The sequence below is a fragment of the Astatotilapia calliptera genome, chromosome 12 (genome assembly GCF_964374335.1).
Source record: "Astatotilapia calliptera chromosome 12, fAstCal68.1, whole genome shotgun sequence".
Taxonomy (NCBI): domain Eukaryota; kingdom Metazoa; phylum Chordata; class Actinopteri; order Cichliformes; family Cichlidae; genus Astatotilapia; species Astatotilapia calliptera.
In genome coordinates, this window is record NC_137433.1 from 34,799,117 (window position 1) to 34,925,374 (window position 126,258).

Sequence of the window (126,258 nt, forward strand, 5' to 3'; positions counted from 1 at the left end):
TGCTGAATCTGTAATTTGAATATTGAAGCAGAAATGAATACTCAGCCTCAGTTTATGGTTTTTACCTGACAGGAATGACACCGGGTATGGTCATCTGTACATTCAGAGATCCTCTTCTGCTTACCTTGGTCATAATGAGTGGTTATTTGAGTTACTAGTCTCAACCATTGTATTAAGGCTGATGATAGAAGGTGATTTGAACAACAACCCCAGGTGTATGTGGCTCAAATTCACCAGATACACAACAGGCATGGGGCTGATTACCAACAATGATGAGAGAGCGCCAATTGACAAATAACATAGTAGTGGATTCCTGAAGGTCCAAGAGAACAGACCCACCCCCCAAATATAAATCAGTGGTCAGGATGTGGAGATTAAATTTGTCTCTGTCCACCTCTCAGAGTACCTGACCTGGACCACTCACATCTTTACTGTCACTGGCAAGGCTCAACAATGTGTATACATCCCGAGGAAGGTTGGGCTACCTCAGAACCTAATTTCTGCCAGGATCCAGCTACATGCAATCAGTGGCATCTTTAAGACCTGGCACCAACAACAACACTTAAAGTGACTTAAATTTCCTACTTGTTAATGTTACCGTTAAGTGGCAGTCAAAAACATCTTAAGGGGTCTTTATGATAAGATTGAAACATTTATCACCTGGAACTTAGATGTTTCATCAAAAAATGTTACGAGTGTAGGTAATAATTCTGTGTCATACCAGAGTCATAGAGGAGAAACTAGGGAAATAACCATGACTTTATTCTGTTCAGGTGAAATTCACAATGAATTTGTAAAGAATACACAGACACAATAGAAACATCTTTATTGATCACAAACTAAATAAAAAAAAAACAACAACAACATGATTATTATTCTTTTCCAGTAGAGTGATCAACAAAAACAATATGTTTAAGAAAAGGTGATATTTAATTAACATAACTCACTACTTCACAATGTGACTTACGTGACTATTATCATAACCTCAAGGGTGTATAAGTCATATAATGTGTGTTTAAAACATTTTTCAAGTGTATCCCAAAAGAAAAATGATTATAAAACTTTAAAGAAAAAACACATTTTTACAGTTCACAGCTAAAAAAACCCCCCAAAAGAACAATGCCATCACATAAATCTTCCCTGATGGTGTAAATTAGTGTAAACAGCTTACTCACTTCTACCAAAATGTTACACTTTTGTTCTGTCTTTTGCTAGAGTCCTTAAAAAGAGTCAGAACAATAGGAAATATTCTTATCCAGCAACGGAAAAAAAATGTAAATGACCCGGAAGAAGTCACTGCACGTGTCTGCCTGCTCAATTTAGAAGCTCTGTTTAAACAAACAGAGGGAAAAACAGTAGCTTATATGTATTTTTGGCATTTCATTTTATAGGGAAGGCAACACTGGAGTCCATTACTACAACCCTCAGTGTTTTCCAACTTCATGCTAAACTGCTGTCCTGAGGAAAACTTGCCAAAATTGTCTTTACTGATCAGAACTGCAAGAAAGAGTACACCTGGGGGCAGTATAGAGTCAGCCCCCCTTTAGCCTGAATCTGGTCCCCTCTGTAGACTGTCAGTATCACAAAACTGAAAGGACTGCACTTAATTGCCTTATCAGATTATCTTACATTAAAGGATTCTGGACAGATTTCACATGAAAACAGCTCAAATTTGGCAGAACCTTACTGATGCATTACAGTTCAATGGCATCATGAACAACAGACAAATCAATGCCTCGTACACAAATACTGAAAATCATAACCTTCACGAAGGATTACTTCTTTCAGCAGTTTCTGTAATATCCAAAGGTGATAAAGTGTTAATAATAACAACAACAAAGAATACCCACACAGTGCCCCAGGTAGAGCAGTGAGTTCAGAAATGAGCAGTTTTGTCTTTTAGTCTTTACATGTGGCATCTTCAGGGACCTGACATCCCTCTGAAAGTTGCTTCGATTTGCTCCAGTGTCTTGCCCTTGGTTTCTGGGACGAAGACCATGGTGAAGATGACATTCAGGATGCACATAGAAGCAAATAGCCAGAAAGTTCCTGCACTGGTTAGAAGATTCTGCAAGGCAAATAGGTATCGGGGGGGGGGGGAGCAAGAGAGAGCGAGCGAGAGAGAGAGAGGGGGGAAAGGCCACAGAGAACTATGTCAAAAACACTCAAAATATCCCGACTGCAGCGCAAATTCAATTCAAATTTTCATCCCTGCATCAAAATATGTTTTCACAGCTTCACAAATTGTCACTCATATGGATTTAACTGTTATTTTTCCATCCTCAGTATGTTGGAGAGGCTTCTCCAGGTAGCAGAGGTGGCCTTCAGCAATGAGACAGACAGCTACACAATCCAACATCCAAAGCCAATTTAGAATGACCAATTAATGTAACATGCAGTTTTTTGACCTCCAGGAGGAAGTTATACAAAGATATCGCTGTACAGTAATCTAGATGTTGGTGTAGAGTAAACTTTGTTTTTTAAATTCACAAATACAGATGGTTAAAAAAAATAAACAAAACTATAATCCTGTACAAAAAAATGAAACCCATTATCCTTTGAGCTGAGAATATCCAATCTAAAAGTGACAGGGCTTTGAGACAATACAGCGAACCTAAGCAGGCTATGGAGTGACTACTGACTACTTAAGCTGCTGTTATGGTTGGCATGTTGGTCACTGCTCAGTCTAAATGTGACATCAGACCCATAACTATTCATAAGGGTGCTTGTGGCACACTGGACGTGGTGAAGTCTTCTCGTAAACAACATGTTTTGCAACTCAGCGGAAAAAAATTTATACTAGAACAAGTCCAAAGAGGAAACAAAATAATTATGGTGGTTTGAAAGTTTTCTCCACAAAATCTCATCTTTTTTTGCTCCAGCTGTTACAGCTTTTCGCCTTTGTACCCTGGTTATCTCAATGTGCCTGTACTGACCCATCACTGAAACAGCAATAGACATTAAGCTTTTCAAACACTCATTTTTCCAGCCTGACTAAGTCAGGAGTCATGCAGCATTTGTGAGAGCAACAATGGTGAGCATAAATGGCCAGTTAAGTCTGTTATGACTGATGGCAAATTAGGGCCGTTACAACAACTATGTGTATACTGGACTAAATGCTTCCCTTAATATGCTCGTTAAGTAGGAATGCACTTCTCTGCAGCTCGTCTGGTGTTGGCAGGGAAGCTTTCTGGGAATAAACTATGTTTGATGGGGGCGAGTCATCAACATTTTGCCATAAGTCAGTGATGATGTGTTTCCAATGTGTTCTGCTATCTCATCACAACCATAATAACAAACAATAATGATTACTGTGTGACATCATTTTGACTTTCTGGTGAGTTACGTTATGCTAACTGTTCCAACAGGATCTTATTCCACATCCATTGAACCATTTGTGGTAAACATGCGGCCTATGTGCCAGAACCAGCCCAGCAAAGGGCTCTACTTTGTCCCTCGGATGGTGCTGCAAAGTGCAAAATTTGCAGTGAAGTCTTTTTATGGCATCTTAAGTAAACATGCTGTATGCTCATGTGTTCACTAAAAAAAGGATCCCAGATGTAAGATAAAATTTCACTTCTGTTTAATTAAATTTCACTTCTGTTTACAATCCTGGTTGAAATGTGGTTTTATAGATCTTTAACAGATTTGGTATTCTGTTCAACACTCACCATCATATCCTGGAAATTTTTGGTGACGACGAATGCTATGCTCCAGTTGGTGAGGACGCAGACAGCGCTGGCAACCCCCCTCACTTTCACTGGGAAGATCTCTGACATGACGAGCCACGGGATCGGACCCCAGCCGAGAGCAAAACCTGAACAGGACAGCAACAGTTATTAAAGTGGCATGGTCTGTTGGGGGAATACACCCACAAGTTTAACAAAAAAAAATCCCCATCAGCAGCACTAATTTGTTTGGGTTTTGGAGTATTAAATGTAGGGCTGTTCGATATAACGATATAACGTCTAATGTTTCATTTTACGCTATCGCTTGTTTCGTGGTGTCGCAAAATAAACTGTTTACGGAAATAGTTTTTCATCGTTTTGATGGTCACTCCAGGATTTCTTAAAGTTCTCTCTTTCTCTTATATATAAAATAACCACACTACTGACGGACAAGCGACTGTTTGTTTGCGTTGTCGTTAGCAACAACGACGGTAAAACCATCGTGTGGCTCCGCCTTCCGCTTGTTTATTTTCCACGTAAACCTTTCACAAAAAAAGCTGAAGATCCTGTTGAGATTTTTCAAAATAAACTGAATCAGGTGAAATTGTATGTGGAGTGTTTACGGATGAGAAACTAAAAAGAGCCGATGGGTGCTTAAAAACATAAACCTTAGGACAGGCTTTTACCCTCAGCATGCCGTGTAATAAATACTCACAAAATTGTGAAAATTGCGGCCGTTTCAACTTATGTAACACTCGACTCCAGGTACAGCACTCCCAGCTGAAAACACTTCATGCAAGTTGCCCGAGATTCACAGAATTTACAGAAAATGTAAAACTTTTGTGATAAATATCGTCGTTTGGGACGATAAATATAGGATATATTAGGATATAGGATATGAGATTTTGGTCATATCGCACAGCCCTAATTAAATGTTTTGCAGATGACTGACAAATTTATCTTTGAATTTGTGATGGAATAGCCAAAGCCATTAAATATCCAAAGTTATTTGTATTAAGTATAAGGTAAGGAAAAGGTGTGAGGACTAAATCATTTTTGCATCTTGAAGTGGAGCTGATTGACCCATTTTTATATGCTGGAAAACTGACCTGTGATGAACACCGCTATGCTGGCCAGAGCCATCCAGGCCAGGTCACCATGGGGTTCTGGAAGTAAGGACATCAGGTAGAAGTAAACTCCAAATGCTGTGGTGCTGATGGCCATGGCAACACCTGTGTTATGAAATTACAATCAAGGAGGTGTCACAGAGAGATCTCAGGAATTATGGTTAATAATTACATTTAAAGATTCTGGCTACCTGAGATAATGAGAAGGACTTTCCTTCCAGCTTTGTCCATGATAAGCGCTGCTACTCCAGTAAAGACGACCTGAATGAGACCCACGATCACTGACGCCAGGTCACTTTGCTGCAGAATAACGAGAAAGACAGGTCTATAATGAATTTATGTTTTCACTGAAAACTTGTAAATTGATAATTTTGCTGTTGAATTCAATTTTCACCTCCAAGGGGAGAGCTTTCTATTAGTGTGTTCACTGAAATGTTTCGCATTTTGTTACACTAACTTGTGACTTTTGTTTTTAGCCCTACTCCTATTTCCCAAAAAAGCCTTTTTGGGAAAAGTGCAACGCGACAAATCCATTTTTGATAAAAAGGTGCCAGCACTGTCCTGTGAAGTCTTGCTCTTCTGCTCCTTCATCTGCTTTGTTTAGTGAGTGATAGAAAGAGCAGTAGCGCCTGTGAATGAGCTACCTTAAAATGTGCCTGTTCAAATATATTCTCAGCATAGAACATGATGGCGTTGATCCCGCTCATCTGCTGGAAGATCATCAGCATGATGCCAATCACCAGAGGCTTGTAGACACCAGGATCCTTCAGGTCAGACAGCTGGAATTTAGAGCCCTAGGAGGAAAACAGAATAACGTTGTCAATCATCAAGCCAAACTGCCAACATTTTCCCACAGTGGTTGAATTACAATTGAGGAGGGCAAAGGCACTGTGGCCAGAAATTCTTGTCTTATATCACCTGCTCATCACATGCTTCCTCAATGCGGGCGCACTCCCATTCGACAGGAGCGTCTGGTCCACGTAAGAAGCGCAGTGACTCCACAGCCTCCCTTCGCTTGCCCTGTGACAGCAGGAAGCGGGGCGTTTCAGGCATGAAGGACATAAAGACCATCAGCAGCGTCGGTGGGATGGAGCAGCAGATCGCCAACCAACGCCAGTCCATAAAGAGACCTGCAGGACAGGTTCACACACACTCAGGATGAGCCATTTCTACAGCTATTCCTCATCTTTTGTTTAAAGAGATGTGGAAAAGAAGTTTTAGAAGCCATTCATTTTAATTTTACAATAACAGGAACAAGGATATTTATTATATTTCAAAATCGGCATCTAAAGTGTTATATGTGCTCAGAGAAGGTTGTTAATTTTGGCCAAACAGGTAATCACTAAATCACTGAATGAGTTAAAAAATGTCTAACAGAGACATTTCCCCCTTTACCAAAAAAACCCAAAACAAAACAAAAAAAAAGCCTCAATAGAAATAAGCAACATTTCTTGTACATATGAAAGACAATTTGATTCATATGGCCTTTTAACAAATTCCATGATGTGATCCATCGCATCAAACCATGCAGCTGTTTTGAAACAACTTTGTCTTAACAGTGAGAACCATTTGAACTGACACTTTTAGTTTTTACTGAAGCCTCAAGGTTAGCATTTATACTGCCCCCATATCTAAGTGTTTAACACCAAACATTACAAGTGAGGGGCGGATTTAAGTGAGAAAGGCAATGCATGCTCACTGGGCAGCAACGTGTCAATATTAAGGTGAGCCTGTCCTAATGTGTACTCTTATGATCCTTCTGTATGCTAATGAGACAATAATTTATTCAATGAACATCATGTTATATTGAGGAAGACTTGAGGAGGCTAGTGACTGATACAATAAACTAATTAGGAACCTGTTTACTGAGGTTATAAATCAAATGAGCAATAAGCTATCTTTGCAACTGAGTAGTGAGCCCCTGCTGGCCATTAAAAGCATTAAAGGTTTAGCTTTATTTTTCAAACCTGGAGACTAGACCAGAGGTGGGCAACTCCAGGCCTCGAGGGCCGGTGTCCTGCAGGTTTTAGATGTGTCCTTGATCCAACACAGCTGATTCAAATGGCTAAATTACCTCCTCAACATGTCTTATAATTCTCCAGAGGCCTGGTAATGAACTAATCATTTGATGTGTGTGTGTTGACCCAGGGCGATATCTAAAACCTGCAGGACACTGGCCCTCGAGGCCTGGAGTTGCCCACCCCTGCTATAGACCAATGTAAAATGTCGCAGTTCCAACACGTGCTTTTTACTTCAGGTTTTTCCTGCATTCTTATACAATTGCCTTATTCCTTAGCATTTTCCTGTTTCTCAAACTTTATTCATAAGTTCTATTTGTCAAATGTTACCCAAGTTACCAGATTGTCTATGATACACAGTTAACATAATACTGTGTGTGTGTGTATACACACGTTTAGACGTCTTTGTAAGGACAGAAAATTGGGATGCTACTATACCTGTGGGGACCAACAGTCACTTATGGGGACAAAATGACCGTCCCCACCAGTCTGAAGGCATTTTTGAGGCTCATAATGTGGTTTTAGGGTCAGGGTCAGGGTTACAGTTAGGTTGTGGTTAGGTTTAGACTGAGGGTTAGGGTTAGGTATTCATTTTTCATGGTTAGGGTTATGGTAAGCAGCTAGGAAAAGCATTATGTCAATGACATGTCTCAATGTCTTCACACTTGAAAACAAGTGTGTGCGTGTGAGTGTGTGTGCCTCTCTTTCGATGTTTTCAGTACTTTAGTGAATACAGTTCTCGATTAAGCCAGTCTGCCAAGAATGAGAACAGAGCACCTTTTGCACAGGAACCATTTGTTCAGAGCGTTGAATAAAAAGAGGTTTGGGCTTGTCTTTTTTTGATTAGTTATAAAACTCAAGCGCACACTCTAAATTGATACGCAGAAAACTGAGTTTCAGTTTTTTTTTTTTTATTTGAGTAATTTTAGCTTTGGGGGGCACACAGAGGGATTATGGTCACGTCAAAATTCAGTCACAAGGCTCACACAGAGAATGAGGTTCTAAACCAGTTTACTGATCAACTGATTCATAAATAAATTATTCTATTTTTAACCTCATGATGTTATTCCGCAAGTTATCACTGCAAACTCTGATAGACCTTTGATACAATTCAAAAACCATATCTACCCACAACCAAACAGCTGTTTGACTGCAGTGTGACACAGTTGCTGTGTTTGCACAGCAACTAACCTCCAGAGCACCACGAGACAAATCCACCTCTCAAAACATACCAGCTTTTATTAGGAAATCATGCACAGCACACAGCTAACAAGATTAGCCAGAAGCAGCCATTTTCACACAGGTCAAGCAGTGAGGCTGTTGTCTAAGAGGCAGCAGAGGAATCGGATCATATATGACGATGATCATGTGAATGCCACATTTGTTACATCATCTTTCAATGATTTGTAGGTTGTAAAACGTTGTTGTTATCTGACACTTTTTCTTGTATCTGACACTGCAGTTCTTGTAGCCATGTAGACTTTGCAAAGGGAGTTTTAAAGATGCCATAAAAACTTTAAACATCAGTTTCATACCTCCAAGATAAGCTCCCATGATGCCTATCACCACCATGAGCTGCACACAGGAGCCTAAAGTCCCACGGACCTTTTCATGTGCCATCTCAGAAATATACACCTGTTTGAGGGGAGACAAGGGAGAACATCAAAAATTCAAACCTTTAGTATACAGAACTGTTCTCTTAATGGTTTATAAAGCAAACACATATAATTTTGTTTATATAAAGTTAAGAGCACATTTATGATTCACATTTGAGAAGCCAAAGCCAACAAATGTTTGGCGTTTGAATGGACTGATCCACACTAACATCATTTATGTTATTGAAGCAAAGGTGGTCTTATTCTGTTCATTTCTAGCTCCATATTTTTATTCTACAATGGCTTTGCATGATTCACTGTTCAAAACAATCCTTATTTATCTCACTGAGTGTAGGTGCCGCCCATCAGGTCATTCGGTGTCTGGCTTTCACACCATTTAAGGCCATGTGTCAGATTATACTCTCTAATTTTTAATCAGTGTTCAAGTGATACTGTGCAGCTACTTCTTAATCCCACAAAATGAAAGCATACCTTGTTTTTTCTGCCTGACATTTCAATTTACTGTCTAACAACCAAGTTTTTTGGAGATGGATTTTTTTCTTCTGGAATCAAACTGTCTAATCTTCACATCAACAGATGCCGGGTCAAATATTAAAGAGGCCTTTAATCTGCTTTTAAATGACATACCGGGACAACCAGCGAGGTGATGCCGCTGGCGAGGCCTGTCAGAATTCTGCCAACGTAAAACATCCACACGTTCTGCGCCGCGATGATGATGGTGAAGCCGGAGACAAATGGCAGCGCGCATAACATCAGACTGACCTTCCTGCCAATCTTCTCCACCATCCAGCCACCAATCAGCCCGCCCAACGCTGCTCCCACCGTCACTATGGACTGAAACACAGAACAGATCGTCAGCAATAAACGTTAATGAATTATTTGAACTTTATGTTGCATTTGATCAATTTTATTATTTTAAAAGAATAATTAAACAGGGTTTAACTATTTCTGTTGAGTTAACATCTGGACTATATTTTCTATTTTGCATTAGTGCCTATTTTGAAAAAGGCCAAAGCTCCGGCGCTTGCAGTATATAGACCAACTTTACACCAGTATGCCATGTAACACATGACCATATGTTTAAGTGAAATACTTTCAACGTATTTTAAAACAGACAGCTTGGCTTTAAAGGGTGCATATACTCTTTATACCCAACATTAAAAGGGCAAAAATTACACAGATCCTCTCATTACAGTGGACGGGACTTGAAATGAGTGCATCAGTGGGAAACCTCAGGTTAAGTGTTTTGGAGACAAAGTTCAAGAGGCAACGCTACGATAATTTGGGCATTTGCAGAGGAGGGATAGTAGATAAACTGAGCAAATGATGTTGAGGATTAGGCTCCCAGGCAGGAGAAAAATAAGGAAGATTCATGAACATAGTAAAGGAGAACATGCAGACGGTTGATGTGACAGAAGAGGATGTGATAGGGTGAGATGGAGGCAGATGAACTACTGTGGCAACCCATAAAGGAAGCAGTGAAAAGAAGAAGAAGATTACAGTATACTGGAGGCAAACCTTAGGTACTGCCATTCATGAAGATGTTACCTTTAACACGTATACACACAAAGCTGACTGCAGGTTGGGGAAACCTGCAGTCAGCTGAGACTGAAGGAGTGATGAAAAGATTCTCCCATTGAAATTGCTACGTCCGGATGAAAAGAATCAACCTTTTGGGGTCTCTATGGCTAGTTTCCCCATTTATCAGCTACTATACAGAAGGTGACTTCTTTTATAGCTACTCAACGGTGTGATTGTCCTAAGGCTTAGCGTTAGAGTTGTGACTGTTATGGATGCCAGCTTCTATTATTTTAAACAATTAGACTAAACAATGCAGCCTCTCGTCCAAGTGTGGTCACTTCTGGCTCAAACCCCCCCCCCAAAAAAAAACAAAACAAAACACAAACATGGAGGCGGCCAAAATGTTACCACTGGGTTACCAAGAAGGGAACCTACAAACCACTAGGCACATGGCTTCAGTGTTGTGGCTGATCAGTATATTAAGTTGTTCCTTCAGTGACTCTTCCACCGTTTTATGTCATAAACTGTTATGACCATGATTATTGAAGCTCTTAAAATGTGCTAAAATGATTAATTTTAAACATACAGTGAACACATTTTAATTTCATCCGGCTCTTTCTTGTGTGTCTTTTTTACAGGATGTGTTGGATGAAATGAGATGTCACACAAATCTGCTGTTAAAATTGCCTGGCTGTCATCATACCCCAAACCAGGAAGCCTGGTTATTGTCCAGTCTCAGCCGAGAGTCCTCAATCTTGGTGAGTTCGGGGATGGCGGGAGAGCTGTATCCCAGCACGAACCCGAAGCTCATGGGACCCAGAACAGAGGCAAGTGTCGCAAGGTACAACTTTCGATTCTTCACTTTGCTGTGGAGAGAAAGAGGAACACAGATGAGTGTAGGAGGTAAAGGTCAGGTCTCACATATGATAGAAAGAAGCTCAGCCTCATTAATATGCTTCAGGGACAAAAGAGAGAATAATTTCTGCTTCTTCTTTTAAGCCTATAATATCATGGCATGGGTGACATGCATCATTTCTAACGGCTGTTCAGTCAGGAACACTGTAATCAAGAGAATACTGATTTGTATTTAAACTGGGAGAGCACCAGCAACAATAGGAATCCAGTACAGAATAGAGCAAGTATTACAAAAACTAGCAGATATGACTGTGATTAACTCGGACTAAGAATGAAAAAGCAGAGCTAGGATCACGGTGCTGCACAGTACTTTGCAGCTTTAGACTGAATGCAGGAAGAATAAAGCAGCTTTAATAGGACATGAGATTGTCTGTAAGCTCCAGTGAGTTTAAAGGGAGCATTGGGTGTACTAAATGATAATTGTTTCAGGGTTTGTAACATTATTTTGCAGATTTACATTAATATATAAAAAATGTAATTACATTAATGTTATTAAAACTTAAGAATATAAAAATAAAAGCTTTTTTGCCCCCACCCCCCACTTTACAGCTACAACACCAGTATGTGGTGTACCACATGACCATATGTTCAAGTCACCCTTGGACTGTTGGAAACGAAAGCTGGTTTTGCAATCATCACTATAATTCAAACTAAAGGTGTTGAGGTCAGGCCAGTCAAGTTCTTCCACACCAAACTTGCTCATCCATGTCTTCATGGACCTTTCTTTGAGCCATGGTGGGCAGTACTGTTGGGACAGGAAGGGGCCCTCCTACAACTGTTACTGCAGTGTAGATCAGTATAAGCTTTCTGAAGCAGGAAACTCTGCATCAAATCACATGCTAAAATCTAGTTCTCAGAATGCTGATGTACTCGCTTTACTTCATTGTAGTGACGTTTTTCCAAAAGATATTCAGTCACTCTCTCTGCTGATGATGTATGCGAGTCTAAAATCCCTATATTTGTTCATAGCAACATGGTTTACATCATTTTCATCCTCATCAAACTTCTCCGTGCAGGACAGAAATGTGTCACTGTAGGATAAAGGCGATCACTCAGAAGAATATTGTATTGTATTGAAAAACCCATCCATGACAGCATACCACATCCCCCCAATGCAGAGGTGAAGGGCCCAGTGTTTTCCTTTAATTTGTCACTCATCTGTGTAATTCTTCTAGTAGCCATTGACTTTGGTCTAGGTCAACATAAAACAGTTGTTATCAAGCAAACTCCAGATTCTCCTCTGTGGCCCTTTCAGGTTCCAAATAAGCAAGCAAAAAGAAGCTAAGCAAAGATCAACTGCTTGTTCAGTATGCCATAATCTTTAAATTTAGTACACACACACACACACACACACACACACACACACACACACACACACACACACACACACACACACACACACACACACACACACACACACACACACACACACAAATAAATTATGCTACACCGTTAAAACTAAACAAAGCAATAATATCCGTAATTAAACTGGTTTCCCTAAAACAGCAAGGGGAGAGTAAAAACTACAAGTCGGAAACATAATCTGCATGGTCTAGATAACTCTGTATATTTAGATGATACGTAAACCCTCTGAAATGATCTGCTGTGGTAGAGCTACACTGACCTCAGATAAGCATCTTGTTCAGACATGAGTCCTGTTGGATCTCCACCCTCGGCATCCAGCAGCCTTCTCCTCTCATCTTGGATGTCCATACCGACAGCAGTAGTAGCAATCTTTCCTGGTTTTTACCTCTGTTCACCTTTGACAATGATCACATGTCAGAAAGTAATTTAAAAATCCCCGAACAAAAGCTAGAAAAGCAGTCGAAGAAAGCGAAAAACCACCAGGACGGAATCAGAAAAAAGAAGAAGTTAGACCATCTGAGATATCCGTGAAGAAAATATCGGACAATTCAGCTGGAAAAAACAATGTGACCATTACCGAGAACATTTGCTTCTCACCGGCGGTTAACTTGCTTTGTCAACATTGAAGTCAGCTGATCGTCCTGTGTTCCTCTTATTTCCTGTTTCCCTGCGTGTAAGTAGTTTCACAGTAAAACTCCTAGTATGAGGTCTATCGCCCAAAACAGACTGCAGTCTCCTATCTTTATTAAAGCAAAGATAGAGTAACAGACACCTTTACTCTAAAAATTAAACTCACTTTAATTTTTAACGTTTTACGAAGACGGGCAGATATTCTGGTTAATCGCGGTCATTCCTTCAGAATTAGTTAAAGCTCATTCCTTTAAGCTAGCAGATACGTAGCGTTACACAGTTCATTAATTTTTGCATGTGTTTTAATTTTACTTTATAGCTACAGCTTATTAAAAGACGTTAATGTTATTTATTTTGCATTTTAACATGGCGAAAAAACAGGAAGGAAGCGATCTCTCGCTTACGATTTGTTTCCAAAATAAGAGCTTCTAGGAGTGTTGAAGTTGGTTTCCATGGCGACCCTCGGATTTTCAACATTAGGCAACAACTTTATACAAGCAAAGCAAAAAATAAAGGTCGTAAAAGTGACTGCGTAAGTGTAAAACAGCTCGAAACAGCAATTTCAGTGACGCAATGGACACATCTGAGGAGACAGATGACCAAACGGTAAAAAGTGACTGAAAAGCAACAGTGAAAATGTAGACAGGCCCAGCCTGTTGGTTGTGTATAAAATATGTTTGTTTCATTTATGATGCCTGAGCTAGTTAACTAGCACAAACCCAGGTTAAATAACGTTACGGCTACTGAGTGAACATTGAAAGTGACGCAAAGTGTTTTTAGGTTGGAGTAAGACTTGTAATTTAAAAATTTTAAATGCATAACAGCACACAATAAATGTTTTCCACTACCTTAATAATAGCCTCACTAATAAACTGTTATGTGATGTTGTCGAGATAAAACAGTGTGCCACCTCAGAAAAAGTGAACTGAAATCTTTTGATTGTCCACCTCCAGGATGCAGAGCAGAGTTTTTTCCCCACTGCTGTATCAGAAGAGGAGCTGGTTGAGGCCAAAAGAAAAAACAGCCTAAAACGGCTGTTTGGCTCCAGTAAAATATTTCTTCACACAGAAAAATCCTGTCAAAGACCAGACCTGCAGGGCAGCCTCATCATTCAGAGCAAGGCCGCTGAGCAGTGAGAATCAACAGTGACTGATACCTATGTGTCTTGAATACGTACAGCAGTACATTTAAAATGGTGTTATACTTCTTATTATAGTCATTATTTATGTTATATTGGGCCTTTGTGCTTCATCTAAGTTCATCCTCTGTGTGGAATAAGTTGTTTTAGCTCCCTTCCACTTCCTTTAAAACCAAATTGTGTCTGATTACCTTCCACTTATATATAGACAGTTTATTGAATTTTAAGTATTTTCATTGTTAAGTAATATTTGTTTTTGTTTTTGTTATTGCAGTTATATAAATGGGGAAGAGGCAATGGGGAAGTCTCAGTATGAGAGGGCTGTCATCTGCTTCTCCAAAGCCATCACTCTGCAGCCACAACAGGTCACCTTCCACAGTGGTCACACAAGATGTTGCTGATTTTCCTGTAAAATAGATCAGATGAGGCTTTTTTTTTAACATAACCGTTAGTTATGCTTTCTGGATATTATGTATGCATCTCTTTTCTGGCCTGCGTCTTATCCTCTCTATATTGATATATCCTGTGATATTACATGTTCTAGGTTCAGCTATATGTGAGCCAGGCAGAGGCCTACCTACAGCTGTGTGACTTCCAGTCAGCAGCAGCCTGTTACAAACAGGCCTGGCTCTTGGAGCCTGGAGCCTTCAAGGATCGTTTGGCCTTCATTTACTATCTGCAGGTAGAAGTATTCGCAGGGTCCAATGATGAAGACTTGTCATGTCGTTTCTTATTTTCTGTCATGAATATACTGCTACAATGCTGGATACAAGGTCTGAACACTCAGTTTCAGAAAGTTTTTTTTCTATTTGAGGATTTTTATTCGGGTCATCTCAGGACACGACTCTAGCTGTGAGCACCTCTTAAGTAAAAAATAATTGAAAAGAAAAAAACATGTTATTTTCTGTTTGATTTAAAGTTGTTGACATGAAAAATATTGCATATTGTTTGACAGTGTTTCTCTCAAATATACGTTCATTATATCATATATCTCCTTGGAATCTAAGTTTATTCTACATAGAACTGAGCTTATACTTAGTTCTAGTGGCTGAGTCAAACTCAGCCACAGGCCTGGCAGATCAGCTGATCTTAGTGCCAAACTACACACCCAAGTTGCAAATCTCATATAGCATGCACTAATTTACCTACTGCTGCCAATGTATGCCTCCTTGCAACCCACCTACCATCCAGGTTCTCTGTTTCCTTCTGTTTATGAAATAATCAAGGTTATATTTGTTGTCATTAATGCCTGTTCTGTTCTATGAGAAGGGTTTTTGTAGCGGTTTTCCTTGCCTTTAGCCTCCATGGAAAGGCGGGGATGTATACTGCTGCAGAGCAGAGCAACCAAACATTAATTACTACAGTTGAAATAAGAATCCTATCTTAATTTAAGTGGGCATTAGAGAACTATCCTAACATAGATCCCTCTGCCTCTTGTTGTCCCAGGGTCAGTGTTTGTTCGACCAAGGTTTTTTTGTAGATGCACTGGAGGCTTTCAGCAAAGCTGCTGAGGTGAAACCGGGTTGCAGAGCTCACAAGGTCAGAAGGTCAGGAGCCTGAGCCATAACATCTAGACTGAAGTACAATATATGTTTAGTGTCTAAGTTACCTTATAGTTCCCTTATAATTGATTTGAGCATTTGTTATTCGTGTACAGAAGGTAAAAGATTAATAACAAGTCCCCAAGAGTTCAAATGTGAAATTAACAAACATACATATACTTTGCATCCCAGCTTGGCCTGTCTGACAGCTTTAGGTCGCCACACTGACTGTCTGAAGCTGGTAAATGACTGGATGGCATCAGAAGGTCCCACCTCCGACCTATACATCCTCAGAGCCCGACTGCACAAAGAGCTTAACAAGGTCACATCTCTTACACCTCTCTGTATAACCTATGTAAAAATCGCAACATTTTGCGTTTTGCATTCATGTTCACGATATTTTAATACCAAGATTCTTTGACTGATCTCTGTGTAATGGCCCAATGTACTAACTATAGCTACAGAGCAGGACAGAACATGCAGCATTACAAAACATAGGCTGTAAAAAACAGTTGAAATTGGGAACTGAGGCTTCCACAAACTGATTTTGGCAAGAATAAATCAGCAATAAGAGAACAAAGTGCTGAGGTTGTGGATCCATGGATGCCTCTCATGTAAGATCTTGTCTGTCATCACATTGTAACCACAAAGATATCATGTGGTCTCAGTTAGTGTTCAGCCAAGCGGAAAAAAGTCATATGAAATGTTTGTGTAAATGCTAAGTGATGTTGTAGATTAGTGTCTACAAACAGTATACACTAATGTTGCTATCATAATGACTGCTGCAATAAAACAGCCAGATTTGGCCAGATTTGCAGTTGCTGCTATTTCCTATTTGCTCAATCTTTAAGTGTTTAAGTTTCATATCAGATATAACCTGCAAACTTTCTTGAAATGAAATGTGCTTTAATTCTCAAAAATTTCCTTTAGTCTGTTTTTTTTTTTTACTTCTGAAGATCTCATCAGTTCAAAGTTCTAAGTATACTTTGTCTACTGTTTAACATTTATGATTAAACCAGCAGAAACTTTCTTCTTCTATCCAGACATCAGTTTGTTATCATGACGTGCAGTTGGCGTTGGCGTTGAACCCGACCTGTCCGGTGGCTGGAGCTCTGCAACTCCAGCTGCGGGAAGCGAGTGAACAGGCGAGACAAAGGGCTGTGGACAAAGCTTTGTGTGGAGAGTTGCCTGAAGCCCTTTGCATGATTAATATCGCTCTAGCCAACAGCCCAGAGGACGGAGGCCTCTACCTGTTCAGGTGTTTCCAGCCAATGTGTAGACCTTAACAAAATCTGTTTTGGGACTGTTACACAGCGGAATGTTGACTTGCTGACATGTATTTAATTCAGCTGAATGCTATTCCCTTGCATTTGCAGAGGGACTCTGTATAGACGGATGAAGAACTTCATACCAGCCATTGAGGATATAATCCAGGCTGTGGAGCTGAGTGGAGAAGAGGAGAAGGAGGGACAGCAGGAAATCAGGAGTCAGAAGGTGGAGGTCAGAGATGATAAGGCTGAGAGTTGCTCTGTGCAGGAGGAGGCGCAGTTTCAGCTGGCTCTCATCTACAATGATTTTGCCGTTCAGTGCTTTTGCAAAGGTCTCTACGCAGAGGCGACTCTGCTTCTCAACAAAGCCATTGAGGAAGAGAAGGGCCAGGCAGGCCTGTACGTGAACCGAGGAGGTGAGGCTGTGACACCTGACCTGTCTGTGTGTGAGTCCTCTGCTCTTTTCACCCATGCAATGAAACCCCAAATGTTCTTAGATCGAGCACCCCCCAAAATACTGAACATCTTCTTTGACTCACCTCAACCTTTAATCAGATCTCTGATGGAAATGTAAAACTTAGATAAATTATTTCCTGCTTTTTGTTTTCTTTTTCTGTTGATTTCCTTGTTCCTTGTTGTTGTTGATTCACATCAACAACTTTTCTTTGACTGTCTGATAGACACCAGTTTTTTAACATATACACATAACTGCAATCTCATAGCATGATTTTAATAATTAATATTCATTACCTACTGAAATGCTCATGTTTGTGCTCTCTTTTTTTAAATGCATTATATATTTATTATATACATCCCATGTACAGTTCTTATGAAAGGGGAAACTCTGTTATTTCTGCTGTGATACTGTCCATTTTACATAGGAGTTTATGGCAGTTATCTCACTCTTGGAGTCAGCCTCAAGTGGCCATTGGAGGAACTGCAGCTTTTGGCCCTTCAGCATTGGCTTTGGCACTCAGCCCCAGAGATTGCTGCTTGCTCTAAACATTATTGATTTGAGTTGAATGTAAGAAAACTAATGTCGAATGTTGTGTGCAAAGTATGTTTGATGTCCCCTTCCGAGTGATTGCCTGGACAACAACTTTGCATGATCTCAAAACCTGTTATGACATTTTTGAGAATTAATGTGTGGAAATTTCTACTTTCTGTGCAAGCGCACATTCATATTCAGCACTTTGGAAGTTTGAGTAATGCGACAGCCAGAACGTGAGGCTTTAAAGCCAAAAGTACACCTTAAACTTGACGAGCTTTTGTCATGGATCATCAGCACTGTGAATCAGGGTATTTAGTCAAAGAGGATCTTACACTGAGTGTCCTTCTAAGTGTTTGAGTTGAAGCATGTGACTTCCTGCACAGTAAAAGAGGCAAAACATCTAATGTGACAGGGGAAACTTGACAAACCAGATTTTTAGGCAGCAAGACTGAAGAGCTGCTCCAACTGAAGATCATGCACTGTTTTTAGAGTTTCACCACTCTACACTCTCCATCAGGAATGGATGGGGATAAAACACAATTTAATAGCCATGTATTTGGATAGCCCCTGTATCTCACATCTTACTATGTAACACGAGGGGGATTGGAAATGAATGGTTCAGCGACAGTAGTGCGTTGAGTCTGTTGGCAATACATATGCAGCTTCAGACTGCAGAGAGCATCTGCTGTCAGATGCGGGCTGTATAAAAAATATGTTGTACAACCGGTCTGTGGGCCAGTTATGCTTACGCTGTTGTTGGTCCATTAACCAGTGTCAGAGAAGAACAGACATATCACATGCAAAAAGGTGATGTGAAATGTTAAAAACAGTGATGTTTTTTCTTTTTTTTGTTGTTTCATACTTTTCCCATTCCTGGTGATCTCCACTGAGACTCCTCTCCCTATTCTGGCCCACTGTCAGCTAATCAGCGTTTGATTGATGCACACTGTCATTCATGTCAAGCAACATGCAGTTGGGATTTTGGAGGACTGCATGGGAGCACGTTTGCAGTTGTTCAAAACCCCTCTCCGTCTCTCTGTAGGCTTTCTAAAGGGAAATCCCTCCATAAGCTAACACAACCACGGGAGCATAAGTTACGCATGAATCCTTCTTGGATTTCAGTTCATTCCCAAGCCCTTTGCTAAACATCATCCCACTCCCACTACCCTGTCTTTCATTTTCCCTCTCATTGGTATATCCAGGGGCATTTGCAGGATTTTTGTTAAATGGGGTGGCACAGAGAGGAGGGGGAATGAGGCTGAGGCGAGCAGCACTGGAAAATGAAGCCAGTTCAATAATGCCAGGCGCTGGAGTTGGGGACTTTGTTGATATGTTTTGGCCACACGTGTTCCCTCAGAGAGAATCATCACTGAAAAACAACACAAAAATAGTTTCCTGTCATCATATGATGAAACATTTTGATCCTGCTGGACCAGACTGAATGGTTTGAAGATGATGTGAATCATTTGCTTGGCCTCTACAATTACCCAGCTGAGTGCCTGTGGGGAGATTGTGGACCAACATGTGAGACCCAACTCTCTCAGCATCAATCAAACACCAAATATGGGAATATCTGTAGGAAGAGTGGCGTTCATCGTGTTAGGGTTTTGTTTTTCACCTGTCTTTACATCATCAAAGCAGCTATTATGAAAATTAAAACCAGAGTTAATGTGTGTAAAGTTAATGAAATATTGACACTAAATGCTTAACTGAGGAACCATTTTGATGCTTATATGTGTATGTCAGACTGTTTCTTTAAGCAGAGTTATTGGCACTATGCTCTGGCTGACTACCGGCAGGCTGAGGAGATGATGCAGCCAAAAGACCCTGCTGTCCGCCTCCGCCTCGCTGTCATTTACAACACGCTGGGATCTTTGTGTTTCCAGGATGGGTCAGAACCACACGGAGAACATCCCATTAACACCCACACAGAGAAACTTATAAAGTCAAGTTATCAAATGTCACTTAGCTGATATACTGTTGAATGTGTGTGTCTGGATCTGCAGGCGTTTCCAGGAGGCAGTCGATATGTTTTCTCTGGCCATCCAGCACAACCCCGCCTCTAGCCATTACTACGAAAGCAGATCGAAGGCTTTTCGAAAGCTGCTGAACCTGAGCGGGGCCAGGCAGGACTTCATCTGCATGCTGATTCTGGACCCCACCCACGAGGAGGTCTCAAATTCTTTAATCTTTTGTGGTTTTCAGTAAAGCCACATTTCATTTCAAAAGATTTCATTCAATAAGATTAACACAATGTCTGACAGAGCCCTTAGATAAGGAGAAGACATGACACTCAAATAACCCTGAATGGAAGTTGTTTTAATGTGAACAGTCATCCCAGCCCAACACTAAAGGAGCCAATTAACAGCTAAAATAAGGAAGTTAATGGCTGGTCATCTGTTAATTTCTAATCAATTAACAAGAAACTTTAAAACCTCTTGTGGGATAAACATTTACTGAAAACAATTTCAAAAGTTTTATCAGTAAAACTTTACTGATGCATTTCATTTTAATATTTTAAAATCTTGTGTTAATTGTGTGTGTCTGTTTGTGTAGGTGGCTGCTATGCTTATGAGTCTGTTCCCTGGCTGCAGGGTCTCTGATGTATTGTCCAGCCCAAAAGGACAAGCGATCAGAGCTCAGCTGATGGAAACCATGCAGAGCTGTAGCTCCTCCTCTGATCCACAAAGGTCAGAAACATGGAGGTTAATTTGAAGGCTGGATGATACCTGACATTGAGGTAGCTGACAAAGTCAGTCTTTCGTTGTCTTGTGTTGAATTTTGTTCTTAGACTGAGTGAGAAGCTCTGCAACATGACTCTCACTAATGAGAGCACAGCGAGCCAATCAAAAGAGCCAAGTAAAGAAGGCAAGGAGCTGGAGCTGTGTGTGAACAAAGAGGAGATGCAGACAACTGTGAGGAGCCTCCTCCAGGTACCGAGCAGGACTTCATTTATTTTAGAAGTTCAGTTCTTTAAAAATTCTACTCAGATAATTTAAGTAATTTTCAGCTACAAATCAGTTTTGATCTTTTTTGCAGTGACTTCACAGCTGTTCTGTGTTATTGTGCAGCAGGTCAGCCGTTCATTCCTGACACTGCATCGCTAAACCACACTGGGACGTGTCTCACTACACACCACCTACCATCCATCAGTGCGTCTGTAAACATGAGAGGATGCAGTGCTGCAGAGTTGGCCTGTTTGGGTTCCACATCTGAGAAATGACAGCAGGAATACAGAGAGTGGAACAACCATCATCAGCTGTAACTCTGTGTTTTCCTGTTATTTAGAATTACACAGGAGTTTGATGATCGAGAGAATCATTTTTAACAGTGCCCGATGAAAACGTGCTTCCAGATACATCGGCTGTAGATTGATATCAGAGTTTAAAATCCCAGTTTCACTGATAGCTAGTGCATATTTTTGTATTTGTACTTTTTCTTTTAGTCGTTCCTTCTGCTTTATCAAAATCTATGAGACACAGCAAAGGTAAATGTCATGTCAGTCAACAAGGCTGATATCAAACAACGTATCAGTTCATCCCTGCACAAAATTGTGTATAACTGTGTTCCTTATAATCAAGAAAAGTACAACAATTCATGTGCCTTAAGGAAAAAGTATTTCTGTTCATCTAGATGTAGCGTTTATTAGTAGGAGAAACATTTCATCACTCATTGAAATGACTTCTTTGGTCTCAGAGACGACATTCTTTTTGTTGGTCAGCAGGGGTCAGTGTTTATCTCACTGCAAATACTGCATTCAGATGAACAGGATCACTTTTCTAGGATTTTTTTTACCTGGATACATCACAACAAACCCTTCATATGAAGATGCTGAATAAAAATTAGAAAACTGCAGTTTCATGCCTGTTGAGAAGAACATAAAGGATACTAGGCATGTTTATTTTTTGTGAATAAAACCTTTACATGAACCTAAAGTTTAATACATATAGCTGCTGCTACAAATACAACTATGATTTCTAAATTATAGATGCTGTTTCTACACAGGTCTTCTATACAGTATTTACGGTTTGGAGATAGGCTCTAAAGATTAATGTTGCACAGCTTAGTATCTGACCAGAAATGTAACGTGGTTTCCCCCTTTTAATTTTACATGGACTGGTACTTAACATTGTTATACTCTAATTGTGCACTCAGTGTGGTTCATACAGCATTTTGTTGTATGCCTTTATGGAGTTTGTATCTATCAAGCCCACAGTTACACTCTAATGGATGCATTTAGGTCTAAATTAGGTTTCAGTATCTTGCTCAAGGGCACTAAGACAAATTTACTGGAGAAGCCAGGGATCTTTATAAAATAATTAGTAGATGACCTGTTCTACTTCCAAGTGAGTGGCAAAAATGATTTTGCAAAACGTGATGTTACTGTAAAATTGGTCCCAGACCTTTTGATAATTAAATGTCACAGTCAAGTTATTAATGTTCAACAAACAGAAATTTTGAAATTTTCTCATATTTAGTGCAAAAGTTATTGGGTTATGACCAAAAATGGGGTTAGTTTTGGGAGGCCACAAAGTCAAACTGCAAGATCAGCTGAAGTGAATTCTAGCCCAGAGTGAGTGATTGGTCTGCTTATAGCTGAAAGTACAGCTGTCATATAGTCAGATATGGGTGTGCTGTTTAAACTTAGTCTGCCTACAGCTGTGCTGTTTCTCTCTTAATAAATGTCACTTGTGTTGTCACTGGTATGTGCTCTGTTCTGTGCTTAACTGGAGTGCATACGGGCAAAAATAAATTCTTACAGATAAAAAGGAGGACCTGACTGAAATGTGTTTGTTTAGGTCAAAGTGGCCTCCGACATTAATTTTTGACTACTAAAATCTAATCAGTTCATTCGTAAGTCCAGGAAGATTTTTGTGAGAAAGACAAGAAACTAGTTTAAAGCCCTTCTTCAATATTATGTTCACGAGACAGACAATGGAAAACATATTGCTAATGATTTATAGTCTTAAATTGCATCATACAACAACAGTTACTTAAACTCTAAATCAAAGGTAACAACATGTATCTAAAGCACAGTGGTATTGTCCTTTAATGATCATGTACTGTAGCAGGTAGGTGCAATAGGTGGCAGCAGAGGCATAATATCCTAGTATGGCATTTTCACATGATGTTGGACTGGTAATATCTTCTTTTATATTTGGCATTACACAAAATGTAGGCTTCTGTTTCTCTAAATCCAGCAACAGTTCTGCATTTATAAATGTAATTTGTTTAACTAATTCAGATGTGATTTACGATGATATTGGTTGCCTGACATACAGTGTGATCGCTTAATGCGACAACAAACAGGTGCTTTGGTGAAAGGGTAGTGCTGGTGAGCGTCTCCTCGACTGGTGAGTGAACCCACGCTGAACTGCGCCACTGTTCACAGTCAGGAGTTTAGTTCCACATGTCACTGCCAAACCACAGATTTGCACAGAATCATGTGACTTAACATGAATAGTAAACTAGTTTCAGTTCCTCTTATTTCTCATTCTGATTGAGCATTAATAACTTGATTTATTGGCCATATACAGTAAAACCACCTGCTCTTTGAAGTCACGCTGTCTGAAACCTGATCCTTTCTAATCCAAAGACCAAACATGTGCCACAGCACATCTAATATGGTATTATTTCCTCACAAAAATCCCTTTGGGAGCCATATGTGTTGACTGACAGCTATCTGAGGACATGGAGTGGTCTGTGCTGGTTCAGAAAGCTATTCTAAAAAGCAGAACAATAATACTGATGTCTTAGATAATGGGGGTGACGTTGCTAATTTTTTGTCTTACATGACATGTGATTATGTACACGACTAGTTGTCGAGGCTGTCCAGTAATTTGAAAGTAGTTGTGGGAATTATGTACCTGCTGCTTTTCGTCACCTTTCTGCTTCCTTGGTGAAGGGAACCCCTTCTCAGGTGATAGAACATGTGGATGAGCTTTCATATCTTGAGTCTGAATGTGAGGGCACAAATCAAAATTTGCCTCCACAGCACACATATGCCTACCAGTTCTCTTTTCCTATACCTCTGGTGTACCTGAGGTCTCTTAGGTGGAACATCAGTGTCCATGTATTCAAGAAGCAACACTGTGGCATTCACTGGCTCTCACTTATATGTAATTAATTAATTAATTAGAAATTTATGAGAATGCATCAGTTTGTAAGAAGTCATAGTTACACACTAGTCAAATACTTTTTTTTACAGTACTATTTGTTACATCTTGATGGTTAATTTTCCATTTAGCCTAACCACGCCATACTTCAACAGAAGGATTAGATCTGATTGTATCACAGGTGATCGGCAGTGGAGATCTGTTGTGGCTGCAGCTCTGTTGTTGTCTCTACGAGGCAGCTGACCTCGCGGCATTAACAGCAGCTGTGGCAACAGCTGACGCAGAGAAAGGACCTGTGGCACAAAAGCTGCTGTCACACCACAGAAAGTACAGCATAGCTAAAATCACAAACATACCACACATACCAGAGTCTGTCACAGTCGCTTCACGCCGTCCACTCTGGTGTTTAATTGGATCTAATAAAAACTAATAATGCTTATTATTTTCGTCAGCATTTTTAATTCTGGGAAAAGTTGTGCTTTCTGGCCTAAAAGTGCTAATTTCCATTTGTCATTACATTCCAACTGACGTTAAAATTCCACTCTGCCGTGGAGTGTGGTCACGCTAATGTCAATCAAGGCTTACAGTGATGATTGTGATCATGATCGTGAGCTGGCGGACTGAGGTTCAGACGATGTGAGTGTGTATGATCCACATCACCCGAGAGTCTGTAAAAAGCTCAGATTTACTTGCATTCTGTAAATGTTAGGCCTTGTAAAGATTAAAATTCAGGTGGTAACTTAATGTATAGAGTTTGTTAGCTGGATCAGGGATTGTGAATAGTGTAAAGCATTCACAAGTGTAGTCATACAGTCTTGAATGTGTGTGGGCTCTCTGCAGAGCAGTGTGGCACAGACAGTGGTTGTAAAGGAGCCGAGAAGTGCTTCACGCTTGTGCAATAAAAGGCTCAAGTTACTCTCCGCTCAGGGCCGGGACGTGCAGCCAGCCAGGAGGTGCCGGTGGCCCAGCCAGCCAGGTTTCTGAGTCCAGACAAAAACACCTTTCTCTGGGCACAGGAGCTGGCGGCTTGGCCCCAGCTCAAAACATTCCCTGGTGGAGGGGAGGTACATTCTCTGTTTTGTCTAAGATACGCTGAGCACGTTTGTAGTCTTTGGGTAGTATTTGGGGCAGGTGACGTGCTTGGACGCATGGCTCCTTGTACTCCTGAAGTGAAAGCAGAATGGGATATGTGGGACTGGAATTAGATTAGTGCTGCTAGGCTGAAGAGATCCTTGAAGTATGTGCCATTCAGGGCCTTTGTCAATGATTTGCTTCTGTAAAGTACATATCACTGCATTATGAGAAAGAGACTTAAAGTTCCACCAGGTTCATAAAGACAAGTTACAGAGTCCTGACTTTTTATTTTCATTTAGAAACATTATAAAACAAAAACTCTTCATACGAAGTATTGAACTTTTCATATTATAATAAATAACAGTATATTACACATGTTCAAATATAGTCAAAGCTGTCCAGTCAGAGTCCATCTGCACCTCCAGAAACACATTGCACTTCAGACTGATGTCTGGGCCTCTGCTTTGCGTCACTGATGCTCCACATGACATATTTGGCACCTCAAAGATGCATAAAATGCTAAAAGGTGCTTTACAATCTTATAATTCTCACAGGCCACGTGGTTCCTTTCCTTGAGAGAGACTGGAAAGAGAAAAGAGGAGGGGAACAGGGCAGACAGAGGCGAGCAGACGAAGGGTCTCCCCTGAGGAACATTTCTAAAGACAATTTATATATTTTGGAGAGATAAACCATCTGCCTGTTTGTTCTTCTCATAAATTTTCCAGTCAGTTTTACTGGCTTGTCTCAGCCACCGTCTCCCTGTTCGTGCTGCGTGTGTTCTTTAGTAGCGTGCTGCCTGTCCTCAGCTTCAGACAGCTGGGTTTTTTATCGGGTCTCTGAGGGCACCAGAGACCTAATTCTGTACTTTTTTTTTCTTTATCTGCTGGTGGATTCCTAAAGTCGCTGCTGACCTTAAATAATCTACCAGCCAAAAATGATTTCTTGGAGTAGAAGGGAACATCCACATGATTGTTGGTTTCCTGCTGAAGTAGATTAACTTACCAGCCATATACGAGTCTATCAGCATTCTGTCAGTTATTTGGTGATTTTCCAGTTGACCTCTATCTACGCCTGATCTTCTCCATGAAATTACGCACACTGACATGTAGGTATGTTTTTGGGTTCACTTCCAGCCGTTCATCTCTTTGAGCTTGCTGATACTGGTCCCTTTGACAGGTGTGGATGGAGGGGGGTTATAAAGAGGCAGGGTGGGGGTGCTACAGCCTCGTGCCCACGGCTTTTCTGTGGGGACCGTCCACACAGTCCGAGATGACTTCTTTTTCGGTTTGTCTTTCTTGTCTTTCTTCTCTTTAGAAGAACCGGGGGACATGGTCTGCAGTAAGAATAATTAGGCAACAGGATTAGAGCAAAATTAAGGACATGAGCTTAAAAAAGCTGAAATTATCACCTCCAAGGCTGTCAAACACATACAGCTTTCTTGCTGGTGTTCAATAAAGGCTTTTGCGGGTGGCATTTATTTCGAAGGTAGTGGCACATCGGCCCCCTTGTCAAAAAACAATAACACATACTCTGATACACTTGTCTGTGTACATTCTCATTCATTGAGGTCGTTTTGAGAGCCTTAAAATAAAAGGCAAATTGACTTCTGTAGGTGTTTGAAGAAGTTGCAAAGCAAAGGAAGTCCAGTTTCCCTCTTTTTTCATACTCTCATGACTATAGGCTTTTGGATTATCCCAGAAAATAAGCTCATTGGAAAAAAAAGTATATACTTACAGGTTTTGCTCGTCAGTATATTCTCCCCATTCTGTCACTACTTTCTAATACATGATTTTTTGAAGTGTAAAAACCGTCCCAAGAGGTAAAATGCTAATCACGGGTGATAAACAGCCTGCATTTAGCTACTCAGCAAACACCTTCTTGGGGACATATAAAAGCAGTGGCGTATTTATGGCCGTATTTCTATTTTGTACAACAACATAGAATAAAAATGTCGTGTTAACCACAGACCTTATTTACGGGAATGAACATAAAGTCATTGAAAGAATCAGCCTACTCTCGTAAGCTGCTCGCTTACACTGAAGTTGTATTTTGGCATCTGTGGCCTGGTGCTCTGTTTATAGCATTATTCAGACAGGTCTGTCAAAGTCAACCAGAAACCTAAAAACCCGTCAGTGGCACCACCGCCAAAATAAATGGTAAATAGACTGTTCTTATATAGTTTTCTGCTCTGCTTGAGCACTCAAAGAGCGTTATACTACAAGACTCATTCAAACAGGCAATCATAAGAAGCACTTTTTCTAAGTGTAGGAGCTTTCTGTCATACACATTCACACTCCAGTGAACATATTAGGAGCAACTTGAGGTTCAGTGTTTTGCACAAAGATACTGTGGCATGCAGACAGGAGCATCCAGGAATCAAACCACCAACCATCCGATTGCTGGATGACCTGCTGTACCTCCTGAGCCACACCCACATTCTCTACCATTGTAGAGAAACACATCTCATAAAACGCCTTTGTATTGCACCCCAGTATAAGATAGACCGGAACAAGCTCGTTTTACTTTAAGATGAAATAACTGAAAGTCTCATTACTACAGGATTTCTATAGTGTATATAAATGGAACGTACACAGCAGCAGAGGGTGAAGCAGCTGAGCTTAGCAGCGTTCTCTCCCGTCCCTGCATAGCGGTTCTTCTTTGGCAGCAGCAGCACGAAGGAAACAGCCAGAGACAGATGGTAGAAGCTGTGGACATAGGCGTAGTCCCACTCCTGTGGAGTGAAAACATCACACTCTTTCAGTATGTAACCGGATATCGATGAACAACACAAAATGTTGTGACAGAAGATAAAACCTCAGACTCTTTAAGTAGATGTTCTAGTATTCTGTATGTTTTTATTAAATATCTGTTTGTGATTTGGCGGCAGTCACCTCAAAGTAGAAGCGCAGCATTAGAGCGAGAGCACCGAAGCAGCAGCCTGGACCGACCTGCTGCGTGTACACTGTCTTCTCCGGATAAACCGCCCTCAGCTGCTTCATCTTCTGCAGCTGCAACAGCAGGAGTTCATCACAATCATATTCACACATCAGACTTCACACAAAAGAAAAAAGAGAAAGTGCAAAAGGCGAAGAAGAAAGGTGCAGGGGATAGCAAAGAAAGGAAAGAGTACAAGGAATGGATGGATTAGTCGAAAAGAAGAAGAAATACACAAGAGCACATTAGATAACAGCAAGGGTGAAGTTATTCAAGGTGGAGATCATGAATAAAGAGGGAGAGGAGGAGATAGAGTAGAAGAAACACTGAAAAATATTTGAAATATACGTTGCCATTTTTTTTTGCCACTGACCCATTTGACAGTAATGATGAAGACAGCTGATCCGATTGGCCCGGAGTAGATCCCGTAGCCCCAGCGGTCCTGGTAGATCCTCACAGCGATGGTTAACACTCCAAACATAGTCATAGTGGAGCGCTGGGGTTCATCAAAGTCACCCAGAGCTGAGACAAGCAGATGAAGGATTTCAAACTCTTTCCCTCATGGATAAAATCATTACACTGCAGAGGTGCTGCACTGTTTGCCAAGTAGGGATTACAGATGAAGTTTATTCTCTTGTTGGGCTAAATTTGATCAATTCAGGACCAAAATTTCACTAATACATAGATAGGAACTGCAAAATTTCATAAAACCACTGATGTGAGGTGTGAACAATATGTTCAGATTGAAGTGTATAAGGAAAGAAGACTAAAAAGGCTGAACTGAACATTTCCTGCAATGTTTTTACCACCAACTGTCTACAGAGTTTGGTTTACGAAGTCCTGTTGTGAAGCATGCTACATTTTATCATACTTTTTTACTCTGATAGAGACCGCAAATTACAAATTCTTTCTTAAAATTAGCTATAAGGTCCATAAACTCTTCAGGAACATTGTAAAGACTTTGTTTGAATTTAACAACAGACCTGATTTTCTTAAACTAAGAAAAAAAGGTTTTAAGAATTCTGAAATTAGTAGAAGAAATCATCAGCAAATGCAGTTAAGTACACAATTTTAAAATAACTAAGGAAAGCTACAGCACAGTTTGTCAGCACTATTAAACATTAAAGGTTTTATATAAATAATTTCAAGATTGAAAACAGTCTGAATGCGTCCTATCATGGTTCAAGACCATCTTGCAAAAGAAGTTCTAATTTTAAGAATTTCCCTTCCTGATTAAATGAAGGTGACAAAATGAAAATGGATCAATATTTTACTGGCAGCCTTCCCACAGACACAGGAGGACCCCATCAGTTAAATCAGCTGTCAGGGCATTTGGCTCTTAGCAGCATGTGATTTAAAGCCCTTGTTGCAAAACCTCTGGGGGATCAGGTGGGAGTTAGAAGCAAATGTATTTATGTCTGTGTGTGCAAGTCTTCATGAGCACTTGTGTGCAAAGCCTGAACATGTGTTATCACCAACTGCTGCAAACCGAGCTTGTTTTTCATCGCTTGCTTGTGTCCTTTAAAAATCTGGTACCGAAATAGACTGTAGTGAAAAAGATCAATCCAAAAAAACACATTTGCTGTATAGAGATACATCTAGAAATGTTGAATACTGCTATTAACTAGTCAAGCCAGAACACTTTCTGTGTAGCAGGACTCACCTATAAGTGTGACCCACATTGAGAGTGCAGTGCTGTAAACACTGAAGTACTCCAGGATGTCGTATCTCATGAAACACAAGATGGAGAGACCTGGCCCATCACATGCATGGTAGATCTGCAGGAATACAGCATTCAGGAGGTCTATTAACCACTCTCACATTATCCCATTCACAGTTCAACACAGCTAACTGCTTGTCAGGTCATTGAGATTAAAGAACAGCAACAGTTTCTCACCGCAGTGAAGAACATGGTGAAAAAGTAGACCATGGCCTCCATGTGGAAGCCCCTCTTGGCGGCCACGCTGGCTGTAGGCAGGAACACCAGGCTGCTGACTGTAGGGAGCAGCATCTTGGCAATAAATGCACCCATGGCTGCTGAAGGGATGGTCGACTCAAAGCTTGTAGATGATAGTTTATCCTTTAAGCCTCAAAGGTTCTTGAGTCTTTGGCAGGTAAAATTAAAGTTATCCAAAGTTCAATAAAGTGTGAGATCAGATGGTACAGTCCTTGAGTGTCTTATGTCTTTCGGTGTGTGAGTGAATGAGGATGCTTATACAGCACACACTCCCACGCAGCATGAACACACCCAGCTGTCCACTTTGGCCCTTTAAAGTTTAAATGTCCGCGTGGATGGCAGGTCCACTGAGGCCTGTATGTGCAGTGTCATCGCTGGTCAGCTGTTTGCATACCAGTGCAACATGGGAGGGGCTGTGGGCAGGGTGAGAGCCATCATAACATAATGTAGCATATCTATGGACTATTTGAAACCAGGACTGGACACTAAGTGGTTGTGAGTCAACTTGAAGTTTAGGCTGGAATGAGCAGACGTCCAGCTGAGAGACCAATCCCAAAATCTTTATTGTGGTTAACTTGTTCCAAAGATCTGAGTCGAATCCACATTTGTGCAACTTTATCTAATGATATCTTCCCAACACAACTCTCGCACAATGTGACCACCTCCCCTCACAAGGCCTTCACATAACTATTGGTGGAAAGAATGGCATCTAAACCCCCTTGGATTTAAAAAAAAATCCATGTAAACATCTTCTTTTGCTAACTGCAGATCATTTTTGATTAAATATGATGCAAGTTTTAGAAATCTGACTCATCTCGTGCTACCCTCCATCACCACCTTCTTAACTTTGCAAATTTAACTTAGTGTCTATTCCTTATTTTGCTGTTTTTATTTTATGTGAGGAACCCTGTGATTTTATTTTGAAAGGCTCTATATAAAGAAACGTACTTATGTCACACCGTTTTAAAAAGCCTTGGAAACAATCTTGCTAAATGCATTATTCAGGACTGCATCTATCTTTATGTGATGTCATTCAAAGACCACTATGTCTGACTATGTCTCTCCTCTGAACCTTCATTGTTGGAAGGAGTCCAAGTTAGGCACAAAAGCATTTTTGCTAGGGTCTTTTCTTTTCTTTTTTTAATAAAGCTTTATTAATAAGTTTTTGTGCAGTTAACAGCATCCCGAGTGAAGTATGTTTTCCATTTGCTTTAATCTCATACATCTTTGCAGTTTTTTAGTTGAAATTCATTAAATATAACTCCAAAATTGCTATCTTGCAAAGGGAAGATGGCAACCAGCTCTAGTAATGCATCCATACACAACCGTACCACAGAGGACACGTGGGAAGGAGACTTTCTTACCAGAACGGATTAACTTCCATCTCCAATCCAGCTTTGCTTTCAAAAAGCACTTTCTCAGAAGTGCTTCGAGGTCAGTCTGGTACTTTCTATCAGCTGGGATGATTGGAAAATATGTACATTTGGTGAGTCCAGGTCTCTTCAAACAGCATGTTTGCAGACAGTTTGTATTTTTTTCTTGTCCCTTACTGTGAGGGAGCAGACTTCATAGTCAGCTCTTCTCTGCAGTTGCTTTCCTAGTGAATTAGTCTCTTTAGATGACCATATTTCTCCAGTGAAATATTGCATCCGATAGCAATAGTTGGCAGTTAACCTCACTAACATATTAAAAACTACAAAGAATATGTTGCTCAGTGAGGTTTAAACAAACCAACCATTTTTTCTGAATTAGATTTTAACCAAGTCTGGAGTCTCACTCTAAACCAACACATGAAATCTGTTGAGAAACAGCTGTCATATGTTTCAGCGTGTTGCGGCTGTGCGATGTGGCATTGAGCCGACCCTGCTGAGGTCCTCCCATTAAAGTAAAGACATTCACCCGGCTCTGGGTATGGTGGTAAATACTTCTGCTGCTCTGGAGAATCGTCTGTTTTTCTGGAGAATTGTCATTATCTCAACATGACTCAAATACCAAAACATAAAACTCACTTTTAGTTTTTCTCTCAACTGACTGTGCTGCTGCTCTCCTGCCAGCCGATCTTTTTTTTTTGTCTGACCTAATAAAATGATATAAAATGTATTCATTCGTAATATAAAACAGGTAGTTCTAGCTCAAAATCTCTCTCTTTATTCAAATATTTCACAACTTGCAATAGCAGTAAACTCAGCAGGGGTAGTCTGCATCGTTAGGAAGCCAAGCATATACAAAAAAACATCAGCTCTTTTTCTAGCCATACATTTTCTTCATCGCTCGCCCAGTTAAGGGTCACCGGGGGGGTTGAGCTGGATAGATTACTGGGTTAGAGGGAGGATACACTCTGGACAGGTTGCCAGTTCACCTCAGGATTAACACAGAGGGCTAGACAACAATCACATTCTCACTCAACATTTAGTCAATTTAGGATCCCTGACTAACCTAAAAGGCATGTCTGTAGACTGTGAGAGTCATATGCGACTAAGAAACCTACTGGAATCAGACCGCAGACTGTGCATACTTTAAGGACTGTAAAGTCATTACCAGGAGTGTGAAAACAAGTTTTTAAGCCCTTTTTAGAACAAAAATCTGAAACATTTTTAAGCATTTTCCTTTTTTTCCATTCATCAGTCACTCTATGCATGCAGTTTTCATTTCATTTCATTTATTTATTTATTTCACACTTAGTACAACAGATCAAACAAACCAACCACACTTTCTATCAATAAAGCACTACAACCATGTGTGAAAAGGAGCAGGAAGAAGGAAATATTCTTATTAAACCCTGCCCCCTAGCTACATTCCAACTTATATTACAAGTGGGCACCAAAAATCAGGGAACAAACTAATATTAACATTTATCTCCGGTCCTAACCCAAACCAAACAACAAATTTACAATCAGAATATACCTCTCCACATAGTAACAAGGAGAAAATAAACATCTTCTACTTCCGCTGAAATAAAGTTAATTTTGATCATAACTAAAGTAACAGCCCGAGAAACTACCTGGAGATCTTAAAGATGGCATTTGAGTGTCGAGCTCTGCTTGTTGACAGACTTTGGCTTGATGGTTGGGTGTAATGCTTTCCAAAATAACCCGTTACTGTAATCACATTACATTTTTCTTTAATACAGTAATGTAATATTTTATTGTACTAAATTCAGTAATCACATTACATTACGATGGTTTTTCAGCTATCTGTTTGCCTGGCAGACAAAAACATCCTTCAGACTTGTGCTGCTCTTGTTTTTGTGCAGCGAGCAGGACAACAGCAGAGAACTCAACCAGTTTTTATTATATGAAAGAACAAGAGCACAATGGTAAAGTGCAAACTACGTCCAGGACAGAAACAACTGCATCATACACAACACTGCGTCTTTGCATGTCAACAAAAAGCCAGCAAAGAGCTCAGAGGGATATTCAGAATCAGGATCAGAAATACTTTATTAATCCCGAAGGAAATTATAGGTTACAGCAGAGTGCATGATCATCTCAGCCTATCAGGCTGATCTTCAACAGGTAACGAAGCCAGCGATGAGCCGGCTTGTGCCACTGTAGCCACCTTCTGCCTATAAATGCTTCTTAAGTAGAATCACTGTGGCGATCGCTTTGAAGTGACTTTGGCTGGTTTTCTGTTGCTTTGTGTTGTTGTCTTTGTGTTCATACAAAACACTAAAAGAAAGATCACATGTGCCAGGATAGGGATTTGTGTCAGTGTGGGAGTGATTATGCATTCCAGGTCATGTAATGGAGTAATCCAAAAGTAATGTAACAACTGCTTTCTGTGAGTAATTCAGTAACATACTCCACTACTTTTAAAACGTAATGTGTAATACAAGTAACAATGAAAACAATGAAACCAAAGAAAAGCTTTCATGGTTTTTAAAAGAAGACTTGAAATGCACAGTAGAAAACATGCCTGACAGCTCATCTTCCCAAATATATAAAAAATAAAAGACATTTCTTTTGAAATTGAGCTGAAGAGACTGCAATCTGACCTGGGAACAACTAGATCCCCAGAACGATCGCAGTAATCGATCACAGCCATGTCATTTTTACGGCACACGATCTAATCAGATTAATGAATGTTTCAGCCGAGTCAAAGCTCTGTGTAGAAACTTGAGCACCAAATAAGGCAGATTTCTGTTTGCCTCCTCAAAGCGAAGCCATATTTGACTTCTCTCGGCATTGTTGTTCCCAGAAAGAATTTCAGCCTGAACGTTTCCCCTTTAGCAGCAAGGCAGCAGCTGGTGCTCTCCTGTCAGCTGCTACACCTGCTGAACGGCACAAAGGGTGCAGTATTGCTGAGGGCTTTCACCACACGCCTCAGATTCTCGGAGTGCTTCAGTAACCCGAGTCGCCTCACCACGCCCTCTGCCGGGAACTGCACACTCTTTTCCAAAAGTGTCTGCAATCTTTGTGGCCACTCTAACATATGAGTGTTGAAGTAATGAGTACCTATTTAATTAGGTGCAAATTAAATGTGGGTCAGTCTTTGTAACCTTTGGCTTCCCACTGCAGGACCCAGCACAGCTTCATTTTCAGGGAGAACAATGTGTGTCTTCAACTCACTTTGTTGAAAAGTTGAAAACGCTGCACTGGATTAAACTGAGGCAGCAAAGCAAGTTTTCATCATGACCACTGCCAGTGGCAGAAAGAGTCAGATGGCCTTAGCTGACCCTGAACTGAGCCCTCTCTCACCCTCAAAACAGCGGTCAAAAGGTCAAAGAGGCCACTCCATATGAAGAGCTGACGGCCGAGAGCTGATCACTGCAGATATGTGAATGTGTCGTTTAAATGATGTAATCATTTCTCCCAGGAGGCAAAACTGTGCTGCACTTGAAAAGCACTGAAATAGATCATCTTCATAATCAGCATGTATTTGCATTTCATGAACTCCCCTCTATAGATTTATTCATTAACCAGACTCACTCACATCACAAACAGCTGATTAAATATCTAAGTCAGGAGAATGCCAAAAAACTAATTGAAGTGGTTTAGTCGAATTTCTACTGAGTCAAATTTGCATTTATTTTTTAATTTTGGCGGTTTCTGTCCTCCATGTAATGTCAATAGGAATTAGGAAGAGCTGAAAAAGCCCTTCTAATGCAGGTTTGAGACTTACATGCCCATGAATGCACAGTTTTTGGCAGCTCAGTGTGAGGACCATTAGTTCTTCTTGTTGAGGAGAGTTTGTGGCCTGTGGTGACTTTCACTTCAGCACCCCTCTGTCTAAACACGGCGGGTTAGTGTGGGAATGCAGGCCAGACTTCCTGAACGCATCTGAAAAAACAACAGGCTTCTTTTTGATTCAGTAAGGAATAGCTGCGACCTCTGACCCCTGGGCCTTCTTTTCCAAATAACTGGAGGTGCTTGAGTTTTAGTGAGCCCAGTCACCGAGGACAAATGGAAAGCAACTTCGAGAGATTTCTTCAACACGCTGCTCGTGTTGTTTTACTTTGAGAGCTAATGTTCACCCCAGACTAATGTATTTTGACTCTTACTTTTAGTTTTTCAGATATTTAGTTGTCACCTTCTCAAATGCTCATCTACTTTTGCCTTTCCTTCTTCCTGAAAGTACAAGTGGGTTTTGTTTCACACATTTAAGGCCGAGGCTGAAACTGGCAACTTTTTTTTCTCCTAATTTCTCCTCTTCTCTCTGTGGTTGTGTTTATAACTGCTTTAATTGCTTTTTTTGTCTGCATGCGCCAAACCTAATGACTCCAGACTTTGTTTGGCATGCTGCAAATGGTCACACTCTCACACACGCACACACAAATCACACCCATGGGAGTGTTGTATGCCCTCGCACAACACATTTTCATAATAGCTTTTATTTTGTTGTCATGCGGAGGGAGGGTAGCTTTAATTGGTGTTGCTAGTGGTTGACGGGGCATATTCCTCTGGTTTGGCAGCCTCCATAAACTCCCTCTATCAGCTTGTAAATCTAGCATTGGAGCGGAGAGCCAGCAGACACACCGGCAGCAGGCTTAGAGGAAGGAGAAAAATGGATGGAGGAGGATCAGTGGAAAGTTAGAGAAAGCACAAAATGATGGAGAATATAATAAAAGGCACATTTGTCACCTGCACTTGAATGAAACACTGCAGAAGATGTGGATTAAACTAACTACAAATGAACAAGAATTCTCAAGGATTAAAGACTTTAACCCCTTTAGCTCAGCTAAAGTGTCATGCTGATTACAGAAGCAATAAATTTGGCTTGTTGAGTTTGCGGAAACTCTACAGAATATTTTTGGAATTAAGGCTTTTCTGTGCAGGAAACTGCCCAAAAGAATTCACAAACAGCCTCTAGCAAGGGTGTTTGGAGGATATTTTGAATGGGGTGTCAAAAGGAGGGACCAAGAAGAAGGGTAATTCATGAGGAATCAGAAAACCATATCAGAAATATACACCAAACCAAACCACTCGATAATTTCAAGTCTGGACAGAACTCCTGCTGTCGTAAATAGTAGGAGGCGTGGTTGTTCCGTAACAATATGGCAGCTGCGCTGAAGCACAATATGCAACCACGAGGAAATGGAGCTAACAGAGAACTGGTTAAAACCCTAAAACATTTTACTCTAATGAGGGTTGCAAGTTAAAAACAAAGTCTCACACATCCTTTGAGTTTTTAGTAAGTAAATGAATTGGAGAATGATAGCCAGTGGATAAATGTGAGGCACATCTGTTGAAAACTTAAAAATATATTGTTTTGCATCTATAATTAGCATAAGAGCTATCAGTGCACATTGATCACTCTTTCAGAAGCGCATTTGTGAGGTCAGACACTGATGTTGTTTCCCAGTCACCGCTCTAATTCATCCCAAAAGTGTCTTTATGGACCTTGCTTTGTGCACTGGTGTGCAGCACTGTTGGAACAGGATGGGGCTATACCTTAAACTGTTCCCACAAAGTCAGGAGCATGACATTGTCCAAAATGTCTTGATATTATGAAGAATTAACAGTTCCTTTCAGTGGAGCTGAAGGGCTGTGCCCAACTCCTGAAAAACAACCCCAAACCATGATCCTCCACCAAAATTCACACTTGGCAACATGTCATCAGCTATGTACTGTTCGCCTGGGAACCAGTTCAGTTCAGTTTTATTTATACAGCGCCAAATCACAACAACAGTCGCCTCAAGGTACTTTATATTGGAAGGCAAACCCTACAATAATACATACAGAGAAAACCACAACAATCGTATGACCCCTATGAGCAAGCACTTTGGCGACAGTGGGAAGGAAAACTCCCTTTTAACAGGAAGAAACTTTGGGTAGAACCAGGCTCAGGGAGGGGCGGAGCCATCTGCTGCGACCGGTTGGGGTGAGAGAAGGAAGACAGGATAAAAGACATGCTGTGGAAGAGAGACAGAGATTAATAACAGGCATGATGAGTGTTACACACTTGGATTAAAATGAATTGAAACCAGTGTGGCTTTGTGAGTTCGCCTTCACTGTATCTGCAAATATATATATATATATATATGTAGACATAGCACAACCTTACACACTTTTGCAGTCTCACACAACTCTTATAGGCGCACTGCCTTATGGTTAGTGGCTGGGCTTATTTACTCCCGCTGGAGCTGCTCATTTTAGGGGATACTCCCTCTTGTGGTGTAACGGAGGAATAACTACCCTTCCTGCACTATGTCATTTTTGGAGACTGGGGCACACATTATTTTACAACTATCAAAGAAAATACATATTTGAACAATCAGACCATTTAACTAACTATAATATTGTAACTAAAGATGATGGGGGGTGTCCTGTTTTGTCCACAATGAATTTCTCGTCCTTACAAGAGGCAGGGTACACCTTGGACAGGTCGCCAGTCTAACACACAGAGAGAAACAACCATTCACACTCACATTCACACCTATGGGCAATTTAGACTGATCAAGTAATCTATCCCCACTGACTGCATGTCTTTGGACTGTGGGAGGAAGCCAGAGTACCAAACATGCAAACTCCACAAAGAAAGACCCCAGCCTGATGGTGGAGTTGAACGCAGGACCTTCTTGCTGTGCAGCAACATTGCTAACCACCATGCCATCGTGCTGCTGATTCAATGCAAATAGGTCTATTAACACATAGTGAGCGAGAAAGGTGATGGGAGAAGAAATAGTGCATCATGGGAATAGCCTACGCCTATTGCAGCATAACTAAGGGAAGATTCAGGGTCACCTGATCCAGTCCTAAAGTAGAGATAGTGTCTGTCTCCTGAATCCAAACTGGAAGTTGGTTCCATAGAAGAGGGGCCACCAAATCCATACACATCATTCGGATTACCAGACTGAGAAGTGTGATCTGCCACTGCAGAGAACACATCTTCACTGTTCTAGAGTCCATTTATGGCGTGATTTACACCACTGCATCTGACACTTTGCATTGCGCTTGGTGATGTAAGGCTCGGATGCAGCTTCACAGCCATGGAAACCATGAAGCTCTGTACGCACTGTCCTTGAGCTAATCTAAAGCCAAATGAAGTCAGGAGGCCTGCAGCTATTGAGTCTGCAGAAAATTGTGAGGTCAGAGTAGGGACCACGTAAAACCAGAGTGGTTGCTCTGTGATTTTGCGACACCTACCACTTTGTGGCTTAGTTGCTGTCATTATTAATTGCTTCCACTTCATCATAACACCACTAAAAGTTAAATATGGAATATTTAGGACCAAAGAATTTCCACAGCTGGACTTGCTGCACAGGTGGCCAGATTTCACTTCTTTGTTAAAAGAACAGTACAGAATGTTGCATTATGCTTTAAATGGGGCGCCATTTACATAGGATACATTGCATACCATACATTCATAAAGTGTTTAATACTATGCACTTAAAACACTTTACCTACCTCCAACTGATGGCCAACTTAAATCACCAAATAACCCAACATGCACCTTACATAATTTCTTCCAAGGCGCCACACAGTCACCCACCTGAATGACTCACATTAGGTTTCACAATGTGCCAATACAACACAAAAGTAATCATTAATGGAAATTAACATCTGTATCCCTATTCAAAAAATATATTTAAAGTTATTACCAAGTGCATTATTAAGTAACTGACACATTTTATTTGGATTAAAATAAGGACATAAGTTACACATGGACAGAATTAAATGAGAGATCAAGGGGGGAAAGAGACAAGACAGTAACAAAGAGAACAAGTGCAGCGCTGCAAAAACAGCTGTAGAAACAGAGAAGCGAATAAACTGAAAGAGGAGAGAGACACATACGGAGAGGAGGAGAGGGAGGGGTGAGAAATAAGAAGCCGATAGAGAAAAACATACGTGAGAATAGCAGAAATCGTAATGAACAGGAGGGAGTGAGGCAGACAGATGGGGGGAAAAGAGGGGAAGACGACATGGTGGGCAGACACGGTGGTCCTCAGATGTCTGCTTGTCCTCCTCATCATTCACTCTTCCCACAGCGTCTCTCATTCCTCTGTCTGAATCGCTGTCCTCCCGTCTGTTGTTGGCTTCCTCAGAGTGTTTCGGATCACTTAAAGGACTAGTTCACCTGAAAAAGAAAGCGCAGCATGAAAGGACAAACCCCTCACACTAAACACAAAACAGCTCCATGTCCACTTTGTTCAACACAACAGATATTCATTGATCGGCCACAGCATTGATCACCTTGTTACTATGTAATGCTCTGTGAGATCCTGACAGTCCTGTGGATGTCACCTTGACACATACCTTGTTGCAAGCCATCGCTCTTATAGCTCCAAATTTTATTTGCAGCTATAATTTTATTTTTATTTCATTTGAAATGTTTTATTTTCAATTCAGGTGCGTTTCAGGTAGAGTGCTTTTGTTCTTTTCAGTTCACTGTTCAGTTTGGATTATTAGTTCACAACAGTACAATAATACGATTAAAAAAATGCAAACACACAGTCGCTGTCATATAGACGTCCCATGATCAGTAAACATTTGCATTATTGCCCTTTTAGCCTGTGGGTGCTTACAAATTTCAATAAATTGACAAACACCAAAGCCAAAGACATTTCATGCAGATTTGTATTATATTTTATTGTATTTATGGAGCATTCTTTCAGGGTTTTGTTTTTACTTCAATTTCCAAGCAAACCTACAAATGACAGCTACACTCTTTGATTGTATCAGCCTGTTATAGCAACAGTTTTCCCCAAAAAGCTGCAAAATCTACTCAGGAACAAACTGAAGAAAGAACTCGAGGTGTTAACCCAGACTCTTAACTTTCCTGTTTCTTGAGAGATCCCCCCCACGATCCACAGTACCCAATGTGTCTGCAAGAGATGTGCTGGTATGCCCCTGTTGGGTCTGTGCTCTTGGTGGCGTGTGAGGGATCAATGCAAATTAGGTGGTTTTCAAAGTTGCTACAAAAACAAGCAACTTGACCTTTTTTTGTGCTTCCATTTGCCATCGGTTGACGTCACCAGAATTTATCATTAGAAAGAAAAAAAAAAAACCTTGTCAAATGTCTGCGCCTTCCTTTCACGTATATCTAAATATTCAGTGTAACTGAATTTGAAGTGGCACATCTCTATCATAAGCGCATCCACCTTGAGAAGTTTGTGATTGTATTTCGGGAGATTACAGCTGTCCTTAAATTGCAGGACAGAAGCATCTTGCTCTGTGTGTTCTCATAGAAAAGTGTATCAGCATCTATTTTTGCTTCCATAGAAAATCCAGATCAGTGCAACACAAGAAAATGATTGAGAACTTCCGGAAAGTGAAGTTTCAGCTCAGTATGGAGGGCAGAGGACCCAGGGGAGGAGAGCACTGTGGGAAATGGGCAGTTCCTGTCTGTCTGTGTCTTTGTTCAATCATTTGTCTGCCTCTCAGAGTGACACGCTTGATCCCAACGGCAGTCTCCGAAGGAAAGATGGAGGCAGACTGAAGTTAAGGGACATTTGGATGGAATATAAACATATGAAGTTTTTGTTTGTATGTTTTTGGACTTGAGATTCTAATAAACTCAGGAAGAAAACAGAAAGAAGCCAGAGCACCAAACCAGGGGTGCTCCTGTTTTTTTTCTTTTTTAACTTTACTGATCCTCCCACCTTCTCCCTTTGCTACCACTCTTGCTGCTCCTGCTAACTAAGGAGGAGGAGAAGGAGGAGGAAGAGGGATGCAGGGAGAGCACACCTTACCTCCCTCCCTTCCTTCCTCACTTTCTTCCTCCCTTTCTCTGTCTCTCCCACTCTTCACTCCACAGCAGCTCTCACCAAAACACCACAACACACCACCACTGTCTCTGGCAGGCTGACACACACTTACACATCCCTGCACACACACACACACGCACACACACACACACGCACATACACACACACACACACCTATACACATACACACACACATGCACACACGCACACATACACACATTAATCGGCATCCTCAACACAGACTGAGACGCCCTTGGACTGCTGCAGGCGAGGTGAGTGGGTAAATATTTGCAACCTCCTTCTATGTGTGCATGATTGTGTGTGTGTGAGTGTGTTTATACTGTGTGAGAGTTTTTCTGAGTTGTGTGTTTTTCATCCTGTGTGTTTTTGTGTGTGATTGTTTGCATGTCTGCATGTGCTGGTTTGCCTCTGGCCTCTGCTCTTTGTGTACAATGTGTGTGTGCATCTAAGTGTGCGCGCGTGCGTGTGTGTGTTTATGAGGCACACCAGAGCCAATGAGACTTGTGCTTTGCACCAGACCAAAACAAATCCACAAAATAATGCTGACTCTCTTTCAGAGGAGTGTGTGTTTTTGTGCAGGCATGCATGTGTGTGTGTGTTTGTGTGTGAGATCCTGGAGAGGCCCGAGTCTGTCTGGAAACTTGTCAGCTGTTGGGAGATGTGTGTGCGTGTGTGTAAACTGGTGAGGTAGAGGCTAATATTCGTGCCAGTGCTACTTGTCAAAGTGTAGTTTTTTTCTCTCTCTTGTGGCTCTAAACTGCTGTAGAGAATTGGAAGAAAAAAATCTCCCCACGTCTTGCCTGTTGCATTTCCCTCACAAAAGGTCCTCCTAATAGTTTAGGAAAGTTACATTTAGGTCATTATTAAAGTAACGCTTTAGAAAGTAAGTCACATGTCAAGGCTTTTTGCTGTGTCAGCCTTTAAAATGCCTAAAAAGCACAGACTTGATGGTTTTGCCATTAAAAAAATGCAGATGAAGAGGTTTGGAATAGTTCATTGTTTAAACTCATAACACCTAACAAACTGCCACTGATCTATTAAATGTTAGGTTTAGACAATGTCTACAGTTTTTTTTAACCTATTGGCCATGTACTTAAACAAAAATACACAGTAGGGTGATATTTTGTAATTTCTTAAAATATGCTTTCTTTGTGTAACTCTAAAATACAAGTCACCATTGCTGATGATCTTAGCACAAGTTTCCAAATTTAACCAAAAACCAAATTTTTTAGAAAATGTAAATGACTTTTGTTGGGAAGAATTATTACTTTGTTGGTCCTCTGATTGCTGAGCGTATTCAAAAACAAAGGCAACTCACTGACTGAGTGGATGACTTATATTTCCAAAAGCTACTGCAGGAGGCCTGGGTTTGAGTTCTGCCCTCTCTCCCCCTTTTCCTGTCTATTCTACTATTCTGTCCAAAATAAAAGTGAAACTGTCCACAATGGGGCGATCGTGGCTCAAGAGCTGGGAGTTCACCTTGTAATCGGAAGGTTGCCGGTTCGAGCCCCGGCTCGGACAGTCTCGGTCGTTGTGTCCTTGGGCAAGACACTTCACCTATCGCCTACTGGTGTTGGCCAGAAGGGCCGATGGCGCGATATAGCAGCCTCGCTTCTGTCAGTCTGCCCCAGGGCAGCTGTGGCTACAACTGTAGCTTGCCTCCACCAGTGTGTAAATGGGTGGATGACTGGGTGTGTAAAGTGCTTTGGGGTCCCTAGGGGGGACTAGTAAGAGCGCTATACAAATACAGGCCATTTACCACAAAGAACGACATATTCTGGTGGGGTCATTATCAGAATACAGTTCAAATAGATGAAAGAGGTCTGTAACCAGCCAGCTCCACAGTACAAGAGTTCACGTTACAATAAATTGGACTGAGCTCATAGAGAAACAGAGTTAATTGTCTAGTGAATTCACAGTTTGGAGTGTCATGCTTCCTGCACGCTGTACCAGGCTCCACCCTTGCCGAAACCAAAACAAGTATTGCGAGTAGAGCAAATGTGTCTGAAGTGGACCGCTCCCTGCTGTGAACCACATGCAGAAGAGCAACTTCGGACAGCCTGATTTGTTGGCTGTTATCCACAGTTCTGTATGTGTTTATATATAAATACATAAATGAGCTGCTGATTAGCATTACCCAATCAATTGTTGAGTTCCCTTAATAACATTACAGTTTTTCTCGATTGCTAAAACACATTTCTTGAAACTACGCCTCATATCCTCACAACAGTAAACACAAATCCATAACATCTCACTCAATTTCCCAAACATCCTATTTCCAGGTCAAAATGAAGCTCTACACCCAAAACTATTCACTCCTGCTGAAAAACCAAACTTTGCCCTCAGACATCAAACACAAGCCCTCAAAAACACACACACTACAACAGAGTTTTGCACACTGGTACAATTAATTCAAAACAATAGTTCCAAAACAAATAGGTTGCTTATGGTTCTCCCCTTCAAAACCCTTGTCACATGATAAACACAAAAGACGCAACCAATGTATGTACAGTGGCACATTGTCATTCATGTACTATACAGTACAACACACACCAGAAACATTATCCCACCTCAGCATCTTGTCTTTGGTCTGGGTCAGGCCAGAGAATCTCATCCACATCACAGGCTACATTGGCCCCAGCCAGGCAGCGAGGGTAAAATCCTCTTGCATGCCTGATCCACCCCTGGCATGCATCTACTGATATGTCTAGGCAGGCCTCTTCCATGGCCTGAAGGAGGTGAACACGGACATAAGGTTCTCGGTCATACACTTTCCACCGCCATGCCGAAAATAACTCCTCTATTGGGTTTAGAAAGGGAGAGTATGCAGGCAGAAAGATATTAGAAAACCTTGGGTTATTGGTAAACCAGTCACGAACCAGAGCAGCACGATGGAAGCTGACGTTATCCCACACAACAACGTAGTGAGGCTGCTCTGGCTGTGCTGGTTCCCTGTAGTCCAGCTGGAACATATGTTGTCTTAAACCATCAAGAAAAGCAAGGAGAAGCATAGTGTTATAGGGTCCTAGTACGGCATGGCGGTGGAGTACCCCTCGTTGGCAGATGGCTGCGCACATAGTGACATTCCCCCCATGCTGATCAGGGACATTTACAATAGCCCGATGGCCAATTATGTTCCTCCCCCTTTTCCTTCTTTTGGTCAGGTTAAAACCTGCCTCATCCACAAAGATTATTTCATGGGGAACAGGCCGTCCTTCAATCTCAAAGATTCTCTGCAAAACACATAACACAGTAGAGTCAATCGGTACCCTGAACCACAGTTCAAGAGTGCTGAAATGGCAGCATAAACTGCCATGCTGTGATGGTACACAATACTTTATACAGTATCAAAACTCATACCTGAACATATTCCACACGTTGGTTTTTCACTCTGTCAGAGTTTCGTTCGAAAGGGACTCGGTATGCCTGTTTCATCCGGAATTGATTCTTTCGGAGGATGCGGTCAATTGTGGAGAGGCTGATGGCATTTATGCCTCGAAAAAGATGATCATCCTCAATCACTCTCCTTTGAATCTCTTGCAGGCGGATTACATTATTTGCAATTACCATGTTTACAAGTTCCCTCTCTTGCTCCTCCGACAAAAGCCTTAACCTGCCTCCACCAGGTGGTCGTCTCTGTGTCCTACAAAAATAGAAGCACTCATTACTGTAACTGTCACACATTCATTTTACAGGCAAATAATGGAAACATACTGAAACTCAAGACACATAAGTTCAGTAACTTAAACGTTACTGTACAAAGCAGTCTTACTGCAAGTACACCTACCTGTTATCCTCCCTGAAGGTTCTGATGATGGAGGCAACAGTGAAGCGACTCAAATTTGGTTGTACTTGTTGCCCAGCCTCCCTCATAGTCCTCCCATGGACAAGGACATGGTCAACTAAAGTGGCTCGAATTTCATCCGAGACTGACTGTCTTCTTGCCCTTGCTCTTCCCCTTCCTTGTCGCCGTCGTTCTCCACCTCCACCTCCTTCACCACGTCCTCCTCCACCTCTCCCTCCTCCTCCACCACCTTCCTGTTGTCCTAGACCACCTCCTCCTCCTCTTCCACCACGTCCTCCTCTTTCACCACGTCCTCCTCTTTCACCACGTCCTCCTCCTCCACCACGTCCTCCTCCTTCACTACGTCCTCCTCCTTCACCACGTCCTCTTTCTCCACCACGTCCTCTTCCTTTGCATCTCTTTGGATCCATTGTTTCAAACCTGAATGAGCTGACTTTGGCCCTTTTATCTATCCATCGCAGGTTCTGATTGGTGTGTGATAAATTTTGACTCCTAGTGTTTCCATCTGGTTAATTGTGTGCTAATTGAGCTCAAGCTATGCTGACTTAAGTTAACATTATTGCATGCTAGTGCTTTCTAAATGACTACATGGTGTAAGCACTGTCAAATGTAGGGATTTGTGTGTAGAGTTTTGCAGTAACAGTTCACCAAATTTGAGTCATGTGTCAAAGCAGGGAGTAGTGTTTATAGTTCAGGGAAATGGGTGAGCTTTTTGAACAATAGCGTTACGGTTTTGAAATTTTAGTTTAGAGGCCTGGTTATAGTGTTTAAGCAATCGAGAAAAACTGTAATATGCTGGTTTTTCACAGATTGTAACTGCTCACAATAACAACAGAATTCACCTTTAGTTCGTGAACAAAGCACTGTTGCTCTTCACCAATGTGATTATCAGTCCACACAGATTTAGTCCAAGATTTAGCCTTTGACCACAATTTAGCCTTGTGGTCAAAGTGGATTACTGATTGGTTCGAGCACATTCAAAAGACCTGCTTCTTTTCACTGTGAGTGAGTCTAATAAAGATGAATTGAGCGTGGTCCTTCTCCTGGGTAAGCCAGCTCTGAAAAGTGAATCAATAAATAGGTCAGGGTTCAAGTGTGAGCAATTTAACCCAGTCTCTGTTTGTCCCAGGGGCATCTGAACTCTGCTGACCCATCTTCAACTTCTCAGACTGCCTTTCTTACTCATCCTTTGCGTCTTCCCTCCTTTCTGTTTCTTTTGCTCACTTATCCATCATTGTTGGCTCTCTTGGTGGCTTTTTTCCTTTCTGTATACAAGGGAAGGGCCTGGATCCTGTTTCAGCTTTGCATGCACACTTGAGAAAGGAAAAGAGTTTGGCTCAAGGGGTAAAAGGCAGGAGAATGAATCTTCCTGGAGACAAGCAGACATCCCCAACCGCCTCATACTCCTCCATGACGTTATCCGAATTTTGGGAAGCAATGACGCACTGGGATTTTTCTGCTCACTTATGTGTCATTGCACTTTTTATGTCAAAAGTATGCAGTTTACATCTAAATTGCATTTACCATTAACTCTAATTTTCTGGGTTCAAATATTGGAGAAGCATTATCCTGTTAACTCTTATGAGTTAGCTGTAAAGTGCGCCACAATTGTCATAAGTTGTGTTTGCTTTCTTGTGAAAAAAACACAATATTTGCAAAACTTTCCAGACTCAGCAGAGAAAATGAACTGTTAATCGCACATTTGGTGCTTCAAGACACTGAAATCTGAATGTCTCCTGATGGCCAGACTGGCACCTTTCATGGCAGTTTGCTGTGTGAGAATGAATTTTAAATTACCAAGACAAGTTCCACTGCAGCCCACAGCACTGATGACTTCAGACAATGGGAACATGATATCAGTATTTCTGATACTCCTTCATCTGCTTCCTAGAGCAGATGAAAGAGTATCAGAAATACCAGGCTCCAATTTGCTACCGAAAAAAAATCTTTGTATATAGTACCCACAGATATTGGAGCGAGCTCCAACAATCACACAGTCCAATACGAACTGACGACAGGCAATAATGGCAAAGAAATAGATCAGGAATGATACAAGGGGAGAAAAAGTGCTCATTGCATCATGAGAAGTCCACCAGTAGGCTGAGCCTATATAAGTACTATGCAAAAACTAATTTTGATACGGTATGTGTAGATGCAAAACAGAGTCAATTACAATGAGCTTGCCTGCCAATATTCAGTATGACCACCTTTATTCTTCAACACAGCCTGAACTCTATTAGGCTCGTTAAGCAGTCTTCAGGAATACTTCTCCAGGATTCTTGAAGGACATTCAAAACTCGTCTTTGGATGTTTGTTTCCTTCTGTTCCATTCTCTGTTAAGATGATCTCACACGGCTTCAATAATGTTGGGATCTGGGCTCTGGAGAGGCCAAACCATGACTGCTAGGATTCCACTTCGGGGTTTTTTTCTGTCTCAGTATGACTTTGCAGGATTGGTAGCGTGTTTGGGATCATGCTGAAAAATGGAGCTGGATAATATTGCATGGTGGACCAAAATCTGATGGTACTTTTCTCTGTTCATAATTCCATCAATTTTGACAAAATCCCCAAAACTAAAGGTAACCTCAAACTATGACAGAGCCTTTTTGATGTATGCTCAATCGTCCAGGTAAGGAAATATCTAAAAAGTAGATTCTGTTCATCTGGACTTAGTATTTTCAGTTGGGCGACACGTTTTCACCACCCATCCATAGCAGAGCCTGCACTGTGTTTTACAGATGACAGGGACCTTCACTTTTCATGCATACTGATGACTGGATTGCAGGATTTTTGTCCTATTTATTAAGGACGTGACTTTCAGATACTGTTTACCTGCTAAAGCTAGCTTTTGCTTTTTTAGGCCTGCCTCCACTGATCCAGTTTCCTCACATTTTTTAAGGACACACTATGCCAAGTTTGAACTCGACACTGGTTCATCCCTTGAGTTAGGTGTCTTCACGGGTCAGTGTTAAGAGTCTACTCTGATGTTCAGAAACAAGAACTGGGCTGACAAAGAGTGCAAACAATGTCCAAAAACAACTTTGTAAAACCTTCAGAAAGCCTGGAGAACCATTGCTCAAGAACCGAAATATAAAGAAAAGAGGGGTGACTTAAGGCATTTGCACAGCACTGTAGTAGAATACCTAAAGGATACTTCAAGGTCATCTGATCCTAACTATAAGCATTATCAAAAAAGAAAGTTTGAAATCTAATCCTAAAAGTAGAGAGGGAGATTGTTGGGCGAGTTTGACAGGCTCATTCGGTATTTCAGAAGACAGCGTTATCATTTATGGAAGATCATAGACAGAGTCCTCCTAAAGCCAGTGTGTAACATATATCTCATTGGTATTAACCCTTTAAAACCAGTCGGAGCGGGCACGGTCCGTTTTGCGCAACTACTTTTAAATCCCTTAGAACTGCAACCACGTAAGCTAGCGCAATAATTTTTTTTGCATATGAAACCGGAGGAGTTGTACTTACATCTTATGCCATCAGCTGTTTGTAACACTTCCTACGTTAGAATAGACGTCAGCGTGAATTATCGCGTGTCCGCCATTACCTGCCTGAAACCGGAAGTGACGTCATTTTCGCGAAAATGTAGTTTTTTACCATCAGGGCCTCATGAGCCTAAGTTATGTTTGACTTTCTGACTTTCTGTGTCGTTTCTGGGATGCTTAGAACTAAAATTGCACTGCTGGAAATAGTTTATTTTGATGCATATTCTGCTTTTTTGCAAATTTGCACTATAATATTTATTTTCGTTTTTCCTGCAGTGTATAAAAATTGGTGTATTTCAAAAAGAAAACTATGAAGACACTCAAAATACATTTCCTGTGGTGGGAAACTATTTTGTGCAACTTTTTTGTATTCACAGTTTTGAGGGATAAGCCTCTTACATTTCTCTAACTAGAAATATATGTTAAAAACACAAACGATTTTCAATTCTTTTGTAGTTTATTGCACTTTCTTGCAATTTATGTAATTACTATGCACTTAATGCATACATATTATTAAAATTTGGGCTATAATGGTTGTATTGATGTATAGCAACTTGAAATGCTCCCAAAAATGGCACTACAACATGTAAAAATATAATATAAGCTCTGGCGGACTTGGTTCTATGGTAGGTCTTAAAGGGTTAACAGAAGAATAGCTTTCAAACACAATGTAAACAATACGTAGTAAATTATTCGGTTATTTTCTGTCCAACTGCATAACTGTATCCATCTCCATTACATGTGGCCACCAGAGACTGGAAAGCATCCAATATTAGATAATAAAAATCAAGTATTGGTCTGATATATTGTTTGATATGTCAGACCGGTCTTATTCAGTCCAACCTCTCAGGGGACAGACAGACTACTGCTGTCTGTCTATCTGCTGAGGCTGCCAGTGCTACATAAACAAAACGGCAAGGCGAGGGGCCCCAGGGGGCCTTCAGGGTGGGGACGGCTCAGGGGTGAGGGAGGGAGAGTCAGAGAGGATGAGGGACTGTTTACTTTTGTCTTATGCCTGGCCGCCTGGGAAACGACAGCGGAGGAAAGAAGGAAAGAGGAAGACTGTGTCTGGATTGTGTGTGTGTGTGTGTGTGTGTGTGTGTGTGTGTGTTTATTTCACTCCAGGTAGAAGGTATTCCTTCTACCAGGACCAGATGTGTTTAGTTATAATAGTGCCTATGACTTATGATGCAGTTTACAGTGTATTTAAACTGGATTTTAGGGTAACATTTCTGCACGTAATATACTTGTAGTAAGGACCAAGAAAGATACAAAAAAGAGGATACTGTCGCTAATGAAACCTTCGTGAATACATTTGTAACTTTTGCACACGACTGTATAACGAAGAATTACAGAAACATTAAATCTTCTAACAGTGAGTGATAATATTTTTTAAGCGTTTTTGAGTCGCGGAGCATCGACTACCAATACATGGTGTTTTAGACGGCTGGGCAGGTGTGAGGAGGAGCAGACAGATCAATAAGTAAAAACATCAATGCCTTATTGTTATTTAATCGAAATGATTTGGGGAATGAACAGCCTCTTTGTCAGTTGTGCAATGCCTGGAGACCTTAAGGCTGTCCTCCCTCCTGTGTAAACGTCACACTCTGTCCGTGCTGGCGTAGTCTTCCAGATCAACCTCAGCTAATAGAAACATCTGGGCCTAGTCTAGGCTACTTTTGACACTGAGAGCTCAATTATTAGACTGGCAAATGTTGTGGCCCAGACGTCATTAGGTGGGGCCTGCGGTAATATAACACGTACCTGTGGCTAAGTTAAATCTGCCAAACTCTTCCTAATTCAACACTGTCTGTTAAGCCCAGATGTGGCTCATCGAAAACTGTGGGCCACACTTGGAAACTTCGGAAAAGGAGTTGAAATTATTTCCTCAACAAGTGTCAGATATGGCTAATAGCTCACACCATGATAATTACAATAGCAGACCATCCAAAGTAGCACCAACTTTTGACATGTTGGCGAGTTCACTTTCTCAAAAGAGCAATTAGGGTTAAAATTAAAATACACTTGGGTGTAGGTTAATATCATTGTGCAAATATGCGTAAGCAGCAAAGAAGGAGATTTGGAGAAAGTGATTGACTGTGTGTGTTTGAGCGCGTACATTTATGCCATGATTCTGCATACCTGTACGTGCACAATACTCAGTGTGCATGTGTCTAAGTGTGTGTGTACAGAGTCACGAACTGGCTGAGTGTATGCACATGTGTGGCTGTGTCTGACTGTATGTGTGTTTGGCAGCTGGCCGGGCTCCAGCTGCGTCTGGTTGGATAATGAAGTCCAGGTGCTGCTGTGCCTGCTTTAAGACACCTGTCACCAATATTTAGTGCCAGAGAAAGCCAGACTGCAAACAGGGGCGAGACGAGCTGCTTGCTTATTTTAACAAGGCTGCCTAACTGGACCTGAGGAGACAGGATGTACTATGAGATCTTTCCTAGAAGCTCAATGTGTATATGAACGTATACGTCTGCATATGCGTCTCCGGAGCTCATTTAACTCCGTCTGCTACTGTGGATTCACATTGGTTCCCTGAAATTTAGCCTCAAAAGAAACAAGATTTTCAGGATTACAAAATTCAAAATAAATTAACATATATTTGCATCATTTGTTAAATATAATTTTAGGATTTTAAACTAAGGGAGAGAAAACATTTAATTTCAGCAGGAATTTGAACATTGTATCGCTTGCAGACTCGTACATACAATTGTTTGCTTAAAAAACATATTTTTTGTGGAGAGAAGCACTAGAACCCATCAAACATTTATATTTTATACATTTGTATTTTTCAGCTGGAAACACAGCCTAGGCTTAAGAAAGTGTGGTTTTAACTAAATCAGTTGTAATAGTTACGCCAATTCTGGACTGGATATAAATTTCCAATGGCTAGTCAGTATGATGGTGGTCTCGTCCTTTTGCCTTCAATGACCAGCAATCTCCACCTCACTTTTTTGCAGCTGAATATGAATGAGAACTACAGTGTCTTGCAAAAGTATTCGGCCCCCTTGAACTTTCCCACATTTTGTCACATCACAGCCACAAACATGAATCAATTTTATTGGAATTCCATGTGAAAGACCAACACAAAGTGGTGTACACGTGAGAAGTGGAACGAAAATCATACATGATTCCAAACATTTTTTACAAATAAATAACTGAAAAGTGGGGTGTGCGTAATTATTCAGCCCCCTGAGTCAATACTTTGTAGAACCACCTGTGGCTGCAATTACAGCTGCCAGTCTTTTAGGGTATGTCTCTACCAGCTTTGCACATCTAGCGACTGAAATTCTTGCCCATTCTTCTTTGCAAAACAGCTCCAGCCCAGTCAGATTAGATGGACAGCGTTTGTGAACAGCAGTTTTCAGATCCAACCTACTCTTGGTTGGGAATACGTTTCTGTTCAGTCGAGGAAGGTGTTGTTTACAAATGAGGAAAGAGTGCAACAGGACAGACTAACAGATGGATAGAGCCAAAAGTGGTGCGAATGCTGTGCCGGTCTGGTAGTGAGGAGATCCCTGAGCGGAAAGTGAAGCTGTTGACTTACTCTGCGACATATATTCCTACCCTCACTTCCCCACTGGAGCTGAGGTCATTTACCAAAAAGGGGAGATCTTGCACAGAAGAGGCACAAATGAGTTTCCTCTGTAGTGTGGGTGGACTCTGTGGGTGGAATTTAGTGATTCAGGACTAGTTCAGAATAGAGCTGCTGCTCCTCTACAAGTGAAGGATGTGGTTTGGGCACTTCATTTGGTCTGTCTCTTGAACACCTCTTAGGTGAGGTATTTCAGGCAGTACTTGATTGTTCTGGTACGTAGCAGGTAGGTGTTTGTGTTTTATACTTGGTAACAATGTTGCTAGCCTAACCCAACATGGTGATTGCGTCACAATTGACAAGTCAAAACAACATAACAAACAAATCAAATGTTATGGTGACTGTGGTTATTGATGTTTTTATCTCTACACACACCCTCTCATGGACGGTCTTTATCCTTCAAGCTGAAGTCCTCTATCAGAGGCCTGGGAGATTGAGGGTCCTGCGCATCACATGTTCCTCAGTGTGTGCTCTTTTGGACAGATATCTCAGATGTTGCTCCACAGATCTGCTGGAGACACTTGCTAAGTTTGGCACTTGTGGGCTGGGCTGGCCCCAACTGGGACCACTGTTACCTTTACCCTCCTCCTGGTGTAGCTACATCTATCAGTGTGGCCGTTTTCCTCTGCTTGTCCACCACTGCTCGGTTAGCCAACAGTTTGTTGTCTGTCTGTGGAAGTCCAACAGGATCTTAGTTCAGTCATTCTTAACCACCCTAAGGAATGTGTCCCATTTTGACATGGAGACTTACAGGCCACACACGGCACACATGTTCCTGTATACTATGCCAGCCACTTGGTTATGGAGTTTTATGCCTTGCATTTGTCCAGGAACTGGTAGGATTTCTCAATGTCAGCCACTTCTTGTATCTGGCAGTGGTACATGCCATGCATGGACCTGCTGATGCTGTTCCCAGCTACTTGTAGCAGTCCTTGATATCTGCAATTTTCCCTTCTGGTAGTTCAATCTCCTGAGTTCTGATTACCTTCCCTCTCTTTGTTATCATCCAGCTACACTTCTCCAATCCGAATGAAATTCCGATGTCATTGCTTTATGTCCAAGTGATGTTGATGAGTAAATCGATGTCTCATTCACTCTTGGCATGCAGCTTGATGTCATCCATGTAGAGGAGGTAGCTGATGATTGCTCTATTCCATAGTCTGTATCTGTAGCCAGTCTTGTTAATGATCTCACTGAGGGGGTTCAGAGTTTTGGAGAAGAGCAGTGGGGACAGAGCATTTCCTTGGTAGATCCCACACTACATGGTGACTTGTGCTATAGATTTGAAGTTGTCTAGTGTTGTACTCAACATCCCCATTGAATTCCTGATGAAGGCTCTTAGGGTAATGTTGATCTTGTATAGCTCTAGGCATTCCAGGGTCAATGTGTGGGCTCACTAGGTGGTGTGCCTAGTGAGCCTAGTCTTGCAATCTTGAGCGACTGTTCTGTCTACCAGTAGCTGGTGTTTTGGCTGATAGATGGATGGAACTGGTCCCTTCTGGGGATCCTTGGTGATCTGGACTGTCCGGCCTTCTGTTAGCCATTCCAAGTGTCTCTCGTTGATTAGTAACTGGTTTATTTATGTGGCCAGACGCTTATGGAGTACAGTCAGCTTCTTCAGCCAGTGGGCGTGAATCATGTCGGGGCCTGGTGCTGTCCAGCTGCTTTGCAGTTTCCAAGGCCTCAGGTATGGGCAGCTTGCTGAACCCCTTTCTTCATTGCACCTTTCTGCAGCTTACTCACTAATGTAACTATCCTTCCTCCAAATTCTCCTGTATCTTTTCTTGTGAAAAATGTAGCTAATGGATGATAGTCTACAAATAAAATGTATCTGCTCTTGAATCAGCACTACAGTTTGGTATGATAAAAGTAATCGGCAAACAGTGCTAAGTTAAAGGTATGTGGCTGCAATGTTCGAATGAACAAAAGAAAACTGGGATATGTTGCAGGAATTAATTTCTGTGCATTGAAACGGGAGCATTTACCTCTTCTGTGTCCCTTTCAACAATTAAGTATTGACTCTTACACTCCTCAAACTCATATATACAACTGCAGAGTCCTTTGAGTACCCTCCTTTTCCTGTATGTCTGTACATGTTTATGTTAGCCTCTACATACAGACATCTACATTTCCTTATAGTCTGAACAGCTGAACAAAGACCTACCTGTGTAAAGTCCTAGGAAACTTACCTTCATCTTTCCAGCACATCGAGACTTGTTTAAGTTTTACGTTGGCCTCTGTGCTGTCCAACTCCCGTCTCCAACACCTGTGGCCCTCAACAGCCTGTCTGTGCCACTCTCCACCTGCCAACGCTAGTCTCCACAGACTGCCAACACATTTGGATACCTACAGCTGGTACACCAAAACCAGCGTGCATTATCTGAGAAAATGCTCTTTGCTTGCCATTGTTTTGTCTGCATTTGTCTGATGTGCTCGGAAACCTGACTGTGCATAACGTACTGGATTATTCAAAGCAGACTTCACCTGAATCAGATGATCTTTTAGATACTTTAATGCAATTAAGAAAATAATGGCAGTTAACCTTTAACTCTGTTCAGTTTATTAAAAAATGAGTCCTATAGAAATTATAGAAAGTTATGAAAACAGCCTGAAACATCTTGAGAAAGATGACAGCACAGGTTAATCCTGTCCTCTCCAGTGGTAAGAATCATCTTGCGTAATGCTCTAATTGAAACTAAATAATCATGAAGTAATTAAAAAAACTGATGGGATTTTTTTGTAGCTGTTTTATGTTAAAAAAATCAAATCTAACTCTTTCAGTTCTTGAGGCCGATGAATGATTTGTGGCTTTTGATGATCCCCCTTTGTCTTTTGCGTGACGTCTTGTTTTTATGTTACACTAAAATACGAATATGTGTTCCTCTTGAAGTGTGTTAATCTCTTGGCTGGATATCGCAACGGTAATTTTTCTCTACAGTGGAAACAATCCCGTGATCATCCTTCACTGCTGATCTATGTTTGCATCCAGGCAGTTTTGTATTACAGAGGTCATTCTAGAATTACTGATTTGACCTCGCTCAATGTAACTCTCCGATGAATTTGTTTCTTATTAATGTTTTGCTTTTGCTTTTTTGTGCTACTAAAGGAAAAGATTTTATTTGCACTGAGATCACCTTTGCAAATGCAACATTTTAAATCAACTCCAGGACCTTTTACCTCCGTAGCTGCTTCATTATGTAACCGTATTTCTTGAATTGGCATAAATATTTCTAATCATCAAATAGGACTGCCACAATGAAATCTTTGCAAGATCTTCACTTTTTAAAATAGGATTGACAGAATATTTCAGTGCCAATGGTGCTCTTCTGCACATTGTTGCGTGTCTATTGTGTATCTGCTGTTTGACACCACTCCCGTAATTGCTCCAGTGCTCTCTTGAATCTTGGACAGATATCTCAGAAATCAGCAATTATGTGATTTCTTGTAAAACACCCTCCACTCTCTGCAAAGGTAAAAGACAGCAGCAGCACTTATGTTCAGCTAAACAACTACAGATGTGAGAGGTGAGGGCTTTCACTGCAGAGTCAGAAAGGAAATATTATGACCACAAATGTGTCCCACTTCAAACCCTTCTGAGAGTCTGGAAGCTGAGAAGCCTCAATTTAGAGTGAAAAAACACCCACATGTCTCAGCATCCAAAGCTCGCCTAAGTGGTTGGCCACAAGAAGTCATTAGCGGTCATCAGATTTCCCTTCAAACTCTTCCACCTTTGTTAAACACACATCTCTGGCTGCTTCCATTCAGAGACAGGTTTTTACCCAAATACCCTTCATTAATCACAGCATCAGGGCTGCTGTCTCATAAACCTCAAGATATTTTTGTTGACATTTAAAACTTATTTTTATTTCTTTTATCCTTTCCTCTCTCTCATTCATCAGGATGAGGGTGTGGTCATGGGAACAGTGTGGGGAGACAGGCGTGGTTCTGCTGGGCTTCCTGACGCTGACGATGTGTTTGGGAAACCTGTCCACCAGGGGGCTGCAGGTACACAGCAAACAGGAAAACACTCTTCCTCTGTTACAGGGAAACATACACTCCGACAAACTGAAGCACATTTTGTCTAGCAAGAACTTTAGGACTCTCGGAGATGGATGAGGCGTAGTCCTAGACCAAAGAGGACTATGTTTATACTGTCTGCCTCTGCTGCAGTGACTGAGTGAGCACTGTAACACTGCATATGAAGGCAAGATTGTCAGTAATCCAAAGCTGTAGAACTACAACTAGTAAATGTTCAGTCTTCAGAAACATTACTTATACTTCAATGGGAATAAACATCACTGTACTGAATGCTCATGTCTTGATGTGGTAACTAAAACCTGTTAAAACAGGTAAAAATTATTTTATGTGTTGTATCTGGTGCTTTAGAACCTTCAACATGTGCTGAACAATAAGCCTGACACATAGGAAGCAAAATCAGTTTGAGGATGAATAATGGATGATCATATGATATCTCTAAGGGAGATGAGAAAATAGAACTTTTAGTTGGCGAATTTGTGTTTATACAAAGTAGAAACCTCGTGGGCAGAAATTAAGCTGACGTAGAAGTGTCAAAAACTGCATTACCCACAGTGGCCACTTGAGGGTGGCTCAAATACAAGTCAGTCACTGTAGATGTCTACGTTAAAACGAAAAACTTTGCAGCACTGAAATGCATGTTTCGAGTCAGGTACAAAGAACAGCTTTGATCTCGATGACTTTTAGCTTAATAAAAATTATACAGGGGTGAATTTGAAAAAAATCTAAATCTTGAGATTTCGGCTTTGATTGAGACAGGCAGCTGTAGCCTAACCTCCTCTAATAAGAGTCACTAAACAGGACATGCTATGTGGTGCAGACTGTCCAGTAAGTTTCTCCTAATTTTGAATATAGCTTGTTAATCAAGCTTTCTGGGGTGAACTGACAACTCCAGCCTCTGTCCAAATATGGTAACTTTGGGCTCCAAGAAACAACATAGCAACAGGGAAAGAGGCTTCAAAATGACCACAGTGGCCAGGTCCACCTATGGCGTGTACTTCATATTTGACATAATTCATTACAGAACAAAGCTTACGCTTTTCATTATAGTATGAGCTTTTTGCAACTCCTAAAGAAACTACATTAGTAAGTACATAGAATTAGCCTTTAAAATATGATATTGGGGTTTAAAAAAAAATTATGAACTGACAATTTGAATGATCGGATTTCTGATAAACAATATTCCTCCCCAGAAATAAAGGCACTAAAAGTAAAACCATGACATCGTGTTTAAACTGAAAGCCACTGAAAACAGTCTTTATGACCAGTTAAGTTAATGTAGGCTCATGTGCACCATATACATGCTATATATCCACTGTACATGAACCATTGCTATCAGTCATGAGTAGTCACATTAAACAAGCCTGGTGTCAGAGGTAGCGTACTGTAAAATGCCATGTTCAAACTAAATTGATCTTAATAGGATGGCCAGACTGAGAAATATCACTTCTTTCTCTGAGAGCGAAAATTAAAGAGTGACAGAATGCACCAACAAAGCAAAACAAATCAATTTAAACCAACTGAGCTGAAACTAAAAGACATAAAAGTCTAAAATACCAAATGCTCAGTAATTTAAGCAGTTTGGTGAACGGCCGTAAAACTGATCTGTCAGCCCACCGATCAATGACTCCTCTCAGCTCCCTCTACTCTAACTCTTGCCCATCTCCCATTCTCTCACATATGCTGAGTGTCTGGTATTTCCAGTGTCTCTCACTCTCTCTCTCTCTCTCTCTCTCTCTCTCCCACAGCTGCTCCATCTCACACCTTTTCAAGGTGCTCAGTGCACATTCCAGCGGTCACTCTGATAAATCTGTCTGAATAAAAGGCGACACAGCCACCGGCCTCAGTTAATGCTGCTGGTGCACATCAGGAATGTGTGAAATGCTGAACGTCTTCACGAGCCAAAGCCTCAGCACAAAACACTCTGACGATCATTTAGCGTGATTCTGCTCGACTGTGACGCACGCTGTTGTGCTAACTCTGTTTTTATACCACTAGCATTAATGCTATGACAGCTGCTAATGCTGCTTCTGCTTTTTCTGCCACTTTTGCTTGTGTCAATATTCCACAGCGAGTGCTAGCACTAGTGGCAGATGCCCAGAATATCAAAAGGTTTAGCAAATTATTAGCCCATTAGCCTACAGTGAAGTTTACTTGATCATGTCAGTTTTAGAGTACAATCAGGAATTTGCAATTCTGAGCTAAATGCAACAAATGAAATGCCCCCTTTTATGGATTGAAATTTGCATGTTTTAAATAAATTTGATAATGTGACTTCCTGTGCTGCAAAGAAAGTTTGATCAAATATTTACAAATTCGAAAGTTTACAGTTAGAGAAGATATGAGTATATAGTAGTAAATGGGAGATGAGGTTATTCTCCTGCTAGGCCAAGTTCATCAAGGCTACAATCCATCTTTGGTTCACTGGAGAGGAACCCAAATGGCACTGAGGAAGACCTCGGCCAGCTGCTTTATAAAACAGTTTTTAAAATAAAAACCATATGGCATCTTTAAGAGTATTAACACGAAACAAAGGCACTACTACATTGGCTGGTTAAGCAGTGTTAAGTAGTAAAGTTTGTGTGTGTGTGTGTGCGTGTGTGTGTGTAGGAGGACGGAGTGGCCTCCAACAGTCTGGAGGAGCAGCTCGAGGTGACCACGTACTGGTGGGGGGAATGGGCCAAGTGGACAGCATGCACTCGTACCTGTGGAGGAGGAGTGATGTCACAGGAGCGTCACTGCCTCAAACAGAGGTCAGTCAGTCTGCACCAGACGACAAGCTAAAATATCCCAGAAATGGACACATCTCCAACCCTGTTTAATACTGTTCATGGTATTTTACATACAGTCAGCAGTTAAAGTGGGATTTGGCCTAAGATCACCGCAGAGGGGAAAATTACTTGCCTCCAATAAACTTCCAAATTTTTCTACTGTGAGCTCCAGTTGATTTTTCTTTGTAGGCAGACTGTCCTATAAGGTGCTCTTTGTGACTGTAAAGCTGACTGGTCTAAGGAGCTTGGAAAGAAAAGCGTCTGGACTTCTTTAAATTGCTCGAAGACATTTCACCTCTCATCTGAGAAGCTTGTTCAGATGAAGCTTGTTGAGTGGGAGCGTCCCCTCTGAACAAGCTTCATCTGAAGAGGGACAAAGGACCCCCTGATGATCCTCTACCTAATCACATGAGCCAAGGTGCGAAAACTGGTGTAGGTTACAATCAGCCAAGGTTTTGGGTGAGCTCATTGTGAAACCTGGACCCACCCTATCATGTGATTTCCTGAGGTCAGATGGCCCAGGATGTGAGTGGGCGTTAAGGCGTCTGGGAAGGGATCTCAAAACTGGATTATAGATGGCAGACAGTTGGTGTCGTAAACCACCGCCTCTTTTCAAAGATGGTCGCTCACAGTGGACATAAATGGCTTCTTTCACTCCTCTTTCAAACCATCTGTCTTCTCTGTCCAAAATATGAACACTGGCATCCTCGAAAGAGTGACCTTTGTCCTTTAGATGCAGATGGACTGCCGAGTCTTGTCCTGTGGAGGTGGCTCTTCTATGTTGTGCCATGCGTTTATGAAGTGGCTGTTTGGTCTCTCCAATGTAGAGGTCTGGGCATTCCTCGCTACACTGTACAGCATACACCACATTGTTAAGTTTGTGTTTTGGAGTTTTGTCTTTGGGATGAACCAGTTTTTGTGTGAGTGTGTTGCTGGGTCTGAAATGCACCGGGATGTCGTGCTTGGAGAAGACTCGCCTGAGTTTTTCTGATACACCGGCTACATAGAGGATGACAATGTTGTTGCGCTTGTTTTTCTATTCCTCCCTAGCTGGTGTCTGATCTTCTTTTCTGTGCCTCTTTGCTGACTTGATGAAATTCCAATTAGCCCAATCGTAATTGGGCTTTCATCAAATCAGCAAAGATGCACATGAAGCAAAGATGCAGATCAACTTATTTTTAGACTCTCGTGTTTTAATGGCAGTAACAGGAAAGCATTAAAGTACATATTCATGCAGAAACATTAATAGTAATGTGTGGCAGTTGTGCATGTTCTAATTCAATGAGCTCACAGTAAAATGTAGGAAATTTGAGAAGAGGAAACAGAAACTATAACTTCTGGCTGAAAATGCCTCCTTCGTGCCAGAGGTGAGAGGCGAATGGCCAGACTGCTTTGAAGTGATAGGAAGGCAACAGTAACTCAACACAACAAAGCTATGAAGAAGAGCATATCTGAATGCACACTTGTTGTACCTTGAAGCAGATGAGCTACAGTAACAGAGGACCACACCAGGTGCCACTCCTGTCAGCTAAAACCAGGAAACTAGAAAAACGTTCACTTTTTTGAGCGCTTGGGTGAGAATTTGGCACAACCAACACAGAAGCATTCAACCATCCTGCCTTCTTGTTAGTAGTAAGTCAGATTTCTAGTGGTGGTTCAGTTATGTGGGGGATATTTTGTTCCCCTTAATATCAACTAAGCATCATTTAAAATCTTATAGTCTGAATATTGTTGCTGATAACTTGCCATGTCACAAAGCTCAAATCATCTCAAACTGCTTTCCTGAACAGGAGAATGTGCTTACTGTACTCAAATGACTTCCAGAGTCACCAGATCTCACTCCAATAGAGCACATTTGAACATTTGAGATGTGGCGCAATGAAACATTCACATCTTGGATCTGCTCTCAACAAATATGAAGCTATTCTTTGATGCTAACATGTCAATATGGGCCAAAATCTCTTCCCCACCAAGGTGTACCCAATGAAGTGTATATACTCCAATAAAAGACCTACATAGGTTCATATTGAGTAGAACCTGACAGTCAACAGTTTCAATGCTACCTACTATATAGTCTCTCAGTTTAGAGTGATAAGTTTGGGGTGAAATGTATTTATGCTTAGCTAACAGACATGAACAATGCTGATATATTTCTACTGTGTTTTCTACTCAGTATGATTTTTATTGCCTTATTTTTTTTCATTCAATGTTTGTTTTCGGTCCAAAGAAAGAAAGCTGCTGCTGGGAAGGACAACATGACCTGTACGGGAACTGCTAAGAAATATTATCTCTGCAACACCAAAGTGAGTCACACACTTCCAGTTCATTTTTGTCTCACACCTTTATTAAAACAAACACGGTGGATTTGACTGGCTGACTGAACAGGATGGCTGTCATGGAGCTGGGTGGAGTTCCCAACAGTGTACTCTCAGAAACCACCTCTGCACAAATAAAGGCTTAACAAGAATTTATTTGTATAGCATACCGTAAAACCACATATTAACAAGTGTGAAACAAACCTCTTTAAATGGTCTGTGTTGTGTCTCTTCTCTGCAGGAATGTCCTCCCACTGGGAGGAGCTTCAGAGAGGAGCAATGTTGGTCCTTTAACTCACAACGTTATAATGGGAGGAACTATCAGTGGAAACCTCTATATCCCGGTAATAACACCAATAAAAAACCTTGACAGCCTCTCTTTAAATAGTGCAGTGATGAGGGAATTCTTCTCTATGACCTGCTAGTCTTCAACACAACCAGAAACCAAAGTAACAAACTTTGTATATCTTCTGATAAAGTGGTTTTAACTGCATATAAAAGATGGACTTGGCCTCTTTGATTTTGATGTGCTGATAGTGGATGACCAGGTCAAGTGCTAAGGCATTAGTCAATGCTATCGTTGTTAGTGCATTTATAGACTGCTTGGGAGCGTCACACAGACACTGGCCAATTAGTGCTACGAAGCATTTTAATGAACAAAATCACAGAATTTCTTAAGTGAAACTGCAGCACATCTGAAAATTCATCACACCAGCCATGAAAATGCTCCTGAAAGAGCGGTCAAGAGTTCCAACTCTGATCAGTTACTGTAGCTGAGGTGGGACCAGCAGACACTGAAAAAGACGTGACATTACCGCAGTTGGCATCCTGGTGTTTTGAACCTGGATGTGATTTAGGGGTGGAGCATACTGAAACTTAGAATGACCAAGATTTATAAAATGGACTTGATGTTTTATTCATACGACCTGAAATGAGTGACTGAGCCCATAAACTTAGCGGGAAAGTGTTTACAGAAACACCAGCAAAGGGCCGTTTTCCTAAAGACTCCTATAGGACCAGTAGTGTTTTTGCAACTTGAGCTATCGCCCTCTGGTGGTGTTTAAAAATAATGCACATTTGAGATGCCTTAGCATTTCCTTCAAAAAAGCTACTTTTATTATGGCCTTGTAGGATCTAACAGGCACGGCCTAATTAATTGGAACAGAGGGTAACGCGATAGACAGTCTCAGACTTACTATAGCAGGACTGAGGCAGGCTTGGGAAGTAGAAGCAAAATTAACAAGAATGAAAACAGTTTGAGATGTTTCAAAATAAAACAGGAAACGTGAGAACTTGAAACCAGGATATGAACAGTATGATGGCAGATAAATTCATGACTAATTGTTGAGGACTAGTTAAAGAATCCGATTTGCGTTTTTTATTATTATTGATTAATGGAAATCAAACCTGAGAAAAAAGGAGTAAAAGTATTACTTAGATTCATCAGGTTACAAAACCAGTGAGAGTTGATGTTGCTTTGAGTCCTCATAATGAAACTATAATTGAAATAATTGTATATTATTTATATACATCATACTGGTATATACCAGCATATATTTGTACCACTATGATGCAGTGTGAGTACAGTAGTAAAGAAATGAACAGTTGTGGCTAAAGAATAATTGTATAACATTGCCGGAAGTTATTAGGAATATGCAGTATGCAGTCTGACCTTGCGAATTTAAGTGGGTATAAAACAGTGAAAAACATCTACCATTTGTCTCCAGATGACTACGTTCATATCTCCAGCAATCCCTGTGACCTCCACTGCACCACGACCGACGGCCAGAGGCAGCTGATGGTGATGGCACGAGACGGCACGTCTTGCAAGTACAGCAGCTACCGCGGCGTCTGCGTGGACGGTAAGTGTGAGGTGAGTCCAGCTTCTTATTTATTTGGCATCACTAAATGCTAATGTCTCCCAATCAAATTTAACACAACATTATTTGTATTTATTGCCGAGCCACACTGCAGGATGTAGCATCACGTCAGTTGTTGGTTTCTGCACTCTATAATGAACATTACACCAAGAGAGTACTGGGTTCAAATCCATCATCTGGAGGATGCGGAGGTCACATATTCCTTGGTGTTTATGTCGGTTCTCTCTGCGTCCTCTGGCCTCCTCCCATAGTCCAAAAGCATGTAATTGGTGGGATTAGGTTAAATTGCCAGGGTGTACTTTGCCTCTCACTCTATGACAGCGTGGATAGTTCCTAGCACCCTTGTGACCCTGCACTGGATAAGTGGAAGAGAACAGGGCGGAAATTAGCTTTACAGACCGAAACTGTATTTTGTTTCAGACTGTAAATGTGTTAATCACATAGCCAAAGTTAGGTATGTTAAGATCTGTGGGGATTTGGAGCCAGCCTCAAGCAGACACTTCAGGAAGCACAGGTTTTACATTGCTTTGAAACATTGTTTAGATGCAGTACAATAAAGATACAGACACCTTCAATGCAGCATGAGGAACTATGGTTTTTTTTCTCATTAAGGTTGAGACAATAATTGGGAAATCCCCAAGAGTTACAATGTGTAGATAAAACAAAACACGAAGAAGCAATGAAGAAGCTAAATCTTTCAGTAGTACCATTTTTACACATGATACTTTTGTGCACAGTAAATTCTTCTGGATAACCTTCCCAAAACAATTGTGGTAAGCGAGCTAATTATTATCACATGTTTAGTACGATTCTTTGTCTTCTGTACTCCCACATCTTGCCTTGCTGCTCAGCCAATTGGATGTGATGGGGTACTGTTCTCCTCCAACACTTTGGATAAGTGTGGTGTCTGTCAGGGTGACGGCAGCAGCTGCAGCCGAGTCACTGGAAACTTCCGTCGAGGACCCTCGACTCTGGGTAAACCTCGCAGTTCAGTTACCTAATGCATATTCAAAAACTATTATTACAGTGTAGCATGGCCTAATATAACTAGGACAGGACCAGACACTGAATTAAAAACTGACCGATCTGTCATTACTGTTAAATAAACAAAGAGCATGCCATGTTGCTGATGACTTTCTCTTTGCTGTCATGCAGGTTACTCTTTTATAACTCAAATCCCTGAAGGCTCCTGGGACATACAGATCATCGAGAGGAAGAAATTGGCTGATGTTCTCGGTATATACCCCCCCACGCACACACACAAATATTATTGCAGTGTGTAAAAAGAAAGCAAAGAACTGTTTTAAAGTTCTCTTAATTCTGCTTCTCCCCCTCCTAAAGCTGTGACTGATCAGGCAGGAAACTTCTTCTTTAACGGTGACTACAAGGTGGACAGTCCGCAGAATTTCCATGCAGCAGGCACCGTCTTTAAATACCGCCGACCTATGGACGTGTATGAGACTGGTATCGAGTACATTGTTGCCAAAGGCCCCATTGACCAACCCATCAATATTCTGGTACACATTACCCTTTCCTCCTTTACTCTTGAATTCCATGATTTAAGTCTTGTTGTTTATAGCTTGTGGAAACCACGCTGCTGCCATGGTGCAAAGTTAAAGTACTGTGGCTTCATCCATAAAAAACCAACATGAAATCGATGCTTTCACCTTGGAAAGTGCAGATGTGCACAGACAACACCTATGAATTTCAAACGTGTGCACAAAAAGAACTATGAATTTTCATTGTGAGCATTTATTGTGTTGGTTCAATCGGTGACCAGTTAGCAATTTTAAGATGAAAAATTTTGAATATGCAAGAGCATATGAGAGCCCAAACCTCTCTAAAGGAAACATTGCAACACGGCTTGGGTTCGTCAAGTCTCTTATGAATGAACCACAATACTTCTGGAACAATTTGGAGGCCAAATGGAGAAGTTTGGCCATACTGCAACGAGCCACATTTGAAGAAAAGCATATACGGCATACCAGAACAAACACCTCATGCCAACTGTAAGCATGGTGGTGGAGGGGTCATAATTTGGGATTTGTGGCCTCAGGACCTGGGCATCTTGCATTGTTGCCTATGAACTTGCCCATGACAGCCAGAAATGAGGCCTTCAGTCCGACAGCTAAAGCCAAAACTAGGTCATGCAGCATAACAATGATCTCATGTACAGCACCAAGTCTACAACAGAACGGCTGAAAAAGAAAAGAATCAATGTTTCGCAATGGCCCAGTACAGACCTTGTGTCTTTGACGGGACCTTAAGAGAGCTGAGCATAGACAATCACACACAAAACATAATGAATCAATGTTGTTGTGGTGGAGGTGTGGTCTGCAGTTCTGCTGCACAGGAGTCGTGGTGCAGTGGGTTCAGGGGGTGTCAGGAGGCTGGCAGAGCAGCTTGGGTTGATCAGCTTCTTTTATTGGGAGGTCGCTGGGACCGAGGAGATAGCAATGCAGAGAGATGCTGGACAGCCGAAAAGCTGCACAAACAGTCGGATCAAACTGAAAACTGAAAACATGTGAAATCTTTCTTGTTCATATGACTGTATATACTGACTTCACATATCACAAATTCTCATTTTTAATCCCCATTAAAAATCGTTACACAATATTTCACAAAAGCCTTTATATGATAGAAATGTAGGAATATTTGCTGTAATGGCCTGTTTTTATTAGCTAGCTATGGGCTAAAGGTCCCGCTGATTCAGACTGACGGCATGTTTTTTTTTCACCGTAGCAGGGGAGACTGCCAACACATTCATCCTTGAGGCAACAGTTATATAAAAAAATTTAATTAAACCAAACATTTTCTGTCTGAATGTTTGAGTCTATCTCTGAGACCACCTTGAGTTGGTCTAATTATAGTTTTTGTTTTGTGACTCCATAAACATCTTCGATTTACTCTCCTCATCTGACAGGTGTGGAACCAAAATGGCCGCACACCTTACATCACCTACGAATACACAGTCCTCCGAGACTCCCTGCCACCCGTTCCTCCTCCTCCGGTCTACACCGGGTCAGACACCTCAGCCGGAGAGGTGTCTGTAGAAGTAAGTGGTCTACTGACCCCCAATGGCAGCATCTGTGACCAGGTGGCTCCTGGGGGCCAGGTGGAGACAGAAGGTACAGATGGGCAGAAGGGCAAAGAGACCAACGAGGTGTATGAGGAGACAGCAGCCATCGACTGTGAAGATGGAGTAGCTGCCCCAAAGTTTACAGGTAGAGATTATGTGACAAGTTCTCTATAAACTATTACACTAATACATACAATTTACATGCACATTTTTAGAGAAAAAATTCCTTTACCTTTATACCTCCTGGAAGTGTAGCTCAGGGCATATAAAGCAATATAAAAAATAAGTTCTGATATAAGATGACTGTAAGACAGATGATGGATCCTAAGCCAGGTAGCACCACCCTCCATCTTACTGCCTTATTCTGGATGTGTGTAAGATGGCCCTTTGCAACTCTGTATTATTCATGATGCGGCTAGATAAAAACAATCAGCAGCAGATGAAAAATTCAGAGTTTTGTGGCGTTTTCTTCTTTTAAGAAAGGCAGCATCACAAACATGAGCAGTAATGGCACTTCCTGAGGGCTCTCAGCTCATTCAGCTGACTGCTGAGGCCATTACACCACTGCTTCAGGGAGAGGCGGCGGTGGTGAAAGGCTCGCCGTACACTTTTTACTCCAGTCGACATCATACTACGGACAAGATGCTGCGCTCCGACTGAAACCGCTCGTTCGTGTTTTCACTCTCTGTTTTTACTCACTGAGTTTTTACTCACTTTCTCTACATGTTAAAAGATTCTGCTTTAGTAAATAAAAGAAATCTGCCGGCACAGCTCTCTGTAACTAGTAACAAGGTAAAGCACAGACATACATGGTGGCCATGGTTCAGGTCTTTATCATTAGGAAAAGCTATAAAAGTAAAAAAAAAAAAAAAAAAACCTACAAAAATAAATAGAAAAATAGAGTTTAAAGTCCAAAGAGCATGTCCTCTCTCACATTTTCCAAAGCAATCCACTGGACTGGTTTAGAAGTTTTCTGGTCCCAATTTTGGCCCCCGGGACTTGTGTTTGACACTCTTACACGTTTTCAGCCTTGTTCTTTCCATGCAGAGATTTCTCCAGATTCCAGAAAATCACAGGTTTTGTTGGTGATTTTAGTGTTTCCTGTTTTTTTTTTAAAAAATATACTTTTATGAAATCCTTTATTCAGATAACTTGTAATGACTTCCATCACAAGCAGAGCTGAATTTGTTGACTTTGTGTGAAGGTAACAGCAGCCAAATAGACAGCACTGCCAAACCTGTTACTGATGGTGCGGGCCTGGATACACCACCCGATTCCCCAAACCTCATCTGGAGGGTCCTGATGGACGGCCGAATTGGTGCAGATGAGTTACTTATCAACATTTCGACCAACCAGCTGCTGACCGAGGGAGACAGTTTGTTCTCTTCTGAGGTGGGACCAGCAGAAGTGGGTCTGAGCAGCCTGGAGCGAGATGATCTAAACGATACACTCGAGTTTACTCTGGGCCAGAAACGCAACGACAGCGGAGACAGCCAGAACAGGACGGTGCCGAGCGGCGGGAGGACTTCCAACCGCTCCAACAGAACCAGGTAATGTAAAAAGAGCATAAGGGACATCAGCATCGCATATGAGTTTTAAGATGATGCAGAGCAGAAGCCCGTTGTTCACAGGTTCAGGTTTGGGCTCACATAAAGACATTTCATCTCAAATCGGATGAAGTCTGGACTGAAAGTGTTCAGACTGTTCACACACTGTCAAACCTCTGGACTTGATTCTGGCTGCAGGCTAAAGAGAAGCAGGCTGAGAGAAATGGGCGCTTTTAAAGAGATGTCCAGGCAGAGACACAGAGTGTCACATTGAGACAAGACTGACGGCAAGAAAAGGTTCAAAGTGAGAGTGCTAGTGGAACAGACAGCTTTGCCAAAATAACAGGTAGTCAGTGTAACGCAGGTAGAAAGACAGACGTACACTTAGACAGGTAATCAGGCGCATGTGCATGTAGCTAGGCAGTTAGATGAGACAATATACACAATGTACACTGTACTGGTTGCAAGAAAAAACAGCCATGTTAACTGACAAGCAGCAAAGCAGGAAGACGCATAGATAAACAGTGCAGGCAGTAAATCAGTCAGACAGGTAGACCAATTGGCAGAAAAGCAGGTGGACCAGTACTGTACAAGGAAGCAATGCAGACAGACAAGTAGATATACGGTCAGTACAGCAGTCAGGCAGATATATGCTGCAGGACAGGCCGACAGGTAGACTTGGCAGGTTTTGCATTCGTCATATTTATAATTCATGTTGGCTTCACCCGTTCTGCAGCCAGCAGCTATAAAACATACAGTGACACGCCCTTTCCTCAGGGAGACAGAGACAGGAGAGGAAACGAGCGGAGCAGAGCAACACAGAGGGGAGGAAGGTGGAGGAGGTGGGAAATGCAGCCGTGCTTAGAAATAATAATAATAATAATAATTCAAGGTATTTGCAAGAAAAGTGAGAAATATGATGCAGAGGGGAACGTGTTCCGCTGTCAGGCTGCCATCACTTCTGGTGAGAAAATAATGGACAGGATTTGGTCTGGCTTACATGGAGGGATGCCGGTGAGGTATAACTCAACGTGTCTCCAATTTTCAGATAAATGTCTGGGAACGACTGTTATGACAGGAATGTGTGCATGACTTTTATGTGATGTGGTGAAAAAACAAAGTGCGTCTGCCGGGATGCGGGCTGTGAATCAGCTGTCATGCTGTGCTTGTCTGAGGCCTGGGAGACAGCCTGCCTCTGTGTGGGTGTTTGTGTGTTTACTCCTGGGTATTCTTAAAAGTCCTGAAAAGGATATTTCATTCAAATTACCCGGTTTGAAGACGTGCTCTTAAAATGTTGCCCTGAAAACTTGATATCTGCAGGTTGAGGATTCATAGGAACTGCATCTGCATAGCATGCTGCAGTTGCATACTCAAACACACACAACTGACCTGTGTCCTTTGTGCGTGACAGGGGGAATCAGCGGCTCTACCAGAAGAACCTGAAGCTGAGTCCTGCTGACTTGTACCGCTGGAAACTTTCATCACAGGAGCCGTGCAGCATGACCTGCTCCATAGGTATGCAAACACTCAAAGCACACATAAAACATCCATGAGAACATCCATGTTCAGTGAGAGTGTGATATCAGTTAAGATCCCAGACCTGACAGGTCCCTGTAACACCTTTGACTCTTGAAACCTGACAGAGCTTGTGTGGTGCAGCAACTTTCTGTGCATTTGCTGTGCAGCGAAGTGATTGTTCCTTTCCATATAATTTGTAATTTTCCCATTGTCTATGTAAGACATGCAATGCATTCTGTTTCTGTTTAAAATGAAGATAGATTTAACAAGTTATTATTAACGTAATTTATGCCAGGGCACAAATTCAAGCTCCACTCCAATTCCTGCAAATTTGGTGATCTCTGTGTCGGCCCATGTGAGCTGATAGCTGTACTGTCTATGCATCCAGTTTGAACATATACCAGTTTTAGCCAGTCCACAGGAGCTGCACATGTGCAAGATGGTTTGCATTGCAACCCACCTCCTCTCCCGCTCTTACTTTTATGTTTCATGTTTTTTCTCTGTTTTTTAATGAACAAATGTTATGAATGAATAAGTGTTTCCAATTCTGGAAAGCAGCACAGCAACTTTACCTGTAAAAACCGCGAACGGGCGAAAGCATCTCAGATAGCATGCAGTATAGAGATTTTTAGCAGACAGCTAACACCTAAGCCATCAGTTTAGGATAAGCTGATCTACTGAGATTCCTGCTGAGCTTGACTTCATCTGAACTAGTGGTCACTTTGATTTCCACTGGACTTTTTTTTCAATATAGGTACAGCTTCAAGACAAAACAGGAATTGCACTAATATACAGAAATCCAATGCACTTAGAAAGGACTTTGATACTCTGTGTGCACTGTGCTTTTTCCCCCCTTGTATATAAAATGCGTTGCATAAATCAGTTTACTCTGCCTACAATCCAGGAGTCTCCAGGTCCTTTGTCACATGTGTTCGTTACGATGGCGTGGAAGTACACGATATGTATTGTGACGCTCTGACCAGACCAGAGCCAGTCCATGACTTCTGCATTGGCCGAGAATGTCAGCCCAGGTGCGATCCCCCGGAGGAACATAAACCTTTTAATAAACAGATCATTACTGTGGCTGCTTCTTTTCCTCTGATAATTATGGACAAATCTTTCAGGTGGGAGGCGAGCAGTTGGAGCGAGTGCTCCAGGACCTGCGGGGAAGGTTTCCAGTTTCGTCAGGTGCGCTGCTGGAAGATGCTCTCGCCGGGTTTGGACAGCTCGGTCTACAGTGACCTCTGCACCATGGCTGACCTGGAGAGACCCGTGGAGAGAAGACCCTGCAAGAGCCCCGCGTGCGGCCCACAGTGGGAGGTGGCCGAGTGGATGGAGGTATGATAAACCAGGAATGTGAGCTTGTACTAATATACTAAAACAATCTGATTTACTTTTCTGTGTGTTGAGTAGATGTAGCTGAATAAATAGCACTACAAGCTTAAGAAAGACATGTACTTTTGAGGTGAACTGTCCCTTTAAAACATACAGAGTATCTTTACTTTGCATATTTTTTTGTTTGCTTGGATTTTTGCATTTGATTTCTGTGCAAACATTCCCCGGCACTCTGCAGGATTTGTTTTTTCTTGCAGTGCAGATGTCTCTGTCGTTCTCTTGTCAAGCTTTGAGGGCTGCAGCTGTGTGCTACAGTCTTGTGGTCAGATTGTGGTCACTGATGGATTCTCCAGAAACACTTAACAGACACCAAAAACCCTAAATGTGACTCTGTTAGATTGTTAGAGGTTGTATGACACAGAGAGAGAATGACAGAAATGTCGGGTACGCATGCTGATGTTTTTTTTTCTTTGTGGATCAATGCAGACATGACCACAGTCATTCATTCATTCTTTTACATTACATACGAACAGTAAACGGTGCTGTTAGGAAAATGTAATAAACATGTTTTTGGGGTGGTTTTGTGCATTTTTGAGGAAAAAGCTTTAACCCTTTACAGCCGATCGGAGCGGGCACGCTCTGTTTTGCGTAACTATTTTTAAATCCCGGTAGCTCTGCAACCAAGTAAGCTAGCGCAATAATTTTTTTTGCATATGAAACCGGAGGAGTTGTACTTACATCTTATGCCATCAGCTTGTCCTAGGTCACAGTTTCCTTCCACATATAGCTTTGCAAAAACTGCATAAAAATCACTTGCAGCAACAAAAACATGATATTCCAGAAACACGCTTCGCCGATCCATCAGCTGTTTGTAACACTTCCTATGTCCATCAGCGCGAACTATCACATGACCGCATGACCTGCCCGAAACCGGAAGTGACGTCATTTTCGCGGAAATGTAGTTTTTTACGATCGGGGCCTTATGAGCTTGTGTTTTACTTGTTATGTGTTTTAAAAAGTTATGTTTGACTTTATGACTTTCTGTGTCGTTTCTGGGATGCTTAAGACTCATATTGCACTGCTGGAAATAGTTTATTTTGATGCATATGCTGTTATTTTGCAAATTTGCACTATAATATTTATTTTCGTTTTTCCTGCAGTATATAAAAATTGGTGTATTTCAAAAATAAAACTATGAAGACACTCAAAATAAATTTCCTGTGGTGGGAAACTAGTTTGTGCAACTTTTTTGTATTTACAGTTTTGAGGGATAAACCTCTTAAATTTCTCTAACTAGAAATATATGTTAAAAAAACACAAAAACGATTTTCAATTCTTTTGTAGTTTATTGCACTTTTTTGCAATTTATGTAATTACTGTGCACTTAATGCAGACATATTATTAAAGTTTGGGCTATAATGGTTGTATTGATGTATAGCAACTTGAAATGCTCCCAAAAATGGCTCCACAGCATGTAAAAATATAATATAAGCTCTGGCGAACTTGGTTCTATGGTAGGTCTTAAAGGGTTAAAAGTGATGCCTAGGCCACCCATAAAAGTTCCTACTGATTCTGAAATAATTTTCTTCTGTCTTTTCAAGATATTTATTCAAAGCAAAGATAAACAATAAAGAATATAATGTAATTAATGCATTTCTACCAATCAACGTGCTTCATTTTCTTCATGACAACGACTCTTTCCTCATTGCAGTGTCCTGCTAAATGTGGCCGCAAAGCTCAGGTAACCCGCGATGTGCGCTGCTCTGATGAGACCAGACCATGTGACCCGTTGACCAAACCGCCGAACGTCAAAAACTGCACCGGTCCTCCCTGCGAACGCCACTGGACTGTGTCCGAGTGGGGACCCGTGAGTGTTTTTACTTTACACAAACCTGCGTGTCAGTGAACATGAGTGATGAGGAGTTAAAATCTTACCATATCTGCATATTTTATCTCTCGTCCCTGCTGGAATCTCAGACAGTGAAAAAAAGGAAAGACGCTTAATTTATGTTTTAATGTTACAATCCGTGTCTAAGTTAAACGTTCTATTTCTTTTATTTTAAATTCTTTTTCCTGCGTCTAACATTCCTCCATCATTTTCATGGTTGTTGGAAAAACAGCTCGTCTGTCCCAGCCGTCTTTTAAGTGCCACGGTGTGAATTTATTGCTTTTATTGTGTTACGGACACGAGGTGTAGTTGCCGATGTTCCATTCAAAGTGAAAGTCTGGAAAATCGCAGGACTAATTTACAACCGCAGCCTCCGACTTGGAAAAACACAGAAAACTAAAGAGCTGTCACTTTGACACACAAAAATCACAATTCACAACTCAAGGCCAAAAAAGTTTATCTTTGTTTTCATAAATTTGCCAACTGAGAACAGATGTAACCAGATGTAACTTTTCATTTCTGATGTCTTCAGATTTACAAGTTTATTCTGTACTGGAAGGAAATTGGTTTGAAATTACGCCTGTCTCGTAAATGTAAATGACGTGGATAAAGCTATGCTGCTACAAAACTTGCTTATTGAGCTACACACGCCTGGTCTAAAAGTTTAATCGCAGCACGACCAACAAATATAGTTTTTAATAATAAACTCAGTGTGCGCAGCATAGTGAGGTTTTGCTGTTGTGTTGTTGATGAACTACTTTAACTGCAGTAAATATTAAACTCTGGTGACATGTGTTGTTATTTAACATCTGCCTAAACATGGCCTCACATGCTGATCTTTTATTTTCCATGATGTGAGGTGACCTGAAATGACTTCACGCTGTGTGCGACAAAGCTTGGCTGCAGATAACTGTGATTAGAACTCAATTGCTCCCGCTTGATAATGACTCATCGGGCGTGACCTTTGTTTGTTGCAGTGCTCGGGGTCGTGCGGCCAGGGGAAGATGGTGCGTCATGTGTACTGTAAGGCTCCGGAGGGTCGCGTGGTTCCCGAGAACCAGTGCTCAGCAGAGAACAAGCCCTTAGCCATTCACCCCTGTGGAGACAGAGACTGCGCTCCGCACTGGCTGAGTCAAGACTGGGAGAGGGTGAGGCCCGGATACACACTGTCTGAATTAAGATGTTACTACGAGCAGACCTGACACACATTTTAAGTGATTTTTGTAATCACAGAAAAGCATGACACACGTGTTTGGGGGGACCTGGAGTTATAGCTCAGTGGGAGCCCATTTGATTGCACTTTAAGAGGTCTCTTGTTCAAATCCCAGTGCCTAGAGTTATGGAAGGGGAAAGAAATTTATGCTTTACAAGAGGATTCTAACTAGTTTATGAGTAAAGATCATGCAGCTGTTTCCTCTGGATGGATACTGACTAATCCCATGAAAACACTTAGATATAGTTCCTTTATAAACCTAAATGCATTTAAGGCTTTATTCTAATTCGCTCTAGTTTTAAACTTTTGCTAAAGAAATGTTACTACATTCTAAACCTACCAGTAACAGCCTTGATCTAAGGATCTGGTTTTAACATGTATTAGAGCATACAGTTCGGTGAGCATGCTAGGGTCTGCTTGGGTCTGCTTGGGTCTGAGTGACTTGGATATGTGCAGATGTTAGCTTGCCTGCACATTTTTTTTGTGATAGTTCATATTTGTCCACTGAGACACTATTTGTCAGTGCACATGCTATCCATCTGCCCTTCAGGTGGTTTTGAGCAGACTTGAGTGTACTCAGAGAGACTCCTCACCCGTGATGCCTGCATATGTCTGCAACAGATTATAATCCCTGCCTTATGCGTGCTGCATTTGCTTTCTGTTGGAAAATGTCAGACATGGGCAGTAGCTCAGTGGAAGAGTATTTGACTGCACATCACGAGGTCTCTGGTTCAATTCCGGATGCCCCCTGCGTTGTTCCTTTAAAAATATAGGAATGGATATGAACCTGTCACCTCTGCAGTAGCTTAGGGTTTTGGTCTCCCTGTTTGGAAACCTTGTTTACAGGCCATCTTATATTTCAATACTAACTCATTTGAAAAGCTGCATATGGAACTTTCTCATCATTACCTCTTGTAGAGCAGCCTGTAAGGGTTAGGTTTTAGTTTAGTTTTAGTTTGGATTAGGGTGACCAGGTCTGTCACCTTAATCAGATTTAATCAGACAACCTTAATCACACACTAAAGATGTCCAAAGACATGCAGTAGTGGCTATAGGTTAATTGGGAACTCTAAATCGCCCATAGGTGTGAATGTGAATGCGAATGGTTATCTGTCTCTATGTGTTAGCCCTGCGGCAGACTGGCGACCTGTCCAGGGTGTACTGCGCCTCTCGCCTTAAGACAGCTGGAATAAGGTCCAACCTCCCCACGACCCTGAAAAGGATAAGCGGAAGAGAATGGATTGATATTTACATTAAGTGTATGTGTGAGTGCAGAAGGGAAGGCAGCCAGACAAGGTTATTGGTTTCCTGCCATTCAGGTGGATGTTACTTTGACATGTATCAGTCACATGTACCAACTCAGTTACAGACCACATTCAGGATATCAACAGAGGGTAATCATAAAGAAGACAGCAAATGTTGGGACATTTTTATCCAACACCCTAAACAGTCAGTGCTCACCCAAAGACTCTTTAATTGTTGTTCTCTGAAAGACTTTCCTCTCCTGTCACTGAATAGCTAAAGAATTGTTACAAGCATGGGGTTTCTTAAAATAATCTAACAGCATTTAATATTTCACACAGTGGTAACAGTTCAAACAAAAAGGAAAGGAGCATGTTTGGAGATAGTGTTATCATTTTCATGAATATGCAGGGAAGATCTGTTAGGTTCTGAATATATTCACAGGGTGAACATTTCCTCTATAAAACAAACGGCCCAACTTGCACTGCAACTTTTGCATTTTTCAGACTGTTTATTAACAAAAAACCCCCAAGACAAATAAACTAAGGATATAATTTTTTATGAAATATTTGCAGAGCTTTATGAAGAAACTTTAAATGCACAAAGTCCCTTTTTAATGTTAACAATGCTACAAAGATTTTACCTTTAACTGCAGTGCAACACAACCTGTGGTCGTGGTGTGAAACGGAGGATCGTTCAATGCGTCGGCATCAGCGGAGGAAAGTTCCAGATCTTCGATGAGGAGGCATGTGTGGGGAACGAGAAGCCTGAAGAAGAGAACACCTGCTTCGAGAGGCCATGCTTCAAATGGTACACCACCCCCTGGTCTGAGGTGGGTCCACAGAAAGTCTTCGAGTGTGAAATAAACTCTCAAAATGAAGATAAATTAGGATAACAGCAAAACAGACGTGTTTAATGACTGTGTTTCTGGCTTCATGTGCCTTCAGTGCACCAAGACATGTGGCATCGGTGTGAGGATGAGGGACGTGAAGTGTTACCAGGGCAGGGAGCTGGTCCGAGGTTGTGACCCCCTCACCAAACCAGTGGCCAAACAGACCTGCACTCTGCAGCCGTGCCCCACTGAGCCTCCAGGTAACAACAAAGAGAATCTGCTACTTCCCTCCTAACCACTGTTCCTAATGAGTCTTGCAGGCGTTATAAGTGAACTGCCAGCTGCCTTTTTTTTACTCATGTCTGCCAGTTTTGGCAGAGGCAGTATTGAAGAAAGATAGACAGCTCAGAGTGGAGTATAATCTCCACAGCTGTTTGAAAGTTGCCTCCAGGACTAATTGTGAGTCTGACTGTTTCCCAGATGAGAGCTGTCAGGATCGGCCCTCCACCAACTGCCTGCTAGCTCTTAAGGTCAACCTGTGTAGCCACTGGTACTACAGCAAGGCCTGCTGCCACTCCTGCCGCGCTGTTCGACCTCCAGCCTCCTAGTCGAGGACGCCGCAGCCTCTCTCCACCCTGACTCTCAACTCCGGCATGAGGAAATACATTCAGCTGTACAGCAGTTACTGTGAATAATGAGGGAAAGATAAATGTCAGTCTGCCTTTTTTAAAAAGACGAAGTTCCTCAGATAACTTGGATTTAGATGGGTCAGTTTAAATGATCTCAAATGAAGTCCTGTCAGTTCCTGTTGATGTTACAACATCAGCTGCAGTGTTCTCACACAAAATTAGACAAAAGAAATGTGCACTTTGGGAGGCACTTTGAAATTAATGAGGACGAGTAAACAAACGTCTCTTTTTTCTGCTTCGATGCTACAAAAAGATTTTAGTTTCTTCTTGTTTTGAGAGGATTTCCGACACAATGCATGATCAAATATTAAATAGTTCCTTTCTGCTCTTTTCCAGTCAATATTTGTATTTTTAGATTCTACCAGAGTAGCTTTGCATGAGTAATATTTCAAAATAATCCTCACGTATCTTATAAAGACCCTTGTGGCAGCATCTCAGTAACAGCAGGTACAAACAGCAGGTGAGTGGAGCCTCTGTTCTCACAGTCAGAGCGTTGTGCCCTCTAAATTTGCTCCTGAGCTCACTCACTTTTTGACCCAGCCTCTAGTAGTGAACCAAGGAAGCGCCGTTTTTGGCTCATTTATCATTTATCAGCCCCTCGGGGAAAATAAAGCAGAGCATGCCTCTCCCTTATTATCATATTTCTTCTTATTTTCTTTATATTTAACCCTGCAGACCCTGTTGTACCAGTTGTTACTGAATATTTATGGGTCCATCATTTCAGTTCCTTTAGAAAATTTGCGCTAAACAACATGCGGAGTTGGAGACACAACGGAGTCAACAGTAAAGCGGTCTCACAAACCTCTATCACCAGTTAGCAGCATGCTCCTGTTATCGCTGCAAGGAAGAGCTCTATTAAATTATTTCTCAACTGAAGATATTGCATGAGTAGAATATTTAAAACAGATACTGTTTATGAAATATTATTTAAATGTGTTTCAGTTTTAGCGTCTGGTATGGCCAAACAGGAAGTAAAAAAATTAAATATATATAAATATATATATAGCTTATATTTCCATTCCGTCTCCTGCCTTTTGACGCCACACCGGCGTGCCTGCAGGATATGGAAGCATATTTATTAGTGATAGAACATTTTCATTTAGCGTGACGCTCCTGATGCCAGTCTATGGTTATTCATCAGGTCAACTGATACCAGCTCTGGTCTGTGTGCGCGACAGAGGAGGAGAGAGTTGATCCGAACACAGACAGAGAGATCCCTGAAACTTGAAGTATGGGTGAAATGTATTCAGAAGACGTGTACGTGTATGTCTAACTAATGTGTACTGTGTTTTTATATTGCCGATACCTCTTTGTACAAAACTAAATATGGAGTTTGTGTACTGTTGATAATAAACTGAAAACCTAATGGTACTGACATGTATTTCAATTAAATAACAGTTCAAACATTTCGCCTCTCTCATGTTTAACTTTTGCACTTTTTTGATATTTTTCTTTACAGGAATGGATACCACATTAGTTTTTGAGTTTTTAATTTGAGTAACAAACTGTAGAAAGAAATCTGTAGGAACATTTTAACACATAGTCACAACAAGACTTGTCTGACTTGAAGATTTCTTTTTCTTAAAACACAACTGGGACTGGCTACTTTTAGTTATTGTGCCAGTTCAGAGGATGGTAGTTTGTTGTTAGCCAATATCTCCAAAGCCTCAGTTAGACTGGGGCAATCGCACATCTTTAAGAAAGGTTAGTCTGTTGGTCCCGTAGTGTAGTGCTTTACACATTTACCTAACAAGTGCCTGTTAAAACTCAGGAGGAGACCCAAACTCCTGTTCACTAGCTGGGCCCACGTCTTCATTTTAGGTTTGACAGCGTTCTAGTAGGTAAAAGTGAATGCTTTGACATGAATTGAGCTGCGCTTTGGGAAAGGCCGGAAGGGGACTGGCGATGGCTCGTGGGCCTGACAGATCCCCATGCACTAAATAGAAAGGAAGAAGTTAAAGAATTGAGAACAAGGAGGGAGGGACAGTGGGGCACGTAAACGAGAATGAACAGCTTGCAGAACTGGGGGAACCTATACAGATGACAACCGGAAGGAGTGTGTTTGGAGGTGTGATCCCGCTCCTGAAATTCCGATACATAATCTCCAATAAAATTGTGTCACGAAGGGCAACTGCCACAAAGAATAGTCTGCAAATCATCTTTTGTGAATACAGGAGCAGCCAAAATAATCTTCATCTTAGGAAGAGTTAATATCTTTAGATGGCTATGACAGAAGACTTGAAACTGAAAAGAAAGGCTTTACTGGGCTTGTTTGCGTTACTATATCATAGCAAGATGTGAACTGGGAATGAATGAACTGCACTGTGGCACACGTCTCCTTGTCCTTGACTCCCACCTGTTTTTACTTGTTTACTTCATATCATGTTTGCATGCAGATTAAGCCTGCATTTAAATTCTATTTATTTAGTTATTTCTCTCAGGTCGTTAAACACCACCACGACAGCTGTGCCTCACACATATATATCTAAACTCTCATTTAATGTAATAAGAATTATAATCAATCAGATTATCGTGTCTTAATGATGTGATACTGATAAATCTGTGAACTTACACATTAATATTCAAATATTATGGCACGGTTCTGGGTCAATTGACCCAGGGTTTGGAGTTTTCTTATACTTTGATATTCATTCATTCATTCATCGCTAGCGGTAAGCGGAAAGGAGGTGGGCTTGCTGTTTTAGTTAACAACCGGTGGTGTAACCCTGCCAACATAACAATCAAAGAAAGGATTTGTTGCCCGGACACTGAACTGTGTGCTGTTGGACTCAGGCCGTATTATTTACCCAGGGAATTCTCTCACGTCATCTTGGTGGCTGTTTATGTACCCCCCTCTGCTAACCCCACAGCTGCATGTGACACTATCCACTCTGCCATAGCTCGGCTACAGACTCAGCACCCGAGTGCCTTTATTGTGATCTCGGGTGACTTCAACCATGTATCACTGGACAATACACTACCAACATTCAAACAATATGTGGACTGTCCCACCAGGGGAGAGAAAACTTTAGACTTACTGTATGCTAACGTCAAGGATGCATACAGCTCCTCCTCCCTCCCCCCACTTGGTAGGTCAGATCATAACCTGATTCACCTCACCCCCCGCTATGTGCCAATTGTGAGGAGGGAACCTGTGACCACCAGGACTGTCAGGAGGTGGTCAGAGGAGGCCTTAGCAGAACTACAGGGCTGTTTCGAGGTGACCGACTGGGAAACACTCTGTGAGCCTCACGCCGAGGACATCAATGGGCTTACTGAGTGTATCACAGACTACATAACTTTCTGCACCGACTCCATTGTTCCAGCTCAGACTGTTCATTGTTACCCAAATAACAAGCCGTGGGTGACTAAGGACATCAAAGCCCTCCTCAACAACAAGAAGAGGGCTTTCAGAGGGGGCAACAAAGAGGAGGTGAGGAAGATCCAGGTGTTACTAAAGGACAAGATCAGAGAGGCTAAGGACAATTACAGGAGGAAGCTGGAGTGGAAACTCCAGCAGAACAGCATGAGAGAGGTGTGGAGGGGCATGAAGACCATCACTGGATTCAGGCCAACCAACAGCAGGGGAGCTGAGGGAGGTGAGAATAGAGCCAATGAGTTGAATCTGTTTTTCAATAGATTCGACACCACAGTGTCTGCTCCCACCCCCACAACCTCACCTGTAGTCAGCCTGGAATCCAGAGCCACACCACTGTGCCAGCCTCTCTCTTCACATGTTGCCTCCTGTGAGATTCCTGACACCCCTCCCCCACCCATCACCTTCACTCAATACCAGGTTGAGATGCAAATGAGGAGACTTCACTCAGGCAAGTCTGCTGGACCAGACGGAGTGAGTCCCCTTGTCCTCAAGACCTGTGCCCCCCAGCTGTGTGGAGTCTTTCATAAACTGTTTATGCTGAGTCTGAGTCTGCAGAGGGTCCCGGTGATGTGGAAGACATCATGCCTCGTCCCTGTACCAAAGACGCCACGTCCCAGTGGCCCCCAGGATTACAGGCCCGTGGCACTGACCTCCCACATCATGAAGACCCTGGAAAGGCTCATCCTGGACCAGCTGCGACCCATAGTAAGACCACACCTGGATCCCCTTCAGTTCGCTTATCAGCCTCGTCTCGGAACTGAGGACGCCATCATCTACCTGCTCAATCGTGTCTACACCCATCTGGACCAGCCGGCGAGCACTGTGAGGGTCATGTTTTTTGACTTTTCCAGTGCTTTCAACACCATCAGGCCGACCCTCCTGGGTGATAAGTTAGCAGCGATGCAGGTGGATGCTTCTCTGGTGTCCTGGATTGTTGATTACCTGACAGGAAGACCACAATATGTACGTCTCCCACAGTGTGTGTCTGACAAGGTGATTAGCAACACAGGGGCACCACAGGGGACTGTCCTCTCCCCCTTCCTCTTCACCCTCTACACCACAGACTTCAGCCACTGCACAGAGACCTGCCATCTTCAGAAGTTTTCTGATGACTCTGCGGTGGTTGGATGCATCAGCAGGGATGATGAGACAGAGTACCGGGCTGTGGTCGACTCCTTTGTCACGTGGTGTGAGCAGAATCATCTGCAGCTCAACGTGGCAAAGACCAAGGAACTGATCGTGGACTTCAGGAAGACCAGGAAACACTTGACCCCTGTTTCAATCCAGGGGGTCAGTGTTGACATTGTGGAGGACTATAAATACCTTGGAGTACACATTGACAATAAACTGGACTGGGCTAAAAACACCACAGCACTTTACAGGAAGGGCCAGAGTCGTCTCTATTTTTTGAGGCGACTGAGGTCCTTCAACATCTGCCAGAAAATGCTGAGGATTTTCTATGAGTCTGTGGTGGCCAGTGCGATCCTCTATGCTGTTGCATGCTGGGGGAGCAGGCTGAGGGTCGCAGATGCCAACAGACTTAATAAACTAATCCGTAAGGCCAGCAATGTTGTGGGGATGGAGCTGGACTCCCTCAAGGTGGTGTCGGAGAGGCGGATGCTGTCCAAGATAAAGACAATGTTGGATAACACCTCCCACCCACTCCATGACATGTTGGTCAGTCACAGGAGCTCGTTCAGTGAGAGACTGAGATTACCGAAAAGCACCACTGAACGACACAGGAAATCATTCCTGCCTGTGGCCATCTCCCTGTACAACGCATCCACTTAACACACTGTTTGCTGCTACAACTACACATGTTTCTTTTCCAACTATTTATTTATGAGTGACTTATGTATGTATGTATGTATATATATGTATATATTGTACTATTCTTAGTTAGCGTATTGTCTGTCTTGTCTTAATGTTGGTTTAAAATGGAGCACTGTAACAAAAAATTATTTCCCCCAGGGATCAATAAAGTATTCTGATTCTGATTCTGATTGTTTATGTTTAAGTCTCATTTACTTATATTTACGCAGCTAATTCTCCAGGTGTTTCCACTTCCCCATATCACCTCCTGTGTGTATTTAAGTCCTATGTCTTCCTTTGTCCAGTGTCAGGTTGTGTGTTGAGTTCTCGTCATGTTTCCAAGTTTCCAGGTCACGTGAACTCACTCATCTTATTAAGATGATATCCACCTTGACTGCTTAGCCTGATTGTTAGGTTAAGTGAATCCAGATATCCTGGGTATGTGAACTTGCTTCGTAGTACAGGGACCAGGTCTATAGGCCACTCCACTGTAGCGGCTGAGGGTTATTATCTCAAATACTTATGGATTTGACAGCAGGTGTCAAAGATATGTGTCAAGGCTGTGCAGTATAGACGACCCAAATACAGTATGCTGTCAAAATAAAAACAAAGGCCATGATCTTTGGTCTACTTAGCAAAATGCTAAAGATCCAAACCATAAACTAAAGTTCAGCTATACGAAGGAGCAAATGAGAGAAAACCACATGCAGTAAGCAAAAATGAGCCGTCTATCAGATGCCTTATCACAAAGGAAAAGGGAAAACAGGGCTACATTTACACTGAGAGCTGATTGGGACGTGACAGAAGAACAAAGAGACAAAGATGAAAAGAAATGAGCATAGGTGAAGACAATCAGGGCAGAATGTAAAATTAATGTAAGACACGAAAGAAAACTAACCTTAAAAAAATAAAACAGGAAGTAAAAAGTAAGGAAGTAAACAGCTAAGCCTGAGCATGAAGATGAGACAAAGAGAGGCATAAACAGGGAGACTGTCATAACAAAATCAACACAGAGACCACAGAAATAAGATAATATCACACAACCCAAACATCTTGTAAAAAAATAACAACAAAGGCAAACAGGAACCACAAGCTCAACAACTTCAAGAATAAGAAATGCAAACACTAAAACAGCACAGAAATCTGGGACCAAGGGCTCAAAGCAAACTGCAATTTAAATGACATGAAAGTGTAAGAGTTTCATTTGTAGCAGACGGAGCGGCATATTCTAATTTAGTCTAGTTCAGAGTCCTAAAACTGAGTCTATGGTCTGTAATTTAGCTGGGCTAATATACTGTAACTACAATATGTGAGTAAGTGTAGTTATTTTTTTCATACAGAGTAACGTAAAGTGTGAAAGTGGTGCTGAGGACGTTGTGTTTATTCTTCTCCAAGACCCCCTCTCCTCTCTGAAGCTGTTTTGGATGTAGACAAGTCAATGAAATAATGCACATTTTGCTTTGGTCCTTTTCTGGAGGGAATTACACCGACACCCCAAAGTTTTGCATCATTTTATTAACACAGTAAATGAACTTGACACACAGAGCGGCTACAGTAAACAAAGGTTTGGCTGCAGAGGTGACTGACGCCTCCTGCTGGCCAGTTTGACAGACCCAAACGCCTCATCTGCTGCACTGACAGGATAATTGAAACACATCAAGCAGACAAAAAACCAAAGCAACAGTTTCAATCTTTTCTAAAAAAATAAAAAATTAAAAAAAAATGAAGAACTGCTGTGGATAAAAACTCTGCAGTCATCACAGTGAGCAACCTGCAGCTGTATCTCGGAAAACACCTTAAGTGGCACAAATATGTTCTCTTACCCTGAATAGTGTCATTCCTCAATGAGCAGAAGCAATCCATGACCCAAACTCACACAGATCAGAAGGAGCTGTGAGGACAGTGCTTTACTTAGGACGACCAAATAAAAATATAACCTTTCTTGACATCTTTTCTAAGCATGTTCAGCTTTCTGGAGGCTGCATGGAGAAATCATGGGATGACCATATGATACATAATGTATGGAACATGGTTTTTCTGTGGACATTAAACTTAGAGATAATAATCCATGTATGAGGTAATGAAAGATGTGTAGATGCTGCACATATATGTTCATTTATTTTTTGATGCAGTGAATTGAAGGACTAAAAGCACCTCACACAAACAAAGTGAAACAGCGAGCAGAGGAGAGAAACAAACCAAATGCACTGACTAAAGATGGTGGCTTCAGCACCAGCTGGCACAGACCACACTATGACAAGGGGGCAGGAGTTGGATGATGTGCCTCTGTTTTTGTCTTCATGGCTGTGATTCTACCATCCATCCGGCTTGAAGCTTGTTAGAAAAGTGAAGGATCATTTGCTAATGTTTACCAAAAACTGAACAGATCTACTGTGCAGTCAGTTTAGCTGTGTCAGTGTACAAACAGCCAGTTTTAAGTTTTTTTATTGCAGTAATGCTGCACTAAACTAAGTAAACCTGCATATTTCTTAATGGCCATCATGTAGCAACTGCTCTGGTTGTGAAGAACAGTGCTTTCCTGAATTGATAGCTTCTATTACTAGTTTCAAGCCGTTATTTATTTGATATAATATGAGGTTTATTTTAAATCATGGTCTCGTTCAGAGTGAATTGTGAAGCAGTGTATGATTGAGGGCATGGCTGGTAAGTTCCGGTTGTATAACTGTGTGGTCTGTTCTTGCTCTTGGTTAGATTTACCTTCTTGCTCAAAAAAGGTGGCCAAAAAATATCAGACTCCAGCAATGCAGTTGGAGATATACATATAGGCATATACAGTCTCATAAGTTTTCATCATATAGTAAAAGTCTTCTGCTGAAAGATTTCCAAATATATGTTTCAGATCACAGCACTGCAGGTTGTGCACTGTTTGACAGACAGGCAAATACACCCAGTCTCTCTGTGAGCCTATGAGAACAAACCTTTTTGATTAGCAGCGTACTATTTTATCATACATGTTGCTAGAGTGAAAGTTTGCTCGAAACAAAGTTTCCGATCCGATAAATGTGTCAGCATCTGTGTTGTTTTGTGAAAGAAGAAGAAATGAGTCCAGGAGCTGTAGAGTTGTTTCTCTCTATGGATGTAAAATTTGTAAAATATAATTTGGATCTACTGCTCTGTCATCAAGAATATTTGACATATATCTGTATCTTTTCCCCTTAAATACTGAATGTACAATTCATTCCTTCTCTTTTAGGTATTAAATACTTAATATCTAAGTTGAAGAACAGCGTTTATCTACAGCATGATGTCTTAACAGGATATAAATGTTGTCCCTCATAATTCACAGTCACTGGATCACTGAATGCTCCAGAAAAGCCCTTTAAAATAATGTTAGTTTTCTCTGTTAATACTGAAACAGTCACATACTGACATATCACAGCCTGGCTCTCCAGCCTCTGATGTCGGAAGGCAAACAAAAAACTCCCTTTAGGAGTCACCACAGCAGCTCATCTGCCTCTATCATCACCATATCCCAGCATCCTCTTCTGTCACACACACCCTCTGCATGTCCTCCTTCACTACATCCAGGAATTTTCTGTGGTCATCCTCTTCTCCTCCTCTGCACATTCTGTTTTTTTAAATTCTGTCTCTTTATACAAGGTGTGATCAATCTAGCCAGTCTCCCATTCATAATCACCTCCTCAGGCACGTCCGAATAGCTGCGATTTTTAGACCATGTCACGGAAATCTCATTTTGGGTATTTACACTGTGACCTTAAACTTTGGCAGAGGTCAAACATCTTTTGTTTAAAACCGACCCAAATTTCACAAGAAGGCAATCAGCACTTGGTGATGACCAAGAAGCTGCTCAAAGGCAGAATTGCTCAGTTTATTAATCACGAGTTCATGAATTCAACATGGAGAGTCTGAGGGAGACCAGTCAGAGGGTCTGTGGTGTGGTTTTATGTGCCGTGATGTGTCCGCTCAGAGTGCAGAGTGCATTGAAAACTCCTCACCAAATTTGCCTCACTGGAATTTTTACCACCAAAATAAAATGAACTCTTAAGATCAACATTTTCGCACAGTGAAGGAGATCCAGCATACACTGCATGAAAAACAATAGAAGCCAGGATGAAACCAGTCCACAGGTGCACAAGGAGATACACTTGAATATGAGCCCAAATCAAAACTGGGTAGACTTTTTGATTTTTATGAAACTGCGCTGTTCTGATTACAGCTTGTAAAAGCATGTCTTTTGTTTCTGATTTTCAGTGCTCAATCTCAACTCTGTGTGACGCATATGTTTTTGTTAAAAATTACATTTTTTTTGAACACATGGCCTCTTATGGCATGAATCTATTTAATCGCTGCGTGAAAACTTTTCCGTGCGCTTGGTCTCAACACCCGATCACTCTTTCAAAGGAAGAGACCGTGTCTGTGCAGTTATGAGCTTTTACCTGAAGTTAAACTAAGTGTGTAAGAGTTGAAAAACAGCTTACATACAAATAAATACTCTCTGTTGAAAAGATTATTTCCTCAGTCATTGGATTTAACAGACCAATAGCTGGGGACTATTTTCAGTGACAGATTAATCTACATTTGGTGCTTCAGTGGTTTTTTGTGACAGCGGGACAGTGTGTGCGGGGCTAGGCCTATGTATGCTACAATGTTTGCATTCATGCTAATGAAAGAACAAGTCACCGAGGTCAACAGTGAGATATCTAACTATTTTAGGAACAACAGTGGAGCTCTGTGGGACAGAGAGAGCAGGCTTTGATACACTCACATAATACTTGCTGGTTTTGGTCTGACATTAGCTTTAATATCCACACAACCAGACTTATCTTACCTCCTCTGTTCGCACTGGTGTGGTGCATTTAAACAAATGAAATCTGTGTTGATTTTTGTCGATTCTTGTTTATCCTTTGACAGCAGATATGTTAAGTAGCTACTTACCTAGCTATTCAGCAAATAAAAGGAGCAGTTTATGAAATTAGTCCCTTCGTGTGTTTCGATGATGCATTTAGCATTGCAGAATTTCCATCATCGCTGCCCTGACGTTTGGTCTAAAAGCCATTTATCAGTTTAACACTGACAGCAAAGTGCTGAAATAATTGAATGTGTATCGAATCGTTTAAATCAGCGGTGCTGCTTTCCTAAACGTCGGTGCTGACGCTGTGGGTGACTACTTCCTTCATGGTGACCTGGCGGATGAGGTTCAGCTTCTGGTAGAAGCTGGCCAAGTCCATGGGCAACTCCATGTCCTGCTGCTGCACAGTCCTGTAGCTGATCCTGCGACCGCCATTGCACAGCCTCTCTGGGTGCTGCAAGTAGAAGGGTAGTGAGCAGCGGGCACAGGAAGGGCAGAAGGCATGCGAGCGATAGCACCTGCGTGGCGGCGGAGGCGGAGGTGAGTAGCTGATGGGGCCGTTGGCTTCAGTGAGGAAAGTGGGAGGGTACATCTCGGGCTCGTCACTGTATTGCTCTGGCGTCGGAGGCGTAGGAGGAGCCGACAGAGCCAGGGGGCGAGACGGCGACATGGTGGCGAGCTCAGGTTCCTCCTCTTCCCCCTTCTCAGACTCCTCCCTCTTACAGCAGTAATACTGGACCAGGTGAGAGTCAAACATTTTAAAAGACAAACGGTTAACCAAAGGAGAAAATAACGAGCACTTTCAAAACAAATGTCTTGATGCATTCTCAATCATCCAGGTAAGTAAATCTCCAAAAGTTGATTCTGTTCATCTGGAGAAAACGCTACGTCCAGATGAACAGAATCAACTTTTGGAGAGTTTCAAATCATATGTTTCAACCAATCGGATCCGTGTTAACTATAAGTATAAGCCACAGTAAATATAGGGCATGAAAAACAAGCTGGTTTGTGTAACTTTGAAAGATAGCGAGCGAGTGTAGTGAGCTAGTTGGCATGTCTTTGTCTGAATCTTAACATTTTCATGAAAGCAATGAACCGTCTATCTATGACCACCTACTGGTAACATGGAAGAAATCAGGTGTAAACAGAATCACAAAGATGAAGAACAAACTGCCAGCTGAGGAGCTTTCAAAGCTAGGAAGTAGCTAGCATATACTTGGCGTCTCTGTGAGAGCGTGTGCATGAAAGGCACTTGCAGACCATCACTTTCAAATGATATTTGGCAGGTGATCGCGCAGAACGGAGGTGGAAAAAGGATAAACTGCATGTATCATTTCAAATTCTAAAAGACTGCTGGCATCACTACCAGAACACTGTTAAAGAGGCAAAAAGGGAATATTTTGCAAATATTATTTCTTCCAACTCTCATAACCCACGTGTGTTATTTAGGACCATTGACACTGTTCTTAATACTCCTTTGAATGTCTGTTTGGAAGTTTTTTCCTGAGATTTGCAATGATTTTCTGAACTTTTTTATTGAAAAGGTTGTCACCACCAGGGCTCTTATCACAGCTCCTGACTCTGACCCTTCTGTCTCTGTCCCTTGCGCTGCTGTTTTCACTCAGTTTGAGCTTGTGACGCTCTCCACTTTAGAGGATGTGGTTCGCCATATTAAGCCCACAGGTTCCCCACGGGATCCTGTCCCTCCACAATTCTTTAAAGAATTTTTTTCCTAGTATACAACAGTATGTCCTTGACATTATTAACAGCAGTCTGTCTTCTGGTATGGTTCCTGCAAATTTCAAACATGCAGTAGTACAGCCACTGCTTAAGAAACCTGGCCTTGATCACACAGTTTTAGCAAACTATAGGCCTATTTCCAAGCTGCCTTTAGTCTCCAAGGTTTTAGAGAAAATTGTTTTTAGTCAACTGAAAGATTTTCTAGATGAAAATGGAATCTTTGAGGTTTTGCAATCAGGTTTTAAAACCCTTCACAGCACAGAATCTGCATTATTAAGAGTTTTTAATGACATCCTTCTGGCATGTGATTCTGGTAACCATGTTGTTCTTGTCTTGCTTGACTGAACTGCTGCCTTTGACACCGTAGACCACAATATTCTAATTTCTCGATTACATGATGTAGTGGGTATTGGTGGCACTGCACTTAATTGGTTTAGGTCTTATTTGTCAGATAGAACTTTCTCTGTCAGTCTTCTGCTCCTCTGTCATGTGGCATCCCACAGGTCTCAATTTTAGGGCCACTGCTCTTTTCACTGTATCTATTGCCTCTGGGTTATATCCTTAGAAGGCATGGGATCTCATTTCATTGTTATGCTGATGACTGCCAAATTTATTTGCCACTAAAACACAAGGATGGCATCTCCATAAAACCTCTCTTGACATGTCTAGATGACATTAAAACTTGGTTGGCTCTAAACTTTTTAAATTTTAATGAAAAGAAAACAGAAGTGTTGGTGTTTGGACCCAGTGGTCCCTGTGAGTCCTCCACTGTTGTTTTAGGATCCCTGGAAGTCTATTTTAAATCTGTTGTTACTGACCTTGGTTTTAAGTTGGACAGTGATTTTAAATTGGACAACCAAATCACAGCAGTGGTGAAGTCCAGTTTTTATCATTTAAGGCAACTGGCAAGAGTAAAATCTTTTCTTTCGAGGCAGCACCTTGAAACAGTGATCCGTGCTTTTATTTCTTCCCGCCTGGACTACTGTAACTCACTTTATGTGGGGGTCAGTCAGTCATTGCTCTCACATCTGCAGCTGGTTCAAAATGCAGCTGCACGACTCCTAACAGGAACTCGAAAAAGAGAGCATATAACCCCCGTGCTAGCCTCTCTGCACTGGCTGCCTGTGTGTTTTAGAGTTAATTTTAAAATTCTTATGTTTGTTTTTAAATGCCTTCACAGTCTTGCCCCGCCTTACCCCTCTGAGCTTCTTCATCCCCACATACCCTGTCGGTCTCTCAGGTCAGCTGACCAGCTGCTCCCAGAGGTACCGAGATCCAGGAGGAATCTCATAGGGGACAGGGCCTTCTCTATTGTGGCTCCAAAATTATGGAATAATTTGCACTGCATGTTAGATAGGCCCCTTCACTGTCCACTTTTAAATCACGTCTTAAAACCCACTTTTATTCTTTGGCTTTTAACCTCAGTGAGACTTAGTTTCTCTTTTAATTGAAGTAGTTATTTAATTAATGATTTCACTCTTCTTTTATCTGTGTTTTATTTATATCTCATGTAATTTTATTTTACAGTTCCAATGTACAGCACTTTGTGTCAGCTGTGGTTGTTTTAAAGTGCTTTATAAATAAAGTTGATGATGATGATTACAAAAAGCATCCATCACTCCTAAAACTACAGTTGCAATCTTACATGCTAACTGCTAGGACTCACTCAAGAAGAAAACATGTGGATGTGAGTTTCTGAAAGTCTCAGAAAAAGTCCCATCCGGTTTTAAAGGTCTTACAGTTGAGGATTATTTCAACATGGGTTATTTGTTATTAGTGTGTATGCTCTGTCTCGGCAGGTTGTGTTGCACTATTTGGATGTCAGCTGTAGATTTCTAAAAAGAAAAGCAAGATTGTTACACAAATCCAGTCTGGCCAAAAGTAAACACAGAAATGTTCCACTTGGACTACTTTGATAATTAGGAAAACTGTCTGGGGCAGCAAATTACTCCCAGCTTTTTGCACTGCACACATCATGTGTGAACATTTGTCAAGTTTCTTGTTTTCATGAATACGGTGCTGAGGTGCATTTTGCATTCTGTTAAACTTTAGATGTGTAATGAACAGTGAGACAATCATACCTGCAACCTACATAAACACAGCACAGCGACGATCGTCAGTAAGATGACTGTAGCCAAAATTCCTCCTGCGATGACCACTGTCCCGGCTGACATCCGAAATCCTCTCCATCAACACCCTGCAATCAAAGCAATGAGTCAGAGTTTATTTTTTGGTTCGAGTAGTTTAAAGGACTTCACACATGACTGAGAAACCAGTAACTATTCATCCGGACAGCCATTTTTGGCAGTTTATCTGGGTTTGGGGTGCAAACCCAGATCAGTGATTGAACCTGGTTAAATGGTCAAACACGGAAGCAACGTATGTATGATTGGTTTAAAGGAAACTCAATCAAAATCCAGATTGAGAGAAGGTCTTAAGTTTAAAATTATTTTAAACTTTTCTCAGAAGAGAATGGAAAAGGGAGAAGGAGACCACCGAGGGAATATTAGCAGGGTTTTCCTGACTCACACTGGGATTTGGCTGGTGACTGACATGCGTAAGGACAATTAGCCAGCATAAGAGTAATGAGTCTGCAATGAGTCTTTGTTATGTTATTTGATAGAAGTCTGTGGATTTTTTCAATTCTCTGTAAACAGGAATGTTTGTTATGGTTGAGTAACTGAAACCCTCATTAAAATAACTCATTTAAAAACCTAAACTTATTACAACGCTGGCAGTTTCCCTTTGGCTTTGCCCAAAAGCTCTTTTGGGAGAAAGTGAGGGTTTCTATGCAGGAAACGCTTATTAGAGAAGAGATTGAGTTGGAAATGGAGCAAGAGAAGGAAGAAGAGAGAGAGGGACAGGTCAGCCAGGAGGTGCAAAAGAACAGATGGAAAGAAGATAATGAGAGGAGGGGAAAGAAGCAGGGTGAAGGATACACAAAGATGAAGAAGGTCAGAGAAAAAGAAGGTAATGAGGAAAATCATGTTATGGGGGAGAGAGCATAGTGACGGGGAAGGAAAATTAAAAGAGATGATGATGATATATAAGGAAAAAGGGATGCAGATGGTGGGTGGGGAGGCTGTAGGAAAGATAATGATGTTGCTGTTACATTTTTACAACTATACTTTATGGCTCTGCCGTGAAGCTCTAAAATGTTTGAACTCTTGCCAGCAGCCATTACAGAAAATACTGCTTATTGATTCTAATACTTCATTTTTGTCAGTAATCTAATTGGTCAGAAAATGTAGTCACAGTAAGCCAAGTGCAAAGCCAGCCAACAATCGAGAGGTCCAAGGAAGAAAATGCATTTCCCACTTGATCCAGACTTTAAGGAGAGCTCAGTTTAACATGGCAAACCATAATCAAGCATCCTCGAGACATTTTAATCTGGATTTCCCACTGAAACAGCTCTTCTCAGAGTTTTCACATTGGCATTGAAATCACGTAAGAGATATTGTCAAGTTGAGTTCCACTGTGTCACACTCTGAAGTGGACATTTAGTCATACCTTTCATCGTGTCTGGATTAATAAAAAACAATAATCAGGAGGTGTACAAATGTATACGTTTCTAATAGAAATTTCTCCAAAAGTTGATTCTGTTCATCTGGACGTAGCGTTTTGTGGGAATGAGAATGAGAATTTGCATAATTATGATGAAGGAACTGACCTCCCAGCCCATTGTTCCTTCAGTGGGCTGGTTTCAGTCATCATGCACATCTACTGTTTATAAGATTGGGGAAACCTGCAGTCAGCTGAGACTGAAGAAGTGACTTGGATGAGTGACGAAACATTTCTCCCACAAAACGCTACGTCCAGATGAACAGAATCAACTTTTGTAGATTTACTTTCCTGGATGATTGAGAATGCATCAAAACTAAAAGAAATTGTATAATTTCTTTCTGTTCAGGTCAACTGGGCTTCTCAGACACGTTGTGAAGGTTAAAAAAAATCTAAACAAGCCTCACTTGTCAGTATTTTACAGGCTAACTGTCCATTAAACATTTGGCGCCTGTTACTTGAAGGCATTCAGCTAAATGCACTTAAAACAACCTGAGAATTAAACAATAAAGCATCCATTGGCGCACAAACATGCACTAAACTGTTTTCAGATTAGAAATTGGAAAAAGGTTACACCTAATCTAGTTTGTCTCCTTCAAACGATATAAGAGAAAAACAGAAACATTACATCATTACATTGTATCATTTGCTTTTCATTCATATTTAATATATGTATGGTCCCAAAGCAGGATTACATGTGTATTAGTGAACTGAAAGAAAAATTAAAACACTATTGAAACACTAGCAAATGTTCGTCAACCATTTAATGCGTCAGCAGAAGGAAATCTGACAAGTTCCCCTTGCAGGCAATTGAATGACTGCAGTCAGTCAGTCCAATGTTGCATCATGACTTTGAGTTTTCTTGATGATTTACAAAATAAATCATGACAGACACTAAAATGCCAGCAGGCAGATGCAGACAGTAACATGAAAGGAGATGTAACTAACATAAAGCTAAAATCTTAATACAATACAAATTCCCTGAAACTGTCCAAAGCTTCATCAGGGAGAAAAAACTTCCTCATTGGTGGAACCAGAATATGAGTTTTTAATCATCGTCCATTGCTCAGCAGTTTTTTGTTTTTTGCAGCAAGTACTTTGAGTACTCAACAAAGTGGAAATTATGCTAGTCTAGTACTGGAATGTTTACCATAAGTGTTAGGCGACAGATTAGTGCTAGACTTTAACACATCAAAACTGGTGAACATGCTGTTTGTGCCTCACAAAAAGCCTTATAATTGTCAGGCAATTGGATTAAAAGTACAATTATTTTTTTTCCACAGGTAAAAGCTAGCATACAGCTTGCATACGCAGGAGTCTCCAACTCCAGTCCTCAGGGGCCAGTGTCCTGAGAGTGTTGCAACACACCTGAATACAATTAGTAGGTCATTAGCAAGACTCTATAGAACATGACTGCATGAAGAAGTGCCAACCCCTAACCCTACTCAAGTAAATTTCAGTAAATGTAAGTGTTTGGGAAAATGTACTTCTAAAAGTACTTTTAGTGCACCATGTTTGTCATTTTCTTTGGGTGTCTACAGGGATTGTGCCATATTTAAAGCCAACCTGATGCAGGTTTTGGAAGAACCACAGGTTTTCACTTCATCATCAGAGAGTGGAGGTAATCCACCTAGAAGCTACCAGATGTCATAAATGTTCTGTGGATCTGTAAGATTGCATGATACTGGACAAACAGGAGAAACATACAAATACAAAGGTACTTTCTAGAATTAAAAATAAATAAATGCAAGGTTGAGTCCAAACTTAGGTTTAGAAAACTAGGATGTGACAAGTCTGCTTTATGGCTCTTTTTAGAGCACTTTTTGGTATGAAAATAATTTAAGGAGCTAAAAGTTGAGCAGTTCCCAGTAAATAAATATTATTATATACCGAATATAGAATAATATAATATTCATTATGTTTGACCTACTTACATGGTAAATGGCCTGTATTTGTATAGCGCTTTTCTAGTCCCTAAGGACCCCAAAGCGCTTTACACAACCTGTCATCCACCCATTCACACACACATTCACTACATGTACGTTTCTTCTGATAAAGGCCTGTCACAGCCATTTAAACCAAAATTAAAAACCCTATGGATCATAATTTATAGCAACCAAATACTAATACATGAATTAAACTCTCTCTGTTACTTACACATCACAGAAAAGCACTACCATAGGTCTACTTGACCACACTTTCATGCTACACGCATTTTGTCACCGTAATCCATCTGCACTCTCAGCATCATTTTCATATGATCTGTAATCTGTAAAGGCTCCAGGCTGAAGATGACAGTATGTCAGCGTGCTGTGATACAATCAAAGTCGGACACATTTGAACTTGAAGCCACTCAGAAATTTTATACAACACACTCTGAGCTGATGAGCTCCCTCATCAGCAGGCTGAGGATCAACTCATCACTGGCTATTGCGTTGGGTTTCCATAGTGACGGTACCCTGTCACCCCTGAGGGCTGGAGAGTCATTTACACCCACACAGCCAGTCAGCATTATACACAAATGACCAAACACAACACACACTCAAAGGTCAACAGCCATCAGTCCACCCTTCAGTGCTTGCTGAGTGCTTCACTCCAACTAAGCACATCATATCTTCTTCATTAGACTTAAAAATGAAAATAAATCTGATATATTAACCCAGCTTTCATAAATATTTATTGCCAGGAAATGGGCTGCAGAAGTGAAATTTTCTTAAAACCAGAAAAATATAAATATTTCAACCTATTTTTGTGCACATGTTCTAGAAAAGCACAATAACATCCTAAAACCTTTTTCCTGCACTTCTTAATTTTAGAAAATTCTTTACACGAGTTTATTTGTAATGGAAAGGCTGATGTTTTATCACCAAACTGCATTTCTCTTCATTGGTGATGGAGATTCACATTGTGAAGCAGATAAAGGAAAAACAGAAAGTTTCACTCGTATGTCAAAACAGATTCTTTTAGATGTTTCTTACTGTCGACAGAACCAATTAAAAAACAAAAAGCAAAAGTTAAATTTACAATAATAACAATTATTGTCAGTTTATCCAACATCTGTGGCTTCTTCGACAGAGCCGTAATTTGTTGAGTAACTGGCTTGTGTTAAAGAGAGCAGGAAGGTGGAAAAGGTGCTGAAAAATGCACTAATGCAGTGCTAGTTATGTTATAAAGAGACCGTTCTATTAAACCTGGTTTTCTCCTTCAACCCTTTCAGTTAGTTTCCACTCAAATTCTATCACAGTGTGTGATTCAAATGCACAAACATCATATAGAGTCTGAGCCAGAAAATTATGAAAATATACCCATTTTTTAAACCATTTGATTAGATTACATTCAGACGATTAAAACTTTTGTTAAACAACCAAGGAAATGTTTAGAGCTTCTTATTTGAAAAAAAAGAAGAAGTAAATTTGTAGTTAAATGTATGATTTCAACTAGGAAAACAGAGGCAAAATGAATGAATCTGATTTCTCATCTTTTCATAAAAAAAAACTGAGTAGGATCATGAATCTAACATGTTTTTATAAAACATAAGTAATGACTGACTTTCTGTTCCTACAATGTGGAGATAATCCAGTAAATACAGTGAAGTTAATGATCCAATTATTACCCAGCATTAGAATAATTATTGTAGGGTCTACCTTACCATACAAAGCGCCTTTATGGGAATGCTGTTGTGATTTGGTGCTCTATAAATAATACTGAATTGAACTGAATTGAATTGAATTATTTTGCGTACAAGCTGCGGTTCAACGCACATCAGGTTCTCTTCATTAAACACTCTTTCATTCCGTCCGTTCATCATCTGAGCTGCGTTTGCAGATTCTTATGTTCTAAATAAAAATACAAAGTTATCCACAAATTTGGAGGAAAAAAAATAACTAAGACCCTACAATTGATTTAAAATGACTTTTTCATGCCCCCACAGTGGGAAGCGTTTTTGGAGACCTGATAAGAGGAAGAAAATGCGTGGCTAGATGGTGTTTGATTTATTAACGCGCGTAACAGGCGATGTGTGCATTAAGTGGTAATCTTACCCATCACATTAGTATTTGGATGGTCTCATGGCGTTAACCACGGCACCTTCGCTTCAGAATGTCCCGTTTTGTGACCAGAGGTGACGGGAAAGTAAAGTCGCGTTTAAGCTGGATGTTACCCAATCTGTAAATCTGTGAGTTTATCTTTATTCACATCCGCGCGCTGGTGTGTCCCATGACAACCATTAGTAGAAATCTGTGTTTCAGTTAGAGAAAGACGAATCTTCAAATATTTTCTGTAATTTCACAGCCTGTGTTTCACTCCAGGTTTGAGATGCATATGCGTAAAAACGCAATTCTGAAAAACAATACAGCTCTTTTTCATCGAGGAGCTGTCTTCTCACACTTTCTTCTTTTACTTTTTCATGACTGGCTGTGTTGCAAGTTGGAGGTACAAAAGCGCTCATGAACTCAAAAATCCCGAAATCTGACTGGAAATATTCCCAGGGCGAGTTTCAGGTCCCCAGATTTTCTCTTGGCTTTGGTCCCAACAAAATCTTCAAAAAGCGGCTGATCTCAAGGACGAGAGAGGAGGAGAAAGGGTCGTGTCCGCTTCTAAGTAACTGCAGGTGTATGCTGTGCACACTGGATCCGGTCTCATCCTGTCTGTGTAGCAGCACATATTTCCGATGCTGACCCGAGAGAGGACGCGACGTGCGTCACAGCAGCGCGCTGCAGAAACAGGTAAAATCCAGGTAGATTCAGGGGGGAAATAGAAAGAATTGTAATAATCTACTTTCCCTCTTCTTAGAATACGTTGAACATTTTCCAGTATATGAAAATATTCGACACCAAATTACCTTTGTAAAAAGATTTGTTCTAAACTCACTAATTTTCGTAACATATATAAAACTGTGTGAAATACACAAATATATATACATATAATTATATATAATTATATATAATTATATATAATTATAGGATACTGAGCATGTTTTTTCAGTTTTAAAGCCAGCAGCTTAAAGCTTAAAAGTCACCAGTAATCTTTGGTCAAAACATGTGAACAGATCTGAACTGTGAAGGTGTTTTACCCTAAATTATGTTAATATTTTGTGTTAGTTAACAGCATAGACTCTCCGTTTTATCACCCACTGGTCTCTTGACTTTTCTGGACTTGGAAGCCATATTTAAAGAGGGTGGAAAGCTAATTAATTAGCTAACATAGGCTTTGCTAGCAGGCTGCATCTGTGCAGCTGAAGCTGAAGTGAAGTCTAACAGATGTTTACAGCTGCCTTAGTCAGATTCCATCTGTCACTTAAAGCAATCAGGCCCCTACTAAAGCTAAACTTTAGCTCTTAATACAAATTTCTTTGTTAAATGTAGAAAAAAGTGTACAGTTGTTAATAAGGGATAACTTGGCCATGAGACAACTAAAAACAAAAAGAAGAGTGTCAGTTTTGTTTCTTATGGCAACAAAGAGTACTGATTTTGATCCAAACATCATCCATTGTCTGATGAAATAACTGCAGTTTTTATGCCTAGACTGTAACACAAAATCTTTAACAGCTTAAATTGAATAAATTTATGTCTGTATCAAATCTAATTCCCTTAGTTTGCTCTTCATATTCGCTCTTCAAGGGACAAAACACCAACATTAGAGCTGAACTTGTTCGTCTTATGTGATCTTGTGTCCAAGGAATATTTATGGAGCTACAATTTCACAAAAACTGACAGATGTTTAGTTTATGTTGCAGAAAATGTTTGTTTTCTAATCTGAAAGTGATTTTAATGTCCATAAGACTTTCACACCTTTTTTGTGTTTAAACAGGCAACATAATTATAAAATGTGACTTACCATAGAGAAAAATTTAAATTTGTTGACTGAAGAGTTTTTTGTTTTTATTTTTAAAATGACCCAACAGGATTAAAATTCCTCCAAAATAGATATAGATAAACAATTCCATACTTTCTGACTTTTCTAAAGATATATCAAAAAGATATTTGTATTCAGTCAGCAAGGAAGCAACAAATATAAGTTTTTGTTTCTTCTGGGTTACTCTTTGTTCGCAGTCTGCCACGGTCTTTTTTTCCCCATCCTACACTTGGAGCGGCACCAAGAAGAGACAAGTTTAAGGGCTTTATAGAGAGAAAAGATTTTATTGCGTGAATTATTTAGAGGATGAAGCAGGCTGAGATTCCACTGTATTGTACAGACACGAGCGTGTAATATTAATGGAGTTGAGATGTTAGAGGTTATTTTTCATCTTTTCTCCTGCTCCTGCGGTCTTGCAGTGCTTCTTTCTTTCAGCATGCAGCCGCTCCCTGAGGAAGCCTCTGCTCCGAGCAGCAAAAAGTGAAGATTTTAGGGTCAAAGCTGGAACAGTGACAGCACAGTGACAAACTGTGTCTTTTATTAGGCTGTTTCAGGCCAGAGAACAGATGTTGAGTTTAAAGTTGTAAATTGCTTATAGACTTTGATACACCAAAATAGGCTCCGATCATGCTCGTATGCTTCTTAAAACCATGCTTCTAACTCATTAGTGGGGGGTGTTGTTTGTTTTTTTAAGGAATATTGCAAAACATTGTTATTATTGTTTGTCATAGAGCTAACATTTCGGTGTATAAACTAATTCAAGGCCTCATTTAGTGTTCTTGCCTCGCTGCTGAGAGATAACAGTCTAGTTTTACTTACATGTTCCACGTTAGACAGACGGGGTGATGTTGGCATAAGGTGCAGGTTTGTGCCCCACTGATACCTTTATGTTTTGGAATTTGTAGATTTTGTTAATTTAGTTTTTACTGTCTATGACATTTGGTTTAATTAGGTTTAAGCACTAAAACCTATAGTTGGGTTCAGGTAAATGGTTATTCTTAGAGCTAAACCACACTTCTTACTTACAGTAACACTGCTTGCTACACATCAGTTGGCAGTGACAGATCTCTCTAACTAATGACCCAGTGTGTAAATGGAACTCACCAGAGGCACTAAGGTACTAATACGACACAGATGGAGAGTCCTCATATTTGTTTCTCACAGCTGGAGCCCTCAGTTGTATCTCACTGAGTTGACTTAATTGTCAAGCGCTGACATAAAAAAGGCAGCTTCAGATTTTGTTATGTTAACCACAAAACTGATAAGAAAAATATTTTACAGTCTACAGCTGAGCAAACTCAGATTCATTGTGTAGAGAGTGGACGGGGCATTGCTGACTTCAACTGAGGATATAGTCGGGTGGTGGAAAGAACACTGAGGATCTCCTGACTCCCACTGACACTGCAGTGGAGTCCGGTGATGAGGGGGATGACACACCCACCACTGGAGGTCAGGTTATTCATAAAGCTCAACTCCACAGCAGATGAGATTCACCTTAAATTTGATGTTTCTACAGGAACATTACAGGATGAGGAAAAAGATTTTTGATGAAGTTCCAAAATTGTATCTACTTACAACATAAGGAAACTTTAAAGTGGTCCGAATTTGTTTGTTTGTTGGTGCCACTGGGGTCACAGCTGAGTTAGTTGCTTCCATTTTGACTACATTAAACTGTGAACATGACGCTATTTAAACCTCAGTGAAAGGACGGACACATGACTCCACACTCAAACGCTGCCTCTCTCCATCCTCCTCCTCTCACTGGCCGTTTAATGGCATCGCTCAATAAGACAAACAGGCTTTCGGTGTAAGTCGTCCACTTTGATGTGGAGATCCACATTGATCTCCACTTCGGGGCGACGGATCAGCTTACAGCAGGTGCACCTGCCAAGGTCAGGTAACAGACACTGAAGCACTGACGAGGCGAAGTCCAGGACAGATGAGGAATTCAGTGGGTCACACAGTAACGTCAGAATAACCAGCAACTGAAAATCTGTTTCCATTATCAAAATTAAAGGTGTGGATTTCTCAGCCTGGAAACTGAAACTTGAAAAGCCAGTCTGCAATTTATATACATGTACACAGTATGTCCAGCTCAATCTCATTTATATGGCAATAATCTAGCAATAGCAAAAACCTATAATGTTAGAGAGAAAACCCTAAAAATCAGATTCCTTTTAACAGGAGAGACCTCTGTAAGAACCAGGCTCGGGGAAGGACAGGGGCAGGTTTGGCAATAAAGGGAAAGAGAAGAGAAAAAGGAGCATAAAGAGACCAAAGACAAAACAAAAACTAGAGGAAAGAAAACCAAAATATTTATGACACACATGTAAATATATGAAAAGAGGGGAATAGAGGAAAAGTGCTCAGTGCTTCATGGGAACTTCCCTGGCAGTCTCAAGCTATTTATGCACCCATATGGGATAGTTCAGGAAGAACCAGGCTAACTGTAAGCAACACAAGAAAGGAAATTCTGACCCCAAACTGGAAGCCGGTTCACAGGAGAGGAGTCTGATAACTGAAGTCTCTGCCTCTCTTTCTAATTTTAGAAACTCTAGGCACCACATGTAAGCCTGCAGTCTCGGACCAAAATGTCCTTTTGGAATAGTATGATGTGGTGAGTACAGGGCTTAAACATTCAGGACTTTCTATGTGCAAAGAAGGATTTGAAATTATTTTCTTCATTTAACAGGGACACAAAGAAGAGAATTTGCTCCTTTATAAAGCTGATAACAACAACAAGTAGTTAATAAGCGGATAAAAAAGTATCACCAGTTCAGTGCCTCTGTTAAGAAAATGTAAGGTGCAATTGTTAAATGATGACCTAAACTGTGAAAAACTGAGTATCACACAGTACGTGTATTAATCAACTGTACAGGGATGAAGTGTGTTGTGTTTTTCTTTTTTTTTTTTAAAAGAGCAAACAAACAGTAACAGTTTTTTCATAATTAAAATGATAACAGAGCCCTGTTGAAGTTTGAAAATGGGCTAAAATAAAGTTATCTGTGTCTGTGGTTTTCTTCGTACTCTTCATAGTCTAAGCAGGCGAGTATCTGTCCTCCAGGACATGTTCCACTCCAGTTCAGGCACTGCAGAATACTTGATGTGACACAGCGTCATGATACCCACCAGATGCCTTCAGTCCTCCTCTGTATCTCTCACATTCTGCTTCGCTCTGACTGATCTGAGCTCTTGTTTTTTCAGTCGGAGCGTCATCCAGAACATGGCTCCTGACTTAGCGAGCCAAGGGCTGACAGGATGTTTCCATCTCCCTCTGGATCTCCACACAAAATCTGTTTACAGCTGACGCATCAGCACAACAAGCTGCAAGATCAGAGCCTGAAACACGCATCAGTTCTTTCTGTGGAAGATTTAAGTCTTACTCCTTATTATATACAAATATAATTTTCTTTTACTTCAATTGCTGTTCTACATACTGTTCTCTCATCACAAACATAATTTGCTCTTGAAACAGCAATTAAATCCCAGACTTAAGCCTGAAATTACCCCCAAATTCTTAGTGAGTTCTCCATACTTCAATGTACAGCCTTTGCTAACTTGCTTAGGGTTTTCTGGCAAAATCAGACTTATTTTTAATATGTTTGCTTGGATTGTAGTATAAGAAACTGATGTGCTGTTCTTGAACTCGCTTCCACTTTTGTTTAAGTTTTTTGCATTTTTTTGCAACAACTGCACAGCGATATATAAATCAATACAAATAATTTACACTCAAAATCAACACTTGCACCTTTTTTGACAGTCAAATGTTTCTTTTTTGGGGCTGATACCACTCATGACGAGTTGGTTGCTTAAGGCTCTTTCTGCTAAATCCTATAAAGTCCGTTGTTCATCTGATGTGACATTTTCACTTGCCACAGAAATTCTGAAAAAAGCCTTTATTTCTTAAGATTAAACTCAAAATTTCAGTCAGTTTATTCAACAAGTCCAACAAACGCAACCATGTTTGTCTCTTAGCTGTGCAGAAGGATCAGAGTACAGCATGCAAGCCGTTTTCTTTCCAAATAACTGTTTCACATTCGCTTCAATCAAACACCACAACAGACAGTAGAAACAAATAGATATAGATAGAGTGTTGAGACTCCTCAGTGCATTAGATTGGCATAACACAGACATCTTTGTGGCCGTCATCAGCCGGGACAGATCCTCATTAAAACGGCTTTTTAGCAGAGATGACTCTTCTCTCTTCTGGCATTCAGTTACAGTTAAATCTGCTCTGACAAACTGGCCTGCAGGTTTAGATTGTGTCAGCAGTGCCCTCCGTCCCAGCAAATCACGGTGGTTAAAGTCATGTTGGATTCCTCAGAAAAAGTATTGCATTCAGCTCTGAGAAAACATGGAAAAATATCTTTTAAATGGAAAATGTAGCTTAGTGAGTTCCCGGTTAGGTTATGCAAGCATTGCACCTACAGCACGTCATTATAAATGTGCACTCCTTTTTTTTTTAAAGAGGCATATAATAGATTTAATAGAAGCAAAATCACTCGTAATAGTCTAACACTTTAGACACAACCACCAAATAAGGGCAAACAAGCCTGCTTCCCACTTTAAAAAAAACATTAAATGTGTTGTTTAATCGGGAAACTATAGCAAATGTTGGTCACCATTTTTTAGGGTTCAAACATAACCAAGGTACAAGTCCAAAATATCAGTTTTTTAATGATAATTAGCGAGGTTCAAAACACAGAAGAAGAAGACTAACATAAGACGAGGAATAGCGAAACACCCGACTCATGAACACGTCACGTGTTTGTCTGCTGGCACAGAAATACACAGTGTGTCTCAGTTCTGGTACAGATGCTCTCACACAGAGAACATAAGTTCAAGAATCTCAATTTTGATAATGTAGTTCTGTCTTAATTAGAACATGACAAAATGTGCATGCATTAGAAATGTTTGCAAAGTTTGGTTGTAGCTGTCATGCTAACTACTGAATTGTGTTAGCAATTTGCAATTTTCACACATTTACAAAATTATTTTACTGTAAAATAACTATTACAATGTAATACAAAACTAGAAGAAAAATGAAAGCATTTCATGTAGCAGTTAGTAATAGTGTGAAAGTGTGAACATACATGGGCTAAGACACAGAAAATTAGAAGGGCAGACAAGATTAGAAAACAGGAAGTGAAGGATTTGAAAAGAGGGAACACAGGTTTGTACAAAATAAAGCAACAACACTGTCAGAAAATATACAAAAACAAGAAGAACTGTAATCTCAAAGTAAAGCCTGAAAACATGGGCTTCATATTTGGACTTTTCTTTGCATTTCAACATTGACATCGAGTGCTGCTGCAGACACCTGATCCTGATGACTTTCATTTGAACGTCTACATTCAGTGTGCGCATCAGAGCAGTTTGCCTCCACTGATTTGGCTTGTGAGCTTACAGGTGTCTATTGTTCTGCCTGTTATTTAGTCTAAGGAATCCAGTGTGAGAAAAACAGGCACCTACGACCTCTGTAAAGGGAAAGCAGGGAGGGAGCTTTTGGCACCTGGCAGCCTTATTATCATTTCATCAGCTCAGAGGTTGTCTTTGAAAGGACAGACTCCTGGATGGCTACCTGCTGTGGTGTGAAGGCCCTCGGTGCTGTGGTGAGCTGGATTTCCTTAAAGCAATGGGGATGTTAGTGCTACATCAACCCTCCCAGCCTTTCCCATGAAACCCCAATGTTTATAGGGTATATAGAGTTATCCTCATGTTACAGCTCATGATGTCAGGCTGCTGCTCTGCGCCGTCTCCCTGCGTCATCAGTCAGCTTGGATCCATTCAAATGGCCCTCAGATCCTGAAGAGTGCACAAACAGACCCTCACCTTCAGACAAAACAGAGGAAAGAACCCGTGTTCCTCCTGTCGTCATGAGCTTCTGTTCTTACCTCGTGGATTTGTTTCCAGCGGTTAAATGAGTGTAATTCGATTTTTTAAAAGGATCAATAAACCAACCTCATCTGCAGACTTACAGGTTTTTGGCTGACAGGTCAAGCTTTAGAAAATGTGATATTTTTTTTCTTTTACATTAATGATGTCAGTTGACTCTCTCAGTGGGATATTACTAAAGCTACAGCACTGAGAAATACAAATTCATTTCCATAAAGTTATACATGTATGTAATTTACTGGCTCATATTTTTAACACTTTGGTTTAATAATATAATATTATAAGATTTTACGTGCGATACTGAATCCCTGTAATTACCCAACAAAACAGCAAGTTTCAAGAAATAATGTAATAATTCTGTCTGAGCAACTTATGCACAAGTGTATAAGTTAATGTTTTATTTAATTATTGTGCAGTCTGTGAAGTCTCAAAGAAATCAAAGCAGTAAATAAATTATTGGAGTGGGTTAATGAATGGGCTCAGCATAAGTAAAATAATTACTACTCTATAAAAAGTCTCAGTAGTTACGATGTTTGTGACGCTATATCTGTACAGAGCTCAAACAACAGGGCAGAGGAAAGACTCAGCAAGGACTTGGGTCCTGCTCCACTACCAATCTCTGCCTTAAATCATCAACTTCCAGACCTGAATATAATAATAATAATAATTATAATTATAATAATTATAATAATGATGATAATAATAATAATAATGATAAAGTAATAGCCAATACTTTATTGGCTAGTGCCAAAAACTGAAATTCCTCTAATGACCACTGCAGTTTGGATCCAAAAGTCACATCCTATAGACTCCTGTGTTAACATGCCCAGCCTGGTACAAAGACTTGTCTCCTCTTCATGTCAACTCTGAGTGGGGAGATTATTTTCTAAATCATCCATCTAGATACTAAAGTTAGCGGTGTGGCTTCTTTAACTGACAGGCGTCTCTGCACAGGCAGCTAGGCCTTATCTACACTAATTAGAGTCAATCAACTGGACCTCTACCGTGTGTGTGTGTGTGTGTGTGTGTGTGTGTGTGTGTGTGTGTGTGTGTGTGTGTGTGTGTGTGTGTGTGTGTGTGTGTGTGTGTGTGTGTGTGTGTGTGTGTGTGTGTGTGCTGTTGGTGCCTTTTAAGGCTTTTTAATGGAATTTTCTGCTTGTTATGTCTCACTGTGCAGAAACAGCCTGTGCAAGAAATTTGTGCTTCAGTTTTGATAAGTGAAATTCTAGTATTTTATTAGTCTGCTAATTAACACTAATTAGCAAATGTTTGTGCTTGTGCATCATGTCTATAAAGACACAGCTTCCAACCAAGGTTGCTAGCGTTAGCTAATCATATCATCCAATTCTCATTCATGGCAGTGGCAAAAAAAGCTGAGTCATCAAAATCAGCATCTTTGATGCTGTCTGTGGTTAAAATGTCAGGTTTTACACCAGAAACAAACATGTCTATGGTTTAATACAGATCATGCTTTGACTTTGTCCTTTCGCTGACCCTTTTTGAGCCTTTTAGAGCATTTTTATAGTGATACGTGACTATATTAATTGCATACTTACATTACTGTGTGGTATAGGCATAATAAATTTGCTAATGTTATTCTTAAGTTTATCCTTTTGAACTTAGCACTAATTAATCCGTATCTGTGTCTTTGCGTTTGGGTTGTGAATTTTATGGAAAAGAAATAAGCTGTTTTTTGCACACGAAGACCTAAAAATAATTAGACACAAAGAAGACGCTAAATAAATGAAACAAATGGCTTCAGTTCAGTTTTTAAATCTGCTTCTTAACTCTTATGGTTTTCTCCACAGCTGGAAACCTCAGCTGGATGACACTACAGCTTAAAATATAGCTCACATTCTAAATTGTCTCACAAGATAGAAGAAAAAAATATGATCTTAATACTTTTGCTAAGTTCACCAATTTGAGCACAAACTAAAAGCTAACATCAGAGAACCCATAAGTGCTCTTGCATGTATTTTTGCGAGTCCACAGTTTGGTAACAAACTTAGATTTGAAACGTTTCAACAATGACACTAAGTAGCAAAGTTCTCACTGAAAACCATTCGGTAGTTAGAGACATTTTTGCATGAAACATGTAGGACAAAGAAAAAATCTCTTAAAAACATAGTGATTATTGTTTAATCATTTTGAACACTGTTACTGGGTCAGAAAGGTAACATATTTGTTTGTAGTAACACAGAAGTGTACGGTCTAAAGTCATCCCACATGTGCCATCTGGTTGCAGAGACACCTCCTTATCCTCCCCGTGCAGTGCTCAGCAGAGAACCAACAGTATTATTAATAATGAAACACAAAGATTTCTACTTGATGGCTTGGCCACTCTGTGATGCTCCGACCACACTTTTAGAAAAATGAAAAAGGCTTTTTCAAAGAATATTTCAACTCATCTCCAGTGAAGCGCGCCGAGAGCATCTCTGTTTTGAGGAAGCTTTTATGGCGTGTGGAGCCTAAGAGCGCCTGCCCGTCCTCATCTTCCTGCACCGTCTCAGGCTTTTCTGTCCCACTAACACAGCAGAAGACGGTTCAAACATTCAGATGTCAGAGGCTGCAATGATTAAATGTTCAGCTCTAGAAAAAATTCTCAATTTTTCTTAGAGAAAAATGATGTAAAGATGAACCAGATGAATTGTTAGTGGAGTAGAAAGATCTTTGCTCTTAAACAGTTCATCTTAAGATTAAAAAAAAACATCCTAATAATTTACTGTTCCTGAAAGAGCTGATGGATATTGATGCTCTGGTAGCAAAACTATTACTATGGGAGAGTCACAATAATGTTGATGTAATAAATAAAGTGTAATAATATAATAATAATAATAATTTCACCTTCAGATGTAATAGGAAGGTTTTATTTCACTCCATAGGCATTAATGTGGATGTTGGTCCCCCCCCCCCCCCCCTTTGCAGCTGCAGTGGCCAAAGCTTTGTGAGGTCAGAAACCGATCTTGGGCAAGAAGGTCTTGCCAGTCGCCTCCTGCTTCATCTCAAAGGTGTTTGACGAGGTGTCGTGCTATTATGGTTAGTTTGCACAATGGGCTACAGTCATGCTGGAGCAGAAAAGGCCCTTTCCCAAACTGTTCGCACAAAACTGAAAGCAGAGTTTTCATCCATCAGTCTGCCTGATAGAGAAGATCATTCATCACTTCACAGAACATATATCAACTGCATGAGTCCAGCACGAGTCCTCACTCCACACAGTCAGCTTCTCTGCTAGCCGTGACTGTATAAACATGTCTTAATTGTAGTGTTCTTTAAAACTCATTTTCTGCATTTCCTCCATTTGTATTATTTCTGGCTTCTTTTACAGAATGTGTAGAGCCAGACGACAGTGTGATTGTTTATCTCAAATAACACCAACAAACAAATAAAGGAGAAACTGAAAGGTCTGAAATAATTGTCAATATCTGTAAAAGATTTTAGGTGTTACCTGCTGACAGGCGGGTTGAAGAAGGAAGCTTATTGTACTGTATGAATTGTGACAAAGCTGGAAAAGTCTTTCATAAATAAATGAAGGTTAAAAACTTCACACACAAGGTCATGCTATTAAGATATGCAGATTAGGTCCAGGTGAAAAAAACAAGCATGTGTGTGTGTGTGTGTGTGTGTGTGTGTGTGTGTGTGTGTGTGTGTGTGTGTGTGTGTGTGTGTGTGTGTGTGTGTGTGTGTGTGTGTGTGTGTGTGTGTGTGTGTGTGTGTGAGAGAGAGAGAGAGAGAGATCACTTTAATAAACCATGCATAAAAGGTGGAGATTGCATAAAAATAAAGATCGAGGAAACAACTGGCACTTTCTGAGTGCATACGCTGTCATTAGCAACGCTCTGTTACACGTGAATAGAACTTTAAAGTGACCTCCAACTTTAAATAAAAAAATCTATTACATTCAAATCATAAAAGAGTGTGAAACTGAGCCACGCCTGCAGCTTTGATAAAAACTGCTCCTTGAAAATATGTTCAGGTACGCAAACCTGACCAGGCTTAAAACTCTGTTTTCACAGTCACATGCATTTATTCTCTCAGGAACATGAATCTTGACTAAACATTTCTCACCCACTCCGTCCTGTCACATTGAGATTTTACCCACAGGGAACCGTTCTCTCTCCTAACCAGCCATTCTGGAACTCAAACCAGCGACTGTACGGTCTACCCTGAGGTTACCTGGTGAGTCAGATTTAGACAAAGCAGCCATAAAGTTAAGTTTTACCTTTCCTCCAAAGGCATCAAGTCTCAGCTCCCAACTGTCACCCTGAATGTATTCCAGTAAGTTAATGAATATTCGTTGGCACTTAAATTAGCATATTTTTCGGGGAATTAGCATAGCCAGTGACATAAATGTCAGCAGGAGGGGAACAGCTGAATCAGAGGGCATGCAGAGAGAGAGTGGGCAGATCGGCCCCCTGAGGGGACAGCAGGTCAGCATTCATTATGTTCACGAGCTGGACAAGATGCAGGAAGGCCTGACAAAGTGGTGGCAGCAAAGGAGATCGTTCACAATACTAACATTAAAGTCCAGGAACAGCTGGTTTAGAGGCAGGTAAAACCTCAGTTTGTCTCACTTCCTGTCAGTGGGTGGAGCCAATAGATCACAAGATTCCTGAAATACTAGAAAGAATTTAATGACACTCATGTTATAATGCTACGTTATCTTAACATTACTGGAATGAGTGAAATCTGTTTCTGAAATCTGAGGTTGGGGCACAAAAACGAAAACAGCTTGTAGAAGTGGGGGGTCATATATAGATAAGACCCAGAAGGGGCTTGTTTGGATGTGTAGTCCCACTCCTGAAATTCAGATAATTTATCTCCAACTACAGAGAAGAGACACAGCTAGAAAATTACCCCTAGAAAGGTTTTTCCTCTGTGTTAAATAAAATCAAAGGGCAGAAGACAGAAAGGTGCATCCTCATATTGGAGATAAAGTATCTGAATTTCGGGAGTGGGACCATGCCTCCAAACACTCTCCTTTCAGTTCTCATCTATATATATTCCCCCAGTTCTACAAGCTGTTTGTTCTTCTTTACGAGCCCCACCCTCCCTCCCATTTTTCAATTTATTTTCTTCAATTCTCATTAGTCCATGGGGGGTCTGCCAGGCCCAGGAGCCTCCACCAGTCCCCTTCTAGGCCTTCCCCAAACCGCAGCTCAATTCATGTCCAAGCTATTCACCTTTATCTACTAAAACGCTGTCAAACCTAAAATTAGGATGTGGGCCCAGTGAGTGAATCACAGTATATATGCCACATATAATGGAGCATAATGGACTCTTTGACTAATGACCAGCTGTTTGCAGTTTGTCCACAAATACCCCCCTGCTGCAAGTAAGATGAATCTCTGCATTTTAAATGATGAACACAGCAGCTTCGCTAACTTCACATTTCTTAAGCAGAACTTAGAATTCAGGCACTCGGATTGATCTTGTGATTGGAGGAACTGTAGAAATTTGACTTCAACTTAAGCAGCAACTTCTGTAAAATTCAGTGTTAATTAGGATTAGTGGGAATTATTTTGTTTTTGAATGCTTCATTTTATTTTGGTGAGACCAACAAAAGGTCAAACATTCAGATTCTTTCTATGTTTTTTTTTTTTTTTAATTAGCTGCAAGTCTGTTTTCCACACTGAAATAATAGCAGAAAAATTAGAAATGCTGCTTTACTACCTTGTGTTTCCCTGATTCAAATTTTCTTTTTGAGACAAAATGCTACTTAATTGATCCATCCATCAATGTCCTTCCACTTATCCAATTCAGGTGAGCATCTAATACTCTCAATTCCACTCTAATCTTTTCTATAGTTTTTATATTGCCCTGGTTGCCCTCCTACTGTTTCCACCAGCCTGATATATCAGCCTAAACTATTCCTGTACTTAAGTTTTAAGCACTGGTACTTTCCTGTGTGAGACTGGCTGAGAAAATACTGATATGATCCTCAGCAACTATCTAAACTAAACTATTTTGTTTGACATGGATGCATGCATAGAGCCTGAGGATATACTCCTGTTAGTACATATCAACTCAATATGACTCTTACTCTCCCAGGAAAACAATGTAGAGCAGACACAGAGCCAACATGAGCCTATCAGACTGTGGACACGCTGTATCTTGAATAATTAGGGCAATAATAATGAATGCATTACTGTTAAACAAAGATGACCAGGTTAAGGTTATTTTATTATGCACTTTTACAGTGCTCCTGCTTTAGTTAGTGCCACCATCTTAACGCCATACATCATAGCAGGTCTCACTACTGTCTTTTAAAACTTCTCTTTCACTCTCGCTGCTATCCATCTGTCACAAATCACCCCTGACACTCATCTCTACCCACTCCACACTGCCAGCATTCCTCTTCTCCTAATTGTGCATTGTCTCATTTACACACATTTATTCTATTTTACTTATACTGCCTTTTATTCCACTTCTCTCCAGAGCATACCTCTACCTCTCCATGCTCAGTTCTACCTGTTACCTACTCTCACTACAGATCAAAATGTCATCTGCAAACTGGAGTTCATGGAGAGTTCTTTCAGATGCTCCCAAATGGGTCACTGCTGCAGAAGGAGCCACATGTTTGCTTTGGCACAGACTTTATGTCACACATGAATGCCCTTCCTGACGCAGCCCTCTCTTTCAGTATGCAGCATACAAGCTTGTGATCCCATGAAGCTGGGTTTGTGTTTCCTCCTGGAAGAAACTGGGATCTTTCAAGATTAGATTTCTTTATATTTTGGATCACAACGTTCAAGTTTTATAAGGCAGATAACAACTTAAAGATATTTTTATATTATATTATTATATTATGGGCCATCGTGGCTCAAGAGTTGGGAGTTCGACTTGTAATCGGAAGGCTGTCAGCTTTGACAGTCTCGGTCATTGTGTCCTTGGGCAAGACACTTCACCCGTTGCCTACTGGTGGTGGTCAGAGGGGCCGGTGGCGCCAGTGTCCGGCAGCCTCGCCTCTGTCAGTGCGCCCCAGGGTGGCTGTGGCTACAATGTAGCTTGCCATCACCAGTGTGTGAATGGGTGGATGACTGGATGTGTAAAGCGCTTTGGGGTCCTTAGGGACTAGTAAAGCACTATACAAATACAGGCCATTTACCATTATTTTTGGGGTAGTATTTGGGAATTATTCATTTTATACATATATATGAGGTGTACATCACATTTTGCTTTTTGTCTCTGTGTGAGAGACACAGTAACTCAGAGAGCAGCGGCTTCAGGCTCTCCTTACTGTCAGTGTCTCATTAAAACTGGCATGGTGTGGTAGTTCATCTGTTTTTTAATGAGCTGTTTGCCTGATCATCATCACCCTGAGCACAGACAGCTATCCATCTAACAACCCAAAACAGAACAGCTCATTCAGCTGAAATGAAGCCTGACACGGCTGTCAAGGACACTGCAAAGTGCCGGCTCGCCCTAAAACACACGCTGGTCACCCTGTCTGACCTTTTTTCCATTGCACTGCCGACCCAGTCTGCAGAATGTGCTGCTGTGAACGCACACAGCTGACAGGGTCTGAACTGTGACTGTCTAGCATTCTTGGAAATCATTTGAAACTGTACTTGTTTTAAGGGATCTCATATTTGGATCAGATATTGATCTGGATCGGGTAACTGTGCCACTGTGCCAACCGATTTTGTCTATTCAGTTCAGTGTTGTTCTGCATTTACTATGCCACAATTCAACAGCAGGGCATTGGTATCTAACAGGATATCTGGACATACTTTATGCATTTTTTTGTACATTTTTAATTGTAATCAAGTGAGCTGACAGGATGAAAAATCTGCAAAGATTATGATGTTTTTCCTGTTGGCTTCCCTCTCTCTCTCTTTATATTCAGACTTGATGGGGAGCTCGTACTACCCAATGAAAACATTACATGTAGTCATCGACTAAATTCAGTATTAATTTAGTACTAATTTACTTCAATAAACTTTCAGGTGTAGTGTAGATACACACACACATTGAGAGAAGAAATTAGCGTGATGTGCATCAATGATTCACACTGAGCTGAACTTGCTAGTATAAGAAATTTGGTGAATGATGCAAATACTTTTTCATTTTTACTGCCTTTGTCCCATTGTTAAATTCAAAGTCCCTGCATTCTTGCATGTATTTATTCCAAGCATACTTAGATGCAGTATGCCAAAGTTTAAGCTGTTCTATGGTATTCCATGTATTCTGCACGTATGTTTACTTGTTTCCTGCATGTGTGGGTTTCTCCCATTTAATGTAACAAATATTAAATGGTCATAATAAAGGTCATCCCATGTCACCATCCCATTATGTGGTTTCTTATGGAAAACTAATGTTATGTATAATCTGGCAAAATGGCTTTTTTTATTGTAAATTTTTTAATGTTATTTTTAAGTGACTCAAATTTTCAGATTGTCTATTTAAAAAAAGAAAAATCTACAAACATGATCCAATATGAATCCCACATACATGATTCTGCTTCATGTACTCAGCAGAGCCCCATGTGAGAATAAATCTGCAGCTGCAATCTTCTGTTTGAGTGATGCTTGCAAAGAACAACTGTGACTGGCTGCTTTAGGAAACATAAAATACACGTCTTCTATAATGTGAGATTTTAAAGATTTAAATCTCCAGTAGGAGCCAGCGGACTTGAATCTTTGAGAGTATATCTGTGAGTGTTTGAGACAAAGAGACAGAAAGATATAGATAGATGGCAAGATAGGAGTCTATGATTTATTTATTTGTGGGTAAGTGGCAGTGAGAGCTGCAGTAAAACTGCTGCATGAGAACATTTCACTGGAACGTCCAAAGCAGCAGCCAAGTGTGCAGGAAGTGTCCTGCAGTCATCCTCATTCGAATCAAGTGCTGCCATTACATCACCTCTCCTGTTGACGTCTCCAAATTATGCATAACCTGCATCATGCCTGACACACCCAGTTAAAGAAATAGTGGGTCTGTGGCTGCTGATGTGCCACATATGGATGTGTGTCAAGGAAAGGTCTCACTTTTAAATGCACCGTTTAGAGTTTAGCATGATTTTTTAGTATTTTAACGTAAATGCTCAAACTTAAGCACTTCTCTCTCTGATGTCTAAGCTTAACCAGCGACTAAAGTAAAAAGTAAGCACAAATGAAAATCATGAGTTATGAGTGAAAGCAAAGGAAAAAAAGAAAGAAAGAAAGACACCTTAATAATTTGAAGACATGGTGGTATGTGACAGAACAGCAATGTTTGATGCCTTGGGATGAGAACATGCTACCAGCCCTACAGAGCACTGTTCTTTAACTAAAATCTTAATTCTTCACCACTCACTACCTCCAGCCTGTGAACCCAGCATAGCACCTTGTGTGCCAAGACATTTAGTCGATCCAAAGTTCAGAACAAAAAGTTTGAATAAGCACCGTTTATTATTTATGCTCTGAGCTTTTGGAATTGTCAGAAAAGCACAAAGTGTTGATACTTTTTAAAACCCTCATTATATTTTAGGCTAACAAAGATTTATTTGGGTCTCGAAGTGCAGAGCCTTCAAATGCCTGGCTCCTCTCCATTTGAACCAGCTCCCAGTCTGGGTTACAAAGACCTCTCTACTTCTACAATCTTTCATTTTAACTTTAATTCTTTTGTTTGTTTGTTTGTTTGTTTGTTTGTTTGTTTGTTTGTTTGTTTGTTTGTTTGTTTGTTTGTTTGATTGATTGATTGAAAAAGCTTAAAGTTAAAGCTGGACCAGGTGACCTTGAACCACTCTTTTAGTGAGATTGTTATACTCTCAGGTTGCTGGGGTAGTGTCCCATTATGTACCAACCATTTTTTTCTCCAACCTTCTTTCCGCTACATGTTTTTTTTTGCTCACTCTTTTGTATTTTGTGTTTTCTCCTCTTTGTCATTAGTGCTCTGCTTATGCTGCTCTTTCCTGTCTTTTCTTTCTTCTCAACCAACTGAGATAAATGGCTGCTGCTCTCTGAGTGGTTCTGCTGAAGGTCTTAGAGGATCATCTGATTATTGGGATTCTCTGTCGTACTGTAGGACAATATAAATATGATAGTTGTGTATATAAATAACATTATATGAACAATGGATAGATAAATTAAACAATTTAAATGAAAGTGCACAAGTGATTTCAGAGTCAATTTCAAGATTCTGGTGCTGACTTATAGAGCTCTTCATGGACAAGCTCCTGCCTACATCACTGAACTTCTACAGCCCTTTGTCCCCAGCAGGTCTCTTAGGTCATGTAATCAGGGTCTACTTGTCATTCATCATAGAAGGCTGAGAACTAAGACAGAGCTTTTGCCACTGTGGCTTCCAGACTGTGGAACTCAATCCCACTGAGCTTAAGATCTCTGGACTCAGTAGCTTCTTTTAAAAAAAAAACTAAAAACATCTTTTTAGCAGTGCATTTTGTTAACTGTTGTCTGTTTTGTTTTATACTTTGTTATCCATGTGTGAAACACTTTGTGATCTTTTATCTATAAAGGTGATATATAAATAAAGTTTATTTACTTACCTACTTACACACAAAATCTTTGAACATATACAGATATTATAGTCAGGCAGTATAAACACATGCGTATGAGGGAAGAGAATTCATTTCTGACAAGAAGCTGGAGTTTTCTAGTCAGTTGCTGCCTCCTGCTGACTCTCTGCCCTACATACATATGCATTTATAAGCTTATGCTCTGCTAATGCCATTTTAAGTTTCAGAGAAATAAAGCACATAATATACCTGTTTGTACCAGTAATCCATAATGACTTCTTCAGTTACAAAAATTTATTCAGAAATGTATTCTCTGACATGAATCTCCAAAATGTTTTAGAAAATATCTCTTTTGCTTTCTTTGATTTACAAAAATACAACAGTATTTCTTCCACTCCTTGGGACCTACATTAAGAAAGTTGAGGACAAGATATCTAAACTTTAAGAAATAAATGTTATTTCAATGTTTACATTTGTATTAATGTTTAGAGAGGATAATTTATCGGAATTTTACTGGTTCCCCATCAACATCGCAGGCTCAGTTTATGCTCACGCCATCTGCTATTACCTGCTGAAATGCTGTCAAACCTAAATTATGTGGTTACAGTACTGAAAAAAAATATTTAAAGAGGTAAAATTATAGTGAAAGTGGTCAATCTATCCAAAACCACAACTTAAGCACAAAGACAAACTCCTTCAACATCTCATTGATTTATGCTTTTACCTACTGAACTGAAATTGTTGACGTCTCTTCTCTCAAATTCAGTGAAAGTGCATTCTGTCTCTGTCTCTGTCTCAGAAAACAGCTAAAGCTTCAACTTTAGAATGTAAACATTTATGGACCAATAACTGTAATGGACATTGACTGTATAATCTGACATTTTGCATAGTGAGTACTTTTGTCTTTGCTGTTTAATATCAAGTTGGATTTCGAATGCAGCGATTTATTGTGAACATTGCCACAAAATATTGTATGGAGGTTTGAATAATAAATAATAAATTAACACACTTGCTTTTGTTTATGAAACTACAAAACTAAGGTTTGTAGGTGTTTCTGTTTCCATCATCTGTAATGCATGTTGTTGTTGTGCCTATTTGTGTTTGTAAATGCACATTAAAAATGTAATTTGAAAGCTTATTTGGACTTCATTAGTCTGTGCCCTACTTTAAAGGAAAAAGAAAGGCAGGCTATTATGTAACTTTTCTACTGGTCTGGCCAACCAGAGATCAAACTGAGCTGTAACTGTTCAACTAAAGTAAGTTTGACACCACTTGGTTAACCTGTGCATTATGACGACAGAGTGGTCTTAATACATTTCTGTCACCGTATTTTTAGCCTCTAGGCTGATCATGATCACATGCAAATTCAATTAGTTGCTAAATAAAATTGCATATACAGAACCAGGGCTTCTGGAAACAATAGCAAACATGCGTGATGAGAGTAAGAAACTATTGCAGTTTCAAAGACAGATAAAATCTGTTATTTGAAATGAAAAATAAATTCATTTGTAAAGGGCAGTGAGCAGCATTTGGCAAAAATGACATATTAATGCCAGAGGACAATGATCAGACAGCTTCTAGCTGATAGGAAAGCATCAGTGACTGAATAACTGTTTGTTACAACCAAGGTTTGCAGAAGAGCATCTTTGAACACATGTCAAAACTTGAAGCAGATGGGCTGCAGCAGATGACCACACTGGGTGTCACTCTTGCCATTTAAGAACAGGAAACAGGAGACATTGCATAGTACTGGTTGACTGGAAAAATGTTGCCTTATCTGAGTCTTGATTTCTGCTCCAACATTAATTCATTGTTCAGTTTTTTTCACCTCTTTGTGACTGATGGTTGACTGACGGGAGACGAGGACCCACATTAGTAAATGAAAGCCTGAAACTCAAATCTTTGCTACTTGGCAAAAGGTCAACAAAAAGAGATCAGATGATGAAACCAATGCAAACAGACAAAATAGCAAATACAGGGAACAGAAGAGAGAGAGGAAAAAGGCTTACACAATAGTCCAACGACCAGGCGTGCGCGCGCACACACACACACACACACACACACACACACACACACACACACACACACACACACACACACACACACACACACACACACACACACACACAAATAGGCACTAACAATGCAGTTTAAAAAATGTTGTCAACCCCAACAAGCACTCAATTAATGTAGCTATCATCCTACTCTAATGTTACCAACACTGGAGTGTATTTACCTCTTTTACAGCACAAATGACTGAGCGTACCAGAATCTTTTAATTGGTGGACTAATGGCAGATAACAAGCTCCATTATTCTCTTGTTAAACCCCTTTAGAGTCTGTCAGCCGTGTGTAACAGGTAACAGGTAACAGGTAACTTCACACAACCATCATAAGTGAACATAGTTCATCACCGAATGCACAAATACCACATTGAACTCTAACTTTCACAAACCAGCTGCTTTCAAACCCTCAAGTTATGTAAGATGGCCTGAGCTGAAGTAAAAAAACTGACCTGTCAGCATTTAAAAGTCCTTTTGGAAAATCATCATCAGGGATCATTTGATTGTTATCAGCTCACAGTTCCACTTGTTCAGCTAACTCAGGTAACTTGCTTATCTGTGAAGTCACCATTAATGGTAGATGATGTAGATTTTAGACCAGGATTTGCAATTATCAAGTTGTTTTTACTTACTTCAATTTCACAAGGCAACAATGCACAAATGTATGTAATTGCAAAAAGCATACTGTGTGAAATATTACAAGTGGTGGTTAATGAGGAAGGAAGGAAGCAACCTCCACTCTAAAAATGTAAATAGTCATCATGTATGTCAAAAATGTGAACACTCACTGGGAAAGGTAGTCTAAGGAGCTCGAAAAGAAAAGTGTCTGGCTTGAAGCTTCTTCAGTTCTAAGGTCAAATGGTGGAGAGTCCCATTTAAGCCCTATGAGAGTGTCTCCCTAAGAGGGACATGAACCCCCTGTTGATCCTCTACCTAATCACACGAGACAAGGTGTGAAAATGGGTGTAGGTTACAATCAGCCAAGGTTTCAGGTGAACCCGCTGTGAAACCTAGCTCCACCCTATCATGTGATTTCCTGAGGTCAAAAGGTCTAAATGTGAGTGGGCATCCTTCTTGGGGGACGCTCCTATAGGGCTTAAATCTGGGACTCTCCACCATTTGACCTTAGAGCTGAAGAAGCTTCTCGGATGAGAGGTGAAACATCTTGAAACAACTTAAAGAAGTCCAGACGCTTTTCTTTCCAAGCTCCTTAGACTACGATGACCTGAATGACTGAGAACCTTCACAGACATATTGGGAAAGGTAATAAATGCAACGTGACACAAGCACAAACACACTGTAACATGTTATTGATCTCTGCTTTCACCCACCTGTTGATTGGTCAGAGTCCAAAATAAGATATTGGTCTGCAGTCAGACACGCGTCAGACCTCGAAAGACTTAGCAACTTACACTTATGATGGTGAGTAACTTTTTACTTCACAGTAAATGTTGAAACAGGTTTTGAAAATGTAATTAACCTAAATATAAAACTGCAAAACAAAGCAGACTGTTCACTTATTGCTGAAGATAATTTAACATTTGATTTCTAAGGAATTTTTGTTTTCAGATTTTACCATATGTTTGAGTTTCATGTTTCTTGTGCAGCCTCTGCGTTTAGGGTAACAGTGGTGGTCAGCTGTTTAATGGCTGCAATATAAACTGTTTGCAATAAAACAGCTTTTCCTTTTTATTAAAGCTGTCATTGCTGTTGCTGCTGGCTCTGTCACCAGCCAGTCCTCGGGGCACTGTGAAGAAGCACTCAGAGGACAGAAATGGTAAAATGTAACTGGCATTATGAATTTGCAAAAGTGTCCTCAAAAGTCCTTTTGTGAAAATAAACAAGTGAGATTCACTTTTTTATACTAGCTCTAAAACTACTTAGAGATGAAATGCTCAGATAAACCCAGTGTACACTATGTGCTCAGGAGCAATAAGCACTAATCAAACAGCTAAAGACCAGGATTCGTCAGTCTAAAGGCTGCAACACACCAAACACTACAAATTCATCCTTGGATCATCAATTTACCTTGAGGCACTGGAATTGTTTATCTCCTGCTTAAATCTGAATTAACCCATTTAGAAATATCAGGAAATAACGAGACGTCCAGTTCATATTTTCATTTTTAATTATTATTATTATTTATTTATTTATTTTTTACCAAGATTTGGCTTAAACCTGATTTTAAAACCGTTTTAACTGACAGTCATAAGAAATTCTGAAATAAAAGAGAAATTTAAGATGAATTGAAACTACTAGGAGAAAATATCATAGTCAAGTTAAAATTGTGTCGACCTTATGGAAAGAGCAGTTTCTGAAGTTTCATCTTTTCACACATGCATATGATTTTTTTTTTTAAAAAGGTTTTTGTTTTCTTTCATACAGTGACCTCTCTGAACCCAGATCTGGACAGAGCTCCTGAAATGACAGACATCTCAGTTAACACATCAGTATATCAACATCTTTTGTTTCCAGCCAAGATGAAACAGAAAAGGCAGGCGTTTGATAATAAGGGCAACGTGAAATGGCAGACCTGGAATGGTTCCCTCCCTGATGGAGCGGTGTCAATTTACAACACATATGTGGGACGTTTTGACTATGTCTGTAAACATGGATGCCATGCTGGCTTGTACAGCCGTAGCTTGGGAGATTTCTGCCACTATCCCTATGGCGACAAAGAGTATCGTACGGGCTCATTTGATATCCTTGTGAACGAAGATGACTTTGAGATCGTGGAGTGGAAGCAAGGTTCCTATGGTTCAGTGCCCGAACATGCAGTTAGAACATGTTCTAGTGATGAGGTTTATGTTGGAAAAAACGAGTATGGTCTAGGTAAAGTGCATCCTAGACACACTGCATTTTTTCTACCTTGGAGAGGTGAAGAATATTGGTACAAGTACTATGAGGTGCTGACCATTAATAGAGATATTGACAGTGAGATCATCTCTGATGTCAGATATAAAACTAACAATGCTAAAATCAGCAAGCATCCTCCTGAGACCATGCGCATCTCTTCCAGTATTAACAATGGATGCAATCCAGTGACAAAAACAGTAACTCTTTCAAAGACAGTTAGAGATGAGAAAAGGTGGGACATTCATGCTTCTGTCTCGGTTGGTGTCACTAAGACTTTTACTGCAGGAGTCCCTGCCGTAGCATCCGGAAGCATTCAGGTTAGCGGTCAATTTACATTTGACTATTCAAATGGGGCAACTCATGCAGAAGATCACACCCACACTGTTGAAGTACAGGTCTCCATCCCACCAAACCACTTCTGCAAAGTCAAAATGCTGGCTTATAAGTATGATGTAAACATCCCTTTTACTGCTCTCCTCACCCGAACCTACAGGAACACAGCAATGAAACGATCACACATCTCAGGGACATACTACAGCATCCAGACGGGAGAGGTCCTTGCTGTGGTAGAAAGATGTGAATACCTAACTTCTGCACAGCCATGCCCACAAAAGACATAATAACACAGTTGTAATCATGTGTATATACAAGTTAAGTTGTAAAGTAAAACTTAATATTCCAAATTTATGAATTGAGGAGGGGGCCTAAGGGTACATCGTTCGCCATCTTACAATGCTGTAATTGCAGCCATTCCCCAAGTCTCTGTGAATGGTACTCATGGCCATTAATCAGTGGTCTTTGATCAGTGGGTTTTGGTCAGTGGTTGATGATCAATGGTCATGAGAATTTGCATATTTAAGATTAAGGAACTGACCTCCCCACCCATTGTTCCTTCAGTGGGCTGGTTTCAGTCATTATGCAAATGTACTGTTTATAAGATCGGGGAAACCTGCAGTCAGCTGAGACTGAAGAAGTCACTTGGATGAGTGACGAAACGTTTCTCCCACAAAACACTACGTCCAGATGAACAGAATCAACTTTTTGGAGTGATACCAAAGTGCTTGCTTAAAGGGAATATGTAATTGTCAGGGTTTTCTCTATTGTATTATTTTATGGGTTTTACCTTACAATATAACAGTAACAGTTGTTTTGAATTGAGGCTGTATAAAAACAAATTGAATTGAATTGAATTAAATAGCTGGACTGATGTTTGAATGCATACAAATTGGCAACTTTGCTCTACCTGCTTAGTTTTTATGAATCTATAAGAATAATTATCATGATAATTTTTTTCTTTGCTGGACTGTAGTATTTGATATCTTATTCAAGGAATTGGTCATTCACGAGACACTGTGACCCTCTTAAATCAGACTAAAAATAAAACTTCCTACCTTCCTTCCAAGATAATGTGATAAAGTAAAGGAAGAGCCACACTCTCCTTATCTCTGCCCATGTGCTCACTAATAATAAATAATTACATGTTGACTTACCAAGAATAAACTTTTTAGTGGTGTGATCACTACATCAGTTTTTAATTCTTCACAAAAAATTGTGAAAACTGTTTTTGTACCTGGCTTTCTTGTTGGGTGTGTTCAGTCAATCCAGCAGATGGCACTGAAACCTCATTAACTGCTCACCACAGCCTTTTTTTTTATAATGAAAAAAAAGGCTAGTTTACTACTAGATTTACTAGTTTAGACACAGTTTTATTGAAACTGACATTTTAAGGTCAGTTAAGTTGACATTCAGCAACACTTTCATTTTCATCTAATGCATATAATCATAATTAAATGCTAAAAATAACAGTGTATACTTGTATCCTCTATACTTATATCTTCTATTTGAACAAGATAGAAATTTAGGAGTAACATGGCCTTACAAACCCAACAGTGAGATCTTAAGAGATCCACAGCCTACGGCTCTTTGATGGGGTGTCACAGGGTAAATGTAAAATAATAAAATAAATATTCTTCTGTAGCAATAACAAAGTATAACATAAATTGTTCTGTAGCAATTACACAAGAATATCCAGTTATGTCCCTGCCTACAATTAAACACATTCACTTACCGAATATCGGGGGCATCTGCTGTGGCAAATGGGTGCAAGCCTTTTACCACAAACTTAGTCACTGCTCGGTGACATTCGTCTATCCTGGTCTGAAAGGAGACGCTATCGGTAGACTGCAGCGAGAGCTGCCAGCATCTGAGCCAGACTCTGTCTGTCTCTCTCATCATGGTCGCCTAAATGCACAGTAATGGCAGGTTTTGTAATAAGGCAGATCGCGCTAACATAATATGCACTGTTAGTTGATTATTTACCTGCCGCATTAACGGGAGAGGACGTGCAAACGTTACCGCTGCTGCTGGGTTGAGATTCACGAGTCCGGAGTGGAATTAAAAACACGACATTCATTTAAGGTCATCGCGTGTTTTGTGAGCAAATGCTTTTGCATATTCGTAGTGTTTCCTCCCTTAAATGAAATATCTACTTTGCAAGTATTGCAAGTTGCCCTGTTGTCATCCGTTCTCGTAAAGTATGACCAAACTTTTGAGCGTTTGAGCCGCTTAGGCGCCGTGTTTCCTGCCAGGTAAATGACGCTCAACAAGAACCGGGTTTCGATACCCATCCCTACTTGTGACCAAGTTTATTTAAACAAAGTCTTGAAAAAGCGAGTGTTGAAATAAGAAGAGAAAATGCTCTCAATTATGGAGACAGTCAAATGGTCTATTTATGTTTGATGTGTGCTTTACATTTGTGTGGCTGTTAATAAAGTTAGCGCGCTCTAGGGGGCGTATGCGTTCATCAAAATGGCCGATGGCTGATGTGTATTTTTTCCTCCCTAGAATATCGTCGGCGAAGTTTGCCATGTGCGTTAGATTTCACTGCGCATTTTCATACCTCTGCCAACAGGTTATGGGCCCAGGAAGCTAAGAAGTTTTCCGAAAGAGTCCATCTGTTTTTTTGCCACCGAGAGAAACGCCGCGACGTACTGTGCACTCGGTGAGGATTAGCATACCATGCTAGCGCCATGAGCCGACGAGCCGCTGAGTGAAATAGCCGTTGGGCTCGGCTAGTTTTTGATGGAGACGAAAAGAATTACGAACTATGGGAGACGAAATTTTTGGGCCACCTTCGTTTGCAGGGTTTAAGAGACATTATTTTGAGGCAGCCTACCGACGTGGAGGGAGAAGAAGACGGAGCAAAGAATGCAGAGGCCTACGCGGAGCTGATCCAGTTTCTGGATGACAAAAGTTTGTCTCTTGTTATGCGAGAAGCAGCGGACGATGGACGGAAGGCGCTGGGGATTCTAAGAAACTATTATGCAGGTAAAGGAAAACCTCGTATAATTAGCCTGTATACAGAACTCACTTCGCTCCAAAAGCCCAGCAGTGAGAGTGTGACTGAGTATGTGATACGAGCAGAGACAATAATCACAGCCCTGAGGAATGCTGGTGAAACATTGAGTGATGGGCTATTGGTAGCAATGGTTTTGAAGGGACTGCCAGAATCGTTCAAACCGTTTGCTATCCATGTCACACAAAGTGAAGTTGAAGTGACTTTTGCTGAATTTAAAACTAAACTGCGAAGCTTTGAAGACATAGAGAAAATGCGCGCCGCAGCGTCAGATGACAACATCATGAAAGCACGTGCAAGACCGAGCGACAATTCCACGTTTGAAAAATCGAATGACCGTGGGGCCGGCAACGCAGACATAGTGTGTTTCAGATGCGGACTAAAAGGACACAAAGCCAGGACGTGTCAGCGCAAGCAGTGGTGCAGCGAGTGTAAAAGCACCACCCATCGGGACTCAACATGCAGACGGAGACGGCGGCAAGACAACGCACGGAAAGTTTCTGAGGAGTCGGGTAGCAAAGACTACGCATTCCGGGTAAGCAGCGAGGATGCAGCGTTCCAGTCAGAGCATGGCATCAACAAAAAGGGTCTGATGGTGGACACAGGGGCAACTTCGCATATTGTCACAGATATAACGAAGTTCAGGAGATTTGACGACAGTTTCCAGCCCAAGTCACACTACGTAGAGTTGGCTGACGGCACAAAGTGCACTGGAGTTGCAGAGCAAAGAGGGGAGGCAGAGTTTTGCTTGATGGACAGCAGGGGGCAGTGCCACAAAACAACCCTGAAACAGGCACTGTACATCCCATCGTATCCACAAGACATCTTCTCTGTGAAAGCAGCTACCTCAAATGGGGCAACTATGATCTTCAAGCAAGGAAAAGACACCCTGCGACACAAAGACGGTACAAGGTTCCCAATATATGAGTACAACAGACTGTACTACCTACAAACAGTAAACACTGAAGGTAAAGACCAGTGTAAGGGTTGCTATGACATGCAAACATGGCATGAAATTCTCGGTCACTGTAATTATGATGACATTCAGAAATTACAGGGGGTTGTTGATGGTATGGCAATCAAAGGAAAAACAGACAAATCTGTCTTGCATTGTGAAGTGTGCACGCAGGGAAAGTTTGTTCAAACTAGAAACAGGGACCCTGATGCACGAGCCAAAACCGCCTTAGAGCTGGTACACACAGACCTAGCTGGTCCAGTAGACCCAGAGTCCAGAGATGGATATAGATTTGCACTATCATTCACTGATGACTATTCCAGTGCGGTGTTTGTGTATTTTCTGAAAAACAAGAGTGACACAGCAAAAGCGACACAGAAGTTTTTGGCTGATACAGCCCCGTATGGGCAAGTTAAATGTATCAGGTCTGACAATGGAACAGAGTTTATGGGAAATGAGTATCAGGCACTCCTTAGCAAAAATGGAATCAGGCATGAGACCTCAGCACCATACTCACCACACCAAAATGGTACTGCAGAACGCAATTGGCGCACTCTTTTTGATATGGCCAGGTGTATGTTAATAGAGAAGCAGTTACCTAAAGAGTTGTGGACTTACGCAGTGCAAACAGCAGCTGTAGTGAGGAATAGATGTTTTAACAGACGCACAGGACAGACACCATGTTTGATGCTGACAGGAAGAAGGCCAAACCTTTCCAGGATGCAGACATTTGGGTCAGTGTGTTATGCCTACAGGCAGAACAAGAGAAAACTAGACTCAAGGTGTGAGAAAGGAATTTTTGTTGGCTATGACAAGAACAGTCCAGCTTATATGGTCTACTACCCAGACAGTGGGAAAGTACAGAAGCATAGACTGGTGAAGTTTGAGACTAAAACAAGAGTAGAGAGACAAACACAGACTGACCAGGTGCCAGATGATGAGGGTGACTTTGAGACACCAAACAGGTTTACCAAGACCAGAGAACAGACTGATGTGAGTACAGAACACACAGATACTCAGGAACAGATCCCAGTAAGCATGTCTGAGATGAGCAGCCAGTCACAGGAGAATGAACTCGACTGCGAGGCTGCAAGGTATCCTTCCAGAGTGAGAAAAAGGCCTGGGTATTTAAGTGAATATGTTACTGACAAGGAGGATTGTGATCAAGTACTTACAAACATGGATTATTGTTACAGAGCAATGTGTAACATTCCCCAAACATTCAAGGAAGCAATAACTTCATCTAACTCAGAGAAATGAGTCAGTGCAATGGATGAAGAGATGCAATCACTAAGTGAAAATGACACATTTACCTTAACCACTTTGCCTGAGGGTAAGAAGACAGTGGGGGGTAGATGGGTGTACACAGTCAAAAACAATGTTGATGGATCTGAGAAGTACAAGGCACGTTATGTTGCTAAAGGATATAGTCAGAGGATAGGTGTGGATTATGAAGAAACATTTTCCCTATACTGCTAACCTGACTAGTATCAGAGTGTTGATGCAAAAGGCAGCACAAGAAAACATGCTTTTACATCAGATGGATGTTAAAGCTGCCTATCTTCACGCACCAATAGATTGTGAGGTATTCATGGAACAACCTGAGGGTTATGAGGTAAAATCCGACACAAATGAAAAACTTGTGTGCAAGTTGAAAAAGTCGCTACATGGGCTAAAACAATCAGGCCGAAATTGGAACAAGTTGTTGCATGAATATCTGAGTGAGAACAACTTTGTGCAGAACCCCACTGACCATTGTGTTTACACAAAAATGACAGAAAATAAGAAGGTGATTCTGACAGTATGGGTGGATGACCTGATCATTGCTGCTAGTGATGAAAGTGAACTAACTGTTGTGAAGAAAATGCTTGCAGCAAAATTCAAAATGAAGGATTTGGGTAAACTGAGACATTTCATTGGTATAGATTTTGACCAGAGTGATAACTGTGTAAAAATGTCACAAAAACAATATGTGGAAAAAATACTTGAAAGATTCAACATGCAGGATTGTAAAGAAAGACAGACACCTTGTGAGCAAAAACTGAACTATGCTGATGATGCAGAAATGATGAGTGATGTCAAAAGGTACAGAGAGGCAGCTGGTAATCTGATCTATTTGGCTACATGCACAAGACCAGACTTGAGTTTTATAGTCAGTAAACTTTCACAGTACTTTACTGAGCCAACTGAAGACCAATGGACTACAGTAAAACACGTACTGAGGTATCTGAAAGGGACAACCGAGAAAGAACTGTGTTACAGGAAATGTGACAACAAAGAACTGAGGTTGTGGGCATACAGCGATGCTGATTGGGCAGCTGATGTAACAGACAGACGGAGTACAACTGGTTATTGCATAAGCTTGTCTGTAGATGGTCCTTTAATCTCATGGAAAACCAAAAGACAACCTACTGTTGCATTATCTACCTGTGAAGCGGAGTACATGGCTTTAGCTGCAACCCTACAAGAAGTTTTGTACCTAATGCAACTGTTACAAGGTATTGATGGACAAAAATATGCACCGCCAAAAGTTCATGAAGATAATCAGGGTGCCATTGCGTTGGCGAAGAATCCTGTGACGAGACAGAGATGTAAACATGTTGACATAAAGTACCACTTTGTGAGGTCAACTGTGAGTGCAGGAAAAATAACTCTGGATTATTGTTCAACAGAAGAGATGGTTGCAGATGTAATGACAAAACCTGCAACAAAAGTTAAGTTGTTCAAGTTTGAGAAGTTTATGTTCGGGCATTAACATGGTATACGGACATGTATACAGTACTGAGGAAGAAACCTTTTGTTTGTTGTTTTTTGTTTGCTTAAGAGCATCATAATATGAGAGCAAGTGGGGGTGTTGAAATAAGAAGAGAAAATGCTCTCAATTATGGAGACAGTCAAATGGTCTATTTATGTTTGATGTGTGCTTTACATTTGTGTGGCTGTTAATAAAGTTAGTGCGCTCTAGGGGGCGTATGCGTTCATCAAAATGGCCGATGGCTGATGTGTATTTTTTCCTCCCTAGAATATCGTCGGCGAAGTTTGCCATGTGCGTTAGATTTCACTGCGCATTTTCATACCTCTGCCAACAGCGAGCAAATGCAGGTCAGCTGCTCTTTGTAACTTCCAGATAACCTGTTAATGTCAGCGACTGCAGTCATCCTGTTGATTCTACTCAGACTCGGTTATCTTGTAATATTCTATTTACGT

At 40.8% G+C, this 126,258-nt stretch overlaps 6 protein-coding genes across 15 annotated transcripts; 3 read left to right on the forward strand and 3 right to left on the reverse strand.

Moving 5' to 3' along the window:
- Positions 1-741: 741 nt before the first annotated feature.
- On the reverse strand, positions 742-12,943 carry slc2a8 (solute carrier family 2 member 8). 2 transcript variants are annotated; one of them, XM_026186552.2, is made up of 11 exons: positions 12,828-12,943; positions 12,490-12,625; positions 10,654-10,816; positions 9,057-9,263; positions 8,349-8,448; positions 5,714-5,925; positions 5,440-5,589; positions 4,987-5,095; positions 4,778-4,900; positions 3,672-3,817; positions 742-2,068 (listed from the first exon to the last, which is right to left on the reverse strand). In XM_026186552.2, exons 2-11 carry the CDS (start codon positions 12,576-12,578, stop codon positions 1,922-1,924), a joined length of 1,446 nt encoding a protein of 481 aa, XP_026042337.2. In that variant the 5' UTR covers positions 12,579-12,625; positions 12,828-12,943; the 3' UTR covers positions 742-1,921. The 2 variants fall into 2 exon arrangements, with proteins under 2 accessions (XP_026042337.2, XP_026042336.2); XM_026186551.2 differs by having other exon boundaries at positions 12,808-12,935.
- Positions 12,944-13,079: 136 nt separating this feature from the next.
- On the forward strand, positions 13,080-24,353 carry LOC113033138 (tetratricopeptide repeat protein 16). 8 transcript variants are annotated; one of them, XM_026186548.2, is made up of 14 exons: positions 13,080-13,466; positions 13,814-13,992; positions 14,273-14,363; positions 14,543-14,680; positions 15,445-15,545; positions 15,732-15,861; positions 16,583-16,797; positions 16,916-17,039; positions 17,127-17,253; positions 19,545-19,689; positions 19,805-19,970; positions 20,355-20,488; positions 20,590-20,731; positions 20,870-24,353. In XM_026186548.2, exons 1-14 carry the CDS (start codon positions 13,434-13,436, stop codon positions 20,903-20,905), a joined length of 1,761 nt encoding a protein of 586 aa, XP_026042333.2. In that variant the 5' UTR covers positions 13,080-13,433; the 3' UTR covers positions 20,906-24,353. The 8 variants fall into 8 exon arrangements, with proteins under 8 accessions (XP_026042333.2, XP_080165592.1, XP_026042334.2 ...); XM_080309466.1 differs by having other exon boundaries at positions 17,127-17,223; XM_026186549.2 differs by having other exon boundaries at positions 16,916-17,033.
- Positions 24,354-25,241: 888 nt separating this feature from the next.
- On the reverse strand, positions 25,242-30,126 carry mymk (myomaker, myoblast fusion factor). The gene is made up of 6 exons (XM_026187876.2): positions 29,820-30,126; positions 29,586-29,700; positions 28,296-28,444; positions 27,880-27,996; positions 27,579-27,719; positions 25,242-26,321 (listed from the first exon to the last, which is right to left on the reverse strand). Exons 1-6 carry the CDS (start codon positions 29,952-29,954, stop codon positions 26,112-26,114), a joined length of 867 nt encoding a protein of 288 aa, XP_026043661.1. The 5' UTR covers positions 29,955-30,126; the 3' UTR covers positions 25,242-26,111.
- Positions 30,127-41,029: 10,903 nt separating this feature from the next.
- On the forward strand, positions 41,030-76,365 carry ttc16 (tetratricopeptide repeat domain 16). Its single transcript, XM_026188583.2, has 19 exons — positions 41,030-41,297; positions 55,852-55,957; positions 58,598-58,740; positions 60,986-61,061; positions 61,315-61,417; positions 62,801-62,946; positions 63,805-63,928; positions 64,109-64,189; positions 64,295-64,470; positions 65,877-66,177; positions 67,237-67,582; positions 68,991-69,094; positions 70,002-70,128; positions 70,222-70,435; positions 72,144-72,299; positions 73,298-73,468; positions 75,431-75,607; positions 75,723-75,867; positions 76,088-76,365. The coding sequence occupies exons 2-19, from the start codon at positions 55,853-55,855 to the stop codon at positions 76,213-76,215; spliced, it is 2,823 nt and encodes a 940-aa protein (XP_026044368.1). The 5' UTR covers positions 41,030-41,297; position 55,852; the 3' UTR covers positions 76,216-76,365.
- Positions 76,366-82,984: 6,619 nt separating this feature from the next.
- On the reverse strand, positions 82,985-96,305 carry fam163b (family with sequence similarity 163 member B). Its single transcript, XM_026187653.2, has 3 exons — positions 95,660-96,305; positions 90,140-90,255; positions 82,985-87,051 (listed from the first exon to the last, which is right to left on the reverse strand). The coding sequence occupies exons 2-3, from the start codon at positions 90,230-90,232 to the stop codon at positions 86,605-86,607; spliced, it is 540 nt and encodes a 179-aa protein (XP_026043438.2). The 5' UTR covers positions 90,233-90,255; positions 95,660-96,305; the 3' UTR covers positions 82,985-86,604.
- A 20,921-nt stretch (positions 96,306-117,226) lies between these two features.
- Positions 117,227-120,263, forward strand: LOC113034237 (natterin-3-like). Of its 2 annotated transcripts, XM_026188638.2 has the most exons (3): positions 117,227-117,307; positions 117,584-117,662; positions 118,271-120,263. In XM_026188638.2, the coding sequence occupies exons 1-3, from the start codon at positions 117,302-117,304 to the stop codon at positions 119,359-119,361; spliced, it is 1,176 nt and encodes a 391-aa protein (XP_026044423.2). In that variant the 5' UTR covers positions 117,227-117,301; the 3' UTR covers positions 119,362-120,263. The 2 variants fall into 2 exon arrangements, with proteins under 2 accessions (XP_026044423.2, XP_080165594.1); XM_080309468.1 differs by lacking the exon at positions 117,584-117,662 and having other exon boundaries at positions 117,241-117,307.
- The last annotated feature ends 5,995 nt before the right edge of the window (positions 120,264-126,258 follow it).

What these genes read in the sequence shown, in the direction of transcription:
- mymk (XM_026187876.2), bottom strand. Translation starts at nt 29,954, where the DNA reads ATGGGTGCATTTATTGCCAAGATGCTGCTCCCTACAGTCAGCAGCCTG. An exon ending in TCACCATGTTCTTCACTGCG is followed by an intron (nt 29,701 to 29,819) that starts GTGAGAAACTGT and finishes GTATTCCTGCAG; the next exon opens with ATCTACCATGCATGTGATGG. An exon ending in GCTTCACCCTCTGCTGCTGT is followed by an intron (nt 26,322 to 27,578) that starts GTACGTTCCATT and finishes TTCTTACTGCAG; the next exon opens with ACCATGTCCCCCGGTTCTTC.
- fam163b (XM_026187653.2), bottom strand. Translation starts at nt 90,232, where the DNA reads ATGTCAGCCGGGACAGTGGTCATCGCAGGAGGAATTTTGGCTACAGTC. An exon ending in TGTGTTTATGTAGGTTGCAG is followed by an intron (nt 87,052 to 90,139) that starts GTATGATTGTCT and finishes CACCTGGTCCAG; the next exon opens with TATTACTGCTGTAAGAGGGA.
- slc2a8 (XM_026186552.2), bottom strand. Translation starts at nt 12,578, where the DNA reads ATGGACATCCAAGATGAGAGGAGAAGGCTGCTGGATGCCGAGGGTGGA. An exon ending in ACCAGGCTTCCTGGTTTGGG is followed by an intron (nt 9,264 to 10,653) that starts GTATGATGACAG and finishes TCTGTGTTTCAG; the next exon opens with TCCATAGTGACGGTGGGAGC. An exon ending in AAAATTTCCAGGATATGATG is followed by an intron (nt 2,069 to 3,671) that starts GTGAGTGTTGAA and finishes TTTGCCTTGCAG; the next exon opens with AATCTTCTAACCAGTGCAGG.
- LOC113034237 (XM_026188638.2), top strand. An exon ending in GCACTCAGAGGACAGAAATG is followed by an intron (nt 117,663 to 118,270) that starts GTAAAATGTAAC and finishes TCTTTCATACAG; the next exon opens with TGACCTCTCTGAACCCAGAT.
- LOC113033138 (XM_026186544.2), top strand. Translation starts at nt 13,434, where the DNA reads ATGGACACATCTGAGGAGACAGATGACCAAACG. An exon ending in CCTTCATTTACTATCTGCAG is followed by an intron (nt 14,681 to 15,444) that starts GTAGAAGTATTC and finishes TTGTTGTCCCAG; the next exon opens with GGTCAGTGTTTGTTCGACCA. An exon ending in GGAGGCCTCTACCTGTTCAG is followed by an intron (nt 16,798 to 16,915) that starts GTGTTTCCAGCC and finishes TTGCATTTGCAG; the next exon opens with AGGGACTCTGTATAGACGGA.
- ttc16 (XM_026188583.2), top strand. Translation starts at nt 55,853, where the DNA reads ATGAGGGTGTGGTCATGGGAACAGTGTGGGGAGACAGGCGTGGTTCTG. An exon ending in CAGCATGACCTGCTCCATAG is followed by an intron (nt 69,095 to 70,001) that starts GTATGCAAACAC and finishes CCTACAATCCAG; the next exon opens with GAGTCTCCAGGTCCTTTGTC. An exon ending in GTGCCCCACTGAGCCTCCAG is followed by an intron (nt 75,868 to 76,087) that starts GTAACAACAAAG and finishes ACTGTTTCCCAG; the next exon opens with ATGAGAGCTGTCAGGATCGG.